The sequence below is a fragment of the Eleginops maclovinus genome, chromosome 12, assembly GCF_036324505.1.
Source record: "Eleginops maclovinus isolate JMC-PN-2008 ecotype Puerto Natales chromosome 12, JC_Emac_rtc_rv5, whole genome shotgun sequence".
Classification (NCBI taxonomy): Eukaryota; Metazoa; Chordata; class Actinopteri; order Perciformes; family Eleginopidae; genus Eleginops; species Eleginops maclovinus.
In genome coordinates, this window is record NC_086360.1 from 9,508,375 (window position 1) to 9,652,553 (window position 144,179).

At 40.3% G+C, this 144,179-nt stretch overlaps 5 protein-coding genes across 7 annotated transcripts; 2 read left to right on the forward strand and 3 right to left on the reverse strand.

The window, feature by feature from the left end:
• Nucleotides 1-2,465: 2,465 nt before the first annotated feature.
• Nucleotides 2,466-25,363, forward strand: LOC134873153 (calcium-binding protein 7). Of its 3 annotated transcripts, none has more exons than XM_063896590.1 (6): nucleotides 2,466-3,012; nucleotides 3,115-3,395; nucleotides 18,684-18,827; nucleotides 18,970-19,082; nucleotides 20,121-20,271; nucleotides 22,799-25,363. In XM_063896590.1, exons 2-6 carry the CDS (start codon nucleotides 3,287-3,289, stop codon nucleotides 22,927-22,929), a joined length of 648 nt encoding a protein of 215 aa, XP_063752660.1. In that variant the 5' UTR covers nucleotides 2,466-3,012; nucleotides 3,115-3,286; the 3' UTR covers nucleotides 22,930-25,363. The 3 variants fall into 3 exon arrangements, with proteins under 3 accessions (XP_063752660.1, XP_063752662.1, XP_063752661.1); XM_063896592.1 differs by having other exon boundaries at nucleotides 20,121-20,258; XM_063896591.1 differs by lacking the exon at nucleotides 2,466-3,012 and having other exon boundaries at nucleotides 3,032-3,395.
• A 17,895-nt stretch (nucleotides 25,364-43,258) lies between these two features.
• On the reverse strand, nucleotides 43,259-46,459 carry zgc:112294 (transmembrane protein 17A). The gene is made up of 4 exons (XM_063898059.1): nucleotides 46,187-46,459; nucleotides 45,487-45,593; nucleotides 44,578-44,691; nucleotides 43,259-44,188 (listed from the first exon to the last, which is right to left on the reverse strand). Exons 1-4 carry the CDS (start codon nucleotides 46,311-46,313, stop codon nucleotides 43,868-43,870), a joined length of 669 nt encoding a protein of 222 aa, XP_063754129.1. The 5' UTR covers nucleotides 46,314-46,459; the 3' UTR covers nucleotides 43,259-43,867.
• A 732-nt stretch (nucleotides 46,460-47,191) lies between these two features.
• On the reverse strand, nucleotides 47,192-50,122 carry selenoe (selenoprotein e). Its single transcript, XM_063897776.1, has 4 exons — nucleotides 49,592-50,122; nucleotides 48,710-48,786; nucleotides 48,367-48,445; nucleotides 47,192-47,520 (listed from the first exon to the last, which is right to left on the reverse strand). The coding sequence occupies exons 1-4, from the start codon at nucleotides 49,697-49,699 to the stop codon at nucleotides 47,377-47,379; spliced, it is 408 nt and encodes a 135-aa protein (XP_063753846.1). The 5' UTR covers nucleotides 49,700-50,122; the 3' UTR covers nucleotides 47,192-47,376.
• Nucleotides 50,123-58,420: 8,298 nt separating this feature from the next.
• scarf2 (scavenger receptor class F, member 2) lies at nucleotides 58,421-78,384 on the reverse strand. The gene is made up of 11 exons (XM_063897115.1): nucleotides 77,744-78,384; nucleotides 75,568-75,626; nucleotides 75,377-75,478; nucleotides 74,176-74,695; nucleotides 73,030-73,248; nucleotides 72,703-72,831; nucleotides 72,289-72,392; nucleotides 70,494-70,608; nucleotides 70,067-70,164; nucleotides 63,385-63,540; nucleotides 58,421-62,358 (listed from the first exon to the last, which is right to left on the reverse strand). The coding sequence occupies exons 1-11, from the start codon at nucleotides 77,851-77,853 to the stop codon at nucleotides 61,130-61,132; spliced, it is 2,841 nt and encodes a 946-aa protein (XP_063753185.1). The 5' UTR covers nucleotides 77,854-78,384; the 3' UTR covers nucleotides 58,421-61,129.
• Nucleotides 78,385-80,413: 2,029 nt separating this feature from the next.
• Nucleotides 80,414-94,629, forward strand: prodhb (proline dehydrogenase (oxidase) 1b). Its single transcript, XM_063897116.1, has 14 exons — nucleotides 80,414-80,851; nucleotides 81,671-81,879; nucleotides 84,548-84,579; nucleotides 84,659-84,793; nucleotides 85,028-85,092; nucleotides 85,173-85,289; nucleotides 85,408-85,481; nucleotides 85,956-86,037; nucleotides 86,806-86,898; nucleotides 89,085-89,231; nucleotides 90,106-90,281; nucleotides 91,734-91,832; nucleotides 91,946-92,034; nucleotides 93,940-94,629. The coding sequence occupies exons 1-14, from the start codon at nucleotides 80,459-80,461 to the stop codon at nucleotides 94,128-94,130; spliced, it is 1,902 nt and encodes a 633-aa protein (XP_063753186.1). The 5' UTR covers nucleotides 80,414-80,458; the 3' UTR covers nucleotides 94,131-94,629.
• The last annotated feature ends 49,550 nt before the right edge of the window (nucleotides 94,630-144,179 follow it).

Consider the following 144,179-nt stretch of genomic DNA (forward strand, 5'->3'; position numbering starts at 1 on the left):
GAAAACTATCATCAAACGATGCAGTTCCTCTCAGCTCTCTGGAAAGCTTTATCATTCATCAGCTCATTGTTTGGTTTTGTTACTGGCAAATTTACTGTTTTGATGAACTGTCACTGATATCTACAGGGGTTTTTCATAGACAAAAAGGCTGGCTAAATCCAGTGTAGAGTACCTGCCAATCACCAAAAAGCTGACAGTTAGCAACTAGACTCTACTCACTAGAGCATTTTAGAAGGCTATAGAACCAAACATCCGTTAGAAGATTGAGGAGACCAAAACAAAGTAAAAAAAGAAGAGAGAAGATTAACCAGAAACACAACTTTAAATAAATGCTAATGACTTAATGTCTGCCTGATATGTAAATACAACATTGTAAAGTGAGAAGAATTTATGTTGTGCTAACAGTTTGATGCACTTCTTTCAAAACCATGAAGGAATAGCACAGACTAAGACCAAACAGCCCTGACATACCTTTAAAGTTCTCAAAGATAAAAAAAACACAGAATGGATATCTTCAATTCAGGCAAGGCAACCTTGATTGTACTGCCTTGCTCACGCAACAAAATGGACACTTCTTTTGTCATCAAATACAATATGACCTATTCCGCAGCAAAAGTAGTTCTGCATTTGAATCACAATGAGTTTCTGGGTTGAAAATACCCCTTCCAGTCTTGGAGTGAGAAACTTCTGAGCAGATGAAGGCAGCAAGACTCTTCCTCCAGAGTGCTGTAGGGGGTGCATGGTGAATGAAGGAAATCTGGGACTTAATGAGCAAAACATTGCCCTCTTGACTCAACTGTGTAATCGTTTGGCCTCAAAACTCTTTGGAGTGATTTCCATTAATGCACTTTTGGATTTCAAAATGAACATGTTCAGGTCCACTTTAGTGGATTCAGACTTGCTCCTGCTGAGCTAATGTGGACATTAGTTTATAGAATTACTTGATGGTAGGGGTAAAATAACACAAATGTTAATATATTTTTTTATTTTCTACTGACAGCATTATCAATTCAAATTAGTTTTCTTAAGCATCGTCTCATCTGCAAACATCAGAGTGAGAAAGCGCTGGCTAGAAGGATCCGTTTCTATCTAATACCAGCCTTTTAAACCAGCTCACCTCTCACACACACAACGGAAAGTGTATAACCAGAACCTGAGAGACCTTAGCCTGGCAGGGGGCAATCATTAAACATTTCCAGTGACAAACGATCCTGTGACATATTGGAGTCTGAATACTGCAGCTACTGAGTTGTGAAAGTGGTCTGACCTTCAAAGTTCCATGCTGTTGAGAGGGCTTTCGTGGATAAAAGGTGCCAGATGTCACCCGAGGATACAAAGTTGGTCGTGCCCTTTTTGTGTCTGGCCAGTGGTTTTTGGACACTGCTGACACTGTTACATTGACCAATGGTCTGTTGAGCATCAGAAAATGCCAGCCAGCACAATGAATGTTTTCATGTGCGGAGAATATAGTAATACTGAGTGGCTGTGTATTTTAGGGTTTATTACAAGGAGTTTATCATTAAGTCTGACTTTAAAGTTTATAAATAATCTACCCGGGACATATGTTTTTTGGCCATATTTTGGCAGTAATGCCCTAACCTTTCCTGGATGTTTTTATATATAGATATGTTTCACCCTCAGCACGTACACCTGTCTGTTGACTCGCTGTGTATCCAACCACACGGGTTGGGTGTATCTGGGCTTTTAACATTGTTTTAAGAGCATTTTTGCCCGCTGTGGATATAAAATAAAATGTGTTATGAGAGCAATGACAGTGAACCAAAAGAGATAGAAGTTGCATGCAAGCCATGGAAAATATGTATATCGTATATATTATTAGAACAAAGTTCCTCAAAACAATTCCATATACAATAGATGTGAAGATATAGCCAGGAGATCACGGCAGATGTTGTTGAAATGTTGTGTTACCCACTAAACAAGAGTAATTTAACAATAATTTAAGAAACACAACTGGATGGATTGAGGTCCCATAGTTATTTCACTTTAGGACCCCAATAATCCAAGGTTGACCCTGAAACCCGTTTGAAATGAAAGAAAGACATTTTTGAAACCTGCCTGACATGCATATTCATTTGAAATATATTTCAGGGGATTAGTAAGAAGGCATGAAGCTGCTCCATTCAACATTATTTTACATTACTTTTCCAATCTTCTTCTTTGTTTCTCACAATCTATAAAATACTTGTATTTCACCTCAGCAGTAGGGTTTACATCCTAGAAAAACTTCAAATGCATATAAGTGCCTGAACATCAGCCATATGAAACCTCAGATCAAGACTATGGCTTTGGATTCCCTCTTTATCATAGCCTCTGCTCATTAGGAGGGAAACCATACACCATCTGATCATCAATCCCACTTTGCAATGTAAGTCTGCCATCGGTGAGTAAGCGCACGGGGAGAGAAATTGAACGAAAAGAGAGGCAGAAGATAAGGGAGGGTGGATGTGTGTTATGCGGGAGGGATTGCCTACACACATATAGAATGTGTGTGCAGACGTATGTATGAGAACCGAGTGACGGGGGAAAGAAACAGAGGATATCAGATCCACACAGAGAGCTTCCTTTCACAAAAAACACTCCACTGAAGATGGAAACTGGATCGCAAAGCGCCCCCGTGCCCATGACCGAATAAGAGCGAGCGAGCGAGCGAGCAGTTATTGTCTTTTAAGGATCGAACTGACCTGTCATCTTTCAAGAGACACGTTCAGATTGTTTTTGATTATTTCCAAATCATTTTTTAGGTGTAGCACGTCGTTTCTCTGGATTATATGAAGGTGGTTGGATCTTGAAGACGGAGTGCGTCAAGTTAGCGCACGTATCCAACAAGTGGATGCATGAATTCGCCAGCAGCAGACAAAAAACGCAAACAGCCGGTGTCTTGAAATCCTATAAATCTGTGTATCGGTTGAAAAGCAATAGACTACAAATCTGCACCGATTAGCTCAGATTATCAAAGGAGATGCATGTGTATGCAAATTGTCTCGGACTGAGGTAGTTTTTTTTTTTTTTTTTCATCTATTGACTTTGTGTGAAGACATTTTAAAGCAAATAATCTAACTGCAATGAGGTAACACATTGTTTTCTGCTCTCCAGTCATTGACCAAAATCAAGATATTGCTGCGGTATCTGTCACCCACCTCACCCCTCTCCTCCCATCCATGGACTCGCTTCTCCCTTCCCTCGGTGACCGTGGGGGGAAGTTGGGATCCTCTCTTTAGACATTTCTGTATGACGAGGGCGCAGGTGGCACCTAAAGGTCGCAGTCATGCCGATGCACCCAGTCACCTCCACGTTGATGTACCGAGGGATCTGCACCATCCCTGACCTCCTCAACTACAGAGCCCCGGTGAACCTGCCTGAAGACGAGGTTGAAGGTGAGATGTTACCTGTTCATGTTTACCTGAGGGTAAGCGAGGCTAGTGAATTGTTTATCCACAGCTCATGTAGTGACGGTATGTTGGGCTGTGGTGTGGCTCGTTCAAACAGAAGCGGTCAGCACCTTGGACAGGGCTCAGAGATCCGTATAGAGGTGTAAAACTGGCTGATTTTCCTCTTAAACAGACCTTTTGCACATCTGTTTTCAAAATGTCCTTATTATATTAAACAGGGTGTAAAAATGTGTCACCCACTTTGTTATTAAAGATTTGTTTAAGTTTCTCTCATTGATTGGACATATGGGTTCCTTTCAGATGTCATATATGCCCTCATGGTGTAGCTGGTTGGGTTAATACAAAGAAAAAGCACCCGTGCAACCTGACTTGCCACAAAGTGTTTCTTCGTGAGAAAAGCAGTGATTCATTGTCTTAAACTGCAGGACATTTGGCTGAAGGAAGCTTGATTTTCCCATTGAGTAAAGACACAAACACTTTTTGATGGTCCAGGAGAGTTTGATAGTCCATTTTTTCCCAGTAAAATCTTTGTATGATTCAACATCTCTTGATTAAAAAGACGATATATGAAAATTATCTTTCTCTATCTTAATACCCTTTCAGCATCTATGGCACCGCAGTGTCACCTATCATCCAAAAGAATCACCCTTAAACAAGCACAACAATTCTGAGTTTGTTTCAACATCTGAGAATAATCAGGCCTGCAGCACTCGGGATGTGAACCTGCGACATCTGCACATTACCATGCAGTGGCCCAAGGGACACTGTTCAAGTCCCAAAGCAGGTGATTGCGTGTTTGCAGGGTTTTTATTGCGCGACACAAATCCCTGGAGAATGGTCTGTTCACTGCACCTTTCCTCCTTGGTACCGTAATAATGCACACATTGTCGGGGAAACAAAGACATTTTGACAGAGTGTTCTACTTTGCGTGACAGATTCAGAGAGATCAATTTGCAAACATGTCTTTTAAAGTAGTGTTTTTCTTTTTAGGCTCTGACTGACATGCAGTGTGAATTACAGACAAGCTGGGTCTTGTGAGAAATCTTGTCAGTGAAGGCTGGCACAGAATTTCCCCGGGGGAAAAGTCAGGAATGAACTGCAAATTGAACCTGGAGCTGTACAAATTTGAAATTACACAGACACTCACTCCTTTGTCTTGCTCAGACTCATAAAGAGGTCTGCATCTTTGGGGAAATGGTATTAATGGTTGGTATTAATTAAAAAAAGCTGAGTGGAAGAGTCCAATTGGTTTTCAGCAGAAATAAAAGAGTGCTTATTGAACGGCCTCAATACACCTGTTCACTAACTCAGCAGAAGAAACACCCAGAAGGAAACAAGGATGGGTGCATTATAGGCTAGTCTGTTTTTAGGTACAAAGTGCCTTTCGGTATTTTATTTTTCTGTAGCTTTCTTTTTCTCTTTTATTTCTTTGGCAACAAACAAACTGAGCCTGTGATAAAAGGGAAGTGTCAACCCATCAGTGCCAGAAGTGATCTTTACACAATGTCATGCCCATGATTACAACGTTGCATCACTCAGGGCTTTATTGTCAAACTTGATTTCCAGTGCACAGAGATCATGCTTGAAAGAAATGTATTTTGTGCACAGCAAAAGCATGAGGAAAAAAAGATGGATGTTTCTTATTTCCATAAGTTTTTATTGATGCTTTTTGGTTGTTTGGATTGAAAAATGTCAGTTTCCTTTTCACTCTCCCACTTTAATTTACAGACCGCTTTGGGGTGCAATAAACAGACAGCACTTCATTTTGACTTGAGTGAGTCAAATCCGCTTTTGCCGCCTTGCTGCAGTCACTCTGTTGCAAAACAAAGTGAGCCAGTGTGGCTTTGCAACTCAACTAATATATAGTGGCAGTTTGACTCAAATAGCAATGGGCTGCTTTGTGCAGAGAACAGGAAAGCCTGAGGTAATGCACAGTTAACAGCAGAGACAGAGGCTTTTTCAGCTGTTGCAGGGCATTAGCGATCCTGCGTGACAGATGTTTTAGGTTGTGTAAGAGGTAGACATGAAATACAGTGCCACAGAGGAGATTGAGTGTTGTTGTTGTCAAGAGTGTAACTGAGATTCACAGCTTTTCCTGCCATAAAGCAGACAATAGGAACAATTGGTTTGGTTGATGACCAAACTCAGAGACATACAATAAATCAATATCCGGCCAACATTTGTACTTTCAAAACTAAATATTTTATCTTTTGGAAACAGCCCTTCCTTTACCCTTATTTTATTTTCATCTGCTCAAAGATGGAGGACGGTGATACAAGCGAGCAGCTGGGATCATAACGCATTTTCCTCTCAAGCATTGCATTCAGCTCCCTTTTTTTTTTTGACCACATTACTCTGTCTCTTTAGGAGCTCCATTAAGATTATTTTATAAGCTTCATACTTAAGGATATTTGCACATTTTCCTCATGAAGAGGCTCTTCAACTAAGTGTGTCTAAAGTAAGTAAGTCTGCAATACTTTTGCTCTGGGTCAGCTGTAAAACATCATTAAATATTATATTAATGTGCTCCATGGTGTTGTTAGTTAGTCATTGCAGCAGAAATCCCAAATACATTTTTAGGATTTTAGAGATGTTGGAGTTTTATAACAGAGGTCTAATTGAGAGACCAGATATGAAACATTGCGATATATGATGACAAAATATACCCTTTGTGTTTGAATAACTATCAAACACAAAACATGTATATTCACTAATAGTGCAAATAATTAAGAGTGAAAACATAAATGTTTCCTGATTGAATGAACATCAATGCTTTCAGATTTTCCTCATGAATCTGTTAGCACTGTAGGCAGTAAAGGGAAAGGGTTACTACTTTAAACTTTTCAACAAAATGAGATTTTATAAGGTCAGACAATAACATTTAAAGGGATAACATGTTGCAACTATTAGTTTTTTGTTGTACACAGACAGCAGTGTACTGTAGGTCCCCAAACCAATTTCCTGGATACTGTAAAGGTCTATAAGTCATAATTGTTATTTGCATTCATCAATCTCGAGTGACTGTCGATGAGATTTAGACTGCAGTGACGTTGGACTGCCTTGGCGTCAATCCGTGTCTCGTCATCGCTTGCATCTCTTGAGAGACGGACGAGAATTGCCTGGAAGTCTGAAGTGTCACATACATCAGCTCGGCCGTCAGGGAACAAGGGCTTTGTCACAAAACGGAATTGCACGTTAGTGAATATGTGTGTGTGAGCGCATATATGGGGACAGAAGGCTCAAGCCCCATTGGCACACATAGCCAAGGACTTGATTTTCAATTACTGCCCTTGGACAGCCCAGGGATTAGACCAATGGCACCATACTTTGTGACTCTGAGAAGGTTGTCAACGCTATAATTGGAACAAAATGCTGTTTTTCTGAGGCCTTTTAAGCCAGTGTTTGTGTGTGTATGTTTAGTAGAAGGTGGAGGGTGGTAGCAAATACCTGAATATTTGGCAATGCAAGCATAAATTGAATCCATATTCTCCATTTCCCCTCCTACACAAGAGGGACGGAAAGAAATGTTGGTCATATTACAGGAGCTTAATATAGTTTAGACCTCCTCCACCAGTAACACAAACACAAACATGCACACACACACACACACACACACACACACACACACACACACACACACACACACACACACACACACACACACACACACACAGACACACACACACACACACACACACACACACACACACACACACACACACACACACACACACACACACACACACACACACACACACACACACACACACACACACACACATACACAAACAAAGCTCAGTGTCAATATCACTGCAGGTGGAATTAGGTGGGAAGCCCATTTCCACAATGCCTAACAGCAGCCGTATTGGAGGCAGCTTCAAACTGGTCCCAGGGCTGAGCCTAACGCATTTGTAAAGGGTCCCAGACGGAGGCTTGTGTAAACAGACTACAGAAGTTTCCTGTACACAAAACCAAAGATAAGGCTGGAGCAGAATGTTTGCAACAAGGTTGTGATCACTGTGTTTTGCGCATCATTTGTTTTCAAATCTGCTTGTAGAGAAGCCCAGGAAGTGCTTAGATAGAATGATGCTTACTCCTGTCTTTTGTTGATTTACAATGTCAATAGGAATACTTTGAATACATCTCACCTCAGGTCAAAACCACTTTTATACATCATTTATTCAATCGGAACCTAGCATAAAAACAGCATTTTTTTCTAAACAGTCAAAATAATTTGACAATAAGGATGAATTAATCCATTTAACATTCATGACCAAAAACTACAACAAGCTTAGCAAAAGGATAAGTTGCCTTCTGTTTAATAATTGAATTGTATGCCTCAAAACATGACTATAGTGACATATTAGAGCCTCTAATATAAATATATTCATAACTAAAACTAAATACCATTGCAATTTAAATGCACATTTTTAAAAAGCAAATTCTCATAAAAAAATTACCAATTTAGATGAACTCTTGGTCATTTAATACACTTAGTATACACATGCAGCACAATAAGAGAAGACGACCTCATTAATGGAACCTTGTTTCTGCAGATTAGATTTTCAAATATAAATATCAATACACCAAATTTAAAGTTTCATGGATGTGTCTAATGCAAGTAGTTTTCCCCTGACTCAGTTCCTGTTCCAATGTGTTTGCTTGGGCTTTCTCTTAATCATTGTCTCGGAAACATGGAAGTGTTTCCCAATCCACTGTCACAGCGCTCCAGTGGGGACAAATCTCTCAAGGAGCATTATAAATTGTAGAATAACTGTCTTCGGTATTTAGAATCAACTGCGCCCACAAAGTTATCGCTCCATGTGTTAACGTTCGTGGTGAGGGGGCTTTTCTCTTCTTCTTGTCTCCAGATCAAACACATATTGGGTTGTTACCCAGAGAGGCAGGAAGTTGAGGTGTTGCCAAAAGGACGTGATTGGAATAATACCTTCTTTCATTTGCTTCATATATACAAGCAATGGCAGGAAGGTCTGCCTATTGCCATTACTAAATCATAGACTATAGACATACAATCACCATGTTTACTCCATTTCATTCCTTTCAGTGACAATTGCAGGGTTGAAGTGGAGATAGGTGTCCTAGTGTTGCTGAGAGAAACAGTAATTTCTTCCTGCTTTTTGTAATGTAAGCGGCATTGTCATTGGCACATGTTGTATTTTCAGTGACTGGGCAGGTTTGTTATTTTCAACCTATGTCAATAATCTCCATTTATATCAACATGTTTATGAGAAATGAGCATACCAATTAGTCCACCAAAGGAGTAATTGAGCAAATAGGGTTAGATAATTTATCACCACATCATGCATACAGTACCTCCTAAACAAATGGTAAATGTAGCTTATATGCCTTGCAAATAGCTTAAGTCCAAAGTGTGTCAAAGAAAAATAAAGTTGTTCGGGGTAGAAATGTGAGGTTTCATAGTAAACCTTGAAGAAATAACCAGTAACTCTTAAATATAGGTAAACGTTTGGATGGTGAAACGCTAAAAACCATTGCTCATGGCTTGTGGACCGGACTCATTTGGGTCGTAAATATTCAAACTTCCACTCTGCATTGTGTTTTTGAAAGTATTGTGCTATCAGCAGTGAAAAATTGAACATGCTATCAGGGCTTATTTTTTAAGTCGCTCTCTTGGCAGAGTTTTGCGACTTTGCAAATCACTTTGACTGACAGCTTCCCCAAAAAACATTGACACCACCGTGTTCCTAATGGCATAAATTGCCTGTGAGGCGATCTTGATGTTTCTGCTCGACTCCTACTGTAGCTGCAGTAGAAAACATTGACTCATTCGTTCGCCCTGAGGTGGAGGGTTGACTTCCATTCCTTTGGAAATACTTACATGAATACAAATGAAGATATTTAAAGATACCGGCATCTGCTTGGCAAGACAGAAATTATGCACACAACGTATTGCTGGTGCAGAATCAGTGGGCGTTGTGGGGGTGAACTTACAAGGGGTCAACTGCGACCATTTTAAAACATGCTGCTAAGATGGTTTGGAGATGCTGGCTCATTTTCAAGTGTGGAGTGTGCAAACGATCCAGATGTGTACAAAGAACACTTATTTGACTCTTCTTCTAACTTCAGCTATTGACAGCTATTTGAAAGGTTCTCTCCCAGGAATCCAAAATGAGTACTATTATTGTTCTCTTGCAAAGAATCCCAGCTTAGTTTACGTAAATTGGATCCCCTAAGCAAGCAGTTGGTTTCGTCTCACATAGGCGAGAGCTTTTCCTTTCCTCCTACAGAAAGAGAGATGAGTTTTTAATCAAAGAACTCTCAATCTGAAATAAAATTGAAACAATATAGTGATATCCAATGCCATTACCTTTTCAATTCCTGGCTTCGAAATCTATTTGACATTGTTACAACTCGCAGCATCAGTTCATAACACAGAAGGCTTGAGTTTGTGATTAACAAAGCAGAAAGACATCAACAGCACTGGCTGCTGCTGCTGTATGTTGAGGGAAGGTGAGGGATCCGTAGAGAAATATCCATTGGGTGCCTGAACACCCTCAGAAGCTTTCCTGGATATCATAGGGAAACACAGAAGGAATAAAAGGAACACAATCAATACTGGAAGAATACATTCATCCATTTTGGAAAAGGATGTTGTTCACGACAGGCATCACATTACTCAGCCTCCCCGGGAAAGTTTACTCTAAGGTGCTGGAAAGGAGGGTCCGGCCGATTGTCGAACCTCAGATTGAAAAGGAACAATGCGGTTTTCGTCCTGGTCGGGGAACGACGGACCAGCTTTTCACTCTCGCAAGGATCCTGGAGGGAGCCTGGGAGTACGCTCATCCGGTCTACATGTGATTTGTGGATTTGGAGAAGGCGTATGACCGGGTTCCCAGGGAGATACTGTGGGAGGTGCTGCGGGAGTATGGGGTGAGGGGGTCTCTGCTCAGGGCCATCCAATCTCTGTACTCTCAAAGCGAGAGCTGTGTCCGGATCCTCGGCAGCACGTCGGACCGATTTCCAGTGAGGGTTGGCCTCCGCCAGGGCTGCGCTTTGTCACCAATCCGGATTTCGAGGCGTAGTCGTGGGGGAGGGGTTTGCAGTTCGGTGGGCTAAGGATTGCACCACTGCTTTTTGCAGATGATGTGGTCCTAATCGCTTCATCGGTCTGTGACCTTCAGCACTCACTGGATCAGTTCGTGGCCGAGTGTGAAGCGGCTGGGATGAGGATCAGCACCTCCAAATCTGAGGCCATGGTTTTCAGCAGGAAACCGATGGATTGTCCACTACAGGTAGGAAATAAAGCCTTACCCCAAGTGAAGGAGTTCAAGTATCTCGGGGTCTTGTTCTTGAGTGAGGGAACAATGGAGCGTGAGATGGGCCGGAGAATCGGAGCAGCGGGAGCGGTACTGCAGGCGCTTTACCGCACCGTTGTGACGAAAAGAGAGCTGAGCCAGAAGGCAAAGCTCTCTGTCTACCGGGCCATCTTCGTTCCTACCCTCACCTATGGTCATGAAGGATGGGTCATGACCGAAAGAACGAGATTGCGGATACAAGCGGCCGAAATAGGATTTCTCCGCAGGGTGGCTGGCATCTCCCTTAGGGATAAGGTGAGAAGTTCATTGATCCGGGAGGGACTCGGAGTAGAACCGCTGCTCCTTCGCGTTGAAAGGAGCCAGTTGAGGTGGTTCGGGCACCTAGTGAGGATGCCACCTGGGCGCCTCCCTAGAGAGGTGTTCCAGGCACGTCCAGCTGGGAAGAGACCGAGGGGTAGACCTAGGACCAGGTGGAGGGATTATATCTCTTCGCTGGCCTGGGAGCACCTTGGAATCCCCCAGTCAGAGCTGGTTGATGTGGCCATGGAAAGGAAAGTTTGGGGCTCTATTATTCTGGGGACATTTATGAAAGCCCCCTGCTTGTACATAATAGGGCAGGAATAATAATTCTCACTTTGTACATCTTCCCGTCACTCCACTCAATCCTGAACCGCTCTACCTGCATGATGGAGAGTCTTCTTATGCAGTCTTGCTAAACAGATATACAAGCAGCAATGCCTTTCAAAATGGCTCCCTCTGTTATATCAGTCCTAGATTAAATGGGGGGCATACGGTATGAATGTATGAAAAGCTCTACTTGAAAAAGATGGTGACGAGTGTGAGCAGAAATGAGCCGTTTCTTAGAGGGTGAAGTGACCCAGCACCACAGCTGGTGAGCCACATAATGAATATGTCCAGGGAAACTGCTTGAGAAAGGTTTTAATGAAGATTGTGGGGTTTTTTTTCAAATGTTTTGGATTATATTTTTAGCTAAACTTTAATGTAAGGTAATGTTACTCTGTAAATAACAACTGAAATCATTTATTTTTAAGAAAGGGTTCCTATAATGCTCATTTTCAAGATTCATAGTTTTTTATTTTGTGCCTATACTTCGACATGTTTAGATGCTGTAATCTTCAAAAAGGTCTTTATTTTTCTCGTACTGCCTGTGCTGCAGCAACTCTTTTCAGTCGGCTCTGATTGGTCAGCTGGATATCTCGGTTGTGATAGAAACACTAGTGTTATGTAGTGATGTCACAATGTTGCAGATGTAAACAATGGATTACAGTGGAGGCCTTTCAGACAAGGGTGTGTGGGGGAGAGGAGCTCCCTCTGGAGGGAACTTTGGGATTTTAGCCTTTGCAGTCCATTTGCATGCGCCAAGACCTTTACAACTCAATGCAGGAAAGGAAAAACTTGTGAAAACCCTGTGGGTGTCTTGTTTCTCCATGTAGAGTAGATTTTTTGTGAAACTGTATTTTTTTTTTAGGGATAATCTATCTTTCCATCTGATGTCCCCATGCCGCCCTGCCTCAATTGATTTAAATGTTTTCCTAATAAAACCAAAGCTTTACTTGTTGCTAAAGTCAGGAATATTTTTCTTCTTGTTTCTAGCCTTTGTTCTAAGCGAAGCTAATTGACTACTTGCATTAGCTATATTGAGATGGATAGGGAGGAGTCAATTTGCCCATTCTACTCCCTGCAAGCAGTCAAACTGTTGCCTTAATATAAAAAGAGAAGTAATATGAGCGATATGAAATGGGGAATCTGCTATGAGGTGGGTTTTCAATAGTATCCCCTGAAAGCACTTTCTCTGACATCCAGATCACACAAACAACCACCGTCTAAAATGAAACCTCAGTTAATCAGTTACTGTAATCTGGCATGACATTTATTGTTGCCAGGTTTGGTTTTGATGGAACACTTGGTGCAGCATAGCCGAGAATAGCATGAAGTGCTGTAATTACGTCTGTCGAGTAGGTTAAAGTTAAGTCATTCATTCCCATTTTGATCGATTGCCATTGAGGAGTGGACCCAGCAGACTTTATTACCTGTGAAATTAACTGTGATGAGTTCTGGAAGGTGGATTGCTTTTTCCCCATGGTAATATGTCCTCCCTTTGATGAACAATGCTGCAAAGTCTATACCAGAGAATAACAAAATCCAGCGGTGGAAAAAAAGTAATATTTGATCAGGTGCATACCGTAAACATGGTGGTACTGATGAGGGAGTGTTGGATAAGCTGTATTGCATAGTGGAAGATTTTGAGCGTACGTTTCTGACCTTTGTTCGAGGTGCTTCTTTCGCCTTGTGGATATTCGCCTCGATTCAGCTTGTCTGCTGTGATGATGAGAACTTTGAAAACATAAGAGCGAGGGAGGAAAAAAATGGAGAGAGATCAATAATTCTGCCTCTGAAAATAAAATCTAGAATAAAGCAACAGAGATGGACTATCATTTCATGGCCTTTCGCTGACTTCAATCGTTCAAGGTCAAGTGGGGTTTAAGAAGCTGGCCGGAGGATTTTTCTTATTAAGCATGAAGCACCTCAACCTTTCCAACTTTTTTCTCTGTCTGTTTCTCCCATTTTTTCCCGGTGGTCGTGTCAGCGTTTTTTTTGGCGAGGTTAAAGTGCTTCAAATTTCATAATGCGAAGCGGTATTAGCCAAACCTCGACATGGGATTTCCTTTAAGACTTAGACGACACTCTGCCATATATCCCTCTTTAATACTCCAGAGCCTTATTAGAAGCCTGTTATGGTAATATCAAAATCTTCCGGTTGCCCAAGTCGGCCCATATCCAGCTAAAGATGGATTAAGGTTGCTATGGGTGTTTAAAAATAGTCGCCGGGAGTTCACACAAACACACACAGCAAAGCAATGTTTTTCTCACACTGATAAGGTCTTACATAAAGAGTGGGTGTGCTGCAATTACCGATCCAAAGCAGCCTTAAGCAGATGCAGGTCTAACTGAGGCAAAGAAGATTTCTAGCTCTGAAAAACAAGCCCCGGATTACATTCACCGACACCTCTGTTACAAAAGCTCAGGCATTACCCTGTTCTGCTCCAAGTGCATTGCGAGTAATTAGGAAAAGTTTCCACTGATGCTCATTTTACCCTGAAAAGGGGTAAAGCTTTGCTTCAGGCATGCCTCGAAAATCCCAATAAACATTTCCCATGTTCTGTTAGGCAGAAAAGTAAATTCCACCTATTTTGTAATGATTGCTCTTTGAATGAATAATAAAGAGATAAACACCAAAATAAAAACACCACATAAAAAGTGGATGTCATGCACTTTGTCATTGATACTTGACACATCATGAATCCAAACATTTTCTGTTGGTCTGTATGAATCAGCTCCATTTCCAAGTGATTCCTGGCTTTGTTTAGTGCTGGGTACAATTCACAGACTGCTTCACGTCTCTATGCTTCAGAGTGCACTTCATTGATATACAACAGTGTTTGGGGAGAGCACCTTTTCTCTTGTGTGAGTTCAGCTTCAGATGCTTGGCTCACAACCCTAACATGGGCTTTTCATCCTCCGTCAGATCACACCACAGGGGACCGCATGGCAGCGCATCTTTGAAGGCCAACAAGCACCTCTCTACATCAAAGCAAACACCACATGCTGTCAACACAAATATTCACATCTCCCCAGTAGAGCCCTGGTCGTAGAGACAGAAGAGAAGATGCAACAACAGCCACTTAAATAAATAAAAGGTCAAATTTAATTGAAGCTGAAAATGAGATCAGTAATAAAGACGCCACAAGCTTTAATAAAATCTGCAGCAATGAAGGAAAATAAATGAAATGGTGACACTGATTTCACTCCTTGTTGGAAGTCAACGAAGGAGAGGAAGAACACAGTTGGAGCTCCTGCATCCTAGCATCTTCACTTCTCATGTACCAGTGATCTGTAAGGATCCTTCTGACTGGAGGTGGCACATGGCTGTTTATAATACAGAAAAACTGTAGTTACAAAGAGGCTAAAATCACAAATATGTCTTGTGTAAATCAATTACAGTTCAATAGATTGTACGCACACAGATTACTTCAATATTATCAAATAGTTTTTTATTTAACTACATATTAATTTGATCAATGTAGAGATAAATTATCACATCTATGTGTAAAGGCTTTTATAAAATAGGTTTTTCACACATTTAAGACCTTGAAGATTTTGTTTTGGTTGAATTTCATGGCTCTCATCAACCCAGCTTTCAGCCACAGCAGCTGGTTGAAGCAAAAATCAGTGTACCGTATGCTATCGTACCAGCACCAAATGACATTTTAGACAAAGTTAGCAACTAGCTGGTCATTTATGGTGTAAGATTTTACAGGTGAGCTTAAGGCAGAAATTCTATCATAAAAGAACAAACTACTAAAAACGAAACCACGTTAGTCAATGTTTTGATCAGGCAAATAAACACAAAGTGAATCAAAAACTATTTTTAATTAATATATATCAAAACACAACACAATTATGTTAAGTTTCAGTCTTCACATGTGAGGATTTATGGATTTGTTTAATTCAAAAGTGATTATCCTCAGGTTCTTGTTGTTCTGACCAAACAAATAATGAGATGTCAACCTGGCATTTCAATGTTTTAAAAAATATATATATTTTAACCTATTTTATGAAATACACAATTAAAAAAAATAATAATAATGAGAGCAATTAAAACATTATATATCATATCATTTTTTATTGCATAACAGGTGTACGACTTTTTTTTTCAAATTTGGTGAATTAGCCAGCAGTTTTGAAAGAACAAATCAGAATCAGAATCAGAAACCTTTATTCGTCCCAGAGAGGGGACATTTTCATTAGTCTTTCATCAAATCTCCAGTTTTGTGACAAGAAAAAAAACGTGTATCTCCTCCTCATTTATTATTATCTTACCTATGATATAGTTTGGGAAGATACATTGAAAAGATCCTCCTATTTACAGTAGATTGATTCATTTCAAAGCTACAGGAGCATTTGTTACATTTTGCCTCTCTTTGATTGAGCAGGACAATTCAGGTCATCTGAAATCACTAAAATCAGAGTTATTCAGTTTTTGCTGGAACATCTATTCACGGTCTGGGAGAAAAACAGTGTCTCAATTACAAGAGTCACTTAGGGGCATAGGAGTGGATTATTTCAAAGAATACATTCAAAATGGGAGAATATAGCTGTTTCTGCTGGAGGTAATTAAGATCTCAATGATATAGCAGTCTATGTGGATAGCACATGGTCCAAAAGAGAACTTATTTCTTGTTGTGTATGTTAGTCAGACTCTGACTCTTCAGGCTTTACATATTGCATCTTGTGATTGTATATCTTCCTTACATTCATAATATTTCTAGCCCATGCAGCACTAAAGCATTTATATTCTGTAAATGTTATGTGACAGCGGACAACATCATACTACAATAAAGTGTGCCTGTATTTCATTAGAATCAAATGTTTTGATGTATCAAAAATAGTATAAACTAACCACAAGTCTGAGGTTTTGCTCACCTTGGCCTTTCATCAATAAATAAAGCTTTCGGGGGAGATGGAGTATTTCATAAAACTGTTTTGGCACCTTATTCAAAAGTGTGTTTGCCTCCTGTGTGGCAGAAACATATTTTTTTCAGGGAGTGCTGGAAAGCCCCTGCTTCTCCAAAGTAAACAGATGGAGCAGGGACCTCAGGTGGAAACCGAGGTATTGTTTTTCTATAAACAATAAGATCACATCCAGGGAAGGAAAAAAACACAGCTGGAGGCTCTCAATGATTCAAACTGTGCCTCCAGTAAGACATTTTGTAGGGAAAAGCAATGTGAAAAATAGCTGCTGTGAATGTCACTCTGCTGTGTTTTAGAAATTGCATGCCCAGATGTAATCTATTGCAATAAATGATTGACAAGTAGCCCTCTCCCTGTGGCAGGGGTTCAATTCTGTGTTTATGATTACAGCAAACTATTACCTAAAGCACAGCGAGCACATTATATTCAGAATGACACGCGCTGTTTTCGGTCATTATTGGTATTTTATGTTTTGTTTTGCATTTGAAATATATGTCTCAGGTTGTCATGCTGCTGATTTATCCCCGGGGCTCGGCCACTCCTCACCGCTGTACACTCCGGTAAAGGACCTAAGCGGTAATTCCCATTTACCAGGACTTTGCAGGGAATTGATGAAGTGGCGTGAAGTTTAATAACAGCTAATTTAATGTAAAAAAAGAATGGGAAATCATTTAAATTCACATTTTAAATGTTATACTGCCTCCCCAGGCAGACAGTGATTGTCTAACAAAGATATATCGTGCTCTATTTAGCTTTGTTTTGTACTAGTCATTCAAAACCCGATCTATATCTTTATCATTTAAATCTAAACATCACTATGACCTAAAACATAACAGTCTATCAGACGGACCTTGTAAATACTTTATTTACAAATGCAGAATATGACTCTTACATGAATATTTAATGATATATTTCATGGTTTCTGTTTCCAGCAGAGGTACTGTATAACATTTGATTTTCTAAAGATTTACTCCATGCATCATATCCACTTTAAGATTCCTGTGCGGCTCTGCACTAGTGTGTGGTAATCAGGCGCGTGACACGGAGATGTGACAAGTTTAAAAGTGTAGGTTTCTCTGTGGTGGTTGTTACTGCATTTAAATGAAGCGATTCAGTCCCTCATGAAGAGTAAACAAGCAGAGGACGAGGGGAAAATGCAGTGTGACTGAACTGAGGAATTAGCTTCTTTGTTTTGGCAGACTTCAAACTGCATGTCCAGTACTGTGATGTCTTTGGATTTGGATTTTATTTTGCCTTTCTATTGACAGTTAACCTTGTTTATATGGGTACATTGGCCCTCGTGTTTTATCTCAAACTAACTGCTGCCAGTACCGTGAGACTCCTTACTCCAATTTTACATTATCGAGTTAACTCCAGTGGTTTAGTATTGAACTTCCATTAAGTCTGAGAAGTCGCAGGAGAAAAAAACAAAACGCAGTGCAGTAGCGGAAGATATATTTGCTGCTCTAGACACATTTTAGTTCTTAGTATGAGTCCAGGTAGCGTGTTGCAAGGTTGAGAAACTTGGAATGAGAAGGGAAGACAATAATCTCACAGCGGAGGATTTAACTGACTTGGAAGCTTTCATTTACCAACATTATTCCTGGGAACATTAATTCCAAATCCTTCAAAGGTAAAAGACAATTGAATAGAGACAAAAGAAGGGGAGTCTTTCAAAGGCTCAGCTTTAACTGCAAACGTTTGTTTAGTCTCCTGACCCATATCTTTAAATAAACATTTAGTGTCAGTATTAAAGCACAACTTCATGAAGAATTAGAAGACGTTTGTTCTGCCCTTCAAAAAAACAAACATACATTTGTTACATCTGTCCACAATTTTGTTTGATGATTTACTGAACATAATGCTGTCAATAAATGAATATGGTTTACTGTTCTTATCGTTATGACAGATTATTTCTAAGGAATGATAGAATGGATAGGAACCCCTAGATGTTACACTTACCACACGTTGTATGACAGCAGAACATTTTGTGAGGTTGTTTTTGGCATTAAACCTTTTGGCGGCGGATACAAAAAAACCTAAAGGTTACATTTTACAAGAAGAGCAGAGGGTATTTCCCGTTAGGATGTTAACAATTTGTTCTGATCACAGCTCTTTGTGAGAGAATATTTATTTTTGATCGTTTTTTTTTGTCACTTTGCTGTTAGAATTTGTTCTCCTCAGCTGCCAACCCTCATATAACTGTGACTCAAGCATTGATGCAGCATAACAAATGTGTCTTTGGTGCGTGGAACATTTCCCACTTTCATATCCTGCTCTGCCGTAAGCTCATGTTTATGTGTGTTTGTGTGTGTGTGTGTGTGTGTGTGTGTGTGTGTGTGTGTGTGTGTGTGTGTGTGTGTGTGTGTGTGTGTGTGTGTGTGTGTGTGTGTGTGTGTGTGTGTGGCTGTCTTCTTTGCAGAGATCCGCGAGGCCTTCAAAGTGTTTGACCGCGATGGGAATGGGTTCATCTCAAAGCAGGAGCTGGGGATGGCTATGCGCTCCCTGGGCTACATGCCAAACGAGGTGGAGCTGGAAGTCATCATTCAGAGACTGGACATGGACGGTGAGGCAAACAGCTTAGATTTCATACTATCTTGAGTGGCAAAGCACAGAAGCTTTGCTCTCTTTCAGCAGACAAATGTGGTCTGTAGTAGGCAGTCAAACAGCACAGATACACACTGACAGTTTTTGTTTATTTTTAACAGGCGATGGCCAGGTGGACTTTGAGGAGTTTGTCACTCTTCTGGGCCCAAAGCTGACGGCAGCGGGGTTGCCAGATAAGTTCCACGGCACTGACTTTGACTCCGTATTTTGGAAGGTGATCATTATTCAGTCACTCGTTTCGTGCCTATTAAGAAGATAGACAGCGGAAAAGCGGCTCTAGGAAACCTCTGAGCGCAGAAACATTTAGACTCTGCCAGTGTGCCACTTTAAAAGCGAAACCAGTTTTTAATTTCCATGTCCACTGGGTTGTTATTAATGGGAAGATTTTAATCTGGGAGAGGATTCCCTTTAGAATCCAGACTTTGAGTTAATATCTTCGCGTCATTGTGTGTGGCAACAGTCTTAAAACCGAGAACATTAAAGTCAATGTTAAGTAAATTTGATAGTGAATTATTTACAGATGCTTCATTAGATAATCAAATGCTCACTTTGACAGAGGGATGGAATTAATGGGATGATGCTCGTGTCCTATCTGCCTTTGCTGTAGGTACGTGATAACAGTGCCAGAGTGGCAGTTAAAAGTGAGGCTCCAAATTCAACTGTGAAAGAGATGATTTGTTGGAATATTCGGTTCAGTCAGTTTACAAAAAAAGAATCATAACCAAAGAAACCTGCTGAGAATGTCAAGATAGCAGAGAGGACTAATGCAAAGGCTGCAAAGGCTTAGATAACATTATACAAGAGTGTGAGTGGATTGACATTTGTTTTAAGTGTCAGATTTCAACACATTTTCCATAATGCCAGTGGTGGAAAATAGCGGTGTTCCTTTACTCGTAAATGAAATTTGAGCTACTTTAATTGATAACAGTTAAACTAAGGTACTTATACTTTGAAGCAAATTGTGAATTATTTCAATAGGAAATTCAATTCAGGGGGTTGGCTTGTATTTTTGATTGGATGTGAACTTACTAAAGTCTCACACTTCTATACATTTTAAGCTTTTTTTTATTGATAAATCCATATTTGAATCCCAATCAAACTTCTCCATACACTTCTATTTTTGCTGTTAGTGTTGTCTTCCTTTTTTACTTGAGTTTGTGCCTACATATTGTCTGAAAGTGTTTGTGTATGTGTGGTGTTGTCCACCCGCCTGTGTCTAAGTTAACGTAAAGTTATGTGTGTCTTTCTCCAGTGTGACATGCAGAAGTTAACAGTGGAGGAGCTGAAGAGGCTCCTCTACGACACCTTCTGCGATCACCTTTCTATGAAAGACATCGAGAATATCATCATGACTGAGGAGAACCACATAGAAAACCCCGGGGAGTGCCAGGTGGATATAGACAGTAAGGAAGAACGTAAAACTCTGCTGTTTATGTGAATGATATTTCGTAGCAAACGGTGCAAACTGAAGGCGTTGCGGTTAAGTTGAATGCATATAACCGAATCGCTTCTTCTGTAGAACTTTTCAAGAAAAAACAAACATCCAGGCTTTAAAGTGCAACTGAAATGAATTTTCATCTATCATTCAAATGAAATTTTGACTTTTTCTTAAACCATCAATCCAACTTGAACTAAATTTTCCGGGCATAACTTGTTAAAACGGCCATTTAAAAGTGTGAATTATGTGGCCTTGGGTGCGAAATTGGCCATGTGACCGTGACGTCATAGGGTTGACTCCCTTATTTGCTGGTATGGCTGGCTGCGAAAACAACATACATTTGATGGACCTATATCTCATCAAGGAACTAAAATTCTGATACAAACATCAGCAGGTCGAAAGAACACACCTCTAACATTATGTGCAAAAACTTTCGTTGAATTTAAGCCACACAAATCGATTTAATATCTATATTGTAGAGGCTCTCTGCACCTCCCGTAGGCTATGGGTAGGCTAATGGAAATGAAAGAAAGTTACCATTTTCGGCACAGGATCGGCGGGCACAAAACAGCCATCGCTTCTACTACACGCTTATTATTATTAAGATGTTATCAATCAAATGACACAATAGTGTATGTTTGCTGTGGTAAACTGGAAAAGATTTGAACATGCCGGTTTCGCAGGTATGGCATTCTGCTGCGCTGTCTTTGACACGTTGAAACCTAACGAAGTGGCACTTTGAAATCCAGCCACTTAAAAAAAACTTGTGTGATAATAACATGGTTTTAATGTAAGCTTAATAAACAATGGCGTTATCCCCATTATTATGCCGAAATGTATCGATCAACCAGCTACATCTACCTTAGTTCATTTTGTTTATGGCAACGGTTGACAAGGAAGATGCTTTGCTTTGACGCAGGCTCAAGAGTATTTTCTCAGAAGCGAACAGTAAGCGAACACTATTATATGTATATTTAAAAAACAAGTCCAGTAATGTCAGATCTGGAAATTTCCGAAATAAGTGAAAGGAGCGAGACAGATAGTTCTAGTAGGCCTACAGATACAGATGGTGAGTCTGTGGAGTCGGACTATGTTGGTGCCTACCAGGATGAGCCGTTAGCCCTACCGGGCGAAAACGGAAAACAGTTCCAGTATTTTTTTGTTTCGGAAACATGTGCAGAGAGATGCCTTCAGTGAAGCTGCTATTTTTGCAACTAACACCATTTGGCCCTCCAGCAACACAATATTTTCCACTGTGCTTTGATGTCTTAGCCATAGACGCCGCCATTACAGTTAGACTACTAGAACTTCTGTCAACCCTATGACGTCACGCATAAAAAAATGAATTCGCACAAAAAGACAAAATGTGGCTCCTTTTGAGCCCGTTTTAACATGACTTCCCGGATAAATTATTATCCAGACAATATCTCATTTTAATCGCAAGGCTTAGAACCTTTAGAATCAGCACCCAAAACTGAAATTCCAACAATTAAAATTCGTTTCATAAGTCCTTTAAGCTACACAAACAACTGTCTGCTGAAAACAAATTTTCCCTTACATACCAACCTGCATGCTCAGTTTTGAGGAAATCGTATTTTTCTAGGTCCCAAAATCACAGTTTTAAACACTTGTTTGATATTGTAAAATGGAGAAAAACAGAGCAAATTTACTCAGTTTGTTACGTTTTATAAGTTATGGATGTTTATGGATAAATAAGTAAACATCGACTTTTCACGGGAAACAAAAAATGGATCTCCTACTGTGGAAATCTGGCTTATTCACTGTTCCTATACTGCGGTTTCATAATACTTCACAAAAACTTAATTTGCATATTTTGTCCATTGTCTTGCAAATGTACAAATGTCTGCAGAAGGGAGACTTTAAAAATTAAACTTCACAATTGCTGAGGCTCCATGAGCGTACACCGTAATGCAGACATTTCATGAAAATTCTTAAGTAACTAAAACGGGTAAGTTTACTGAAAAAACACACTAGAAGAAGCAAATGAAACTTTTTATTACAAAATATCCTGATGGCTAAAGAAAATGGCATGATCAGTTTTAGGAAGCTGGAAAAATCTTCTATTTGGACAAAAATACAAGAGTCAAAACCTATAGACAACACATATGAACGTTTCTAGTGAAACATGTTGTATCGCTTCCGTCGCTTCGCTCTTACTTCATACGATTCTGCAAATATACAACACATTTTCTCTGAGCACTGAGCATCCTTTAATATGGCAGTCAGGTGCCAATCCATTTGTTTCTTGTTCCAAACCGTCAATCAGCATTTCAATCAAGATGCTGTTACACAGCGTGCAGGTGTGAAAACCCTTTCAATTGTGTTCATCTAATTGTAAGGCTTTGTGATGCGCCCTTTTCATTCAGAAATGACTATCGGGATATCTTTCAAGCATTAAATTACACCTGATTCAACAGACCTTCAGGTAACGCTTTTTCTTCTTTCCTTCCCACTTCTGTTTTGGTTTCTAGGTTCCAGCCCGACGCAGCAAGTCAAGCAAACTTGTGTGCGCAAGAGCTTGATTTGCGCCTTTGCCATTGCTTTCATCATCAGCGTCATGCTTATCGCAGCCAATCAGGTGCTGCGGAGTGGTATGAAATAGGAGCCGTGGCATTTTCAGCCTTGACTACCACCTAGAGGCTGCCTCACATACAAATGACTATAAACATAAAGCTAAAAAATATAAAATGGATACAACAGACATTCACGCAGCTGTAAATTGGCAAATTACTGCGGGAAAAAAAATGGAGTCACCAAGGACACACGTGCAGGGATTCGCCAGGAACATGCTGAAAACTTTCAAGGACAACAGGACCTCAAATAGAAAGAGACAGCAGTGTATGCGAAGTGGACAGCTGCCTATACATATCACTCATACAACATTTAGTATCCATTAGCTATGTGCATTTGAGCAGTGTTGCATTCAGTAAGGTGGCAGCTATAAAGAGAAGTGTTTTGACTGTCCAGTTTTGTATTTGTCCAGTGTACCAAACCGTTTATTATAAAGCAGTAGAAAGAAATCTGTGAAATATTGTGGGCACAGTTGGAGAAAATGTATTCCTGAGGCTGGAAGGTGTTGTTATGTGCAAGGTCTGGAGTTCACATTGTTGTGGAGATATTGTATACGGTGCAAAATTGTTGAAGAACAATTTGTGTATAAAAAAAGCTTTGTAAGAAACAAATATCTGCAGGGAGGTGCATGTGATTGTGTGGATAGTTCCACTTATTCACAGGCTGCAGGGTTAGGAAGGTTAACAGCTCGAGGGAGAAATTGTGTTGAGGTCTGAAGGGACAGTTTACTGACTGGAAAGTGGCTGGACATGCAGTAAACACTCGACTCTCCGGCTCCACTGCGGGGCTTTGCAGGCCTCAGAGGATGACCTTCATCTATGCATGAAATGCATGGATTTAAACAGTTGCCGTCTTGACACATTTGTAAAAGTTATTCTCTATGTATTACTCATTATGACTGTAACAGCTGTTCTCAATTACTTAACGACAACTGTGAGCAATTGTGTGCGATGCGGGGTGTCAGCAATCACAACAAAAGGAAAGCATACAAATGCATGAAAAAGAAGGGCTGCTTTAGTACATGCTCTAAAAAAAAGATTTCCAGGATTGCTAAACTGCTTACCTTGCGCCTGATGCCCACTACTACCGTAGAGTTAGATATGTGTCTCGCAACCATTTTAAAGAATATGCATTGGAAATCATCTGGTTGGTAGTACGGCTGAACAGGAATGTATTTTTTATTTATTTATTATGTCTGTATGCGTTGTGAAGGAGCAATAAATGTGTGTAAAATAGACATCTTACAATGCTTGATACAGACGCGAATCTTCAGAAAAGTTACCCCCAGTGGACCTATCAACTGTTAAGGTCAGAAAAGTTTCTAAAGCACTTTTCAAAGGAAGGTTTTTGCAATACAACAGAGACCCTCTTTTTCTGTGAGACGCAGAAAGATAAGTGGGAAGATGTGTGTCAGAAGCTGCACAGTGCATTGGGGTTTGAAAGGGGCCATATGGTGTAAACTGTTGCAATAAAACATAAATATCTGTGAGGCCACCACATGAATATGATTGGGTGTAGTTTAGATTGTTTTGCATGCATCTGGGTATGTTCCCTCATCATCAGTGTGTATTGTACAACCAAAGCTTAGAAGGGATCTGTGACAGCAAAATTAGGCCACATAACGAAAGTGATCTCAAAAAACAACGATGAATTTAACATTTTAATTCTTAAGATAACCCATAAACAGTAGAAATCTAAATAATCCACATCTTCTGAATTTCTCTCTTTAGGATCTCTTTTGGCAGCTTCCCAAACTTGGATCTCACACAAGGGCCAAAACCTTATTGAAAGGCAACCCATTTAGACAACCCTACCAACAGGAGCCATGCAGGATAATGATTATCTGATGCACCCGGGCAATTTGTCAAAAGTGTCAACTCTTTGTGGAACACATTCATAAAAATAAGAGAGAAAAAAGCCCATTTGTTAACAGATACCTTGGTTTCAATTTTTGCACTTTACGATGTGCTGCAATGCACAACAACTCACCGTCATGATTGTTCATCCGATTCCTCATATATTTAAGACCTGAATAATTACATTTAGGCCTAAAAGATCAATTACTTTACCATAGATGTCTATTTTTGTGAAAAGGAAATAAAAAATAGTATCGAAGTAGATATAACTTACTGACAAAATACACCGAGTCATTCATTTTCTATCATCACCAAGGGTACATTTTCATTGGGAATAAAGTTATATATTTATTTGATTGTTGCCTTATTCTTTGAGACACTTTTGCATTTTGCATAATCATATAAACACTTGTACAAACCAATATTTATTTTCTTTTTACCAATGAAAAAAATATATGAACATGTTGATAGTCTACTGAATGTTCTATTTCCATTGTACTGTTCTTTGATACCTGTCTTTGGATCTTGCAAACATGTTTCTTGACAGTGTGATATCTGTTCATTGACTCAACCAAATGTTCTATGTCTGTGGAATGGTATTTCACAATAATAAAAATAACTACCATGTTATGTTCCAGTGAAATCATTTCGGATTTTTCAAATCTTCAATCAGGCAGCTGGAGATGGCTCTATGAAATGATGAGGATCAGTTTGGCTGTATTGATTGACATCCTGTCATTTCAGATTGAAATCCACATCAAGTGATGGATTTTTCAAGGTTAGCTGAATCCATGGATTGCTTTTTTCCATTTTGAGAGACCCTTTGGCTTAGCTGTGTGTTTTGTACCACCGTTCACATTTATTCCAACAAAATGGCCTCTTATGTCTCAAATCTCAAAAGCTTTGGTCAGGCTGTTCTGTTTTGGGTGTCTTAAAGGAGACTAGGAGAGACTTCTGCAACTATATTTCACTTGAAACATTTTATTTACTACATAAATTTGTTTGCCTATGTTATCTAAACAGACTCAAGGACTGAAGAATTCCAGACTTTGTGCCACTCATTCTTAACAACCGACTATACATTCAATGACAGGCACAACCTACCCATTCAAGAGAAAGCCACGGGTCAACGATTTGCAACATCTTACGCCATTATTTACATGAGCGAGTGGGATCGGGAGGCAGTGGCCATGTTCATACTCCAACCTTCCCTTTACCTCCGCTACCTTGATGACATCATCGTTATCTGGCACCATCCCATCGCATCTTTCCCCCAGTTCCTCAACACCCTCAACAACCATCAACACTCCATAAATCTCGAACACACCATACATGCACAAGAAATCAAATGCTCCCTTCTTCCCCTACCCTAATTAGGGTCTTAATCGTTAACCGTTTGCCGCTAAACCAGAATTTGCACAATTACCTTCTTAAACAGTACCCCACTGGGATTGCGGACCCCCTAGGTTTTGGTTCTTGTCACCTTGAATGTTTATGGGCCTAAGACACTACAAATTTGTCAATGAAGAGAACAAACAAATGAAGCTTCGTCTATGTAAGTTCATTAGGCTTCCGTGCAGAAGGATCGAACCCAACAGTAACACAAGGCACTGCTGAAGAGTCGACCCTGAGCACACAGTCGAACAAGTATTTATATGTATTAATACAAAGGATCAACAGTCTCCCAAATCAAAGCATATAACGGGACAATTAACAGTGTGCAGTAGAACAATTAACAGAGTGCAGACACATGAAGGATGAGTTTGTTGCCAACAGTACTTGTGCTAAGGGACTTTTCATGAAATAATGGCACATTCATGTCATATTACATTAGAAAATAAATTTACGACATAACGAGTTATACTTTTGCATACATCGTACGCCAGAGAAAATCAGTCATGCTATTTTCTGCATCGTCATTCAAATTTAAACAAAGGACAAATACGTCTTTGATATTACAAGTTCAACCAGCTGGCTCGTCTAGACAGAGGACAAATTCATTCTTGGAATCACAAGTTCGGCAAGAAGGGCAGGTTGGCATCAGAGTTCAACCAGAGGGCCACAATGTCATATACAATACCCTGGTATTACAAAGAGCAATCGTCTGATAAGTTTCAATTTTCCATCACATTAGACATGGCTCAATAATGGTGAGGTTTGGCCATTTTAAACCCTACTCCAGCTGTGCTCTAACAAATGGGAAATCCTTAAAATGTTCACTTTAAGTATTTCCTTTTTCATTAATTTTTCCATCTGGGTTACAAAGGCCATTCCAATTTCTCAAGTTTCAATTCTGCAAAGTAAATATTGAGATTATTATATTTGATTAGATTCCAGCAACATATTATGATTGATGTTGCAAGTTATTGATGCCTAAGATAGAACTAACCCAAAAATACCACACATATTGAGGAATAGGAACAAGTTAAGCATATATGTCCCTCCAGGGAAGTTATAATTAGATCTATTCAAAACCTTATGTAAGAGGAAAAAAAAGTAAATAAAATATCTGCCATTGCAAAGAAAAACTCCTGCATAGCATAAGCCATTGCCAGAATGAGTAACGGTTTTGTCATTCCCATAGGGTGAGGAAATAGGAAAAGTATTTCATTTATTTTGTCTCAACATTAATCAGTTGCCGAATGCCTCAAGGTGAACACTGGTAATCGAAAGGAAATAACTAACATTACATTCATCTTTTCATTGTGCTGCCCAGAAACCTTGAAGAAACAAAAATAGAAGAAAATAATACTCCGCAAGCTGAAACCAATGACCAGCGAGCCATTACGGTCACCTGATGATCAATGGAGGTCAGAAAAAGATGTTTCACAAGAACACAAGAATCAGAGTGAACAAAGAGGCACTTGACAGTTTCTACATGGTAGTGGAGCACCAAAACTGAGGAGCCAGATTTATCCCAGATTCCCCTGTGGTGTCAGTGACTCACAGCAACTTTATTACTCAACTGCAGGGTTCAGAAAGAGCTCTATTGCATCAGTCCGTAAAGGGCTCTTACTAAAGTTCTACATATCACCAGTGCCTTCCTGCACCCTGGGACAATCTCCCTCCTTGCAAAAGCTTAAAGACTTTCTATCTTAAAAATACATCTACATGCTGCTTCAAAGGACTGTGCCATGGTTTGACATGATTCTTAATATGACTTGAAACCCATGGCATGAGCCTAACCTGAGAAAATGTCTCAAAAATACCTTACATTTCTGTGAGCCCTTAGGGGAAGTTTTCCTAATTTGATCACATCTGGCAAACACAATGGGCAATTGAGCATGTTTTCCTGTCTATCAACAAGCACTAAAGCTAAGCCATTATTCTGCAGTTCCAGTGATAATCAAATGTATTTATGGAAGGGGGCTAATTAGAGTGCAAATAAAAAGTTTGTCTGGGGATTGTCGGATCTATAAGATATATAGCATATTTAGACCGATAAGCCAAACATTCACATGGGAGGACAATCAGGGAAACACTGAGCATTATATTACTAATAGCTTGATTCACCAATCAGTAGCATCAAGTGTTTTTGTCTGTAGCCAGTGGATATGGATGCCAATCTTCGCAAAGTAATTCCGTGAATCACTTCAAACCATTTAAATCTGCATGTAGTTTTTCCTTGTTTTTTTTCTTCTTCCAGCTCTCCTGGGCTTCTGACCACAACAGATCATTATCATTTTCCAATGAAGTGCTAAACACATTTGCACTATGCAAATAAGTTCGTCATCAAGGGGCCGTCTGTTTTCTTTGCCAATCACTATCAATTTGGACAGCCCAGGTTGCATGAAGCTGATCTATACATACAGAATAGCAAGCTCTGCAGTACGGTAATTTCTGTCAGTGCATATTGCAGCGTCAGATTACATTGTACTCAACAGGGACATTAGCAGTCACATCAGGCCACACTATGATTTCCCACGGAGAGCAAGTGATTAGAAGGACTGGTTCTCACAGCAGCTGCAGACAAATTTAGACATTTCTTATCCATTACTGATGAGCCTGTTTAGCCTCCATAGATGAAACTAGGGATCTGAGGTTATTAATGATTTATCCTTTTAATCTTTCAGTAAGGAAAGAGTTCAAATCTTATATTAGCGTTGTTCAACCACAGTAATTAACACAAACCATGCAGAAAACTATAACCAAAGTGAAATACAGAGTGATGAATAGCATTGTATTACTCTATACTCCCTCAAATATATTTAGCAAATCGTTACACCAAGCTTTGTCCCTCAGCCTCTAAGACACAAACTTTTCTTATATCAGCCAAAAGCTGAGAAAAGAGAGTAACAATGTAATAGTGTTGTAATGTCAAGACAAATAAAAGACTGATCGAGCTTTGTTGGTCAGGCAACAAACCATGAATGACTGTGTGAATACGGGAAGAGACAATAAGAATACTAATGTTTGACTGTTTGCAATCACAACAATGAAAGGTTAAAAATGTTGGTTCTTTGGGGCACATAAATATGAAGTATTTGAGTTACTATTCCTAGTTGAGGCGAGAGTTTTACCTCTCCACATTTTTGGGGATTGTTTCGACAGTTATTTCCTGACCTTTGGTACGCCCTTACAACCAGTTTCACGACATATTCGAAAGTAGTTTTTCTCTAATCCTGCTGACATATAGGAAAAAAGACAGAAAACATAAACATTTTTTATGAGGTGACAAATATTTCCCTAAAATCTTGTGACATAATGCCCATTTCAAACATAAACCTGAAACCCCGGACCAAATAAAACCCTCAATTGACTTGTGAAAATGACAAACAAAATGGCCCCAAATAGAAGCTTTTCCTTGTTGGATGGTCAATTTTAAATTTCATTTCTATTCACACAATACAACCAAAAAGACTTACAACCAACTAGACATTAAAAGTCTTCTTACTAAAACTGCATGTTAACGAACAAATTATAGTAGGACTCCACAAAGCCAAACATGAAAACAGCTCCTCATCACCACTGTCCGCTTTGAAATCAGCAATCACTGGAACAACATTCCTGTCCAGTCTAGGCTGCCACTCCCTCCCACTCTGCCCTTCCAACACGTTCACAACTCCGGAGATGAAGAGTAATCAACGGACTTTCAGGAAATCAAACAATGTTTATTTTCTGCCTGGAAAAGATGTCATTCAAGTTGACCCTAGGTCAAGGCAGTTTGCCTATGTGAGTGAAAACCTTGGGACCCATTTGATACCATCACGGCTGTGCTTGACGGGAGCAGACAGACTACGCGTTGCTGTTGTCTGGCCAGCTGCCAGAAATGTCCTTTTTTATTTCCTGTTATCATTGGTTACTCATTTGTGCAGCAAGGCAAACTAAAATTAAGTCTAATTAACTCTTTACTTTGACTCTTTAAGTTAATAACCAAGTCCTTTTGTTGCATTTCAACAAAATACTCCAGTTTTTACTTCCTGTTTGGTTAGAGACTCTCAACACAACAAACACAGATGTTTTTTGAGAGTTTGTAACACTTAAATATACTATTATATTTATGTTTGAACAATTTTTATTTTAACCTGATCCAGCAGAAATCTAAACGACCAAATAGACCTTCCTGACAGGTCAAAGAGCTAACAATCTTGACAAGCTGAAAAGTACATTTAGATTGTAGGCTAACAGCAAGCATCTCTTTAGCTGTAAGCTGTGATGTTAGCTGGCTTGCTGTAGCATATATGCTCACCAGGGATTTCAAGGGATATAGCATTTTGAGTCGACTTATTTACTCTTCTCCACTGGACCGAGGTTCAAATGGGAAGAAACATTGAAAAGAGGCACTTTTGTTAACTCTGCCAGTGGCTTCTCTGTTTCGATAGTCCAACCCGAACTGAGATTTGTCAACAATGTCCATTTATGGAGTCCATTACGGTTTTGCTGGTTTGCTGTTTCCTATTTTGAGCTTGAAAAGTTTAAAAGACAGCTGGTACTGAGTTAAGGAAACCTTAGACAAAGTAAGAGGCACACAACTAGCACAACTCGTGTGATTTTATGAATTCATTGTAGTGTGTTAACGACATTTAAATTGCTTTAAGGTCGAAAGGCCTGCAATAAGGTTGCGATCACAAATCAAACTGGCCTTTTAAAAGTCTCTGATCAAAAGTTTCTTAAAACATGAGCAACAGTGCTTGTTCATGAGGCACTGTAACTTTCCAGCTACCTAATGAGATGTAGGTGGAGAAAAGCCGAATCATTTACCCTTTACAAAGCTCTTAATTAAAAGCTTAAGGTCAAAGAAGGCAAAAGACTTCTTGAGCAGTTGTTAATACCTGAAATATAGGCAGCCTGGATCCCGTCATTTTGAGAGATGTGACACTCGGTCTGGCTCTAGCCATCAACCAGTCAGTTCTCTCTGCAGCGATGGATAATATCCTTAGACTGTAATATCCCACAACTGCGGAAACAGAGGCTCAACTTTGTGCTGCAGAGTTGTCAGGCTGTGGTGCTGCAGGAGGCATTCATACAAGGTAGCTACTGAAGGATTAGAGAGTGACTACAGATAAATGACTTTTACCATGTGTGCTTTCTCTACAAATTCAAAAAGTAAAGTACTTTAAATGAAACCCTAATATTATGACAGAAAACTCCTCTGATTTTGAAACAGAAAACTCAAAACCATGAGACCGCATCACTCCTTGTAACAGCCAGCACCTGGGAATATTTTCTCTTTGTGCTAAACCTCAGAATGCAGCAAAAGTTAATCAAGATGCAGTGAAAGTCCCTTTTTTTATAAGGCTGCTAGCGTTTGGTTGACCACTTGTGACAACTGTGAGGAGGTAAAATAATTGTGATTGAAATTAAGTTGACAGTGTTAGGCCACTGTCAACTTAGTGGCGAAGTCCATAGGGGGTTGGCCTGGGAACTGGAAGGTCACCAGTTCAAGTCCCCGAAAGACCTAGTGCCACCGTGGTGTCCCTGAGCAAGACACTGGTTACCTACACTGCTCCCCGGGCGCCGTACATAATGGCAGCCCACTGCTCCTAACACGGATGGGTCAAATGCAGAGACCGCATTTCGTTGTCCTAGTACTTGTACTCTGTGCAATGACAATAAAGTTGAATCTTTCATCTTTCTTTCTTTCAAATCAAATTTACACTTATGATGGGCAACAGTATTTAAGGGCCGACTTGTAATGTTTACGCAATAGAATACAATCCTAATGCTAACCCTCAGTTCATAAAAGTATTAAAATCTCCAAAACAATATATAATCATAATCAAAATCAGTATCAAGTAGGTTTACACATACGATGAAGGTGCGTTGATATATTTGGTGCATACAAAGACACAGAATGAAGAATACCTAGAAAAAAAAATAAAATAAAATAAAGTGTTTCTACAAAAACCAAAACAATTTAACAAATGGACAATATTTACATATGACAAGTACTATATACTGTAATTCAAGTGGAGAGCTGTTCCTATCGGCAGTGCACTCAAATCTTACAATTGTTGTAGTCATGAGCATAAAATGGATTGAGATGATTTGAAGGCTAAAAAAAAAATATCTGGCTTCAGACAACGGTGTATATTATTTGTGAAGAACAGTTAATCAGACCGTGTGTGACAAACAACTAAAAAGAGATGAAATGTGCCATTTGTAGCCCAGGCGACAACTTCTGGGACTGAAGTGTCGATGAGTGCCAATTCAGAAAGTACATTAAACTTGGGTTGCTGTCAAATACACTTCTTTGCTTACAGTAGGAAGGTTCCTAAGGGAGTGAAATGGTCCATAAGTATAGTTGGCAGCCATCATGAGAGCTGTTCGAATTCTGTTGATGATAGGAAAGAAGCTTCCATTGCATCTCTTTTAGCATGGGAGATACTGGACCATCCTTTATGAAAGGAAAGGAGATCAATTCCTGTCACTGTTGTTGCTTCTTCTTCTTCTTTTTTTTAACATCTTTATACCATTATTCACAAAATACAGTAAATACAAACATTTAATAAAATGTACATTCATATGCAATTATTTCCATCTCCGTTTCTAGATACCTGGCAATCACGCCACAATGGCTTATAGACATATGAGTTGTGTCACTGTTTTTTAATGTCATCTCAGTGCTATACATTTCCAACACTGCCGGCCAGATAGCAGTGTGTCATGTTTTTGTCTGTCTCTGCAATTGTCTTCGGAGGCATTATCATTCACGTCATGGTCATGGACCCCAGCCAAGAGCTTGATTGGATCAGGAGTCACCGAAGTTCCAGTTTTAATTGAATTGAAGCTGCTCTCTCCCCAGGAGTCTACCAGTCGCCCGTGGGTAGAAAATACTAAGCAGCCCATTAAGAATATGCATGAGATGGTTTGGGTGCATTAACTGGAGGCTTTAAAGAGGTTAACAACCAGTGAATATCAATACATTATATTTTGGGCTTTTACATGTTCGTGGTCAGAATACAAGTGGCTTGATTTAAGACTCATTAAGACAATACAAACCAATCATTCATATTTGGAAACTATACAGCCTGAATAGATACTTCAGGAAAATATGAAAAAATAAATGCGGCTCCATGAGATAAAGTTGTGCCCTGTTCTGAAAATAAACCTTAATCTTTGTATCTTTATCATCTCCTGATATGCTGGGTTCTCATGAATAATTCAAGTGTTACCATGCTGGGTAATACTTATACGGTTGTTTTTTTGGCATCATTCTCCTGCCATGGTTTCGCTCAACTGTTTGTCACTTTGGAGGCATCTTAATCATTCAGCTTATTAAACAGTTAAAACATGTTTCCCATAAGCGCCTGTGGAGAATTCTCAGAAGCTCTTGGCTTCTGCTTTTGCTTTTGCTTGTGCTGCCCCCGACAAAAACACACCAGATTATGCAGAATAATTGATTTCATATCAGAGTACTTTTTGGGGAGTAATGAGTCATTTCTCCAAATATTATTCAAAAATGTATTTTTTTGTGCGTATTTGCACACCTCACCAAACAATTAGCATAACTGCTCATATCTTCCTGGAATCATACAGACCAAAACGCTTTAATACTTTCGTTAGAACACACTTTAAAAGGATATCAGAGCTCCGCCTGAATCAAACGGTTGGCAGGCATGCGGCTGCTTCATCACAGCTTGGAATTGGAACTCTGTTTAATATTAGGGCCCAAATGAGCCTTCATATTATTATTCATAGTGATTTAGTCATCAAAATGTCTTTTAAGAACAAAGAAAGATTTAATCAAAAGCCACGAATGGAAGGAGATTTAGAATTCTAACGTGATACAGAACATAGCATATGAGATGGAGAATTTAGGGTTACAATGAGATGAAAAAGGACATCAAAAATATGTTTGACCTTTTAAACAAGTTTTCCATAACATACATTTAATGCGGATTCCACACATATTGACATTTACAAATGTGAGGCCATACCAGTTTATCTAAACATCAACACTTTGGATGTTTTTTGTTGAGCCTAACCCTAATCCTTTCTTCAAAACATTACATCTTTGAGTGTATGAATGAAGAAATACAATACAACTGGATGGGTTGAACAGAACATCATTTTTTTAACCAAAATGGAAACCAATCTCACTCTATGTTTGGCTGCTTCTATGTACTAAGCAAGCCAGGATTCTTGCCTGAAAACATAATCCCTTCATTCATCCAGCCATAGGCGCCGATTTATGTTTCTGCCGGTGGGTGCTCTAAAAAGTTTAAAGCACGACCCTCGACAATCTCCGTGTGTGCGGTTAAATCTCCGTGGGTGCTCGGCAATCTCCGTGGGTGCTCGGGCCCCGAAGCACCCACGGTATCGGCGCCTATGCATCCAGCTCTAGAAATTGTATACTATGATATAATAAAATGTAACTACCCAATAAAAGATATCCATCTGCTTGTCAAACCACTTGTCCTTTGTGGATGCTACAAGTAGGAGTTATTACAGTAACACTTAATGAGTGCGCAACAAGGTCCATTTTCAAGAGGACAGCCAAATCCAAGAGTAGTGGTCAAGGACACTGAACACAGACAATCTGCTAGATGCTTTAGCTGCGTTGGATAATGAATAGAGCATGTGACCCTGCAGTAAAAGGACAATTAAGAAACTGTGTTCAACCAAAAAAAAGTGGCAGAAGAGAATCACAATAAACCAAATATCCATATTAAATACGTAGATTCACTTTTGGTCAGATACAAGTATGCCATTTGCCATGGTGACTGGCTGCACAACTGATGAATGAAAAGCAAAATGTTGCCTAAAATTCTGTGAACAAGCCTTTCATCTAAAGAAACCTGGGCTATTGTCTCTTTTGGCTTCCTTAGTCATGAAATGATCCTAGACTGAGCCACGTTGGTAAACACAAACATGCTGTGGTGGATTCCCTAACATCACATGGAATGATTTCTGGAGTTAAAACTGTAGAAGTATCTTTGTCACATATGGAGTGGCAGTTGAAATAATTTGTTGACATCAATAATTCAATGTTTATTAGACAACAACCAACCTGACCCAAGGTAAATGAACAGATGACAAATACAGTGTATATCCCCCCTGAGCAGTTAAGCAGTGTACAGTATCAAGACTCAGGGTTTGTCTTCCTGTCAAAAGGTAGGGGTCAACCCTCTCTCTGAAGGACACTTCAGCCTGACAGTTGATGGATCTACACTAACCTTGGCTGTTGCAAGGACAAGTACATGAACCATCTTTCTTTCATCAACTACAAATATATCATAAGCCCAGCATCAAGCAGGTACTCTCAATTAAACTGAAGCCTGCTTATGACAGGCTAGACAAGATTGACATGTTTTGGATTTTTCTTGTATAGTTTTCCATATTCCAAAATACTTCATGGCAAGACAACAGGGTCTTATGGTTGATTGTTTTCACTACACGTTTTCTTTTTTTTTCTTAAATCTACAACCTCATGACATCTCCCCTCCTATATTCTTCATGAAGGTTTGCTAACTATCACTTCATACTGTAAATACCCTCTTGTTATGTCTCTCTACTGTGATGGAAACTTCTGAAGCAATGGAAACAAAAGGTTTTAACCAGTTCAGAGTGAACGATCAACATTCCTCATCAGCGAGACCAGACAAATATAGATCCTAAATCTGACTAAAGCTGTAGCACATGGGAAAAGAATGTACGCCAGGGAACCTATGTTCCAGATAAGAAGGGCTTCTAGACGTCCCTGAACAATAACTATCTCAGGTCAGTTTGTGTACTCAGTCATAGACTGGCATCAACAATGCGCCCAAGCTGCCCATCCTTAAGGGAGATTACAGCACCCCAAGACCGAAAGACCTATGCCTTGGGAACGCAGACAGAGGAAGGAGAAAACGATGAACTATGTCAAAGTTGAACTGCCTAAGCCAAAACATTCCCTAACATCTACCACATGGATACAATATATGTTTGATTTCTCCCTCCATTTTTCTGTATGTGTTTTCCTTATTCAAATAGAGAGAGATTGCTGATCAGTCTGTAAAGCCCCTTGAGCCCAATTTGTTATTTCCCAGATATATGAAAAAGATCAACTGACATTTAACAACCTTTTTTTACCTTTGGGAACATCATATGTTCACCAAAGTAAAGGGACCTCCGACTTCAAATAAGATTGATTCCTCTTCAAATGATGATATATTAAAATTGGATTTTGTATCATGCATGTTGTTTATAATGTTATTATAATAAGATATCTCCTTTTGCATATGTCCCCTTATTACAGATGAATGCAAATCATTAAAATTGTGTCCTTTGAGGTCAATATTGATGGAGAGTCTGGAATTTGCCAGATAAAAAAAAAGAAAAGAAAAGTATACATCAGAGATGGAGTAATGTCCTGCTGATTTTATGACATATACTTTACACTGCAGTAGTAACCAAGACTGAGCTTTTAAAAAACAATAAAGAGCTCATTCAAGGAAAATCCAAATGGCTCTATTCAAACCCCTCTCAAATTATAGCAAAATTAAAAAGAAAACACTCATGAGCTGAATATACATAACTGCTTTAATATCATTTGCTCTGAATGCAGTTTATTCTCCAGTTTCATCAGGCTTTGCAGATTTAATACTGTCGCTCCTTGATAAAATATTCATCTGTACACTATGGTGAGACCATTTAAACCAATGGGAGAAGTAAATTGCCCTGCCATTCCCCCTCACCAGGTAATCAGACCCAAATTGAAAATATCCAGCCACCAATTTCAGTCTGACTATCAATATTCCCTGCCTGCCAGTATAATGTCACATTTTGTATGGAGCCTGCTGGCTGTAAAGGTGGAGTTAATATAAGTGGCTTAGAAATGAGATCTGAATTTCATTGCCCAATATCATTTAGAGTCAATAATTGGGCAATATGTATTCTGTTGCCCTAAAAGGAACTTCCTCACATTCGGATCTTAGTGGGGAAGCAGTTGGGTCATAGGGATGGCATCAAATAATGGAGCCGTACATGTGTTCCCATTAAATATCATGTTGCCATTTCTTTGCAGGTGCTAGGTCTTTTTCTATCAGCTGTATCTGGGGAAATGAGTAAGAAAGATTGAACAATATCCCAGGGGATTTAACGGTAGGCTCGCAGCTTGACACTTCCTGCAAGCCTGCATAACCCAGGCTCACAGGATGTTCTTGGAAGTATTTTCCATCAGTTGCTAATGGAAACAGGTTATGGGGGGAATAGCAGGGGGCTTAAAAGGTGGGTCAGTTGTGGATGTGTGGAGTTTAATGAGTTTCTTTGCTCGAGTATCAGATTCAGTTTAAGGGACCGGTTCACCCAAATTACAAGAACCCTTTTTCTCACCTTGAGTTTCTTTACAAAATCATGATGATGATACAAAGCAAAGAACTCACAGCTTCATAATCTGTTTTTTATTTTTAATCTGACTCCACTACTTTGCATAACTCTCAATGTATGTATTTATGTCTGTGTTAATAGTTAATTTAGTAGTAGATTACTCTATTATCGTGTATTCTAATTTATTCTAACTTATTATGTTTATTCATATTTTCTGTACGTTTATTTTGTGGACTCTATAGATATATACAGTGGTATGCAAAAGTTTGGGCACCCCTTAGGAAAACCACTGCATCAGTTTGTCACTTGCTGAGCTTTTGAAGCAGCAACTTCATTTTAACATATGTTATACCTTATGGTAACAGAAACATCTCAGTAGTGAAATAACTTTTATTGGTCAAACAGAAACATGTTTATGTGCATTCAAACACAAATAGGCATGTGCATAAATTTGGGCACCCCTAAGAAATAATTCCATTAATATTTAGTATTGCCTCCTTTTGCTGCAATAACGGCCTGTAGACGCCTTCTGTAGCCACAGACAAGTCCCTTAAGCCTGGCAGGTGGTATTTTGGCCCATTCTTCCACACAAAACGTCTCCAGTTCAGTCAGGTTTCTTGGCCTCCGTGCATGGACAGCCTTCTTCAAATAAATCCATACATTTTCAATGATGTTAAGGTCTGGGGACTGGGATGGCCATTCCAGAACATTGTACCTGTGCTTCTGCATGAATTCCTTGGTGGATTTTGATCGGTGCTTAGGATCATTGTCCTGCTGAAAAATCCAACCCCGGCGTAGCTTCAACTTTGTGACTGACTCTAGAACATTCTTGTCAAGAATCTCCTGGTACTGTAAGGAATTCATGTGGCCCTCAACTTTAACAAGTTTTCCAGTACCTGTGCTAGCCACACAGCCCCATAACATGATAGATCCTCCACCAAATTTTACAGTGGGCAACAAGTTCTTTTCATTGAATGCAGTGTGTTTTTTTCGCCATGCATACCTGTTCATGTTATGACCAAATAACTCAATCTTGGTCTCATCTGACCACAGTATTTTGTTCCAAAATGCTTCTGGCTTGTCCAGATGTGCTTTTGCATACCTCATGCGACTCTTCTTGTGATTAACACTCAGGAAAGGCTTTTTGCACATCACCCTTCCAATGAGCTCTTCCTGGTGCAAAGTACGCTGGATTGTGGAACGGTGAACAACTACACCATCAGCAGCCAGATGTTGTTGTAGTTCTCTGGAGGTGGTCTGTGGCTTCTCTGTGACCATTTTCACCATCCTTCGCCTGTGCCTTTCCCCTATTTTTGTCGGCCTACCACATCTTTCCTTCACACGGACTGTTCCTGTGGCCTTCCATTTCACAACTACGTTTCTGACTGTGGAGACAGACAGTTTAAACCTGTCAGATAATTTTTTGTACCCTTCTCCTAATTTATAATGTTGGATTATCTTAGCTTTCAGGTCAGTGGAGAGTTGTTTTGAGGTCCCCATCTTGCCACTCCCTAAGAAAGAACCTAGGCCAGGCACAGCCAGCTATTACCTATGTTAAATAGCCTTTTTCATGATTGGTTCCACCTGTCTTTGTAATTGAAGGTCTAATGAGCTAATCAAAGCAATTTTGTGCAGCAACCTGTCAGCTATAAATCCGTACAGGTGTTGAAATGAATGCTATTTATAAGGGTGCCCAAACTTTTGCACATCCCATTTTTTGCATTTTATTTTATTATAATAAAACTATGTAATGCTACCCTAAGAATTTTGGTCTGGAAAACACTAAAACGTCTACATCTTTGTAGGAAAACAAATGTTGTTGCTGTGATCTTCTATTATAAAGGAAAAGCAAATTGTCATGAAATCTCAGAGGGGTGCCCAAACTTTTGCATACCACTGTAAGTATATATACATACATCTGTATTTCCATTTTGTTTATTTTATTTTTATTTCATGTGCAAATTCCTTTTTTTCATGCTGCTGTAACAATCCCTGTAATTTCCCAATGTGGGGTCAATACACTACATCCAATATAATCCAAAAATGTTTATGATAACAATGGTGGTCTATGGCAGAGATAAATAAGGTATTCCCTGACTGAATCTGTACGACAATAGAATTTGAAGGTTCAAGTTTATTGTTCCCACCTGGGATTAACAGAACGGGAGCATTTCCTGGCTTTTGGCAGGGCTGGCAAACTCTCCACCACAAAGGATTACTGAAATAAGGAATTGAGGATGTGGCTGTGATGTCTTTGATATGTGTACCTGCTGGTGCTCAGAACAGCATTGTGTAGTCATATTTATGAATGACTTTAAGCTGCACCCAATCATAATTGAGGTGATTACAGTCTTACTGAAGCCTGTCTGACGAAATGCTGTCGAATGCATTGTGGAAACGACGCAAACAAGAAGACTTAATCAGAAGTTGCAGGAGCACATTTTCAAAGGATGCTAAAATGGCATGAAGGAAACAATATGTTTAGGGAGATAAAGAACATCATGTCTCCAGAATATCGAAGGCTATTATTCAAACACTCAAGCCAAGAAAGGCAATTTCATGAAGTGAAAAGCATTAAGGGCTTCTTCAGATGTGACCACTGTCTCTCCAGGGAGAATTCCTACTCTGTTTTTCACAACCAGCTGGCTAATCTTCCTCTAACAATAGAGTTCATATGTAAAACCGGACACAGATAAAGATGAATGGGTCAGCATCATGGTGAATGTACAGTACTCTAGAGAGTGGAAAAGCCGAAACTGAAAGCAATGCAGAACACATGTCGGACTAGTGTCAAATTGAAATAGCATGATATACGTATATACATTTCCTTTTGGATATTTAAGGTCTAAAGCAGGTCTATTTTTTTCAGTCTTCTATTTTCACACTACAATGACAATTTTCACAACAACTAATACCTATTGGTTTGTACGATAAATAGGTAGCATGCACCCACACACTGATAGAATGCTTTGTTTGACTGCTCAGCATATAAACTTTGAGTGTTGCTGGGTAAAAGGAAACTGAATATTTAAGCTATAGAAATAAAATAAAAAACTCAATCACTCGATTTTACTGCACTCTAATTTCACATCGCTACAGCAATGGTATCATTTAAAAAAAATCTTAGGATGATTGAAACAGCTACTAATTTTAGCCATTTCATTTGTGCTAAATTGATGTGGAGATACCCTGGTACCCTGAACCCAAGCATTAGAGAGAAGAGAAGAGAAGAGAAAGAACCCTTAATTGTCCCACAGAGGGAAAATTGACATTCTGCCTTGCTCAGGGACACCTCGGTAGCACTTGGTCTTTCAGGTAATTGAACCGGTGACCTTCCGGTTCCTTTGCCACCACTGTACCATTACAACATCTGTTGTAAAAGAGACCAAATATAAAAGAATGATCCTCGTAACATATAAAGCAAATCAATACGTGACAATAAGATTAATTGGGACATCTTGGCATAATTACTGCCAACTAATTAGATTTTGGAAGAATATTGGTCTACCTGAATCCTGCCGCTTTGAGAGTTTGTGTTTTACACAAGGTGTGTCTGCATGTGTCTGTTTTCTCTTTGGCTTTACTGAAGAGTAGAAACACGTTCAAAGTGACTTTTCGGTTCTTGTTTAAACATCTGACATTATATTCTTTCCTGCTCTGTGCTGCTAATCAGAGTCTATGAAGTGTAAAGTAATCTTGAAAACATCATGTGATTAAAAGCAGTACTCTATCAATGGTGGAGAAGCTTAACTTCAGTAAGACCTCTAATCATTTATCCAACCCTGGTAAATGCTTTGCATGCTTGTTTTATAATAGTGATTCTTAGTGCTAGAGCCTGCACATAAGTGTTCTGAGGTGGCAACAAGGGAACTGTTAACCACTGAGAGAATTAAGAGTCAGGCATCTCAGGTACAAACAGATAACAAACAAACTGCCACTCAAAACCGCCCTCTATATAAACTTGGAAGAGCTAATGAGAGACAAGATGCAGCTGGGCACACAGGTGAGCAAAATCAGGCGATTAACTCAGGAAGCAACTTCAAATAAAAGGAAAACAAATGGTGGGGAGAACCTTGAACATTAAAGTTAATTATTTGTACATTGTTATTTTACACTATGAAACAAAACCTCATGAATGACACTGATATAATTCTATATAAGTCATTATTAAATTAACTGTTGAACAATGTGTGCATGAATACATGTGTCTTAATGGACATGTGTAGAGATTTAGCACATATTTACACATAGGTGTATGTGTAGTTTGTGGATAGTGTATTTGCATGTTTTTTTCATAGAAGTCTCAAGCATGTGCTGGCCAAGGAAATAGGACATCCAAACAGTACAGCTAAAAGCACCAAACCAAGCTGCATGGGTGGCAATCTATTTTAACTGGAAAAAGTTATCCAAGTAAAATCCAAGAGCATTCTTTCAGGTTAAAGGGTAATTTGATCATGTAATTAAAAGCCTTGAAACAAAGTGTTCAGGTTTTCTTAGGATAATCAATAGATGGATACTGTTTATATAAAAAAATGTTGCACACATTTCTTTTTTTGCAGAAATGTGTGGCCTCATGGTTAGAATTTGAGCACCCAGTTCCACATAAAGTGATAAGCTTTTTTCCATTTTTTGTTCTCCATGGACAGTGCAGCAGCCACTGCTGTTTGTTGTTTCCTGAATATAAAGTAGAGCAGAATCATGCACAGAAAGAGTGTTTCTCACATGACCAGCTTGGTGACTACTTAGTACAACACACTAAATCATTTCTCACCAGCAAAGTAATAATAGAGCATCAGATACTGGCTGTAAGCTTCTTGTGAAAATAAGTGTGACATCTGTAGTGTCTACATGTTAAAACAAAGGAATAGAGGTGTAGAGAACAAAACATGAATTCTGTGTTGACACGGCTCGGAGTTATAGATTTTCAAATAATACTTCATCATATTCCAGTGTGGACAGGCATAACCTTTATTCTACTGCCAGAGGGTTCCTGATCAGGACACGTGTAGCATGATAATCTGTTCTCATTGGACTTTGCAGCACTGTCAGATGCCCCCCATCTCTTCTTTCGGTCGCTGTCTGCCACTGTGTGGACATAAATATTTAACACAATTCTGCTGCAGTCAGGCTTAAACCTTCCTTTTACAAGCCTTATGACATGTGATTCCGGCACCCCAGTTATGAAACTGTAATGTTAAGACTGTAAAATGTGGGGACGACTGAGATATAAATTGAAAGAGCTCACGTTGTAAATAACAGGTTGCATCATACTTTGGAAAAAAAGATCTTTTCAGATAGTTATAAAATATATTTTAATATACCTTGGTAAAAACAAAACAGTTTTACAAACTCTCCAGCCTCCATTATCATCAAAGAAGAGAGACAAATGAAACCACTGTTCGATAAGAGCAACTCCTGCCATTATTCTGCCATTTTTGTGGTTTGATGATATATTTTGGTGTATTTTTATTATCACTCCATGACACTGACATTTAAAGTGGGGGAAAAAAATGTTTTATGTCCTTTTAAAACTTCAACAGTAAAACTAAGGACTGTTTTTAACTCAAATTGCACAGCTTTTTCTAGAGCTGCACTTTAAACCGCGGATCAAATGTCACACAGAAAGACATGGCACATATACACATCTGAGCTAACAGCGGCCTCATAAAACCAGAATGCCATGGTGTCACAATGCGTACAGAAAGACACAAAAACTATTTTTGATATTGGTTTTTATTCAACTTGATTCTGGATTCAACACATAGGGGAACAAATACTCGGATCTTTTCTGGTCCACTCGAACTTGGTTTTGCAGATTGAAAGCAGTTAAGTGAAGATAATATTAGAGTTTTTTTTCATTTGAAAGTTATTTCAACTGAAACGCAAACAAAACTGTGTACACAAAAAAGGCAAACCTAAGACACACCTAAACATTTTTCATGCTAAACTTGTCAACAAAAAAAAACCACTTTTTTCCAAAGATTTCTCAATTCTCAGTTACTCGAAAAGATTTCAAGTTAAAGTCAAAGAAAAAAATAATAAAACATCTTTTTTTTTACGTGAATATCATTGGTAGTCCTAGAACATGTGCTTTTTATTTCATAGAATTTCTGAAAAAATGTAATGTGGATAAAATCACAAAGGGTATCTTTAGATTTTTCAATAAATCACATACACATTACTGTTCACAATGGCAAATAACAGGCGTATTCTTTGACAGATGGAGAGAGGCATTCTGGGAAAAAAGTACATTCAATAGTTTAAGTGAGTTAGTAAACAATACTGTAAATTAGAATGATTACAATTCAAAACATCTTAAAACGTTTTTAAAGATTCATTGATGTACCACTAAAGAGTTTTACTTTAGTGGTACATATCACATGTGGGTGAGATGGGCAGCACACTGCGGTGGTAGGGCGGCCCGTAGATGGGGCTCATCCTTTCATGGTTGAAGCTCTCCACCTTTCCAATCTGTCGCAGATAGAAGAGCAGAGTGAGCTTTCGGGTCATGGTACGGAGCGCCAGGAAGGAGGCCAGGATCTGGGCGAGGAGGAAGAGGAGGTAGAGGGAGTGGACAGCTCTCTCCAGAGGCAGGATGATAATTCCTTCATCGGTCAGGAAGAACAGCAGCACTGGCAGCTGGAACATAAAAGAGAGTATCCAGAAGGCGGCCAACTCTGGCACCTGATGACAGGGAGGGAGGAGGAAAGACAGGATTTGTGTTGGTGGATGGAGGCGATGCAGAGATAGAGAAGTCAGGCATCAAATGCTTCAGTTGCAACCACATAAGACTACACACACACACACACACACACACACACACACACACACACACACACACACACACACACACACACACACACACACACACACACACACACACACACACACACACACACACACACACACACACACACACAACTCAATAGGCAGCAGTGGCTGAGAGCTGATGTGTTTACACACATAGGGAGAATACTTAAGCAGCCACTTCCTCCAAATGTTTTATTCAGGATACAGGTCTATGATAAAAGAGCTGTGCATTATGATACAGAGAGGATGTTGCTTTGAATTACCTTTTCTTTAAGGTTGCCAATGTAGCCCAGATAGAGTCGGACCACTTCAACGACTGTGACTAGGATCACCCCGGTTATGAGTAGAGCCTGGTAGTACCCGGGAAGATAGTAGAACTGGAAATAAAGCAGAGCTGCACTGTCAGGAAGATGTGAAAACACCTTTTTTACTTGAGGTTCAAGGATGTCAAACAAAGCAATATTCAGTCGGCAAACAGTTCTAAAAACATGTATACTTATGAAATGATTGTATTTTCCAATGTGGCTTTACAAAAAAAATGGATATAGTAGAGTGACAAGTGGTGCAGTCTTTTGTAGTTGTTTAAAGACATATAGGTACTTTCACTTTGTCAGTTTCCTGGTTTGATCTGACTCGGGTTGCTGTAAAAAAAAAAATGCCACTGGATGGCACCAATGTTTTTCAATTTTACACAGTGGATATAATAAATACTTTAAATTTAAAACCAATTCTGCCACTTTTAAACATATCCTCAGTATTTGTGTTCTTGAATTATGCTTTTGCATGAATATGTGTCTTTAGGTGCCAACAGGAATGCTCTTAATAATGAGAAAAACACGTATTTTGAGTTTACTTTGTTTCATCAAATCTGTCCAATTAAAAATGCCATTTTAATATTTAATCAGTACCACTATAGCTATTGAAGTTATCCACAATTGCATTTTCTCTACTTAGAATAAATAGTAAACAAGTAGCAATTTTAATTAGATACAGTATATATTAAATTCAATGCCTGGTTTCAGTTCTATTCAGAGGACGTACTGAATCTAAAAGCAAACAATACATCTAAGGATCAAAAAAACGAAATGTTACAGATTGAGAAAAATGTTTAATCTAAATGTATTAATTAATTAATAATTACTGTAGTATTGCTTCCCAACCACCCAACTTACCTTTACTTCTAGCATAAAAACAGCAGAAAACCACCAACAGGGAAAATAAAACAGGTTGAAGTACAGCAGCATCTGCAGGGGGAGGTGAGAGACCAGCTCGTTGACCACTGCATGATGAATAACAACAGGATGTGTATATGCAATGTCATTACATCCACAATTTGTTTGATGAAACAATATATTAAAGCACACCGTTGCATGGAATGTTCCACAGTTTAGATTGCAGGGTTAAGCTTTGTCTGTGTATTGCAGACAACATGAACATATAGAACAAACATAGCTGTACAGAAGGTAGACAAAATTATGTTTAAAGTGAAAAGCACTGAATAAATTGACCAGGGGTTTAATGCCAGTAAGCAGCATGTGTCAGCTGTAGATCAAAAAAGTCCAAAATATGCACTGAAAACCGCAGGACTATCATTTAAACACAGAATCTTACGTCAACAAAAAAGTCCCTAAAATGATGACAAAATGATAATAAGACATCGATATTGGTGAAAAAAAACAGGATTTTACTCAATACTAAACCAGTTAAAGTTCTTCTTTTGTGTAGTGTTCAAAATATTGTTTCTATCCCACACAGTAACGTGGCATCAGATCCATATTTTCCATACATTTCATACCTATAATGTGTTGTAATGTATTCTAAAATGAAGTGGTATATTTCACAGCAGAACAGTTTGTAGAAGCAATAACCCACCCGAAGCATCCTCCTGCTCCCTGGAGTAGTCGCTGTCTGCTGTCCTGTTGTTAGTGAACACCGAGCCTCCCATATAGGCCAGACCCATCTGCAGGGTCTCGGGAACAGGTGAGTAAAACACAGGCATTGTGGGTAGAACTGGGAACCATGACAGAGTCAAGAAATCAGGAAGAAGCAAATCAGTCCAAAACTGTGTTTGTTTTTGCAGTGTCGACTGCCAATCCTTGTTGTCTTAAGTCACACACAGTACACAAAAGCAAGAAGGCACAAATACAAATGGACACACACACAGACGCATGCTGGCAGACTCCACTGCTAATCAGATTACAGCGGGGGAGGCGGGCTGAGGATTAGCCTGAGACAGCAGCATGGCACTTTGTTAGTAAGTCAGTAAGTGGCCGTTTATGATGCTCAGTAAAGTTGTTTATCAAATTAGAGCATTCAACATTTATTCAAGCTTTACATAATCAAATATGGACTGAATTGGAATAAAGAACAGTAAATATTCATAAAAAGGAAATATTCCTTAATTGTGCATCCGTTCTACTATTTAACTACTGATCATACCTAAAATGTTTATTCAATCATATATCCATGTTCAGAACTACACCCCTTTAAGTATGAGGCTGTTAACATAATGCAACTGTTTTTAGTGAAAACAACTGATACAAAATAAATTAACTTCTGTATAAGATATGATAGGTGGATATTTTCTTGTATGCTCTTGATTAAAAGCCCGGTATTGATAAGTTTGTTTTTATTTTTTATAAACGTTGTGGGATAAAAATGGTTTAGTTTTAATTTATTTAAATGGGGAGACTTTTTTCCTTAAGGGTTTGTGTTATATTTTAGCTAGACAAGTTATAATACACTTTTTAAAGGAGTTGAGGTTATGCAATAACACAGCCAAAATAATCATAAAACAAATGTCCCTATGACGCACGAGGGTATAACTTTCCAGGTGACTAGTAGCCGCGGGCACAGTAAATGAATCAATCCACTCCATCATTTTTAGCTTTTTTATTTAAAGCATATACACTCTGAGTAACACAGCAATGACTAACACGCTGCACACCACATCGGGCACTCAAGTCCTCAGAATGGTGCCTGGCTTATCGTTTTGGCCTTGGGGCCCCACTCGTCATTAATGTAACCCGGGTGCAGCGGCAGCATTAGGCCACAAGGTGTCATCACAGCTCGTCCTTGGGGGGGCGCAGTGGGAATTGCTGGAACTCCTCTGGCACCTCTTCCCCTTTCTGGGACCTCTTGTAGAAACCTAGTGAGTCCAACAGGCTGCTGATCTCCTCTGCCTTCATTTTCTTCACAGGAACAGTCTGATGTGTCGGGAAGCAAAACACATTTGGACACATGGTGAAAGGTTTAAAAGTAGTAATACAGTGTTTATGAGATTCATGCAGAGAAGGATGTGTTAGCAGACATACAGTATGTTTATATTGAAGTCCTTGATTCATTCAAACTGTTGATATAGAGGTTCCTCCTGCACATTTATTTTCATTTATTTGTTCAACAATTTAGTGTCGGTATATAAATCTTCATATGAAGTCAAATTACAGATCTCAAAGGGCGCCCACAATATGAAACAAAAATAGAACAATGAACATTAGAATATGAATGTGACAAAAGAAAAACTCCTACATAATTGGAGGAAAATAATATGAGTGTGAAAACTAAAGAAAGTATAACCCCAGCTTACTTTTAAATCACAGCAGTGGGTTATTTTCTTGCATGTAGATAAGGTTAAGGCTATTTATAATGTATATTGTCTAATGCTGGCCTAAATGCAGATTCAGTGGCTTTTCAACACTGCAAAAAGGTAAATAAACAGTAGGAAACATTAAGATAAAAGACAGACATAAAAATGCACAAATTCCTTTCAGCAACTCACTACCAATGCAGTTTCAATCTAAAATATATTGTTCAATTGACAAAAACGTATATAGTTATATATACTTTCTTACTCTTCCAATTTCTTGCCATCTATCTTTTTGTGTAACTCGGTCCTGCATTTTCAAACACATTGGGTCTGTGTGACTTGGTATCCGACAGACGATCTGAGTCTTTAAACTTCCCTGCTGGAATCTGTCCTGACATCCTGGAGCTCCCGGGATAAGCCCCATCAAAAGACGGATGTGTAAAAGATCCCTGAACTCACATCTCACCTTAACTACCTCGTCCTTTTGGCTGTAGAATATCAGACGGGGATTCTTCTCCTCCGATGAATCGTATTCCAAGTTGTGGCTACACAGGAAAGAAGGGATCAAGGGAAACAACAGGTCGGCAGTGCTGGGAAGAATAAAGCGAGTCCATCTGTTTTGCTATCTTCGGGCTTACTCAACATGATTTTAACTTGGAAGACTTTTGGAAAGCTGGCCCTGGACTTGGCAACTTGCTAACAACATTGTTTTGTTCATAAAGGAGGTCATGAGCATATATGTGGTGTTTTTATTTTGAAAGGTCACGTCTGAACAAACAGCCTTTAGGAACTGAAAAGAACAAGGATACTATAAAGCCCAGCTCTCCAGAAGAAAATGATGGAGCTCGGGCATTTTCTTTATGCCTCATCCGACCACACTGGGAGCCTGCAGGGACGAACACAGACAGATGTTAAAGCAGCATGACATAAAGCATTGTGCACGCTTCGTTCTTCTATCAAAGGTGCCAGAGATACGTTTTGTATCTCAGCAGAATGCATACAGACATGGCAGCACATGGCTTTTCCCACATTATTCTTCTGATTGCTCATTCACTGTGATGCTTGTCCTCCTGACATATATTTAATGCCATATTTTCTTTTCTCTGCCCCAATATGCCAAACAATCCTAGGGCATTAAAAGGTAACCAGATTAAAGTTTAAGGGGAGATGCCAAAGGTAAAATGTCCTTTTTTTATGTGCTACTCAATTTTGAGATTTTGTTGATTGTTTCACTCATATGTCTAATTACCAATTTTGAAAACAAAATACTCAATTAAGTGTATGTATTTTACTCGCATTGCCTTTTCTTGTCTGTAGATTTCCCCAAATTCACCAAAACTTATGATTAGATACCTAATTTGTATTATTTCAACACTAAAAAACTGGAAATGTAATTAATCAACAAGGGAAGTTAGGGTTAGGGTTATACTGAATGCTGAAGTCTAACCCTGAAGTTTCTTGACAAATCCATTGAATTTTACAATACATGTATATTCAGAACATTGTACTTAAGGCTTTGTAAATGATCACACACTTAATGTATGGAACATTTTTCTTTGTAGTTGTGTCCTCTCTCTTCTTGCTATGTATTTATTTACTGACAGACCTTCTCATCCTTGCACAAATATCATAAAAATGTTAAAGACATGGCATGACATAAACAAAAGCACAGGAAAGATTTATATACTCACCAGCAGTTTACCTCTGGCTATATCGAGCTGTTCTTCGACCTCTGTGTTGTTGTTAGTGTCTGATGCCCTAACAACAAGGGCAAGCATGAGCACTAAAAAGGCCCACATATTTTAAAGACAAATAAGTATCCTTAAGTGCTTTTGCCTAAGTTATTACCAACAATAACTAACCCTTTAATCCACTTGGACAGTTACTCAGGGTGGACAAAACCATGACACATTCCTGTAGGGGAGCAGTGCCCTCATGTGTTAGCTGTTAAATTACTGTTTAATGTTGGTTTTCTATCAGACACTCTCAAGTATCCTAATAGTTGGTCACTTGTTAGCCATAATGTTATTTTGCTGCAGTTTAAGATGTCGGGATGTTTTTGAATTTCCAAAGTCCTACGGAGGCCCCCAGCTTTAGAGTTTATAGTTTCTTCCACATCAGATGTTACTGGGAGTCCACTGAAACCTCAGAACATCTGCGCTCTTATCACTTTTTCCCATTCAGTTCACTTGCAGGTGGTTGATGGCCAATAAGAGCCAGCCACACTCTCATAGCTGCTGGGAAGTCAAGATGAGCTGGTTTCGTACAGGTGTCCTTAAGGAGAGAAATTACGTCCTCATTAGTCAATTTAATAAAAAAACATGTTACTTGAAAAATGTTTCACAATACAAAATATGAACGTATATTGAATCCCGAGGTATTTGTTATTATTGGCTAGAGGAGATGCCAAAATCCCAAATGATAACCATATCAACCTATAACGTAGCTATATGTTAGGAACATGTAATACTCACAAATGTACAAAAATAAACATCATCTTATTGAAACAAAGTACCAGAAACTGCCACCCATATGTGAGTGGTATTGAACCTTTTTAAACATTATATTTTGATTTGCAGCCTATTATTTTTAAATCTAGCACAAAATGTGTTTTTTCTTTCCAAGACGTAAATGTTAGCAAGAAGATTGATACTACTCTTAAGGCCATAGCTTACATACAAATGGGGAACAGGGGAAAGAAACTTGGCAGGCTCAGTTACAATTAATGTGCATATAACACGTAAATCCAACTAACATGTTGTATCTGGTTGTTTATTCATATACACAGTAATGGAAAAAAAGCCATTTTTTTAGAGCCAGGCATGAAATGCTGTGCAAAAATGACTCAAAAAAGCATATCTCAACTATTCTTTTAACTTTGAACTATTGAATGATATACTCCTGCCTGAAATGTTTATCATTAAGGCAAGTTTTCTATTGCGTAATGCAGATCGTGAAGTCACCACAAGATGGCAGCAGCACCCTCACGTACACTTTATTGCAGTTTGGCGGGTAAAAAGTACTTCCAAATCCTGGCCACAGACAATTATGTTTCCAACTAAAATAAACCATTCTTGCCCGGAATGCTGATGCAAAACCATCTCTCTGTTTCTATCTTTTCCAGACACAGAGCTCTGAAGCTTACAGCCTGCCCTCCTCTGCATGTACTGTTTGAGATTATGTGTCAAATGGCAGTAAAACAGTCCCTATTTTAACAGGGTCTCCTCCCCTCGGCAGCCATCGTAAATCTGTGGGCCTCTACACTTCTCTTTCTGGAGTTTGAATCTTTGAGTTTGAACGTTCAATTCCTGTTTCCCACAATGTATGAAGGAACTAAAACAGTCGAAGTAGAGAAAGAAAGTTGACGAGAGAGGGTAGGGAACACGAGCAGTGGGGGTGGGTGACTCCTCAGTATATAAGTGCGGATGCATACCTATGTGTTCACATTCAGCATGTTTCAGCTTACATCATGCGGCGCATGCCAAACAAGGGATGTTGTTATTATTAATGTGCTGACAAAGGGGAAAACGCAGCCATTTATAACCGGAGATTTACAGAACAAGACTTATGGACGATGAAGACGTTTACAAAATCTGTAACTCAGTAACTTTTTCCAGTAGGAGTTTCGCAAATTGCCACACTTGCAGCTGGCAAAAGATCAAACGTTTAAACACCTCACTGTAATCCTGCCTCCCTCGGAGAGCTTGTTATAAAGACGCACACACTTCCTGTTTCTCCAAAGCACCGGATGCTGCCTTCCAGCCAGCAGGGCAATTTGTGTTTTTGCTCTCTTAGGGTCTTTGGTGAGAAATATTTAGCTCTGAAGTCTTGTTTTTCTTTGCTTTAGATGGGACATGTATTCCTAAGGATGACCGAGGGAGATGAATAAAAAATCTTACTTTGAGCATAAACAGTCTCTGTGTGTGAGTGTGCGTGTGTGTGCGCGTGCGTGCTTATCTGTCTGGAGCCCTCGGGGCATCTTGGGGGAAAGCCTGCTGCCTGTCTGCCTGCTGCGCTCCAGTCTGCTTCTAAAGAAGAGAGGCAGTGTTGAAAGAAGTTAGGGCCATGTAGAGGGCTTCATTCAATACACTGCGAGTGTGCTGCGCTGTGTATTGTACAGTAAGTGGACATAACCTCGTGGAGGTTCAGGCTCGAGGCACAAAACTTTGTTCTCTCTACTGTGAAACTAAGTTTATCCAGCACAATACATAAAACAACATGACATCTGGTTAAGAAAACTCCAAACTTCCTGTGTGTTCCTTGTTTTACTTTCCTATGAAGAACGTATACAGTACATGGAAATATTTGTTTTTTTTATCACTTGATTTTCAGGATATTGCTTTCTAGATGTGAATATCTTAACGAAGTGATAACAAATTCTAATTACAAAAATATTGGCAGTTGTCCAGATCATAAAAAAGGGGTATTTGGGTGAAATGTCTATATTGTAACACTTACATAAGCTTAAAAGTTCATGGTGGAAACAGAAACGTCACTTTGTGAGTATGATAAATAAGTGTCTCTAATTTTCCACTCACAGGGAGGCTGTATAAGCACGTTAAGAAATTACCTTCTTTTTACATTGTGATATACGTACAGATACAGTTCAGCCTGGTCTCACTCCCAGGGTTTCAAATACCAACACTTAAGCAGTGGTCAGTGGTTAGAATCTTGATACCGGCGCACAAGGCCCCCTTTAGCATCGATATGAGATTCCCTATCTTTTAATTAACATGATGTTAACCCATTGTCTTCATTATTGGACGCCCATATCAGCAAACGTAGCACTCAAAATGCACTGGCTTTCCTAAGCAGTAGAGATGAAATTGCATAGGTTTCAACTATGCAACACACTACAGGAAAGGGAAAACCCCAAAACGCATAATAGGGCCACTTAAAGTTTGAACTTAAAAGTAAAAATAAAATCTATGAAAGAAGAGTCCTGCACGTAAAAAGGGCAATTCTGTATTTACCCTTAGAGAGAGTTGTTTCTCCATGTTAGAAATGTGACGTTAAGCTTACTGCTCAATCCAGTTTGAAACGTAACAGTTTTAGGGGTGGAATCGATCTTCTGATCCAACCCTAAACAAGAAAGACACTAATGTACAATGTACAATGTAGCCTACAGTACAACAGTTGGCCAAAACTCACCATACCAACAATTCTCCCAAAAATGAGGATTGTGATATCTTTGTCTGAGCGATAAAGTGCTTTCTGTTGATTAAAACACTATAGTCGCTCAGTTTGTCCTTGTTCTTTTAATGAAGAAAGCATTTTGATGTGTTTTGCATACACAGGTCTGTAGGAAATTGTTTTACATTATTGTTCTACTTGTTACAAAGGCATACACTAGGCAAAACCTGCATACACTAAAATGTTAATGACAGAAAATGCAAACAGACCTCAAATGACTGGTAACAGTGCCTGATTGACACATTCTGTTAAATTAAGGATATCAGGTATTGCATTTTGGTTTGTAATATTTTAAAATTATGATAGCAAAGAGGAATGATGTGAAGGCTGCTTTTGTTTACTTGTGTGGCCTGTTGAATGCTGGTGTCCCCTATATGGTTTCATAGTCTTTGCTAACACTGCCAAAAGATCCTGCAAATAATTGATTCCTCACACTCTCTGTGACGGTGTTCTGACAGTGATCTCTGACCTCTGAGAGGGGGGCTAATCAAAAGAGAATTTCCCGGCTGAGGTCAAATCGGTATCACATTGCTAAAGCTACAACAAACACAATACCTGTCTCTTGTAGGTCACACAGCAGAGCCACACCGTTATTTGGCGACAAAGGCTCACTTTCAAGAATACAGCATTGACAGCTCGGTGCTTTTGAAACGACATTGGACCAACATGTTTTTGGATTTTTAAATTTGGGAACAGTATAAGGCAGAGAAGAAAAACAATGGCGTGAAGTTTCACAGAACCTCGATCCAATGGTTTATTTATTGGGGTAAATAAAAGTGTCGAGAAAAAATTCTGCAAATGAATTGCAAAAACTGAATTTGAATTGTGGGAACTGAATGTGGAAGTGTACAGAAAAGGTTTGGAGTAGTAGTAGGAAGGGGGTGAGGGTGGTGGAGGGATTTGCACTGATGGATGTCCATTTGCTGGCCACATTATAGTAGCCGGAGGGCAAGCAGACAGCAACCGCTGCTCCCCTCCCTCTAATCTGTGTGTGGGTAATCAGAAACACATGGCTCCCCATAATGGCTCCAGTGTTGTGCTGTGAAGTAGAACGGGGCTGTGAGGGTCGGGTACACACCAGCACACAGCCACGGTGACGGTAAATATACAGCTCACACTTCACATGCCAGTGCACTGCAACCACATACTGTAAAATACATCCGGAAACCCAAATACATGTAAATGCAACTCCTTTTTTCAGGCTGTTATCAAAGTAGAGTGTGTGTAAAAAGTTTGTGAATGAGCAGTCCTCATAGTCACTGAGAAGGGATAAAGCAAATCCTATGTGGTTTTAAGAACATTGAAAAGTTGCTGCAGGCTAAAGGCGAATAACGCAACGGCATGTGTTTTTATGAGTGGTTTTGGCAAAAATATTCGAGTGAAAGTTAGTGTCTCAAACAACAAAGCTGTTGTAAGCTACAGTTGATCGGTCGCAGACAGGACTGATGGTCGGGACAGTTGGGGTGCAGTGCATAAAAACACAAGACATCAGATTATTTTCCTTGGGTTTGGGCAGACACATTCGGTCTTGTGATCATTTTCCGTACCAATAGCTGGAATAAGGCGGCAGCTTTCTCCCTCTCACTCTCGCTCCCTTGCTCCAGGTTGGAGTGAGTGAAAAGCAGAGGAAAAAGAAAAAAAAAACTTTGGATCAGCCTGTGGAATTATGTGAAAGCTGAAACCTCAAGCCACATTATGAAGTCTGAAGTCCCACTTTACTGCACAGATAGTGGATGGATGGGTGTGTGAGGGAATAAAGGACGGAGGAGGGAGGAAGGAGTGAATGAGAGAGGAGTAAAACAGCCTACAGGGAAAAACAGGGAAGGAACAAGAAAGAAAGAAAGAAAGAAAGAAAGAAAGAAAGAAAGAAAGAAAGAAAGAAAGAAAGAAAGAAAAAGAAAGAAGGAGCATCTGACTGATCTGCTTTCTATTAACGATCGAAATCTTCTCCACTGATACGTTCATTCCATAGAATTGTGCTGACAAAGGGGGAAAAAATCCAGCGCAATTTGAAGGCACAGACAACTTTTTACACACCCCTCCACGTAAAAGAAAAGTGGGGAAAAGAGGAAGAAAAATCTCCATCTGGATAGAGAGAGAGCAAATGTGGCTTGATTACATTCCTGGCTATGCATATTCATTTGTATTTTCCACATTTACAGAACTTTTGAAGATGAAAACTGTGTTTATTTAAAGCTCTATGTCCTAACACTGCTAGAATAATGATACATGGGTCCAGCTCAAAGTAGTTTGACAGCTATGTCACACATACAGAAAAGTGGGTGGAATTAAAGTAAATAGCAGATTTCAGCCTCATATGTTGACTTTAAGCTCTAAGTCTCTGTCTTTCATCAACTTTATCCGAGCATCTATTTGGGAGGTCGTCTTGTTATGCGGTTTCTCTTAATTTGTGATTAAGAGCTGCCTTTTTATTTCCCCTCCATGCCACTCTAAGGGAGCTTGGGGTCCATTATAAGGGCCGTTTTAAATCGCAAAGTGAGTGGATGTCACTGGAAATCTATAAACACACATTTGATGCTTATGCTGTCTCTCCTCCCCATTCTGGTTGACCTCAGTTCTCCGTGGTTTTGGCTTAAGAAAAGCACCAGCTTCATTTCCAGTAAATGTCATTTAATAGTTACTGCATTTCCACAGAGCTGAGAAACAACGTTTAACGTGTGAAGGGGACTGCAATTAGACAGTGTTTCTCGCAGACAGTGCGTCGACAGGGATAAGAGACAAAAACAGCATTTTCTAAATCTCCTCTGGCCGTGTCTGATGAAATGAATGAGCTAGGGATATACGACTGCATTTTAAGATATTGTGCTTCAACAGAAACACATCTGTCATCAGTGAACCAGTCGGTGGTTTGAACGCTACAACAAAAGCTACTTCTGAATTTTAAACATCAAAACCTCAGGCTCTCTGTTGCATTGAAGTTTTTCAAGAAATCATTTTTTTTGACAAAACATACAAGCATTTTAGCATAAGGTTTTGGGAACAAATGAGGTATTTGAACGGTAAAATACAGTTCAATGTATTTCTAAAACTACATAGAATCTTGCCTTTCTCTAGAATATCTAGCCATGCATGCTAATAGAAGCTTCTATCCACTGAACACCTATTCAAATGTTTTAACTGAAATGTAGTAAAGACTAATCCATTATCCTGAACTTACATGGGCACCAAAAAAGCTTCTCTTGACTGGGTCCACAAATTAATATTTGTACCCCTTTCAAGTGTAACCCGACTCCACTTTCTTTCTGCTTTGCATTGCAGAAAATATTTGTCTTTTTCCCCCTCACTCATAAATTTCTTTCTTCCTCTCCTTGCAGGGACTGAAATGGCTACCAGATGTGGTTCCAATCTGTTCCCGTTGCCATGGAAACACAGGGACTGGAATAGGTTTTCTGAGTCCAGGGCTTTTGGCTGACTCATTGGGCCTGAGTTTTAAAGCGTCGCTGTTTTGATGGACCTGGGAAACTGAGGGCGCCCCAGCTCCAAGTCGTGTTTAGACTGGCAGCAACCATGTCATCAAACCCCCACTTCCCACACTCCTAACCCTAACTTTTGGACCAAGCTTTAAGTTATCCTGTACAGTTGCTCCTTTGTATTGCAGCGCAATAGCAAATTTATGTTTCACACGTCAACCTTCAATACCAAGTCAATAAAATGAGCAAAATATTACTGTTAGCTAACTACACAGGGGATATGAAGAGGCCAAGCTCCATAATCATACACAGGCCTCCCCCTTTTATATCCATTTAAAAGCAGCAGGCACAGAAATCCATTACACACGTATGTCGTACACATGCTCTATCAACACAGTTTATCCTGAAATGTTGTGCAGTGGTGACACGCAATGCTGATTTCCAAGCTGTGACTTTCCCACAGCATGTCAAGGATGAAGAGCCAGACCGTGTGTTGGTATGCTCAGCTGAGAGTCTTCTCCATCTGTGAGTTGAGGATGGGCAGATGGAGGCAGTTGTGTCAACATTCCTCTCCATATTGGCAATGAATCAAACCTAAAGCCATTGTCACAAAATGAGATGTTCGGGGGGTTGGAGTTAGGCTGATAGTCCGTATAAGAGCGTAACATGGAAAGTGATTTGAGAATGAAGACCAGGTCTATAGCTGGGAGAAACATGTAAAGACTTAAACCGCTCAGGCTCTACACATTGGTTGTTTGAGCTAACTGATAGCATCAGCATAATAACATGCTGCAAAGGCAATGTTTATGTGGGTGTATGTTCTCTATCGTAGTTAAGTGTGTTAGCAAAATCTAATTAGCTCTCGATTCAAAATACAAGTCAAGCTGAATAGAATGTCAATAGTTATGATATTAAAATATTAGGGGATAGAACAACATACTATAATTAAGTATGCAGGGTCATTAAATGTCTCAACCCAATTCTGTGGCAATCCATTCAATAGTATGATACATTTCACTTAAAATGGCACATCTAACACCAAGGTGGTCCAAGAAGAAAAGGCATAAAGATTCATCACCTAGAACCCCTGAATAACTACACAACATTTTAAGACAATCTATTCCGTATTTGATCAAACATTTTAAACAAGATTAAAAAGGCTAAACAACTGACATTGCACACATTGAGCTGAAGTGCTAGCAATGAGCCAAAGCGCAAAAGGCTACATACTAAGTGTCAAATTAAATTGCTGGATAAAAAAAGATAAATGCCGTCAATGTTGAGCATACTTTTGTTAATTAAAAATATTTTAGAAGGGTCTGTTGAGGTCACATTGACAGCCATTGGTTGTCAACATCAATACAGGGCATAATAGAAATAGGCAAGTCTCTAAGGGGAAAAAGTGGATCATAATGTCCATGTCAAAAGAGTAGACCCTAAAACAAAGTCGTTGCGCCTTCTGGTTTCAATTACCCATCACATGGCCTATCCATCCATGCTTATATCCATCCATTCATGCTCCTGCTTTGCCTTATGGCGCAGTGCTGCTATATCCCTCTTCTCCCCGCCAAAAGAAGACACATATACAGCGCGTGATTAACTCCTTAGCACAGACTTTCCACTGTTTCTCCCTCTCATGAAAGGAGCTCTTGTCCTGGCATCCTGAAGAAGCCAAATGAACAGTTCCCTGGTTCCCTCAGGCTCTTTGAAGAGCCGCTGTGACTGAATGACTGTCAGACTCCTGCCACGTCCCGGTAGCCCAGTCACAGGAAAGGGTCAAATATCAATCAGATTAAGAATGAATCTGTTTAAAGAATACAATAAGAGATTCATCTGGCGTATTACCCATATTATTGTTAGTTAGTGTACACAGGAACAAGACATTTGGAGAAGATGCCAAGGAGAGGGCATGCCCCCATAAGAATGTATTGGTCAATTAGTGTATGATGAATGACATTGCCAAGCGATTAAAATGAGGATGGATTTTTAAGTTCTGTTTTTTCTAAAGCTACATGTATTGCTTTTTTTATTCCAAAGAAGTAAATGATAAAACACCAATTTAATACCCTTACACAAATGGAAAACAATGTTGCTAAACACAAACCACAAAAGACAAAATATACCTTACAGTTGGTAACGTTTCTGCAGCTTTTCAGGCCCTTCTTTACAAAAATGCACTGTACGCCTATAAAAACAGGCATGGGCCAGTCAGATAAAAATGTCCCCTTCATAATAACACAAAGTTATGTTTTTAAGTATATGCAATTATTTCAACAGTGGTATCATAGTAGTATTGTACAATCCTTTCCGTATGAGTTATTCTTATTTATGGGGGCAATCATAACAACTGAAGGGAACAAAAAGGTTACAGATTTCCGGTGCAGCTATTAATGCCGTATAATTACACTCTGCGTCATGCAGTTAAGTGTTATACAAACAATAACATCAACAGAGAACAATTACAAAGCCAATGTAAACTTTACAAGGTGGAAAGTACTCATACTGTAGGTTTGCTTCAGAGCTTAGAATAAGCAACATAACAAAGGAAAAAGGAAAAGCAAATACAACATGAAAGCCAGTTCATTGACACCAAGGAAAACAGAAGAACTACAAAGGTCATATAAGCACAGCTTACAAAGATAATAAAAGTACACAATGTATACAAGTAGAAAATGTTGAAAATATAACCAAAGAAATGCGTTGTACCTTGATATAAACACATAAAACCAAGAACAAATTTCAATCAGCTGTGAATTTAAAACATTCTTCAGCTGCAAACATACCAATGGCATATTAACATACATGCCATATATCACCATAATTATAACAATCATCCATTGTTAAGAAATCATGATTAAATACTACTTTCAAAATAGCTATTCACCATTAAGTGACAAAAACTGAATTATTCCAGTTCAAGTATTCCACCCCGCCAACTTTTTTGGTTTTCTTATTTTTGAATCTCCACTTGAAATAAAAGTTGGCAACAACATTTAGGCAAACATGGCTTCTTTGCTTAAACTGATCTACAGTTGAGGCACATTTTAAAGCTCAAGGCATGGTACCACTTACAGACCTACTCTTAAAACAAATGAAATCAAAGAACACTGTTAATTTGGCATAAGTTTACTAGCTTAAGATAATAAGATCCTAAAGGGGCAAAACATCCTTGGCAAGATTTATTTTTCCTCTTAATTCCCTGATGGCATAAACAAATTCATGTGAAAGGGAGTGGATCAGCTTAGGATATTGACCTAGTTTCTCGACTAAACTAAAAGACACATGGACTTGTAGTCGGAGACCTCTTGTGTAGAGAATACTACTAAAAGTTATTGCTTTAACAAAATATTTACTGCATCTGATTTACAGGGGTGTCCTGCAGTATGTTTTTCTAAAATACAGCATAGAGAAACTGTGGATGTTGCTGTATTACAGAGAAAGGAGTGAGTTTAAAATGATGTACAAGCTTGAGATAAAGTGAGGAGATCAGATAGCTTGGGATTTTATTTTTGGTTTAGTGGTTTAGCTGACTGAATAAATCGTACAGTAAGAGCACATTCTAGTGATTTGGTGTTAGCCGAAGTATGAAAGAGGTTTAAAGCAGCCCTTTTTGAAGATATATCAACGTGTTTGTTTGGGTTTCAACAAACATTGTCTGACAGAGTTGAACAGAGGAGAGCTAAGTGTGAAAATCTAAAATTGAAAAAAAGGTCTTAAAGGAAGAACCTTGAGATCAACACTAGAACTCAATTAGGAATGAAGTGTGAGTTACAAGAACACAAGACTTTTAGGTCCTAAATCTGGCATACTCGGGTTGTCAAATTAAGTTGTTCAAAGAAAAATGTTCCTTTATATTGTGGTATATCAAACTTTTATATACTAGCAAAAATAGCCAAGGAACATAAAAAGGTTATTGCTGAAGAAATCCTCCAACAATTCACACTTCAAGTGTCGCTCTTAATCGACAATAATGAAGAAGAACTTTTTCAGCAAAGAAAAGCGTAGACAAGAAAAATGAGGAGGGTGTCTAAAGGTATTGAACTATATGAATGCATTTTGGTCCACAAACAAAACAAAGAAAGCAAAATAGCTTGCAATCCTCAAAGGATCCAATTTTCTGGTTATTTTTAGTACCATTAGTACCTTCGGAGAGCCTACATAAAAAATAGCTTTTTTGCCGACAGCTGCATAGAGAATCACACTTATGCAACCTCAAAAGCAATCCATATATACATATAGTGGTGGAAATACTGCAAAGGAATAGAGATGATTGAACTATGGATGATGTATGTGCACCACTGTTCTCACAGTTGTGTCCGGTCTAGAAAGAGGTTGTGGTGTGAGATTGTTGCATAGTCGTTATATGAAAATGGATTCTTAAGATGTAACACAATGGTGTATAGAGGCCATAATAATACAACTCACCAATTTGACTCAATTGCACCCTCGATTTAAAAGCATTTCTCACTCCTGGTCCTGGAGTCGCAACAAACTTACATAGAAAATGTCTCTTGATTGAAAAACGATGTGGTTGACCTTACAACAAATCCATTTTAGTGTCTTTGAAATCCATCAAACACGATGGTCATTTGTCTTTAAAAACCCTTATTTCACTACCTGTGGTGGCATGATGGCTGTCTTTGGATGGGGTGTTTTGCTTTCCGATGAATCCAAAGTACCCTCCTTGCCTTTCTTCCTTGGTGGCTTTTTCATTGGAGTTTTCTTTGGCGTGGGATCAAACATCGGTTCCCCTGCCCTTGAGCCGTTCAAGTCCTGCTTCTCCGGGCTCTTTGTTTCAGGGGTCCCGAGGTCGGTGGCGACTGGAGCCACCATTTTCTGGAGGCTGCTTGAGGTGGGCAGTAAGGGCTTGGTGGAGCCCTGCTGGCTTAATCCGCTGGATGGGGTCCTCTTCGCTTTCTGTGGAGGTGTTGGCTTCTCCCTGTTTCCCTTGGGTGTGGAGAGACCGTTGGTTTTTGTCAAACCTGTCCCCTCATTCCTGTTGATGCTTTGGGTTTTCTCCTTAAGCTGAGCAGCCAGGAGTGTGGCAGCCTCCGAGTTCATATGAGGGTGGATGACTTTAGGGCTCTTGGGTGGCTCCTTGGCGGACTCCTTTGGAATGTCAGCGCTCTTCTTCTCAGATGAGGAGCTGTGGAAGTTACTTATCTTCTTCAGGGCATTCTGAACAACACCATTGATGTGCTCCATATGACTGGGACTGCTGTTCTCATCCCCAGACTTCTTGCCTCGCAGAGGCTTGTGTTTGCTAGGGGAGCCATTGATATCGGCCTCCCTCCCCTCTTGTTTCTTCTGTTGCTCACGGCATTTCTCCTTCATTTTCTGCTGCTCCTCGCTTCTGGCCGAGCAATTGCTGGAGCTCCTCTTTTTCTCCTTTGGCACTGCAAGGGCCTTCATTCCCCCATGCCCCTGTTGCTCTGGCAGGGGAGAACCTGTGGTATTTCCGTGTATCCAAGATACTTTGGGCTTAGTGGAGGGATCTGGAGGACGTGGTTTGGGCTTGCCAGGTGAAGGTGGTGGCTTTCCATTGCGCTTTGCCTCTGGTGTAGGAGTGCCATCCCCATCCTTGCCGCTGCCATCATCCTCCTTGGACTGCTTAGAGAGGCGGGCAATTCGGGCATAGAGGGCTGCAGTATTGGACTCAGAGCCACTGGTGGAGCCTTCACTGTCAGAGGACTTGAGCAGGGGCTGCTCACTGCCTTCTGGTTTTGAGACACTGGTGTCTTTCAGGGAGGTGTACTCCCCTGCATCATCATCATCTTCAGGCTTCTCTGTTGCTGGGCTAGGGCTGCGCTTCTCTTTGCTTTCACTCACAGATTCTGTGGATCATTAGAAGATTAACAAATATTAGTCAAAGCTATCCAATTTTCACATTTATAGTACATTTAACTCTTTAAAAAAAATAAATGTATATAGCTTATTGACAGTATACTTGTACTTGCTAATATGGCCTTTTTTTGTTAAGTTGGGATGACTAGCTTATGAATGCTAATGTTAGTTAATGTCAACCAACTTTCAATTGTAGATATTTCTTGTGTCAATGACATTACATGCTTTACAGATTGTAATTGTCATTCCAATACAAATGCTAAAAGTCTATTTCGTCATAAATTAATAATGAAAGCTTTTAAATCCAAGTGTTCAAAAATAATGGCTTACATTTGTGACATTCACAAATAGCAGCATTATTTTCATCCTTAAGGAGACATTTTTGTTCTCTTTCCACAAGAAAATAAAACATTTTATTTAAAGACTTAGCTCATCCACTTCAATTGCTACTTTATAAACACATACTGTAAGGCTGATCCTAGCAACTCTATTTCAATACCATTTTGTAATAATTCTGCCCAAGGCTTTTTACACAAAATCAATTGTGTCAAAGTCCTTGAACTAACCATAAGATGAATGATTACCAATCCAAAGTATTCAGACAACAATAAAAACTTATCAATCACTAAACACAGACAAAAATCCCCGAGACAAAATCCGTCAGACTTCCAGAATAGAAACTGATTAAACGGGTGTTTTCCATCAAACTTCAAGGAGTTAGTCACTGTTTGGATTTGTGCCATGAGCTGACTTGACCATTCCATTTCCTGTTTATACTTTCCTCATTCTCTGAGCAAGAACATGGGCCTAGATCACATATGATAAAGAAACTATCTCCCTAATGAGATCTACAGAAGCCAGTGAGTCAGTAAACGGTCAAATTTGGGATCTTGACTTCAGAAAAACAAAAATGTGTGTGTTTATGCAAAGGCTCCTACATGCCAAAGACAAATTAGGGATTTATGTGCGTCATAACGAGATAACTAAACTGTTTTTTTATTCAAGCAATGACTCACCTTCATGGGGCAAACTGTAAACTGGCCCCTCGTCTCCGCTCTCAAAGGAAGAGAAAGACTCTTGGGACGACCAGGAGGAGGGGGAGGGCTGCTCGACCACTGACGGGGGCTCGATGAAGCTGCAGTTGAAGGTGTTCTCTGGGTCGTGGTGGGCTACTGAGAACAGAAAACAAACGCAGAAGCCAAAAGGTCAGCCAGAGGGTATTGTACCGTGTTACAAGAACAACAGTCTGTTCTCACTCACTCACAACTGCTACAGAGATGTAAAAAGTGTTGGTTTTAGTGAGTCTGATTTTCTTATTGGTTTTGAAACTAGGTTAACCAAAGATTCAACATAATCGGCTTTTTCAAGCAAATGACAGTATTTATGTACGAGGTGTTTATTATTTATATATCTTGTTATCAAAAGTGAATCAAGTTTCAACCAGAATCTTAGCAGGTTAAAAGACGAACAAGAAACAGCATTCTGGTCATTTGTTTTTGTTCTTCTTGCTGAATTACACAACTAAATAATGAAATGTATAACTAACTGAATACATTATAAAGGAGTAAGTGAGCTAACATGTATTCTTATTTACACACTCCATGAGATTCTTAATCATATCTAAATTAACAAATTGATTCAAGATGAAAAAAAAAAGGCTTTAAAAATGTAGTTAAAGTGATGGATTTGAAGTTTTGGAAATACAAGCCTTGCGTGTGAAGAAAACATTGGAACAAAAAGCACCTCATTAATTACAAAGCTAACTAAGATTCATCTATCTTACAAGAAGACTGGAAACACAGAGAAACACATAATCAGTACATATTGGACATTTCTAAAAATGTGAGGAATTCCTTTAAAATGTAAACATTTGTTATTATTATCAATATAGAGATAAAATATCTGATATACAACTAAGTATGGATACAGAGTTAAAATGTAGCTACACTGATGTCCTGACATTCCTTACTCTATACTTTAGCTCGTTCGTCATTTTCCTGAGAATCCTCTCCCTTAACAATATGTAGGTCAGGTCATGTTTCTCTCTCACATTCTGCCTCTGTCTCTCTCACTCTCTTTTCTTTCCTCCCTGTCAGACACTGCAACATTCAGCTGACCCTTCAGTCTCAAGACAGCTGTGGTTTCTGAGGAACACTTGCGGCTGATCTCCCCATCTGGCGTGAGTTTTGGCCTAAAGCATCCTGGGCGTTAACTCGACATGACCGACCACATCAGATGCTCTTGTTTACATGCCCAATGACACATGGGTGCATCCAATTGTTTGGACATCAAATAAATCCCCAAGATGGAAGAAATCCCCAAACTGTACAAAATCCTTGCTCCATAGCTAATGTTGTTTGACTGCAACTAAAAAGAGGAAATATTTATGGTCAGTTTTTTACAGACTTGGCAACAACTAAAAACTGCAATTACTTTGTATTTCATCTGTAATCTGATACATTCTTCATGAATACGCAGTTTTGTGGAATGCAAGTGTCTGATACGCATACTTTTCAAAGGCAACAAACAAGAAATCGAATAATAATAATACAATTCAAAAGCATAACTTTAGCAATGGTTCTGTTTAGAGGTTCTCTCACCACAACGTGTAAGATAAACATGTCTGGTTTATTTTTCATCAAATTACAGCCTGATGTTTATCCCCTTGCTTCCTGTGTCCATCCGTCTGCCTCACACCATGTGACTTTCTGTCCTGCTTTCAACATTTTCTCAAACAACAACCAAATGTATTCATGGTCATGGATTGTATCTGTTGAGTCTAACCTCTTTTTCAAAGGTAGGTTTCAAATAGAAGATATGTGAAAAGTCTATCTGACATACTAGGAAATAAGAAGTTTATGTTTATTGATAAACTGATCCGATAAAATACTGTACCGCAAAATGTTTTTTTTAAAATATGTATCTAAAACAAGTCATTTAAACCTCTGAACTACATGTTTGAGTTATGGAGTCTAACTCCTTTGTGTTACTTGTAGGGAGACTAATGTCAACACAGGTGCAAAATGTCTACAATAAACAAGTACAGATGTGTGTAAAAGGGGTTTGAAAGAGAAAAAATTGCATATGTTTTGCTACGAATGTAGAGTGGACCTCCATCCATGTGAACCCATTGATGAGATTATTAAGGGATATCCTGTTTACCAGAATATTGCCACCCTGCTCTTTCTACATGTGCAGTAGTTGATGGACTGCTGTGGCTACAAAAATGACTCCAAAGTCCTTTTCAAAGTGTTGATGACAAAATAATGTTTGCCCTCGTTCAATTAGAGGATCAAATAATGAATAAGACAGGTTTATTTGCCCTGCTTTAACTGTCACTAGTGTGCAGTGTCTGAAATGTGCAGCAGCAGGCAGATATAGGCAGACTGACTGTGGAATGTAGAGCAGCTTACCTATGCAAAGACTTCAGTTAAGTTAGTCAACAAGGCAGCACATGGGTATTTTACAACATTACTTGTGAGCATTGATGAACAACTGGTGCCCTTGAGGTCCAGACTGTTGGTCTAGTGGGGCGTATTGTCCTGCAGACTCCACCTTTGATCCCTCTCTACATGGAGGCTAACGCACAACAGGGCATTATTTACACGTCCCAGCTGCAGAGCTCCGCCACCACAGTTGCTCAGTAGGTGTGTGGGGTATGTGTGTGTGTGTGTGTGTGTGGGGGGGGGGGTCACAGACTTAGTTTTAAGGCCTGAGAACTGGGCTGTGACATGAAAATGGGCATAAAGGGGGAAATTAGTTGCCAAAAAGAATAAACAATATGTTTCAGCCTGAAATAGTCTGTTTCAGGGTGACAGGATTGCCTGCAGAGACTAAATATTACACTGAGTGACATCCAAAATGGCCAACTCAGAGCCATCAATGTTGACAGTTACTCACAATTATTCCTAATGCATAAACAACCCTTTTCCCCTTGGTAACATCTTAAAGAAAACAATTCAACTTCTCCCCTTCTTGGCTTTTCAAGTTATATTTTAGTTGGTGCTTATGTCAGAACTATTTCCTCAAATATATGAACAACACCAGTCACAAAACATTTGTTTTCAAACAAACTTTGCAACATAGACATTGACATAAAGAACATATTTTCGGTTCAATGGCTGTATTATTAACATGAAGACTGTGTTAGCAACATGGCTAAGACTAGTAGAAACATCCGTCAAAATCAAGAAACATCCAAAGAAATCTGAAAGAAATAGAGACCTTCAATTTCATTGCCGTGATAGAAAGCCAAATATATATATTACATTTTCAGTATTAGTAATGGTAGGCATCTTTTGTTACATACTGATCTACCTTAGGAGGATGAACTCTCCCCCTTCTTTGCCTTTTTCTTCAACTAAGGTTTCTTTTGGCCGCTAAAGTTTTCACTGTTAACATTATTCTCATCTTTCCACTACATTTGCAAATCGACTGTTGGCTATTTTGTTGAGTTGCATCTTAACAAAATGCTAAGCTGCGAAGCAATGATGCAATATGTCAAGTTTTTTCATTGGGAGGGGAGCTTGCAACATAAACGCAAACAAATTACCCAACAACTAAACTGGGTTAATTAGGCTTATAAGGAACCAGTCAAACATGGATGATGACATTCTGCTATCAACATTTACTTGATAATGATAAGGGAAAACAAAATGTTATGTATTGCCACTTCGTTAAATGTACTCAAAGGGATTTTAGGGAGTGGGAAAGTTTCCTTTAGGCATCTGACAACTGCACAAATGTATGGTTGAGTGTTGCTGCAATTCCAGCAAACTTTCCCAGGATAAATTGAGATGAAAAAAAGCAGGTGGCGCTGCTCTCAACCCTCACCCGTGGGGAAACATTTGGACACAAAGGACGTGAGGAATGCCGGACAGACGTGAATCTGTTGGGCGTGGAGTAAATGTTTAGAATGGAATGCCAAACTACAAACAAACAGCCTTAGATTTGCCAAGATGTTCACGTAGTTCATTTCTCCTTTCCTAACAGAGAAAAAAAACAGTAAATGTTGTCTTCCTTTCCCCCTTTTCGTTTTTCATTTTGTCTTGCCACATCTGTTGCCACTGACCCTGGTGTGGATAAATCACAGTTCTGACACGGGCTGGGGTAAATTTGACCACTTCCTGTTTCCAGCCCCATTGGGCCCCCTCTGGAATGCATGTGTGCAGGACTGTGTAGCCCCAGTCAGAGTTTGAGTTTCTAAAATGTTGGCAGACCAAGCTTCTGTGGGTAGCCTAATAAAAAGCAAGGAAGCAAACACTTGAATAGGACAAACCAGAAAGGATGATAGAGATGCATTCTAGTAATGGATTTGACTGGGTATTGATGTCTGAACTGTCACTTGATTGGCACAAGCTTGTCTTATATAATAGATCATAAAAAAAACACACACATTTGGCTAAGATGACGGTGCATTTTTAGGCCTCTGGCACATTGCTTCACATGGTCAGGCTCTCCACAAACAAGCGTATTAATGTCCCACATTGTGTTGACAAAGGCTAGTCTGTCCCAGTATTGCATATTGACTGAGGCATAATTGGGACTAGCTTAAAGAATCAGATGGATAATTTGCGGAGGCGCATGCTGCTCAGACATGGAAAAGAAACGCGGTCATCAACTTCTTCTACAGAACACTGACTTCAGGAGAGCCTTTTAAGACACATCTAATTAGACTGCTGCATAGCAATGCTTAAACTGAAGCAACGTTAGGAGAACTGCTGTGTAACACTTTGAATGTGTATGTGTTTTACCAGTCATTCGTTGAACTGGTTAAACTTAAAACATTGGAAAAAGATTCCCTAGAACGTCCGATAAAGATTCCCATTCCCTTGGCTTGTTTTGTCAGACAGTCAAAAGTACAAAGATTAATTAAAAAAACTGCATATTTGAAAAAAACAGAGACGGAAAATGTGTGGCTTTTTTAAAATTCCTTGATTAATGACTATTAACAAGAAATCGATTACAATAATTGTTGTTCATTAACTTTCTGTCAGTGCAATCAGTCAGTAAATGACTAATTGCTTCAGCACCACCTCAAATGTCATCCTCATATTCTGGCAGTGCTGTTAGGTAAACATTATTAATCTCCAACTTAAATTAGTAAGTAAAAACATGTTCAGAGTTAATACAAATGGGCTTCTACGTAGTTCTGAAAAGTAAGATGAATATTTCCATGCTTGAAAGTAAAGGATATGACATAGAGTTGTTTGTGAATTTCAAAAAAGACACAACAATTCCTTTACTCTGCATCTACATGTAATGTCACATCATTTTATAGTGATATGACATAGCTTATATGGGCAACATTGATATATCTAAGTATGAATTTTAAACACTGAAACAGGTATTTTGCACTGTGTGTAGTGGGGTGTTAAAGATCATCATATCGTCTCTGTTGGCTGTTAAAAAAAAAGGGCTGGGGTCACAGACAGATCTGTCACAGACCATGAGACCTCCGCATGGAGCAGCAGAGCATCGACCCAAACAGTGCGGCCTTTGATAGCGCGTCACTCACCACCACCCGGGCCCCCCGACAACCACTGGCCTTCTTTTAATAACACAGCCTTCTCCTCAGTCCCAGAAAAAACTTCTTGGGGAAGAAGATGATGGAAACAAGTAAAGAAAAATGGGGAGAAAAAAAAACCCAGTTTAGGGTTGTAATAATATGAACACATGGCATTTGAGGGTGCCAAGAATAATAAGGGGCTCTAAAACCAGTGCATTCCTTTCAAATGAAACCCCATACCCGCCTGGCAGCCACCATACACTTTTCAACCCTATTTATCATCTAAGAGGACCAAGGGAAAATGGTAAATGTGATTGCTCTGCATTGCTGTCATTGTCCCTGCTGTGATAAGCTGAAGATGTATAAAAGCACTGAGAGCCTGTGAAACAACTTTATATCCTCTGACACCTTCACGTCAAGTCTAAATAACCTTTCTTTACTGGCTAAGTATGCATTGGATTTTGAAGTGGCAACAGATTTTCCCCCTTAGTGTTTCAAAGTGATATTATTGTTATTGCTGCTGTCACAAAGACAAACACGATCACTTTCCATTTTCTATAAGCTACCAGCAACACATAAAAGCATACTGCATTTGTCTAAAAAACTGTGCAGCGGAGATGATAGTAAAAAAAAATCTCTGTCTGTTTGTTTACATAATAAATGGTATATAACTTTACTTGTTTATATATTGTTAGCAACATCGCTACCGCTAGTAGCCTGGCAAACATTACTGTCCAAAACAAGAAAGAAACATTAAGAATCCTGATATAAGAACAGTAAGAACTACAAGCCCTGATATTGGCTCTATGATAAAGAAGGACTTAAACCAGCAATAATATGGTTACTCTGTTTTATAAAGGGGGAAACTATTGTAGCCATTTTGTTCAGTTACCACCATCTGGTAATCTGTGTAGGGATGCAGTGTTTATGTCTGGGGCTTTTATTCTGAAGGGAGAGCCTTCCAATGTGTCATTTGTCATTATTGTGTCATTGTGCAATCAACTTTAACCTCATGATAAATACTCAAAGCAACAACTGCAAAAATATGTTCTATTGGCACTTTAAAGAAGCTATGAGTGATGTGGCTTCAGCACCCTGTGTTGTAAAATCACCAGAGAGGATGATTACATAAAACACAGCAGCTTCTGGCAGCCCTGCTGTGGGATACGAGGAACAGTTTTGGGGCTTACCGACAACTTTGGGCAGTTTCTGTCGCCTCAGTGGAATACGGGGAAGTTTAGTGCTGATTCGGCTGAATCGTCCACACAGGATCCGCTTGGCTTTTTTGCTGTTGGTAGAGATGTCTTGGTCAGGTTTGAAAAGGGATGACGATATGGAAATCCAAATGAATCATTCAAAAGAGGCATATTAAATCTGGCCACATGCCTCTTTTGAGGGCTCTGGGGCTGCTCACATTGCTACTAACACTGTAATGTCAATACACAAAAGCACTTGAAATACAATTGAAATGCATTTATTCATTTAACAACCTGGTACCTGTGAGATAAAGTAGAAAGCAAATGCTTTCCTCTATTTTCATAACCAGGGCAAGCATCCTACTAAGAACTCAAGCCCCCACTTAGGCCATAGAGGTGAAGACAACTATCTGTCACTCACTTGTGGTCTTCTTTGTGTCGACACAGGCAGCAGCAGCACAGCAGTGAGAGGAGGACAATCAGTAAAAAGGAGACCAGGGTTCCAGCCGCGATCACACCCATCCGCTGGTTGGGCACTGCAAGACGAGGAGCAGGGAATTATGGGTGTGCCACATTGGCGCAGCAAAACTCTTAATGCCAGTTTCAACAAATCTCTCTCTCTGTCATCACTAACACAAGAGACCTTAGCAAATTATTATGATTTACTTTACGAGTGAATTCAAATGGCTTCATGAGAGTGAGTAGCTAACTCTATATGATCTTTATTAATGTGATAGTTGGTTTTGATAATAAAGATAAAGCACAGAGCTGTGTTAACAATTGATTTTCAATAGCTGATGACATGAAGCATCCCTGAGGAATACTGCAACAGGTGGAAATTCACTTCCATTAATTCACTATAAATCTTATCTCCCTCAAGACACAGGACCACTTGTGCTTTCATTGCTGATTTCCTGCAAGCAACCCCTCACCCGTCCCTCCCTCCCACTCCCCCCCTCACCATAAGTCATCGATGATTTATTAAACAACCCACCCTCTTCAAGTGGGATACACCCCAGACATACTACGTGCTGTATTGCATAAGTATTGACTGCCTTTGGCGCTTGCAAGGACAGATGACAGCAGAAGACAAGCAAACCATCAGCAAGTCTGTAAGTAGCTGCGGCCCTCGGGTCTTTACCCTGTCACATAAGGCTGAGATAGATTGTTGGGCAGTCTGGGCGTGGCATGTTGTCATTGCTCTGTGCTCACAGCTGGATAAAGATTGGGAAATGGTATGGGTTGGGAACTCATGTAAAAGTGACAATGGCTGCGGTCAAATGTAGCTATTGTCAAAAAAAGAAATCCTTAAATGTGAAGAAAAGGTGCTTCAATGCCTCCCTATTTTATCTCCAGATGGTTCTATCCTTTACTGATGGAAACAAGATAAGTGGCTTCACACTATTCCTTGCTCAAAAACATTTAAAGTTACACAGGTCAATAACACTTTGTCATTTCATAATGATATAGTCTACTGTTATTGCGACCAGATTCTCTAATCACCCCATTTAGAAGTCCTTCAAAGAATTGCTAGACCTCATGATGGTTTCCTTCCGGGTCAAGGAAAATTTGCTAGGTCATTTTTTGTCTATTAAAATTGTGATATCAGACCAGCCTGCCACTGCCAATCATGTCTACTGGCTAAAATTATTCCTACCTTTGTGTTCTAAACATCTTTGTCCTGACAGCCTCCAATGAGCTCATATTTCCAAACACTCCACTTTTTTCTCCACTCTCTGTCCCCCTTCCAAGTTATTTTTTTCCACTTATATTTTCTCCATCCCCATTTTTATTTCTTCTTCCTTCCTCTTTTTCTCGCTCTCTCTTCCCTCTCTCTCTGGCTGGACAGGAACAGGGCCAACAAACACAGCAATAAAAAGGACACCGGTCTGGGTCTGGAAACGCTATCAAGGCCTTGCTAAGTTTACTCTCCCACTACACATGCTGACCTGAATAGAAGTGTTTGTTGGTACTTAGTGTGTCCAGCCAACTATTAGAGGCTGAATACACAGGCAGCACTAGTGGCATCTGGTTCTTTGGACAAACAGTTCAGAAAGTTATAATTCCTTTGGTATGTGTAATAAAAGTAAGAAAATGTATGTTTATTTGTGTCTCTGAAAAGGTACGTTATTTGGAAAAACACTAGTTTCTGACAACTGCTATCGTTGCAACAAAAAAGCATTTGCGTGTCCTTAGAGAAAAGAAAACATTCTTACGGAGATGGCAAGCACCAGACACAGGATCACAGTTCTTGTCATTGCAAGAGCAGGTTTGGTTGCAGTTCACTCCATACTGGCCAGGTTGACAGGTCATATTGCAGCTTGAGTACAGATAAAAACAACATCTGTTTAATGTTCAGTGCAAGTGACAGATGCATGAAATCTGACGCAGAAAGTGAGAAAATTCCTGCATGGGATTAGTTTTGCGTTCCAAGCTAAATAATTCCCATTTTTCCCTTTCAAGAGTATTCTTTATCAGTATCTGTAACCACATGCCCCAAAATACATGTGTTACTTTGTCTCTTCTCAAATTATTAAAGTGTGTGACAAAGGTAATAAAAATCTATGGACCAATTTCTCTTTGCAAAGCAACTTTAGTTTTTTTTGTGTATGAGGTGTCTTATGACTTACTAGGTGCCATAAAATCCCGAGTCGCACAAGCACTCTCCGGTGACAACATGACAGATGCCGTTAAAACAGTGACTGCAGTTGTTCTCGCAGTTCTCGCCATATGTGCCGTTGGGGCAGCCCACCTCGCACCTATCACACACAAAAGGTATTCAATGATTACAGTAATTTTCAAGCTAAGAAGTATGCGTCAAAGACATTATTACTGTATTGAAATGATATTATGGTAGCTACTAGTTAAAGGCATCGATGCATTTAACTTTGAAAATGACATAGCTCAATGTAAAAGTGTAGGTTTAACAGAGAAACAAAATATTTCTATTGTCTTACCTGTCCCCAATCCAGCCAGGGTTACAGTGAGAGCACTTGCCATGAATGGGATCGCAGTGGTGGCCGTCTTTACAGACGGGACATACTTCTTGGCAATTTTCACCAAAGAAGCCCTTTGAGCAGAGCTGGTCGCATCGTGTTCCATTCCAACCACGGTCACAGGTGATGCAGCGTCCCTCCGTCACCTTACAGGGCTGCTGGCCCTTGCAGTGCCCACACCTGTGATCAGCAAGGAAAACAAAAAAAGAAAAGTAATTTATCTTGTTTGCACGAAAAATCCTTCATCCTATTTAAATGAACAGTTTATCTTAACCCCTTTAATTGTTGCTTAAATGATCACGTAAAGAGGGAGATAACTACATTAAACTTTAACTCTGTTCTTTTTACTTTAAAGCAGCAGCCAAATCCGACCCGCCAAAGGGTCGCAAAGGATAACATCGGTTTATCATACGTTTAATGCCGCTTTATATTATACTTAAATAGTGCTTGATCCAAAAAAAAGAAAACCTTTTATTATTCACAAAATGTGTTGATCTCTGATTGATGAGATATGATCAGGCAAACTTAATCTCATAAATTAATTGGATTTATGTAACAATAAAACTGAGAAATGTAAGTGTGCACCCAAAACTTCTGCTTTCAGGGAGATTTTAATAAAGTTATAACTAAAACCAGTAATAATCCAATGCAGAGACAATTATGTAATATAATACATTATTGTATATATTATATATGTATATTTATAAAGTCTTAAAGGTACAACCGGCCCTTTGAGGGCAACCATAACGCTAATGTTCTTCGCAATGAAATTGAGTTTGACACCCCTGCTTTAAAGCAATTGTTTCATATGAGAATTTCACAGTCCATGCATGGTAAAAAACGTAACCTGAATTGCTTTTGAATGTTGGCTGATGATTATGGGGAATGTGAATACCAACTCCCAAACCTTATTTTATTATTGCAAGTAAAACACAGACACATTTTGAGGGTTATCAGCTGCAGCAAATATCAAATCTTATTTCCTCTTAAAACCACAAAGCCGAACCATAATATCAAACACTAAAATTGAACATAAGGCATCTGTAAATGTGTTACCTTTGTTTTTCTATATGCTAAAATTGTTCTCTGCCAAGTGTTTTTCCCCACCTGTTCCTGCAGTTTTGTCCATAGAATCCGGCAGGACACGGTTCTCTGCAGAACTTCCCGCGGTACCCTGGTGTGCAGGTGCAGGAGCCGTCGGCCTGGTTACATTTGCCATGGATGCATTGGCAGTACCGTTCACACCGTGGGCCCCACAGCCTCTCCCGGCACTGACAGCGCCCCGTGAACTGGTCACATGGTGAGCTGTTACAGCTACACTGGGTTGCACAGATCCTCCCGTGCCAACCGGGATTGCACGTACATCGGCCCGTCATTGCATCGCAGACAGAGTTGATGCTGCAGTAGCAGTTGTTTTTGCACTGGGGACCCCAGGCGCCCGGATGACATGTGCATTTGCCAGTCTCTTGGTCACAGTTGCCCTTATGGCATAAGCAAGCATTCTCGCAGTTAGGTCCCCAACGATTGTGGTTGCAGGTACACTCGCCAGTCAGGTCATCACACTGGCCGTTGGGGTAACAATTACATTTGCCCTTGCAGTCAGGACCCCAGAACTGTGCAGGGCACTCTGTTGTAAGAGAGCAGAATAATCAGGAAATGGTAAATACTTATGTGACTTAAATATACAAAACAAAGTGACAGCCTAAAGCAAAGCTAGTGTCTCTCTCAGTGCTGCTTTCTGCCTAGTTTTGCTACATGATCCAAACAGCAATGCTAACATGCAGGTGCAAAGTTCAGGATTGTAAAGTCTTTGTTAAGCATGTCACATATCATGTGTTTGTCTTATGTGCTGTGAAATTAGTCCAGAAATAAGTTAGCATATTTGAACTTGTTGTCCTGGACTCAATGGGTAAATGGGTTTTTGGTTATTTGCTTGAAGTAGGTTCTGTTGTTAACATAAGCTTAAGAGAATTTAATATTTTGTTCTACGAGAAAAAAAAATGTCAGTAACAGCAATGTGTTCTTCAAAAATCATAAAAATGGTGTTCATGTGCGAATATTATTCTGCTAAAAAATGTGTCAGTACCATAATATTTTGTTGGCTAAAGATCTTATTATCAACAAGAGTAAAACATCCAATTGACACTACATTGCATACATTGACTTTTGTCGAGGGAACCAGACCAATGCTAACTTCCGGGTTTGCCTATATGCTGTATGTCATTCCAACCCTGGAAGACTCTAGTTGTTTAGATATTTTGCTCTGGAACAAAGTGGCAGAAACCCTGAAAATGTAAAAAGTGCTTACTAGTGTCACAGCTAGCACCAAAGTATCCATGACGACAGCGACATTCATTGGGCCTGACACACACCTCATTTTCCTTGCAGGTGAAGTTGCCTTCACAAAGAGCTTGGGTAAAGAAGAATTGAACACATAAATCAAGTGGTACAATGAACTGTACAACGTGTACTGATAAATGGTGTCTGTGCGGTACATACGTGTCGAGCATTCATCGCCTAGCTGCCCCCATCCACTGCAGCACACAAATCCTGATGATCTGGAAAATAAGTTATAGGATTGAGAATGATGAAGAACATTACTGAACTGTAATGAAACAAACACATATCAAAACGACAGCATCCACACCCAACTCATGCCTCTTTGATCTCACAGTTATATTGATGTGGCTGGTGCCAAATTCTGCAAACGTATGCAGGGCATTCATGACACATGTGCTTACAACATGGTTGTATAATTTTCTGTATATAGGTCATTCCCATATCCTGCTGCTCATTCATTCAAAAGCTGATAACCAGCTGAGTCTGTTTGGTTTCTTAGTTGCTTTAGGTTTCTTAGTGGGAAATATAAATACTCAGAGACAACATTTCGCAGCCAAGTTTAAGGCCTGTCAGGAAAGGACGGATGTGTCTCGTCTTCCTCCCACGCCTGTGACCTCTGCAGGGCCTCTGCAACACGTCAGCTTCCCCTGAAGTGTTTGAGGATGGCAGTTTGCTTTCAGTCAATGAGCAAGGAGCTGCACTGTTTTTTTTTGCTGTCCCAGGTCCAAGCTCTGTATGCTTTTACTTGTTATGAAAGAAAGATGGTTTCTAACTTTCATTTCATGTGCATAATGTGGAGCTCCATTTAACTTTCTGCAGCTGTACCACTTCAGATTTCGAAGAAAGAAATATTGCATTTTAGAACTAATTTGGTGTTTAGAAGTATAGATTCACTTCTGTTTACCTCTCATTATTACATAAAACATGTGTCAACTGCCTTTGCCAGGAAATTCAATAGCAGCTCTTTAACTGATTGAAAAACCTATTTGTAGGCATCAGTGTTGAAAGCATTGTTTTCAATTCAGAAAATATATAAACAGAATGGATAAGTGGTGAGCGAAGACTTCAATGCATGTTGAATACAGGGAGGGGGGCAAAATGTCAAACTTGCATATCAGGTAAAACAACTTCACACATCACTAAAAGGGCATTATGCTTCTTGTAAATGACTATTTGTTGCCCAGAAAAGCACACAACAATATATGGGATGACAACACAAGTTAAACGATAAAGGTCAGGTCTTGATGACTTTACTTTTCAATCTGACTGCATGGTCATATGCAGTGTTTGGCTTTTCAAATGCACTTTTTGAAATGTTGTTTCATAAACATTAACTTTTTTTTTTTTTTTTACAAGAAACAAATCATATCGATCACATGATTTCTTCTCACTCTTATCTTTTAGAATACATAAGAGAATAACGCCTTGACTACACTTATGTCCACAATCACAAAATTCATAGACATCAGTCCAACACTTTTGGATGCTGAAGTCTGCAATTGTGGATGTAGTTTTTTTTTTTTACATCAGAAATCCACAGGCTAAGTTGTATTCCTAGAGGTCAACAAGAGATGCTTTTTCGAAGCCTTCACTTTTTAAAGAAGAGAGATTTCTGATTTGAGGATTTTAAGATTTGAATCCTTTCACATATTTTATCTTTAATTCATATCTACTGTCCACCAAAGTTTGTTATTATAATGATGTGAACATCTTTTCTAAAAACAAAAACAAATCTAAAAGTTTATTATCACACACAATGTGTTATTAAACGGTTCCACGAATACTGTGAAGGTCAACGAGATCTCGAGCGCCCCCTACAGAGCACTGAAAAACAACCCTGTTCCAGATGTACACATCTGTAGAGCTGCTTTCTTCAATGGACTCCTCCTGCTTTACGGGCAACACGTTATAGTTAGAAAACAACGTGTTCAACCTTAAGTAATGCATCAAATATAGGTGTGTTGATAAGAATGTTTGAACAAAGCATACAATACAAGTTAAGTGTAGGAAGTCGGTGGTTGATTTCAAATATCAACACTTCATTTCCCACTTTCAAGAAAACCGTTACACGTGAATATGTCATAACAATTTCAATCCTTTCATCAAGTTATTGGTGTTTTCTACATTTTCAAAATCCTTATTAACCGTTATAACTACACAACTAAATAAAACTTGAGGAATAAGATTACATAACTGTATTTTAGTGCAACCTCAACTCCTTGTTTCAAAGTAAGTCGCCTTTTGAAGCAAGGGAGAATAAGGGAAACAAGGACAACTAACAAACACGCTGATTTCAATTAACACATAAACTATCTTGTTCTGCGTGGATGCTTACCCAGGTGCTTTGCATACATTCCTGCCTTTGGGGTTGAGTTCTTGGCTGAAACTGGAGCAAAAGAACAGACAAACCACCGCAACAACAGCAAAAGAGTTCTTCACTTCCATTGTACAAGCAGCAGCATCCTTCTAGACCCCGTTTTTACTCCGCATTTCCCTTCTCCGGAAAGTAATGATGATGGCTTTTCACTGGCTTTTAAACAATCCGATTAGTTTTACGTACATAATCCAGATGTATCTGCTGGGTAAACATAAAATCCTTGTCCAAAAAGGTGTTTGGAAAACTCTTGAAACCACCTACGCCATAGAGAAACTCAGACAAAGTGAACAACGACAGCAATCCAATCCGAACAGCCGAAAAAAAGTGCTAAAACAAAAACCTGCAAATCACAGTGATAAACGCTGTTCTCCGGCAGTGCCCCGTTTATTCCACCAAATGTTCCAAAAGAGATCATAATGCAAAGCCCGTGAGTCGAGACTCATTATGAAATAAAAACAACTTTTTTTCCCTCCACAACAATGCCCAGAATGAGTGTGGAAACATGTAGATATGCAGATTGACAAAGAAATGGAGGCGAATCAGCTGCCTTTCGCTTTTTGCTCTCTGAGGAGAAGCGCCTAATCCGTAACTTTTGTCCTCTCTTGCGCTCTCAGGAGTGGCAGGAGGGAAATTCCTGATTTGTTACTCTATCTTTGGCTCTGTACGCCATGCGTGCGCCACCACATTTACATAGGCCCGTGTGCAACATGGCCCGGGTTAAAACAATGTCGTGTGGCCCAATTTGTCATCAGAACATTAAAAACAGTTAATTAAGGCTGTCAGGACGAAAAAGCAAAGATGTTTTGTATAAGGAGAATTGCAAATAGTGTCATCTTTTGCATAAATAGTTGCGTATTGTAAGCCTATCATTCTATTTAAAATGACAGAGTTAAAGCTACATTTGATTTGCATTTAATAACCTACTTAGAACCTCCACTCATTTAAGGTAGTTTTTAATTGATGGGTGGGAAGAGTGTGTGCCTTTGTGTGGGGGGTGGAGGGGGCAGCAGTGTATTAACTACGTTAGTCAATAGCTCCCCCATCTGTTAACACCAGTGAAGTGATACATTTGAGCACAAAGCTGGCCTACATTAAAATAAGTGCAAGGTCTCTGAACCACCTGATATAATATTTGGTCATCATTACATCTGATTGATAACAACATTAACATTGTTCATGAATGCTTACATGCATGGACAATGCGAACAATCACATGTCAACATAGCCCACTACCAACATTAAAAACTGAAAACTGTTGTGACCAGGTCTTATAAGTTATCATAATATGATCCAAAAAGTAAGTCTATAATTACGTAATTGATGTGCATTGTAATGCATGACTATAATGTTGGTCAACTGCAGGTAACACAATAACTTAAATATCTTGAGATTATCTATCTTGCTATGCATGCGAAAGGTAAACTACTCATTTATTGGTTGATTCTGTGAAAACCATGTAAGAGCAATTTATGTGATTCTGATATATGAACATAATATAAGCTGGTCTAAAAGGGGTGAGGTATTGTTTTAGACATCTTTAAGAAAGGTCCGGTACATGTAAAATATCAAAGTTTTACAAAGTATAAAGTATATTCAGCCTATACTTTACACAGGTAGCCTATTCCTCATACAACATACACAGTACATGGAACATACATCTGCAGTAATGTATAGTGAGTTACAGTATAATGGGTACACTGTAGCCTCCAGTGTATGTTCAGTCCAGTCAAGTTTAGTCAATGTGTTATTTAATGATGCCTTATTTAATTTGTTTTTGAGATTTATGTACATTCACTACTGTAACAGTGCAATTTTCCTTCACATCCAAATCATGCACATGTATGTTGAGTTGTTGGAGGTGCACGCGACATAAGATTTTCATTGCCAACATATACGCTGTATCTGCTGTGCATATGACAAATAAAACCTTGAAACCTTGAAACCTTGAAGTTCGCAGAATCACTGCAGATTTGTTTGTAGTTGTATCATTCTAGATAATACTTCCCATTTGTTTTTCTTCAAGAATGTGTATTGTAGACTATATTTAAGCTATATAACTTCTTTAACTTATGTATTGATGCAAAGAGAATTTAGATTGGTAAAGTAGCATTTACCACATATTTTTATTCTGTACTCTTATATTAGTGTTACTGATACATCAACTAGGCTAGTGAATTCCACTGTGTTCAGAATGTCACATGCATGCCTGCACAGTTTCAAATGTTCACAGCTTGCTGTCATACTATCGTACAGTAAGTATGGGACTAAAAGACACTTTTAAACCGTTCCAAGTAAGTTAAAGCTTTGAATGGGATTTTTTCATGAGGCCCAAAAGCCTACCTTAAGCCTTCATGGTGTTGAACTTAAGGGTCTAGAGGCGTTTGAAAGTGTGGCCAAGCAGCATTATACTACATTAACAAACGGTCTGTTGTCTAAAACGACGAATATTACTATTATCCATCTCAAAATCTTGAATTTGGTCTAAGTCAGAACAAAAGTATGTGGCCACCTGCGCAGATCAGGGCGTTACCATAGGCTATGTTGTTAAAAAAGTTTGGGAGCGGTAACAACTACGTCACAGGCGATCCACCAACCAGGTGATGCTAATGTGTCTGCTTGGCTTGCTATCTGTTTACACTGTAGCGTGCATTGCTTGCACAGTTGCACTGACAGATGGCATATGGTCTGTGGAGATTCACTTCCTCTGTGTCCTACAGCCTGATGTTTAATGTCAAAACCGTGCCGGCCCTAACGCGGGCTGGGGCGGACATTCCCTACAGGTGGCTCCTATCCAGCCGAAGGGTCCGGTCCTCAACTGCGACGACCCACACGGAGCAGCAGGACGGTGCCAGCAGCCGCAGCAACGCTCAACATGACCCGGAGTTTCCCGGACAGCCGGGCAGAGGAGGGAGAGACGGAAACATCACTGCCGCTGCTAATGAGATCTCCGTAGACTTTGAGCAGTCACAGGTGGCTTATAAGAGCAAAGACTCACTAGAGCTGCTCAGGAGTTTGGTGGTCTTCAAACTCTGCTCCTTTGACTTCCTGGTTGATAAAAATAAAGAGGTAATGATATACTTTTACCTTGCAAACGGGTCATTAACCACGACGTTTTTTGTTATATTGTAAATTGTTACTTTATGACCACATTATTGTAAAGGGTACAATATGGTTTAATGCTATTTTTACTCTTTGGAACAGCGTAGGGGTGAAAATGAGTCACCCTTAGACACAAACAGGTTTAGAGCCTAATTAATACCTTTGTCTATTATACATGTTATTCGAAACTACCAAGTAGGCCTAAACATCAGTGAGGATCATGATCACTTTGAACCCAGTATTGTTTGTCAGGCTTGCACACTTGCATCTCAAATTACAACCTGGCCAGGCTTGATCCCAGATACTTGCATTTCTTAAATGTCAATCTGGTTATGTGAATGACAATTGTATAAACATATTGGTCACAAGATGCACTTTCCCTTTTCAAAAGTCATGCATGGGGTTTATTTCTTTATTAGACTTGAAGCACTGCAGGTTTATTCCTTCCACACTTTTTAGGTCTTCATAGAGTCAACAGAAAAACTTGGCCCTGACATTCCTCTGATTTTTAGTGTAGCAGCAACGTCTCATGTTTTGTCCCTGTTTTCGTGTTGCGTGCAAACGTTTTTTGCTTGAGGGTAAGAAAATGATTTGAATACTTTGTGTTTGAAAGGTCAACGTCCTACTTGTACAGTATGTAGTCTGTCAGCACCTATAGCTTTGACACAGCCTGTCTGTTTTGTGAAAATATGATTCTCATGAACTACTAATATGGAGAATATATTGGGACTAGTAATCCCACACCAGTCATTAACTGGTTATAATCTTCTCCTCCTTTGTGCACAGATAATGGATCTAGGTAAGAAGATCCTGGGCCAGGGCGCCTTTGACCAGTTCATGAAGATGACGTTTTATGGACAGTTTGTGGCCGGTGAGGACCACGTGGCCATCAGGCCGCTGATCCAGAAGAATCAGGCCTTTGGCGTTGGCTCTGTCCTGGATTACAGCGTGGAGGAAGACATTAGCCAGGAGGAGGCCGAGCAGAAAGAGATGGAGTACGGAAGTAGCTGTATACAATACATTTCAGTAGATATTGCATGCAAACTTTTTTTTTTTGGAGTATGTTTGTTTTGTATTGAGCAGGAGTCATTGATGTACAAACCTAAAATCAGTTATAAAAAGATCAAAATTGGCCTTAGAACTGCACACATCTTGTTCTAACTATTAAAAGTAACCTGATGTTTACTTATATGGAGGTCAAAAGCTTCCTAAAATGTTTTAATGAAGTAGTCACTCAATAAGTATATTAATATGCTATTTGAAGTACCAAAATTATATTTGTAGTGTTAAATAATCATTTAAAAAAAGGAAACGGGGATAATAAATACAGAAGCAAATAAAACAGAAATATCAATTTATTTCAGGATTTACAGAATTATTCTGTCTACATTTATTTGCAACATTATATTATAATATTAAATGTCACATTTAATGACACATTATATTTGTCATTTATTTGATTAATTATTTTTCATTTTGGCAACTTCTGTCCTACATACATTATCTTACGGAGTACTCCAACTTGTTTGATGTCAAAAGTAAGTTTACTTTCAAACAAACAGAAAGTAAATACTCTTTACAACTGGTTTTGTGGATCAGTCATGGCCCCTTGTTCCGGATTGGCTGGCTGGAGAGAATTTCTCACTCGTTAAGAATCCTGTCACATGGAGGCACAGGGCTGTGGGCGGCTATTTGATATGTGAGCTGTTGTTAACTTAGATCACAGTATCCAGACCTTATGCAAGAGGTCTCTCTAGGCAGAGGCAGCAGCAATGTGACTTAAATGGTAGCTCAGGGCATTAATGCATACTGAGTAATTAGGACATCTCATCAAAAATAATAGACTCTTAAGGCATATCTAGGAATGAGTTCAACGTCAAAATCAGTGAATAAATCAAGTGAAGTGAGTATCATTTGATGCCAGTTTTATTGAAGTGTAAAAGACAAATGCACTTGTCACATTTACTTAGCCTGAGAATAATACTCAGCCCAAAAGGACTGACCTTTTTAAAGACTGACCTTTTTTATCTCGCACAACAATTGTTGGTTCATAAAGGTCAAACGTGGCGAATGAACGACTGCTGTTAGCCTGTATGTTTAAGCATCCAGCTTTTAAATCTGTTGACCTGGAGTGACAGTCGACTGCAATGTCATCGTGTGCCAGACAGATTCTCCTCTATTTTTGTTTTACTGTGTTATCACATTCAGTATAGTGATAAAGCTCTCAGACAAGGGCTTTGATATGACTTTTTTCACCCTCCTTGTATCTCAACTCGGTGTTTGTTTGTGTTTTTGCAACAAGATATGACTGCACAACTTTGATATATTCTGTATTGGGCATGTCTGCTTGGAAACATCAATGAAGTTTCAAACCTCAGCCTATAAAGCTTTTGTTTGGTGGACATACAGCTTCAAACCATGAAGTAGGAGGACAAGATACTTTAAGCAGGCTTGATCTCAGACAGCAGGGTTTGACAGGCATTCCAACAATCCGATAAGATTGCAAAAAAAACATTAGCTCCTGGACACCGAAAGAAGATTTGAAGAACACAGGCCTGGGTTGATGTTGACGGCATTATGTTTATTATGAAAAGGCCATTTAAGGTAAAATACACACCTATACCCTTGATTTTACAGTTGGATTTCATTAGTGCAGGCCAGTGCTGTACTTGTAATGTAGCTGACAAAAATCAATTGTGCCAGTAATTACATTATGTTAAAAGCACTCTTTTTATGCCATACCATTACCAACAAACAATTCAAATGTATGGCCAAATAACACAGAAGTCATGGTACACAGGTTCTCGTGGTGACAAAGACCACCTATTTAACTCTAAATTCAGTTCTGGAAATGATTTTAATCTCTTAAAGCTGCATTGAATGATTATTTTCATTATAGATTAATTCATCTATTATATTTACAATCTATTGATTCATTGTTTAGAACTATATATTTCATTGGCAAATGGCAATCTCAAAATCCCAGAGCCCAAGTTTTTATTGTCTGTTGTATCTGACTAATGGTCCAAACCCTCAACAAATTGCATGCACAATCATGTATAACAGAGGAAAACACATCTGAGAGAAATTCTTCCATTGACTAAAATGATAATTCAATTATCCAAATTACTGATGGTGCATTTGCTCAAGAATCAACTCAAGAAAAAACAGGACCAATCAAAACAACAATACAAAGTCAAAGTGAAAGTCAAATAGTTTCCATTGCAGTCAAAACTAGATATGTGCCTGCCAAATGGCCATCATGTTAAAAAAAGATAACTCCCTTCTGTTACCTGTCTTTGAATCCTGTTGACGTCCCTGATGTCAAGCTTGCTTAGTGTTTAGTCATCCATTTCGCTACATGAGCTCCCAAGTTCCCTGTGATGAGGGGGGAATAGGTCAAGTGTGGCGTGATGCTACAACTGCCCTCTCTGAAGCGTCTGAAGGCTGACAGCAGGAGGGAGCAGCATATAAATGGTCACACTATGTCTGTCTCAGACATGCCACAAAGCCAACATGTTCACATTAAGAGTGTGAGTTCCCAAGCTTAAAAAATATGAGATACAGTATCTGCTGTAATTCTGATGAAACCTCCATAACTCATGTTGCCCAAATACTGCGCAAATTGACTCATTTTATCCTATTGTATTTCTTCTGATTTAGTTCACGTGTGTCTGCTGCAGAAAAAGAGATAGGTAAGATGCTTTGTTTTGTTCTCATTTGTAGACTTATTATATGATAACATTTGATGGTATACGCTTGTTTTCCCCTCAGGTGAGGACCACAGAGAGGAAAAACTGTTCAGGGACCGGCGCGGGGGTGTGTCTGGAGCCTGCACGTATTTCTACGCAGATGAGGCCAAATGTGACCAGCATATGGAGACCTTCATCAAATGCATCAAAGCATCTGGTTAGTAATTGGAAATCAGACTATATTAGTATTAACACTTTATTCTAGCTAATATGCTTTGAGATGTTTTACCAAAGATGTCATCCTTGAACCAGTGGACATATGGTCCATGTCTTTAATCAACTCCATGTATTACACATAGTGCAGTCTTTTAGCATGCATTTGCCATCAGGTTCATAATTTGCTCTTTACATCATTTGATTTATGTTACAGCTAAGTGTATTTGACCTCCAGGTGGGAGCTCAATGGACGGTTTTACTGCTATTAAAATGACTGCTCTGGGACGACCTCAGTTTCTGGTAAGCAGTGAGGGGACATTAAAAGGTCAATGCACGATACGCTTTTGGTATTGGACTGACATCACCGCTTCTTTTTTAAGCTCCAGTTCTCAGAAGTCCTGGTGAAATGGCGACGATTTTTCTCCTTCTTGGTATCACAGCAGGGGAGCGAGGGCATGCAGGCTTTAGAGCAGAGGCTGGAGCTGAAACAACTGCAGGTGTTGTTTATCCACCTCTTATTTCTTGGTTAATGGTTCATTTCATTCACAATATCATATTGGATATGTTGGTATTGCACAATGTGGCCCGCACTGCTTTAAATCTTTGTCAAACTAGGAATTCCTAACTAAACTGGGAGCAAAAGGTGACATGTATGGCTGGTTTGCTGGAAAAAGTGAGGAAATTCCAGGGTAAGCAAGAACACCGATCACCCAAATATCTGTAAATACTGTAATTTCAGCGGTGCACACAGGGAATATATGTAATTATATTAAAGGAAATTTAGAGTAAAAGTAATGCCAAACATATCGAAAGAGCAAATTGTACCCTAATAGATTTTTTGCAGTGACAATATTTTGTTATAGTGTCGACAGATTTTTGATTTAATGAAAATAACATTTCCCCTAATTTATACATGGTATTGTATTAAATATGTGATTTTAATTATTTGTTCTACAAATTGTATTTTTTAAGTAATACCTGAATGTATAATGACAATACAGATGGATTGAATTCCGTTATCAAGTCACCAACTTAAAAAGGAAGAAAGAAAATGTTGGTTATCTTAAAGACATGCTTAGTTTTATAGCTATAATAAAAAGATATACCGTTCAATGAATCACTAAAGCCATAACACCGTACCTTTCTATCCTCTGATTTGACAGAACCATTGACGTGCTCGACTGGAACAGCCTGATAGATGACAGAACAAGGATTTCGGACCTGCTGGTGGTCCCCAATGTAGAGGTCTGTAGCATAAAACACTAAGAGGGATGTGTAATGAAAAAAAATACAGAATCCTGTATCCCAGAATCTCAATATGAATTAAGACCAGACTAACTGGACACAGTGTTTGATGGAATGATCAGCAGGCCGAATATTTTTGTGTTAGCATCAATTATTACACAATTTCACTTGTCTATGTGTGTCCTGTATACTGAAAATATCTGTGTCTGTTCCATCTTGTGTGAGCAAACTAGTGACACATTCATGACACCAACATTTCAGTAATGTATTCCTTGCCATTGAGTTGCACTGAAAATTGTTGGATTCATAGTTTACTTTTTCTGTTTTTTCGAAATATTATTTGAGAATACTTAGCTTTTAAAACATCTTGGACCTAATAATGTCAGTGACATCAAGTGTAGCACTATACACATTAATTATAATTTTACATTATTACTGTTTGTGTTTGTGTTGTATTCCCGAATTGGCTTTACAGTGCTTTACAGGGGCAAATAAATACATTCAGCCTTTAAAAGCATCAAAATAGCATGTAAAAGACCATAACAACACAAAACCTGTTTGCAAATAAATAGTAATAGTAAAACAACTTCCATGCAGGAATCTCCACGCTTAATGTATATTAACGGCCTGGTTTAGTAGCATTTTCCCAAAATGTGGGCAAGTTTCCCTCAACATATCTTCTGACATTGGACACAAGACAGCTGAAGGGTAATGGGTGTTATGCTGTGTGATGTTTGACTCACAGTGCTCACACTCCTGTTTGTGCAGCTAGGGGAGCTGGAGCCTCTGCTGAAGAAGTTCAACACAGAAGAGGAGAAACAGTTGAAGAGGATGTTGCAGCGCATGGACACCTTAGTCAAGGTAAACTCACAGAAACTACACAGAACTAGCAATAATCAAAAGACATACACTCAGTAATAATTACAGTTGTTGTTGATCTGCATTGAGCAAGCTATAGTTTACCTAAATGCTGCATGTTTATGCACATGGTGGTATGCTAATTGAATCTAAGCTATTGTGTAAAAGCCGTACAGCTTAACGTAAATATGAGAATAAAGACGAAATACAATATTATCATACTCTTTTATTTTGTTCCAGCAGGGAAACTTGGTATGTTTGAATTCAAAATAAGACTGTATGTATAGAACGAAAACAGAGATAGAAAATGTGTACACACTTGATAATGCTCCTAACCCTAACCCCATGTATGTATTTACCACCAGGTAATGTTTTAAAGCATTAAGCGCTTCTTCACACAAAGAAAAGAATACAGAGACACAGCAATAAATTCATACAAGGCCAGGTCACCTGACAGTTCAACTTGTCCGAAACAGCTGCCCAGGATTGCATACATAAAACAAATGGCATAAATTCATACATACATTTTGGATAGATCCATAAGCACAACAAATGAACACATTATTGCACGCAATCTTATTCCAGTCCAAGCATCCGAAGAAAATGTAGTGACTGTGTGACAGCGTATATATGACCGTGTAATGCATGGGAAAAAAGTCTGTAGAAAATACACCAGATATAAAAAAAGATATATGCAAAGCTCAATGGGGCTCTTCAAAGACATACACTTGTCTCTCAAGTCAAAAGACCTTGAAGTGCCTAGAGCTCAATAAAAACATCTTCAATATCACATGACTAGAGCAGCAGGCATCTCCAACAACACAAAAAGGACTTTTCAACAATATAACGGATGAATATAAAACCTATACATTTTATATTACACAAGTGCAGACAATGTAGTGATGCATACACTGGACAAAAATAAGAAACCCTAAGCTTTTGTTTTTGCTACCATTTTTCATGAGCTGAAAACTAAGATCTAAGACTTTTTCTATGTACACAAAGGGCCTAATTCTCTCAAATATTGTGCACAAATTTGTCTCATTATGTGTTAGTGAGCACTTCTACTTGCCAAGTGCAAGTAGAAGTGCCAAGATAACTCATCAACCTCACAGGTGGCATAGGCATATCAAGAGGCTGATTAGACAGCATGATTATTGCACAGGTGTAATTAGGCTGGTTACAATAAAAGGCTGATCTAAAATGTGCTCACTAACACAAATCTAGATACATTTGAGTACAATATTTGACAGAAACAGACCTTTTGTGTTCATGTAAGACATTTTAGGTCTTTGATCTCAGCTCATGAAAACTGGGAGCAAAAACAAAAGTGTTACATTTATATTTTTGTTCAGTCTATGTGTTCATTGGAGCCTTTTTAGGTACCGGTATATTACATATTCTCCTCTCCTGGTATATTATATAGGCTCGACTATTGCAACAGTCTTCTCTACGGTACCACCACCAAAGTCCTCAATTAACTCCAATATGTCCAGAACTCTGCTGCACGCCTACTCACCACTACCCGCTCCAGAGAACACATCACCTCCATGAACTTCATTGGCTTCCAATAAAACACCGAATCAACTTCAAAATCTTACTCACCACCTACAAGGCCCTCAACAACTTAGCCCCCCCCCCTACCTTGCTGACCTCCTCCATCACCATGCCCCCTCCCGATCCCTCAGGTCCGTCTCTGCCAACCTACTGCAAAGTCCCCCGGACAAAGTGCCGGACCTGGGGTGATCGGGCCTTCTCAGTTGCTGCCCCCTCCCTATGGAATTCGCATCCCTCCCACCTCAAAGTCTCCCCAACCCTCTCTGCTTTCAAATCTGCACCAAAAACACACCTTTTTGCACTAGCCTTCACCACCTAACTCACCATCTTCTTCTTGTTTTAACCTCTGTTTTGTTTTTAACCCTAGTATACATTAATAAATGATCTGTTTGCATAGTTCTGATAGGGCAATATGTAAAGCGTCTTTGAGTACCGTAAACAAGCGCTATATAAATGTGATTTATTATTATTATATTTCATCTGGATGTGCATGCATTTGTAACCTTTTTCTTGAAAGGAACAGTGATAAAATTGATTTGATAAAGGGATGTTTTGTATTTAAATATTTTAATTATGTTATTGCATAAATAGGTGAAATCATACTAAACTAATTTGATTCTTTTTTATCCCAGCATGCTATAGAGAATGGCGTTCGCTTGATGGTGGATGCAGAGCAAACGTACCTCCAGCCGGCTATCAGCAGACTGACATTGGAGATGCAGAGGATCTACAACAGAGAGAAGCCTGTCGTCCTCAACACCTACCAATGTTATCTCAAGGTGTGAACCCCCATTCTGTAACAGAGATGGAAATGTGTTAATGATGTATCTGCACACACGGAATGCCGACCGTCGATGTCGACAGTAATAGTTATTCTAGAAGGAGAGCACATTGTGCCAAATCGCGTCACTCCTGATGTCAACATGTAAGGTTTCAAGGTTCAAAGAGATTAGGATGACTCAGAAGGGGATAGAACAGAGACATTGCCAAGAAGGGGATAATGTTGAAGGGAAATTTGGTGATTCATTTTTTATTTCTTAAATACACCATTTCAAATACAAATAAGAAAATGTGTAATTCACTGTTGATATTCAAATGCTTAACATCTTTGTTTGTAAGTGATTATTATTCTATCAAAAGTACATAGGCTTACCACATTGTCACATAAGACCTACAGTACAGTACATTTAACACATACTGCCTGTTGGATAGAATTAAGACCATGGAGTATTGTGGGTCCCACTTTGTCACAACGGTTTGCTGATCTTGCTAAAACCAGGATAAGGCATTCTTGTTCTCAAAAGCGGTTGCTTTATTCCATTTCCATAAAAATAAGTGAGCGTAATCCTATTTGACCACTTGTAGAAGTGATTTAGCAAAGTAAAGTAGGAGATTCCCATTTGGTTTTGTCTCTCGTAGTAGTAGCTGTCGTGGTGTGTGGTTGGTACTGCTATGCGGGCCTAGGCTAAGTCAGGTAGAACTGGTATAGCCAATAAATCATGAAGGCTAACTGTATTGCGCCGTAAATCATCACTAAGCTCTGTAAAAATTACATTGAGAGCAAAAATGTGAAATGTGTTACAGTGCTTTCACAATCTTGTATTGGATTTGTCTTTGACATGAAGTGAATCAGTGTCCTCTTTTGCTCTGCAGGAGGCCTATGATAATATTGCCATGGACGTAGAATTGTCTCGACGTGAGGGATGGCATTTTGCTGCCAAACTGGTGCGAGGGGCTTATATGTATCAGGAACGAGAGCGGGCTAATGACCTCGATTATGAAGACCCCATTAACCCAAATTATGAGTCCACCAATATGATGTACCACAGGTGAGAGCCAAAGCATGTTCTTTTGTTCATGTATTGTTGGTAGCTGCCCATTTCTGCATTTGCAAAGTATGATTGTATTTTGTCTTTTGACTACAGAAGGCATATCAGACTAGATGTTTTGTATAATGAAGAAATCTTTTTGATATCTTATAATTCTGCAATCTGTTTGCTTTATTGTTATTATGCTGCTGCTGTCTGGGTCAGAACATATTCAAGTCATTCGTTTTTGAATCCTTGTTGATTAAATGTTGAATAGCTAAATAAATGATCTGCTTTAGCAAGGCTTATCTGTAATTTCTGAATATTCAAGCCGCTGACTGCTGCTACATCCCTTACTATTGGATAGCACTCAGTTCCTAGATGAGGTGTCCTAGAAAAACTTTTTTTTAGTTTATTTTGCCAAACCAATTTCCCATGTGGTTCACAGATTTAAACTGTCCACTTCTCAGGCACAAATCCACTGCTATGGACAGCTCAGGGAAGAGGTCCTTTAATTTAAATTCAAGTGGAGTTTCTGAGTTTAACATCTTGTGTCAGCAAACATCCACCCTGTTGAGTTGTCCAGATGCAAGTTACTGAATACCAGCCAGCTCCAGGGGTGCAGGGTTGTAACAATTTTCTGACTTTCCTAAATGAAAGCAAGCTCAAAGAATTCCTCTGGTGGAGCTCTATATGTTTTTCACGAAAGCAGCAAAGGCCACCCTCAAGCATTCGATTGAATTTTTAGGTAAACATCAACATGTGAGAGGCAACACGTTTAGCTGATTTGCTACGGCGCAGAATGAGGTGGGATTAAAAATATGCAGATGATGGTAAAGCACATGCATATTAAAACAGTTAGACACTGAGGAAAGCATAAGTGCTCTCTGAACGGATGGGTTCAGATTTTGGTAATTATATTCCGATTTTAGAGGTAATTGCAATGTTTGTTTGTTTGATGATAGTCCTGCAACATACAAATGGTGATAAAAAATATGTGTTTGGGTGAGTTATAAAACAATGTTAGCCAGAAAATGCAAACAATATTATACACATATATGTATCATCTATAATCATAGTTTGTAGTCCGTCAATCTTTTACGCAAGCAGGGGATCTTTTTCAGTTTCAGTAGAAATCTACACTTAAAATGATGACCATAATACTTTTTTTATTAATGCCTATTTTGTTCAGTTTGATGTTCAATTTGTTCACCAAAAGACTTATTTTATGTATTTTTAAATTATACAGTTAATTTGTTTCATTGCAGCAGTTAACTAAAAGCAGCAGCAGGTAGAAATAAAAACACAGTAATTGTTTATTTATCGCATTAATATTGTAGTTGTGACATTCAACAAAGCAATTGCATATCTTTTACTTTTCTCGTATTTCGCAGAATTATAGTTTAGTAGAAAACACGTTCTTACGGAAGTTGACAAATAAGCCAAAGAAAAATTGACCTTTCATTTGTCAAGGTGCCTGGACTACGTGCTGGATGAGATTGCGCTGGACAGAAATGCCAACGTTATGGTGGCTTCCCATAATGAGGACACGGTAAAACACACCTTGAGGAGGTACAGTTTTATTTATACAAAAACACTGTGGGAAAATACACTTTAAAATATTTTTTATACAGCGTTGCATGTCACAAACAAGTTATGTTAAAGTCTTTTTGTGTCTCATTCAGAATGAATGTGCTGGGTCTCTTACCGACAGAGAACAAGGTATACTTCGGTCAACTCCTGGGCATGTGTGATCAGATCAGCTTCCCACTGGGTGAGAAATACATGCACAAATACACTCTCTGTCACACCTAGCCAACAATGACTAGGCACAGTATTTATTGCTCTACTTAAAGCTCTTTCACACCAAACAGTCATCAAAGAAGTAGTTGCGACAGAGTCGACGTTGCATGCATCTTGGGTAAAAAGTTACATTTGAACCAAATTTGAACCCACAGCAAAAACTACAGTAAACAGCCTACTTTCACCTCATTCTGCACCTGCCTGAGAGAAACCCACTCTCCATAACAACAGCAAACCCGAAAAGCATAAGACTGTATACAAGCCGTTGTAACATTACATGCATGAAAAAAATATTCTAATTCAAATTCCTAAACGTGTTACAAAAGTAAAGCAGTTACAGTAATGTATTACCTTTTGCTGTAACATAGTAATATAATGCATTACTACTTACATTTTGGTAATATAATACCCGTTATAATTCAGACGCAGTTACACATTTTAACACGAAATTAAGTGGTGTTTTATTTTCGCGAGACATTCCGACACCAGAGAAACAATTGTGTGGGTAGAATAGCATCTCAGTAAGTCTATTTATTATTGGTTAAGATTGCTGTGGAAACAGATTCCACTTTTGTGCGAGGGAGCGATGCATGCTCGGAGAGAAAATACAATACAGTGCCGGCAAGCCAAAGCAACAGAAGTTAACTTTCTCTCGGTCTGCTTCTATGCTGCTTGAACCCCGAGAAGTTAAAAGACTCATGGCAGAGTGTTGAAGATCTGCAGCCTGTGTCAGCTGTGGAATCGCCAGCTTTCAGAAAGCTTGTCAGCAAAATCCCTGTTAACTCCACCAATGACAAGGTGAGCTAACATTGCTATAGAGACTTACATAGACAGTAGGTTAAGGGGTCATGCCAAGGCTTTTTGTTTATTTTCCTCACGTTTGTTCTCTTCCCGTGCACTGATTCACTTGAGCTGAACAGCCAATCAGAGTGATTTATCTTGCAGACAGGGGGAAAAGTGATGACACTGCAGGACTGTCCAAAAAAACTAGGCTGACAGACTTTTGGTGTATCAAGGCCTTCTAGGATGATTTGAGTGTTTTAAACTCAGCCTTTGCAGGATGTGTATCCAAAATCCAACTCTATAACTCTCTATGCTGTGTGTCTACGAGCACTTGGACTGCATGCAGTGTACATGTCAGTCTGCAGCCCATAGAGTGACATATGAACTGAGACACCTCGGTATTGACAAACTGTCCTAATGAAACGCTGCTGTGGGCTCTCTCCACTTTGTTTGTCAGTCAAAGACAAACTCGGCGGCAGCAGGCTGCTGTCTGTCAACGTGAGGCTCAAGTTGAAACAGCCCTGACCAGTATTGATGTAAACAGACACTATGAGTTTCTTTGCTGTTTTCTCCAGGGATAGAGCAGCAGACACCTTTGAATTTTTGAAACAGTGAAGACCTTTCTTTATTGAATAAAACATAGTAGAGTTGAGCTCTTTTGTTTTGTTTTTAAGATACTCTGTTGCGCAGAATGACTTTGTTCCATTTTATCATGTTTTGATGTTATGCCAGTAATTGCGGATTTGTTTAAAGGACGTTTAAGCCCTGGCAAAAAGTCACAGTATGTGAGTCTGACAGCAGCGCTGTTAATTCAAAAGCAAACTGAGGTTGCCTGTTCAAAAGCTGGAAACCTGCCTTATTATAAACACTGTTGCACATTTTCAGTGAGGGAAGCCAATTGAGAAGACGTCCAGTCATGATGTGTTCTCTGGAGCCTGTCAAAAATAACCTGTGAAAACGATGTTACGAAATACTCACTTGTCACATTTCTAAATTAAAAATATTTCTGAAAATATATTTGCTTTATTATCTTTATAAAAATGTCACAAAGCCATATTTTTTTTTCCTCCCATCACACCCACTTGGATCCCAGCCCAGGCAGGCTTCCCTGTCTATAAGTACGTCCCCTATGGACCGGTGAGCGAGGTGATGCCCTACCTGTCTCGGAGAGCCCATGAGAACCGGGGCTTCATGAAGGGAGCCCAAAAGGAGCGGGAGCTTCTGTGGAAGGAGCTGAAACGCAGACTAGCCTCTGGGGAGCTTCTCTACAGACCAGCATACTGAAAAAACTGAAGAACAGACAATGAGTGTGTCAATGTGTCCAGCATTTTTTTTAATCTTCTCTAGTTGACGGCTGCTGCTGTGGCTGTCTGTTCCGTCTCTCCCTCCCGGCTTTCCCTGGATGTACATCTCCTGTTCTACCCTGTCCTAGAGTCTCATGCTGATGGACTGTTTCAGCATGTCACTCTCTTATTCCCTCTTTGCATCGTTGTTTTTCTCCATTCTCCACTGATGTTTCCCACCTTCAGCCCTGTGTGCCACCCATGTTCTCTCTATTTCTTTTCCTTATCCGCCTCTGCACCTATAAGCACTCCTCATTTTGTCTTTCCCGTTGTCTGTATGGCTCTGGTATCCATCAAGTGGGCATCTTTACTGCTCCAAAAGGACTCCCTGAAATGTCAACGAGAGAGGGGCGGGCATCTCTTTTTATCACCCTATTCATCTCAAAGGAGGACAACAATAATAAAAATAACAAGCTTGATTTAAATGCTAGTAAAGGAAACATCAATATTATTATTTTTTTTTATACTCCTGGACAGTCGCGCAGTCCCCCCAGGGAGACTTCTCTGCACTGCATATTTGTGCGCTGCGTTTGAGCTCGTATTGTTCATTTGAAAATGATGCCTGTTGATGAATCAATGACAAAGTGTAAATAGCTCCTCTGAGCACAGTGCGCTTCTCAGTGCTTTTGTTATTTGTACTTGCTGGTGGAAGCTGTATTCTTGGTTACTGAGGTGTTACATGGAGTGTTCAGAGTTCAGTGAGGGAGAATTATTTTTTTACAAAGGCCTGCAAGTCTGGCAGGTTATTTTTTCATGACACAAAATACTATGTAAGGGAATAATATGTTCGGGGCTGCTTTTTAGACTGCTCTGATGGATTAACACTGCAGTTTTTTTTCTTTGAAATGGGAATATGTTTAAAGCATATTTTCTTGGTTTTACATGTCTCACTTTATTTAACCTGTGAAATGGCCCAATGAATAAATATGAACTGCATGAATAAACCAAATCTAATTTCATTTTTTGTCAAAAAGAAGGACTGGGTGTAATTGACTGCAGTAGCTGTGAGCTTGGTTGTTTTGGGTTTTAATTCTGTGACATTTTCCACTTGGTTATTGATACATAATTAGTATTTGAGTCAGGGGGTAACCAAGCTTCATGATAATTATGGCCTTGTCATTTTATGTGAACAGTCAGTGCTCTATAGACCATCATTTAATTACCCATGATGCTACGCTCAATACAGATCACAGAAATTGGATGCATTAATCATTACACAGAAGAAACTTTAGTGGCTGTTAAGTTTTACTGAGGCAAAGTGCCACAGAGCTGTCACTGCCGCTGTACTCTATCGGTTTAATTAAGAATCAAGTCGACTTTTGATGTAAGATGTGCCTTTGGGTATACACTCGCCAACAAACTCCTTGTAACAGGGCACTGGAGCTCTCCTGGTTAGCTACATTTGCAAAGAAGACTAAGAAGGACACATTGCACTGTGAAGATTCAACATAAATTCCATGTCGCTCAAAACAAGCTCAGCATATTCTTCGGGTCTTATCAACACGTCCATCCTACTTTAAAGCAAACAGGGATGTAATAGAGTCAGCTGGAGCTAATTTACTTTACATATTAAATATTGACAATGTATTATGCAAGATGTAAAGGATGGCATACGTAACTGATTCCTCCAGGACTTCTTGAAAGGGTTTCACTGCCTTTGGCTTCTGATGCTTTTGGATTTTCAATGTTATTATCGTTGAAAAAAAAACAATCTATCTTACGTATTTTTCCCAATCATTTTGGGGTTTCTTCTGGGAGTTTTGCTTTGTCTGTTGTTAGGGGATAAGGACAAAGGCGAGGGTTTAGACAAAAGTCATATTTGTAATGTTGGTCTATATAAACAATATTTGATTGATTGATTTACAAGCACCTCTTAACATGCTGTGATAAGCCCTGATTTGAAAACATACATTGTTTTTCCAGTCAACAACTGTGAGAATATTTGAGCTTTTCTGTAGAACAATGAATGGATTTTCTTGCTGCTGAATTCAAACATGCACTTATCAGCATCTTTATTTTGAAAGATGAATTGACAGAAAGCAGTGCTATGGTGTTGAGCCTCCCAGATTATTGTGTATTCTATCGAATGACAGCAAACTGAGAGATTACTGGCCCAGAAAACACTGGGCCTATACTCATTTAATACAAAAACATCTGTAATCATACCCTTAGTAATTAGATGATGGTAAAACTCTCACTCCTAAAGTGCTGAGAGAGGCGAGATAAATCCTTTTTGCAATATTCAGTTCAAGGCTTATTCAAAAATCATCAATCTCTTGCAAAAGTGGAAAGGGAATTAAATCTGTAAGCACAATGCTTACCCTGTAACCCCATCCAAACACTATCACCAGTGATTTAATCCTCTCACTTCAACAACACTTTAGTTTGAGCACGGACAAACCATCAATGGTAGTTATACTCACACACTTACTGTTGGTTGCTTCTCAGACAGCGCTTCAACCACAATCAGCATCAAGAGGTGAAAATGCACCCACATTAATCAATAAGGGAGAGCAAACTTACGTCATTGTGCAGCTATACCACTTTTTTCAAATGAATTACTCCTCCTACAGTTTCCACAAAGAAATGATTATATTTATGCAGCCAATAGCATATCAAGGATGATTTTGCTATTTTCAGATCAAAACAAATGGGCTAAATGCTCACATTTTTTACCAACGTTGTTGATTCAGGCAAAATAGGAGCTAAATGTTATCCACAGCATACAAAGATAGCATAGCATATTAAATGAACCTGCTCTGCCCAGTCAAACCTTAGCTAAAAGCACAGTTGATTTGCGAGTCAACGTTAGCTAATATTTCCAGATACCCCACCTTCGCAAGCTAGCGGTGCAAACTAATTTAAGAATTGACTCTTTTAAGTATAGTTTAATATTTTCTAACTCTGTTGAATGTATTATTTGGGATGTGAGGACAACTTTAAAATGCCAGGTGGTTTAAAAATACAATTATATTTTCAAGTTCAGTCAGACAATTCACGTGTTTCATTAATATGTTTATTAGAAGCTGTATATAGTTTGAGTTTGGCGTCTAGGCTTGGGCCTCATCACTCCACATATTAACATAGATAACTAGATAACTAACCCCCGAGCCCACAGGTGGAAAATGGGGAGGAAGCTGGGGTGGTGGTGGGGCAGGCGAGCATCGCCAACGTGAACGCAGCAGCAGCATCGAGATGAACGCATTAGCAGTGTGGAAACAGCAGTAGTAGCAGCAGCAGCATTAGAGAGGCAAAGGTAGAGGCAGATCTAACAGCTTAAATAGAGCACCAAATTTAGGAGACTATGTTTGGTTGTGTTGCAAGAGTGTCGAGGGGCGATTGTCTCATTGGTGCTCGACTTGACTGGCTGAACTGGCTCGCAGGCTTCGCCCCATTTGTGTTTTTGATTTTAAAATAATAACCAGGCCATTTCAACAGCGAAAGGCTTTTAATGATCAGAATTAACGAGAAGTATTCTGCTCCTTTAGTTCTTCATTCTTCTTTGCATATAGAATTTCAGTAAGGAAGAGATGATGGTGAAATGAATAAAGATCTTCAACAATAGACAGAAAACTATTTCCTGACATTGCAACATAATCGCAACATAATTTGTACATGGTCAGTAAAACATTACAAGCTCAGTACTCATTATATTGGCAGCAGGGAAAATGCTGCATGAAATGTTGTCAATATTTTATAGCAACATCTGAGGCTAACTTGCCTCAAAGGTCTAACAAGGAGAAATCAGGAGAAAGGAGGTTTTTTTTTAAAGAAGAAAAACCCAAGTAGCTACCAAAGAGAAACCCAGCAACAAATCTGAAACTAGGTGCCGTTTAATATCCTGCTGATAATTCCTGAATAAATGAAAAAAAAGTCTCTATTCATTAGTCCAGGGGTTCTTTCAGGGCCAGGAATCCCTTATAGGGGTTAAAGTACCCCCTCATAACAATACAGCATGCTTAACTTTACTCATTGAATGCTATTGAGAGTCTTACTATTCTTGATCTATTTCTGTATTTTTCAACTGTAATACTTAGGACCCCACTGCCACAGTCTTGTGTACCTAGGAGTCATATTTTTACTATAAACTACAGCCTGCAATCGGAGTATACAATAACAATGAAGCTACAGCCTGCAATGAGTTAACCTAACTTAAAGTAAGACTTTAGGAGCTCACCATGCCTAACCAAGTCCGTACAGTATGACACCTAAGAAAAGGAACCACCCTACACCATGTTGAAGAGTGTACTTTTTAGTTGCTGGTAGGGATTGTAAAGCCAATGGCTAAGCTAGCTATTTCTCTGTTCCATGTTTTAGCTAAGGAAACCAACTACTGGAAGCTTTAATATTATCCTTGTTGAGCTATTCCTTCATTATATGTAACATAAATACAGATAGCTAGAGACTAACCAAATCATTTTGATACACAAGTGGGCAATGAGAAATGGATGGACAAATTATGAGCCCATTGTAAACAGCTTGGACAAAGAGCCAATGAACTGTGTGGCATTCATGAAAGCATCATGGGTCTTGATCAGCTCTGGGTCTTGGCAGGGATAATTTAACTGCAAATTACTCCAGCTGTGTGTGTACTACTCATCAACATAATGTGAAACTATTGCAAGCTTGCTTCACATTACCTGCTGTCCTGTCAAGTTCATGTTCACAGCTACATTTCCCTGTAGACAGCTACTACCAGCAGACTTGTCTACCATGTCTGGATAAAGTGGTTTGTCGTGGTTGACAAAGTAACACAAGTAGTGAAGTAGTTAATTGATATGTCTAAAAAAGCACCATCAAATGTTGCTTTTTGCCTGAAATTGTCCTTTTGGTACTGTTACATTTTCTGATTACTTTTACCTTTAATTCAGAAATGAAGAGAATCTGTGTTGTATATCCCAGCTACTGAGTGAGAAATGTGATGGATCATTGAGCTGAGTTGACCTCAGAGCCCGGACCCAATCCTCCTCTGAAGGAATCCCCCTGGCTTCGGCATGCTCCGATGTGAACCAGCAAGTAAACAAATGAGTCGTTAACACAACAGATGGGACAGGCGATGACTAATCTCATCGGCCCGAGTAAAGTGGCAGATTGAAGCACAAATGATCAAAAGCTAAGGGAGAGCAGGAAAGATGGGGGGTTTGTCATTGTGCAGGCCTGAAAACATTTTTATTTCACACACCAAAGCGCTACATCGTGCAGCTTCCAATGGTGTCATCACTGTGCTATCAAACACAAATCACTGAAATCATCTGCCAAATCTCCTGAGTGGATGTGTGTGGCAGGGCGTCATTACTTATCACAGGTTTTGTGACAGGGAGGGATGAAGAAATGCAAATAACCTATCACACGCCTCACACATCCCTGAATTTGATTTTTTTTCTATTCCAGTCAGTTTATCCTAACTGACTGGCTTGTGTTTTTAAAACATCTAATTGAAGTCTTGGAGCCTAGCAAAACTGTCCAGGAGAAATGCATAACACCCATGATTCCCATTTACCACCCTCGAAGTCACCAGTAAAGTTGAGACGGATGAATCTTGTCTCAACTTCTTACAGTCTACATTTTTCGGCCCCAACAACTAAACCTTTGGTACAGCCTCAATGAATGCCCTCCATGTATAATAGATCATTAATCTGCTTTCAGCTCTTCTTTTTGAGATGCACGCTGGTTTCCCTTTGAAAGTAGTAAGCAAAGTGCTGCATGAATGAGCCATACATTAAAACAATACAAGTTGAGGTTTCTCTTTTTAGTGCGAGTGTTCGAGACGGATGTTCTTGCAGAATGCCACCAGTATGTAAAAGAAGCGAGCGATCTGTCAAAGCCGCTCTCCAAACAACCTTGTTCAAATACTTAAATGAAGGTCTAGATTTCCCACACTTGCCCCCACGCAAACACATGAACGCACTCGTGCATAACGGCATGTGCAATAGCACACAAACCGACCATCAAAAGAACAACAAAAATAACCAAACAAAACAGGGTTTTTGATCTTGCAAGGTTTGAAATTGTCTGAAATATAGTTCTATAAAGGTTAAATACCATTGTATATGTCTTTGGAGGTTTTATAAGAGCTCTGCTTTACTGTTTACTGCAAATAATCAAAAGGGTCATTGGGATGTAATTGTGTTTGCTCAGCAAGATCAGGAGAACCTTGATTTATCCATTGCTCTTTTCTTTTCTTATGCACTGTTTAAACATGTCAATAAATGCATGTATGTAAAGTAATTATCCAATTTATTGTTTATTCTTAGTCCTGGCAGTACGACCCAAAATATATAAATGTAGTTTTGATGACTTGAAATGCCTCAGGTTTAACTTGGAATCACTGGAAATCAGGGAATGGAGTTGAAAGCATACATTCAAACACACTAAGACATTCAGGCACTGACAGTATAGTCACACAAAAAAGCATTTGCACCCACACACTCTGCCTCCCATCAGTTCCCATATCTATCAGTCTGGGGTTGAGAGATGATTTGGAGCGGCTCAATGTTTTGATCATTAGTTTGGACTCATGGAGTGCAGCAACGGTGAAAAATGAGACTGCTATCTCATGGCCACCTGTTCTTTTAATAAGAAAAAGAACAATTACCCATCACAGGATGGATAGGCTACCTGATGCCTGGGGAAGAAAAACCTGTGTGTGTGTGTGTGTGCGTGTTAGTGTGTGCTGGACTGACTGCATGTGTACCACATTTGAATTCAATTTTGCCTATATGTCTGTGGGCATATAGAGTTGGGGTAAAGGTAACACGTACATCTTCCTGGAGTACAAAGATCATACAGTAGATATGTGTGAATAAATATCAGCTAGTAGAGAGTCTTTTTCTCTGCAACATATCCTCGGGGTTCGCCTTTTGTTCACAACTGAAAATACATATTTAACCATTTACTTAGAAATGTCTTAAAAGTCTGCTAGTACATTAAGTCAGATATGTAACAGTTAAGCAGTCCTGCCTCAGTGTGAATGGTTGTCTGTTGGTTTCTGATAATACAAAGTAACATTTAAAGAATGTAATGCGTTACTGATTTTCTCGTATTTAAAAATAAAATGTTGTGCTTAAAAAAAAAGCCCTGCTTACTCCCGATCATGATCAGATCAGTTTATTTACTTATGGAAAAGTAGAAAAGTAAATATACTTTAAGTAAACCATTCGGTACAATGACCCATTTCAAAATAACCTAATGTACAGAAGGACCATCAGCTAAATGTTCTTCAAGTATCAAACGTACTTTTTTTCCCACGGTATTATATTATCCCATCTTTAGACATGGAAGAACATTTTGGTAGCGTAGTTTGTCAATGTGGACCGCGAAATACTCTGTAGATCAGTAATACAGTACCAAATTAAACCAGTGCCATGGTGACGTTATCTAGCAACCAGCAATATGGGGAACTTACCCAGCAACCGGACACATTGCTGTTACCTAGCACCATGGTGACGTTACCCTGTAACCAGCCATATGGAAATAGCACCTAAGAACATGCTGAAGTTACGTAGCAACCAACAACATTGTGACAACCTAGCAGCAACATGGCAATGTGAGCTAGCAACTGGCAATGTAGTGGAGTAGAAGTATAAAGCAGCTTTCAATGGAAATACTGAAGTACAGTACAAATATGTCCAAAGTACAATACTTGATTAAATGTTTCTATTACTTTTCGCCCTTGTGTAAAGCTGAGTTAATTTTGTTAATTAGTTGCATAACATCTTCTAAATCAATCCTGCTCAAATGAAATTGCACGTTAGAAAACATTTTATTTCCTTCTGTTCGGTTCTTCGCATGTCTGTAATTGGATATTTATGTGTGTGCCTATAGAAAGCAGCATGCTACCAGGCTTACGCAACATGGTGCTCCTTGGTTTTGGGATCCAATTGTCATGCCAGAACAGTAGGTGGAACATTTATCAGACCAGTGATGCTGAGATGAAAGCAGAGTCGAGCAACCAGGCTGGTTTTCTTGCTGCTCTGCAGTGAGCAGACAAACAGCTATCGACCAGATCCAGATTGCTGTTTGGATTTATTGGAATTATTACTGAGACAAGCAGCAGGGCTAAACCAAAGTAAACCGAGATCAACAGAAACTGACCCAATTCAAAATGTATAATTTATTTTTTCTCTTTGTCTTCCCCACTGACATTTGTTTAAGCTTCACATGTTTTAGACTGATGTTATTCACCCAAATCACGTGAAATATATATGTTCTCACAGCTTCAACACAAACCTGACAGTCTGGGGATTATTTAGTCCAGGTTTCAAGATATCTTTGGTGATTTCTTTTTCCTCCATTTTCAAAAACTGAGGACAAGTTCTGCTTTTCAAAACGTCAGCAGAAACTTCAGACTAGTTTTTTAAAAATGTATTTAAAAAAATCAAGGGCTAGATCCCCCGAGGAACGTAAGAAAATAGGTTTTAAATGTAAGTGAACCAATTAAATGTCTTACTTAAAATCTATTACATAATAGTTTTCTGTCTCTATACTGCATATACATCCATGTGGCTGAAGTAAATGTTTGAGATGTTATGCCTGGCAGTAAACAAAAACCCTTCAGATGTGCTAAAACACGAACTTCACTAGCCTAAGTTGAATGAAGTTTAGAATGACTTTTTTGTTGTCTTTTTTGGTCTCAACCAACTCCTGAGATGCAGGTAGCATGCAGGTTGGATTTTTCAAACTTTCATTGAAGCTGTGAATAAAAAACCATCAATGTGAGCGATGAGAAGAAACCCAAACAATGGGGGATAAAAACTAATGTGTTCAATGATGATTGTCAGGGACCAAGCAGAAAGGCAACAGGAGACAGGAGTTGGTTAAAGAAATTGGGGTTTTTATTGTAGCCCTCCCAACCACTTAGCTCAGGACAGGTTAAGTAAACCAGGACAGTACTACGAGCATGGGAGGAGCTGTGGTGGGATCTACTAAGCTCACCTATCTAGGGTTCTCACTTTGGTCACTAAAAGCCCTCAGGTAGCACAGCGATAGACCGTAGCTATACTGCAACATAATACATTTCCCATGCAACTCCAAATATCAGCTCTAGAGCCCCCACTCACTTACTTTAATAACATGTCAACTTAATAACAACACATATTCCACGACTCGGTTCAAAACAAAATAAATAAAAATACCCGAGATGGAGCTCATATTCCCGCCACACGGCCGATCCATAGAGGTATCTCCCCGATTAAACAATCCCGCGTAGTCTTCCTGTTGGCCCGATGTCCTTCTTCTGTCAACCGGCAGCAGGCAGGCACACGAGTCACTTAAGATTACTTCTATACTGTTCAACTACTAACACAATAAACCCAGACTCCGGACAATGCAGCTAAACACGAGGCCAACTTAGCCGTTGCTACAGTTAGCATACAAGTCTCGCAGTTTTGCATAGTCTTGTGAATTTGTCACTGTTCTGGCTCTGCCAGCAGTTATTTTAGACTAAACGATGTGGAGACTTTTATTTTGATACTCGATGCACTGTAGCTACAGGAAGTAGGCAGAAAGCCAGAAGAAGAAATAGTAGACAGCATGGTTAAGAGCAGCACGGACGTTTATTATGCTTTTCCTGTAGTTGTTCCTAGGCATTCTCTGTAAGTACATGTTGTTATGACATTTGTGCCTAAAACTAATTACATTAAGAATAATGCCTTATAATTTCCAGCCAGAGTTTTACAGTTTATTTGCCCTGCTAGCTTTGAATAGCCTTGTATTGATCGCATCTGTCTGAGCCATTTATGTGTAACTCATATTGCCATATATTTACTGGTGTATGTACTGTGTGTATTTCAGTTTCACAATTTCCCATCTTCACCCTCGGTGTCCGGATCTCATTGTGGGAAGGTGTTTAGCTAGTTGGATAGCAGAATAAGGACATTCTGTGAGGCCATCATAGTGAAAAGAGAGACCTTCGAAGAGCTACTGATGACTGCATTGTCGTGCCGGAAGCCTGAACCGGTACAGCAACTGCCACGTCACCAGTAAGGATTGAGGTAAAAAACATCCATAGCAGCCATGGACAGAAAAAGTGCATCAGTTAGATCTGCAGACTCTCATATGAGTAGAGCTTCATGTACAGTAGCACTGGCAGCAGCCACAGCACGTGCTAAAGCCCAAGCCGCACACACAAGAGCTGCCTATTCACGTGAAGAGATTGAATTAAAGATGGAAAAAGCCCGTCTAGAGGCAACACTCATCGCCTTAGAAAGGGAAAGAGAGGCAGAAGCCGCTACGGCGGAAGCTGTAGTAATGGAGGCTGTGGCCGTAGACTTTGAAGATGAGTGCCGCAGTCGTGGACCAGAGTTATCGCCCAGGCAAAGTGCGGAACAGCGCACTGAGGATTATGTAGAGAGACACAGCCATCTCAGTGGCAGCTATCGTTCACCCGTAGATTTATGCTCACAGGACGAGCAAATGCCCCACAATCATAGCACATATGTATCCGTATGTGGAGATAAGGAAAGTAACACCCCAGCTCCTGACGACCACCACCTCGCAGATGGTGTCCCCCATGCGGACGAGGGTCGTGCGGGCAGACACAATTGCACTGAGCTCCTGGGTAGTCAGCCACAGCATACAGCCTTACCTGCTCACGCATCCCGGCACGCTGACCACGACCTACTCAGGCCAGACTTGCCTCCTCACACATCCAGGCACGCTGACCACGACCCACTCAGGCCAGGCTTACCTGCGCACGCATCCCGGCACGCTGACCACGACCCACTCAGGCCAGGCTTACCTGCGCACGCATCCCGGCACACTGAGAACAACCCACTCAGACCAGGCTTACTTCCTCACACTTCTAGGTGCGCTGACCACAACCCACTGAGGTCAGGTTTACCTGCACACACATACAGGCATGCTGACCACAACCCACTCAGGTCAGGCTTACCTGCACACACATCGAGGTACGCTGACCACAGCCCCCTCAGGCCAGGCGTAATGGCTTACACACCCAGGTATAATGACCACAGCCCCACCAGACCCTGGGCTCCTCACCGCTCCAGTGACACAGCTACATCTGACTTGGCGAGGTACCTAGCACGAAGTCAGCTGGTGTCATCAGGACTCACCAGGTTTGATGATAAGCCAGAAAATTACTTATCCTGGAAAGGCTCATTCGTGAACACCATTGAAAGCCTAGACCTCAGAGCAGGAGAAGAGACAGATCTGCTAATAAGATGGCTAGGCCCAGAATCTGCAGAGCAAGCACGCCGCATTAGATCAGTGAACGTGAGAGATCAAGCAGCAGGGTTATGGCTCGTATGGGAGAGGTTAGAAGAGATGTATGGCTCGCCCGAAGCTATAGAGGGTGCACTTTTCAGGAAACTCGAACAATTTCCTAAAATATCCCACAAGGAGCCCCATAAACTCAGAGAGCTATCTGATTTGCTATTGGAGATTGAGTCTGCAAAGCGTGAGGGATACTTACCTGGCCTATCATATCTCGACACAGCAAGGGGTATAAACCCAATAGTGGAGAAACTGCCATATGGGCTGCAGGACAAGTGGGTAATGGAAGGCTCACGATACAAACAAGAATTTAGGGTTCCCTATCCTCCATTCCAATTCTTTCTAGAGTTCGTGCGCAAGCAGGCAAAGGCACGCAACGACCCAAGCTTTAGTTTTTCTCTCTCTAGTGCTGCAAACAGGACAGATAAGTTTAGTGAAACTCACAACAGCAGCCGCAGAACAGTCTCTGTGCACAAAACTGACATTGCCCACTCTAACCCCACGCTCACTGTCGAAGACCCAGAGAAGCACTGCCCTGTGCATCAAAAACCACACTCCCTGCAAAGGTGCCGCGGCTTCAGAGAAAAGCTAATGAATGAACGAATGAAAATATTAAAGGAGAATAACATTTGTTTTAAGTGCTGTGCGTCAAATAAGCATATGGCCCGAGACTGTGAGGCAGCAATCAAATGCACTGAGTGTTATAGCCATAGACACCCAACAGCGATGCACCCAGGCCCAGCTCCATGGGTCTCCAAGACCTCACCACCCCCATCAGAGAATGGCGGGGAGAGCTATGAAGCGCCAGAAACTGCAGTGGTTTCCAAATGCACGGAGGTATGCCGGGAAGGCTTCAATGGCAAGTCTTGCTCCAAGATATGCCTTGTGACGGTCTACCCAGCAGACAGCCGCAACAAGGGCAAGAGGATGTACGCCATGCTAGACGACCAGAGCAACAGGTCGCTGGCGCGCTCAGAGTTTTTTGACATCTTCAGTATGAGTGGGCCCACATACCCTTACACTCTGAAAACCTGCTCTGGTGTAGGTGAGGCGTCCGGTCGGCGAGCTACAGGGTTCGTCATTGAACCTGCGGATGGCGACATCAGCCTAACTCTACCCACGCTCCTGGAGTGCAATATGATCCCTAACAACAGAGAAGAAATACCAACTCCAGCCGCCGCACACAGCCACTCCCACCTAAGAGCTATCGCCAGTGAAATACCACAGATCGACATGAGTGCTGAGATCCTGCTACTGCTGGGCAGGGACATGCTGAGAGTGCACAAGGTGCGTAAACAGATCAATGGACCACATGACGCACCTTACGCACAGAGGCTAGACTTAGGGTGGGTGATCTGTCGGCGATGTGTGCCTGGGCAGCACACATCGGCTTCCTGAGGTCACTAGTATGAAAACGTACATCCTTGAAAACGGCAGACCAAGCTGCCTGCCCCCTTGTAAGAACCACTTGAAGGTAAAGGAGAGACTCTTCTTCCCTGATCAGCCCCAGCCTGTCAGCCAAGTGACACACAGTGACAACCTGGGCGTATCAGTTTTCCAGCAAACCAGGAACGATCACAAGTTAGCGCCATCAATGGAAGATCTCCTGTTCCTTGAGACAATGGAAAATGAAGTCTTTCAGGATTCAGCGAACAGTTGGGTGGCTCCGCTACCTTTCCGCCAGCCGCGGATGAGTCTACCTAACAACCGCCGATATGCCATGAGTCGTCTGAAGTCTCTGCACCGCACACTCGATAAGAATGCAGAGATGAAATCTCATTTTATGGACTTCATGCAGAAAATCTTAGACAGTCACCACGCAGAGCTTGCTCCACCAACACAGGACAGCGGGGAGTATTGGTATCTGCCCTTTTTTGGTGTCTACCACCCACAAAAACCCTCACAGATACGTGTGGTGTTCGACTCGAGTGCACAGTTTGAAGGCACGTCACTCAACAGCGTGCTGCTCTCTGGGCCGAACATGAACAATAGCCTGCTGGGTGTTCTCATAAGATTCAGGAAGAACCCAGTTGCAATCACTGCTGACATACAACAAATGTTTCATTGTTTTCTTGTGCGAGAAGACTGCAGGGATGTTCTACGCTTCGTCTGGCACAGAGACAATGACCTGAGTAAAGAGGTGGTGGACTACAGAATGAGGGTACATGTTTTTGGAAACAGCCCCTCTCCCGCAGTGGCCATCTATGGGTTACGAAGAGCTGCCCGCCAGGGAGAAGAACTCTACGGCGCTGACGTGCGACGCTTCGTTGATCGTGACTTCTATGTTGACGATGCCCTAAAATCCGTCTCTACTGTGGAGCAAGCAGTCGACCTCCTCAAAAGAACACAGAGGATGCTGGCAACCTCCAACCTCCGGCTCCACAAGGTGGCCTCCAATAAAGCTGCGGTGATGAATGCATTTCCAGTGGAAGACCGTGCCAAAGACCTCCAGGATCTCGACCTGTTCATGGACGACTTACCTGATCAGCGAAGCCTAGGGGTGAAATGGAACATCATGTCAGACCACTTTACATTTCATGTACCTCAGAACGAAGGCCCTTACACACGCAGGGGCGTGCTTTCCATGGTGAACAGCCTCTTCGACCCACTGGGGTTCCTTGCTCCAGTGACCATCCAGGGTCGGCTATTGCTCAGAGAGCTGTCTGCACAGGTCTCTGACTGGGACTCCCCTCTCCCTGAGGACATGCGTGAGAAATGGACCGAGTGGCGAACCTCACTGAAGCACCTCAGCAGCATTCATGTGCCCCGCACATACTCCACCATTCCCCCTTCGGAGATCCGAAGCATGGAACTATGCGTCTTTTCCGACGCGTCTGTCAAAGCCATAGCCGCCGTTGCCTACCTGAGAGTTGCCAGCACCAAAGGGACATCAGAGCTGGGATTCGTCTTGGGCAAAGCGCGGCTCGCTCCTCAGCCTGAACTCACAGTTCCCAGGCTCGAACTGTGTGCAGCGGTGATGGCCGTTGAAATTGCAGAGGTAGTAAGTGAAGAAATAGACCTCCCACTCGACTCTGTCATCTTTTACACCGACAGCAAGGTCGTCCTGGGCTACATTTACAACCAGTCAAGACGCTTCTATGTCTACGTAAATAACAGAGTCCAGCGTATAAGGCAGTCTACCGCTCCTGAACAATGGCATTATGTGCCAACGGATCAGAATCCTGCTGACCATGGCTCACGCTCTGTTCCAGCCTCAAGACTTCACAACACCTCATGGCTCACAGGCCCGTCGCTATTTCTCAACTCTAAGTCACCACCTGAGCAGCAAACAGAGTTTGACCTTCTTGACCCTGAAAAAGATGCAGAGATCCGCCCTGAGGTAAAAACCATGTCCACACACATCACTGAGGGCTTCCTAGACTCCAAACGTTGGGAACGCTTCTCCACATGGAGATCTCTGATCCGTGCCGTGGCCAGACTCAGACATATAGCCTACTGTTTCGCTCACCCGCATAATGAAGGAGACTGCCTGGGGTGGCACATCTGTAAGAAGGCCATTACCAGTGCAATGCTTGAAGAGGCAGAGAGTTTTGCCATCAGCAATACACAGCATGAAGTCTATGCAAAGGAGTTCCATTGCATCACTGCAAAACGTGACCTGTCCAAGCAAAGCCCACTCATCAAGCTGAATCCTACCATCGACAGCAGCGGCCTGCTGAGAGTAGGTGGGCGTATCAGTCAGTCAGGCCTTGAATTAAAAGAAACAAACCCAATCATCCTACCTGGCAGTCATCATGTCACCACTCTTCTTATACGACACCATCATGAGAGAGTGCAGCATCAGGGGAGGCACTTTACGGAGGGCGCTGTCAGAGAGAGCGGCCTGTGGATAATAGGAGCGAAAAGGTGCATTGGGAAGATATTAAACAAATGTGTGATTTGCAGACGCCTCAGAGGCAAGATTGAAGAGCAACAAATGAGTGGCCTGCCTGCAGATCGTCTTCAAGTAGACCCTCCCTTCTCACACGTGGGCATGGACATGTTCGGGCCATGGGAAGTATCCACAAGGAGAACACGCGGGGGTCAGGCTAACAGTAAGAGGTGGGCAATCCTGTTCACCTGTTTATGCACATGAGCTCTTCCAGCTTCTTCAATGCCCTGAGGCGTTTCTTCGCGCTGCGTGGCCCAGCCAAACAGTTGCGCTCAGATTGTGGGACAAACTTCGTTGGTGCATGCCGAGAAATGGGCATCAGCACCACAGAGCAGGGCAAGGTCCAGAATTTCCTGCAAGAAGAAAGATGTTCATGGACCTTTAACCCACCCCATTCATCCCATATGGGTGGAGTGTGGGAACGGATGATCGGCGTTGCACGGCGCATACTGGACAGCATGCTGCTGCGTGCTGGACAAGCACATCTTACACATGAGACACTCACTACCTTCCTGGCCGAGGTCACAGCCATAATTAATGCCCGTCCTTTGATACCAGTCTCATCGGACCTTGAGCATCCCCACATTTTGTCACCCTCCATCCTGCTGACCCAGAAATCAGGCACATCCCTTCCACCTTTAGGCAGCTGCAGTCCAAGGGAGATCTTAAAGAACCAGTGGAAACGCGTTCAACTGCTGGCCGACAAGTTCTGGAACAGATGGCGTAAGGAGTATCTTGCTACTCTGCAGTCCCGGCAGAAGTGGCAACACAAGAGACCAGATCTCAAGCCAGGAGACGTAGTCCTTCTCAAGGAGAAACAGGCCCGAAGGAATGAGTGGCCTACGGGGGTCGTTGTTAAGACTGTTCCAAGTCAAGATGGTCTCATAAGAAAGGCTGAAGTCAAGGTTGTTCAGCAAGGGAAAACAAAGAACTATTACAGACCTATTACAGAACTAGTGTTCCTTCTATCCCCAGAGTAATGTGTCATTTTAATGTGTTATGGTATCTCTAAAGATACCAGACGGGGAGTGTTCTGGCTCTGCCAGCAGTTATTTTAGACTAAACGATGTGGAGACTTTTATTTTGATACTCGATGCACTGTAGCTACAGGAAGTAGGCAGAAAGCCAGAAGAAGAAATAGTAGACAGCATGGTTAAGAGCAGCACGGACGTTTATTATGCTTTTCCTGTAGTTGTTCCTAGGCATTCTCTGTAAGTACATGTTGTTATGACATTTGTGCCTAAAACTAATTACATTAAGAATAATGCCTTATAATTTCCAGCCAGAGTTTTACAGTTTATTTGCCCTGCTAGCTTTGAATAGCCTTGTATTGATCGCATCTGTCTGAGCCATTTATGTGTAACTCATATTGCCATATATTTACTGGTGTATGTACTGTGTGTATTTCAGTTTCACAATTTCCCATATAAAGAGTCATCTTCACCCTCGGTGTCCGGATCTCATTGTGGGAAGGTGTTTAGCTAGTTGGATAGCAGAATAAGGACATTCTGTGAGGCCATCATAGTCACCAAATGGGTTCCACGCTCTTCTCCCAGGTACTCGAACACACAACAGTACTTATTAACATTAGTAACCCAAAATAAATAAAATCGTTTTCCTCCGCTCTTAACTTCTCCGTCTTTGCCGCTCTCTACTTTTCGCGTTTCTCCGACCTAAGTCCCCCCTCTTCTCAAACCCAGTAGGTTAGAACACTGCAGTCTGATTTGTTCGCTATATAACTGACACCTCTACCAACCAATACAAATGTGAAATTCAAGGACTTCTAAAACATAGGAAATATGACAACTTAACGAATAACTGACACTGAATTCACCCTTCTTGTAAACAAAACAATATGTCAATACAGATACGTATAACCCTTAACATTTCTTTATAAAACATTATAAACCAACAATCTCTAATAACTATAAAAGAGGCCAACAGAAAATACCTCAAATCAACTTACATCACATTAACAGGTGTTAATGTAATGGCCTACTAAGGCCTATTAACATCAAATTTGTATTTAAAGATTCGGATTCCTGGCCACACCAACACAGTGAGAAGGACACCAATATATGTATAAAATGATTTATTTATAATTCGAAGTTAGTTTAAAACAGTCCATGTATAGATATTTAAATGAGATATGGTTAGAATGATGTTCAATTCATCTAAACTACTCAAATACAAAATGCAGTTCAGACAAGGGGTTCAACCATACTAAAAAGTCCAATCCGGTTAATACCGAACTCCACTCTGGTTCCCTTTCTGCCGGAAGAAAGTGTCTTTCATTGTTCAAATCCGGTTAATCCAGTGCCAGAGTTTGCACTTTGCCGGCCTGCCACACCGTCCGTCAGCCTCTGGTCGCAGAGCCCTCGACACACAAATAAGAGGGAGATTTAGGGCACACCAACACAACTCCGATTACTCAAAACCAACAGCCGAGAGCAGGAGAAATAGCTACTTTCCTTAATCTGGAGTCTGCAAGCGTTGGATCGCAAGGGTCGAACGACAGTCTGGTCCAGTGGCGAAGAGGAACTGCGGGGGTCCGTCCTTTGCGAGTAGCAGTTAAGGGATCCGGTCCGGTCCGATCTGCGGCGATCTGAGGCAGTAACTGTGAGGAGAAAATAAAAACGCCCCGTCTAACAGGTAATCGGCGTATTTATGGGGGAGTGGATTTGCCAACTGGCGAATGAGATCGCTGATTTTCACTGGTTTCTGGTGTGTCAATTTGCAGTGTCTGTCTTTGTTGTGACAGTTTGTTAGGGAGGTTAAACAAAGCATGCATAGGTTTATAAATAAAAAAGTTCATCGCTAAATAGCGCACAACAACCATCAAAAATCACAACATATAAAAAGGTTTAACCATCCATCCCACTGTCTATGTGTTGACTTCATTCCATGACACTCCTCCCCCCTTTAACAGTTGTCGTCCCGACAATCTTACTGTCCATACCTGTCTGGAGGCCTACCCCTATTTTGTCTTTGAGACCTTCGCAGGGGTGATGCATTTCTTGGGTCTTGTGGGGCCGCAGGGTCCTCTCCCACAGGACCTGTGGGAGGGGCAATTACTGTGGGCACAAGGGTCAAAGGCAACAACAGGGGCCTATGAAGTAGCGCATTGGGGAAGATGGGGTTCGTTTCGATATCTGGGGCATTTTGTGGTACTTGGGGTGGATCGAAAGGGCAAGGCCTAAGATGGTTACGATGGATTGTCTTAATAGGGCCTTCCTTTCCTTCTGGCCTGATCTGGAAAACTGGCAGGCCAGGGCATAGTTGATCCAGAACAACATAGAGTTGGGGCTGCCAATGGGGCGCCAACTTGCCCTGCCCTCTGCGGCGGAAATTTCGCAACAGCACCCGCTCTCCGGGTAGCAAGGGGAGGTGCTTTGCTTTCTGATCATACCTGTCCTTGTCTCGCAGTCTGTTTGCTTTGGTCTTTGTTGCCACTTGTTTATAGACTCTCTGCAAGGTCAGGTTATGTTGGTGAACCCAGCCTACCAGGTCATGTCTCTGGGTCAGTGGTGGTGCACCCATAACAGTTTGAACAGGCAGACGGGCATGTCGGCCAAACATTACAAAGTGTGGGGTCATTCCAGTCGTCTCATGAGTGGTATTGTTATACATCTGGAGCAGAGAAGGCAAGTGGTCTTGCCAGTGTACTTGGTCTTCCAAGCTCAATGATCCTAGAAGGGACAGCAGAGTCTTGTTAAATCTTTCACAGGCCCCGTTTCCTTGGGGCCTGTAGGGTGTGGTTCGGACCTTTGAACACCCATAAAGGCTGCACAGCTGTGCCACTAGGTTTGACTCAAAGGCTGCACCTTGGTCAGACAGGATACGTTCCGGGCAACCCCATGGTTGGATGAGGTGTCGCCAGAGAACACGAGCTGTGGTGGCTGCCGTCTGGTCCTTTGTAGGGATGGCCCATCCATACTTCGTGAAAAGGTCAGTCATAACCAATAGATAAGGGTAAGTGTCACCAGGCCGGCCAAGAGACAGGTAGTCAATTGCGACAATTTCCAAAGGGTATGATGTTAGGATAGGAACTAAAGGTGCTCTTACCTCTGGGCCCCTTTTCTGTTGGGTGCAGCTTGCACAATTGGATGCCCATGTCTGTAGGTCAGTTCCCATCCCTGCCCAGTAGAAAGTCTTCCTCAGCAGGGCATCGATCTTGGCTACGCCCATGTGCCCTGAGGCTTGGTGATACTTGTCCCACAGCTCCTTCTTTTTGTTAGCGGGCACCACAATTTGGGAGAGGTTCAGCCCAGTATGGCGTTCTTGGGTTCTCCGCTTCAACGCACCTTCTTGGATGTGTAACCGTCTCCATTCTCGCAAGAGGCGTTTTACTGCAGGCTGACTGGCTTTCCTTTCCTCAGCTAGTGGGAAGTGTCCTCTTGCCACCCACTCCTTCACTTGAACCAGTGTTTGGTCTCCGTCTTGACAGTGCTTCCAATGATCTTCAGTTTCAGGGGTGCCCTCCGATTCCACCGCTGCTGTCTGTACTTGGACCTGCTGGGTGGGTTCTGCATCTTGTGATAACCTGGACAAAAGATCAGCATTCTTGTTTGCAGAGCCAGGGCGATATTTCAACTCAAAGTCAAAGTTTGCCAGCTGGGCTGCCCACCTCTGTTCAGTGGCACCCAAGTGTGCTGTATTCAGATGGACAAGTGGGTTATTGTCTGTAAAAGCAAGGAATTTGTTGCCCCACAAATAATCTTTAAACTTTTCAGTGACAGCCCACTTTAGGGCCAAAAACTCCAGTTTGAATGAACTGTAGTTTTGGTCGTTCCTTTCAGTGGGGTGTAAGCTTCTGCTGGCATAAGCAATTACCCTCTCCCTGCCATCCTGTACTTGTGATAGCACTGCCCCCAATCCTCCTAGGCTAGCATCAGTGTAGAGATGGAATGGCTTTGCAAAGTCGGCATATGCCAAAACTGGGGCACTCACCAAAGCAGTCTTCAGAGCATCGAATGCCACTTGGCAGTCTGTAGTCCAATCAACAGCATTCTTTCCTTGTCGCATACTGGCAGAACCTACTAGGAGAGCGTTAAGGGGTGCAGCGATTTTGGAGAAACCCTTCATAAATCTACGGTAATATCCCACAAATCCAAGGAATGACCGTACCTGTTTGACGGTTGACGGGGTTGTCCAGTTCTTTACAGCAGTGGTCTTTTCAGGGTCTGTGGATACACCATCCTTTGAGATGACGTGTCCAAGGTAGTTGACCTTTTTCCGAAACAAGTGGCACTTATGAGGCTGTAACTTCAGGCCATGGATAGACAACTTTTCGAAGACCTGCTCCAGGTGTTCAATGTGGGTATCGAAATCAGGGGAGTATACTACTACGTCATCCAAATAGATCAGTAGGGACTCGTTTACCGGTCCTCCCAAGCAGCGCTGCATTAGTCTTTGGAAAGTGGCAGGGGCATTACAAAGCCCAAAAGGCATCTTCTGGAACTCGTAGAGGCCCATGGGAGTGGTGAAGGCCGTCTTCTCCCGATCCCTTGGATCCACTTCCACCTGCCAAAATCCACTTGCGAGGTCTAGAGTGGAGTGCCAAGCGGCCTGTTTTAGACTTGTGAGGGATTCTTCAATTCTGGGCAGGGGGTAGGCGTCTTTGTGAGTCAGGGCATTGAGCTTTCTGTAATCGACACAGAAGCGCCAGGATCCATCTTTCTTTTTCACCAGTATGATGGGTGCTGCCCAAGTGCTAGACCTTTCCTTAATAAAATCTGTGTCCAACATGTTTTGGATAAGGCTCCTCAACTCAGGGTAGAGGCTTGGTGGGATTGGTCTGTAGCGCTCCCGGCTAGGTGGTGCAGAGCCTGTGGGGATGGAGTGGAGGACAGCATTTGTTTGGCCAAACTCCTCATCCCCTGCTGCAAAGACATCCCTCCATCGTTGCAACAGGGAGTCCATTTTCTGCTGTTGTTCGGTCGACAATCCCTCTCCTTTTAGCAAGTTCACTGGATGCTGGCCTTCACAGGTGACCTGGTTCACCTGGACATCCACCTCTATTACACCTGGGTCTGAGGTTTTCAGCACAAGGTCCCTTTCTCCCCGAAGCTGGCTTGGTTCAACCTGGAGATATTAGCAAGCGGGCGCCGTTGGGGTATTACGACTGGGTAAGGATTTAGGTTACATACCCTTATGGGGAGCCGTCCTTTCACCACCCAGGCGACGGTGCGGGCTACCTGCCACTCGTCATCTCTTTCTGGTCCTTCCACTAGGGCACAAAAATCTGACTTGGTCTTCGCCCCATACAGCTGTGTCCAGAGCACCATCTCGCTGTTTGGAGGCACAACCACTGATTCTTGGCGGGTCAACCTGGCCACTCCCACCGGTACGTCTGAGGAATCTGTTTGTGACACCTTTTGGCAGACAGCAAAGGCACGTTCCCACTCTACTTTAGCTTGTTTGGACATGGTCGTTCCGAATGCAGTCAGCCCGGGATGGACTCCCTGAAACAGTTCTTTCCAGCAGTGTGAAATCACATTCATCCCTAGTATACCTCTTTCAGCCTTCAGACACTCATCTTTGACAATGATGACTCCTTTACCTTGCACAGTGACTCCTCCCACTGAGAAATCCAGGATGGCGTACCCGGTGTAGGGGATCTGTAGTCCATTGGCTGCCTTGAGAGTTAGCCAGTGCAGGTCTTGTGGGCTCCTTTTTTGTTCTCCACTCAACCATTTCTGAAAGAAGGTTTCGCTAAACAGCGTAACTTGTGAGCCGGTATCGAGCAAGCAGGGTAATTTTACTCCTGAGACTAGTATTTCAACCCCTGGACACTCCCCAACCATAGAGGGCCTATTTGTTTGGTTTCCCTTATTCCCCTCCCCAACCACTTGGCTCTCAGTGACTGGGGCTGTTAGTTTAACTGTCCCCTTACATGCTGGCAGTTTCTCTGGATATGACCAGCCTGCCCACAGCCTCTGCAAATAGGTTGGCCACGTTGGTCCCACTCAAACCTTTGTTGCCTGGGTGAGGGTGTGTTATGTCCTCTCTGAACTAGTCTGCTAGGGGGTGGGGTGGAGTCTCTGTGCCCAACTGGGGCATTTTGAGGGGAGAGTTGGCGTCTGATCTCTTCTGTGAGGGTTTCTTTAATGATAGACAGTTGGTCTTTCATTTCATTCCTGAGTTCAGCTCTCACTGTGTCTCTCCATTCTTCCAGGCTAGGTGATGCCATGGCCGACCGTGGCTGTGGTACTGAAACACGTGATGCACATGCAGACTCCATCCTTAGTTCAGTTTCTAAAGCTCTAACTTCACTACACACCTCACTGAAGGACATTGTAGGATTTCTACGCACCTGCCTTTGAAGTTCCTGCTGTACCATACCGGACCTCAAACCAAGGACAAGCTGGTCTCGGATAGTCAACTCATCCTTAGCGGAGCCAGCTGGTTCCACTTCTTTCCATTTGTGGAATAATTCACGGAGCCGAAGAAGGAAAGAAGCAGCAGTCTCCTCTTCCTGTTGGTAACATTTGAAAAACTGTGTCCGAAGCTGGGCTACTGGGCTTACACGTCCATACAGTCTCTTTAACTCCTGCAGCATGGCTATGCTACTTGAGAGTTTGGTGGGGTCAAGAAGCCGCATCTCCCTTTTTGCATTACCCTCAAGTGCCCCAAAAATAAAATCTATTTTCTGTTCCTCATTTAATCCCTGTGCCCTCAGCATCGCCTGAACCTGCCCATGCCATTCTGAAAAACACATTTCACCTCTGTCACCATTAAACTTTGGGATCCATGGAACACCCATAAACCAAGGCATCATCATCGCATTTACCACAGGCTGACTATTTCCTAGCCTGCCCCCATTTTCTGATGACACACTGGGCCTTAAAACGTCAAATTCATCATCTGCCATTCTACACTGTATGGTGTGGAAAAGGAATCCTGCCGACAACGCCACTAATGTAATGGCCTACTAACATCAAATTTATATTTAAAGATTCGGATTCCTGGCCACACCAACACAGTGAGAAGGACACCAATATATGTATAAAATGATTTATTTATAATTCGAAGTTAGTTTAAAACAGTCCATGTATAGATATTTAAATGAGATATGGTTAGAATGATGTTCAATTTCCGTCCGTCCTTTGCGAGTAGCAGTTAAGGGATCCGGTCCGATCCGGTCCGATCCGATCTGCGGCGATCTGAGGCAGTAACTGTGAGGAGAAAATAAAAACGCCCCGTCTAACAGGTAATCAGCGTATTTATGGGGGAGTGGATTTGCCAACTGGCGAATGAGATCGCTGATTTTCACTGGTTTCTGGTGTGTCAATTTGCAGTGTCTGTCTTTGTTGTGACAGTTCGTTAGGGAGGTTAAACAAAGCATGCATAGGTTTATAAATAAAAAAGTTCATCGCTAAATAGCGCACAACAACCATCAAAAATCACAACATATAAAAAGGTTTAACCATCCATCCCACTGTCTAACATGTTGACTTCATTCCATGACATTAACTCAACAAACTGACCTGCTACAATGACAGACCAAGGAACATATAGTGGATCTGCCAAACTAAGTAGAAACCATGGGGTAATTAAGATTAGCAGAATACACAAAGGACACTGACAAAACCCAATCCCCCCCTTTGACATGGAAGCAGGTGCTTTGTCTCAACCCGTCCCAATTCGCTGCTTGCAGTATTTATGAGTCCTCTGTGCTCAGCCACACCTTTTGTTGGACCCAGAAGTAACTTCCCCAATGAACACGGTCACTCCGGGGTTACAGTCGAATAGTCAGTTTAGTTTAGGAAGGTTCCTAACGGAGTGAAATGACCCAGGAAGTACCCAAGTGGCGGCCATGATAAGACCTGTTCGAATTCTCTCTAGATGATAGGAAAGGAGCTTTGAAACTTCCTTTATAACCTCTTTTAGCATAGGAAACACTGTACCTTCCTTTACGAAAGGAAAGGAGAAAATGCTGTCCCACAATGCCTTGCGGCCACAGTATTTGCCGTGACACAACATTTTGCGGTTCACGGAAACAACCGATCGTGACAAGAAATGCCTATGACAAGTTACAGTGCTTATTAAGTTAGTTAAAACTTTGCTAACGTGCTTTGTTTTTAACGTTCAGCACTATATTCATCAAAAGGAAAACTTGAACATTACTTTTTTACTGAAATAATCAAATAAAGTCAACATTTCTCCGTGTTTACTCAATTGTGTGGGGTTTGTTAAACTTTTAAAAACATGCTTTAATGGTGATATACACACTGATAGGTTAAGGCCCATTTTCATATAGTCATCTGATTGGGATTCATCTGGATTAATACGTTTGGACCGGAGAGTGAGTTTTTTATTTCAATTCCAACCTTGGTTAATGAAGAATATATGTTTCTCTGTTGTCCACGCTCATAAAGCATAACACAAAACCATCAAAGAGCACGGTGCAAAGTCTCTAGATGCGCTTTCAGTAGTCCGCTTTATAGGACACTGTAGTTTCCCCACAGCAGACGCACATTAATAACGTCCGCTGGCGCATCATACATTTATGATGCGTCGGATAGTGTAAGTGCAGGATACTCAAAGCACCGCAGTCTCTTTTCCTAAGTAGTTTTGAATTCTCCTATCCACTATTCCTTAACCCCGTGACGTTCCATGTAAAGGTCAAGGAATAGTAGATAGGAATAGAGTCTATTCCTATCTAAAAATCAGCTCCTATCGTCTATTCAATAGACGATAGGAGCTGATTTTTTGACAATTCGTATACCCAAGTCAAAGAAAGTAATTAATGCAAACAAATACTTGTGTTTGCTGTGCTAAAATGTTTGAAAATATGTCAGATTACAATCAAATAAAATGTGTGGTGTTAATCATTGGCATGTTTTACTGCAGCTGAACTGAAGCGAATCTACGGAAGGTGAGGGTGCAGTGTAATTGTTACCCTGCTTGTCTGTGGACATCACAATGACAGAGCAATAACTTCTACATACGGTAGGTCATATAAACCATGATTACAAAAATATATATAAATCATAACCATTTTAATTTCAGTTGCTTAGAATAATTATTTTGTGCAGCACATTATTTTATAGCGATTACAAAGTATGACCCCTTCACAGTATGATCCCTTTCATCTACTGCATAACACAATGGTAATGTAATTTAAAATGTATTTCTGTTCATTTCATACATGTTTCCTCTTCCCTGGGTAAATATGAATACTTAACCGGACAGGCTATTTCAATATAATAGCTTTAAAAATCCAACTGCATTGAGCCATTCTTTTCAGAGCACAATGAATAAATGATTTACTTAAATGGGTGTCTTGAACGAATGGAACTGATTTGACACTTTAATCACAGTTCCCCATTGAGATGAGATATTAGAATAAAGATACATGCTATATACAGTAGATACGTTGAAAAGAGTTGAAAAGAATAGCAATTGGCGGGGAAGCTGAGTGCCTTGTCAGCAGTATTAACTTCTTTGATTCTTCTCCAAACAGGATATGAATAATTGCTTGTTTTATTTCAGGATGATGAGTCAGAGATCGCCTCCCTATTCTTACACAACCATAGGCTGAATGTGATGCGGCAGCCGATGAGAGAACTCATATTTTTCTGGATAGGAGAGCCAAGTCTGGCACATCCTCATTGATTTCTCCCTCTCCCTTTTGTTTGTGTAGGCTCTGGATCTGGAAGCTGCAGAAAGAGGCGTGTCAAGCAGAAACAAACGGACATCTCATCCGTTCTGGTTCAGCGTTTTGGACACCCACATCTTCATTGAAGCCGTGATCATGATGTGAGGAAGCTGAACACACACGTTCTTGCCTTGCCAAACGCTCAGTAGAGGTGAGCCCATGGATGAAAGTGAAAAAGAAAAAAAACATGTTATCCAAGCGGCAAACACCAGGGGGCAGTAGTAGTCTTCACGGCCCTTCCACGAACCTCGACCCAACTGTGTGTGTGTGTGTGTGTGCGTGCGTGTGTGTGTGAAAGAGATCCTCAGCAGCATCTTCTCCTACACAATCCTCACTCCTAAAAAGCCCTTTTAAAAGGCTGTATGAAAATTCATCGTGCTTTCAAACTGACCTATTTTGGGAGATTGGTTACTCGGCTTCTCTGAATTCTTAACTCCCCTATACTCTCTCTTATCGTGTTGTGGATTTTGAGAAGACAGAAGAAATATTGGCAGGTTGCTGGGGGAAATTGAAACACGTGGAAGCACCAGCAGTAATTTGAAACAGTAGGTGCTAAAAATAGAGCCATAAAACCCAATATGTCTCTTATTTTCCATGAATTACCTAAAGAACATATGGTTGCTCTGCACCCACTCACAGCCAGCATGCAAGAGCTTTATTCTTTTTTCTCTCTTTTTCACTCTCTTTCCTGCCATTTCACAAAGCTTCTTGGAAGTCCAAACATGCCACCATCGCTGAGTGAGAGCACTCAATTTCCGCAGACATACATAAACACAGTAATCCCCTCTTCCATGTTTTAAGGATTAATATCATCTTTATTCATAAGCATAGCGGGGAGACTGCTGCTGTGTGTGAAGGCAACACTCAGAAACACAAACAAGCACGCGCGAATAACCTTTATGTGTCACGCGGGCCTGCTCAAACACATGCGTTCATGTCTTCTTTTTTGCCATGGCACGACCTGTGGGTGGCAGATTGATTTGGTCCAGAGAGAAAGAAACAATCAGATCAAAGAGGAACAGGAAGTGAGAGAGAGAATAAGCAAGAAGAGGGGGGGAAGAGAGAGAGCTCTTCCACTTTCATTTGATGGATTTAACTCTCATTCAAAGGGACAGACTTATGACACATGGAAGAGAGATTCGCTTTTCCTTCCTTTTATCTGCGGAAGTACTACAGTGTCTTTTACACACACACACACACACACACACACACACACACACACATACACACACACACACCATCCGCACGCCACTGTCTTCTTTCTCTGCTTTCCTCACACAAACACACACCCCTCCAGTACTCATCTTCTTCTTCCATCTCTTCCTCCTATACTCTTCGATATGGCTACAGCTAACAAGCCTGGGCTTCGGGGGTACAATAGCATGGGTCCTCGGTTCCCATCACTGAGCGAGAGGAAGGGTTTCAGAGAAACGCTATCTTTGTGATTGCCTGTGTGATAAAAAAATGAAACTGTTAGGAGAGGAAGAGGAGGAGAAGTATCAACATAACAGCCTTTGGGCTGGGTTGGAGGACTTAAGTTTGGCTCCTCGCGGCAAGATTGCGTGACTCTGATTTCCTTGCATGCTCTGTAGCTCATACAGGACACACAGGCAAAGTGCGGGAGGGCCAGTCGTGTGTCTGTGAGGCATCTTGTGTGGTGGCATTCAGTGTGCTGTGAGTTATTGTGTTTGTGCATGGTCCCAGGCGAGGATTACCTTAGCACTCATTATCACTCATGGTGAAGATCATCATTATAGCCTTGCTTGCCCCGCATGGCTCCCCTACCTCCCTCTAGTAACACAGTTCTAATACCCACACTGCTCTGAGACACACTACTGGCTGCATTGAGCAGTGAAGGGAACATACTGTACTTAAAACGAGGCTTGCTGAACAGAAATGCTTTGCTTCCATCAGGAAAAAAAAGTAAGATAAATTGAACTAATTGTTCATCTGTAGAGCGCACATCTCGATAGAAGGCAGACGTTTGCCGCGGTTGGTATTGTTTCGTCTGAGTAAAAATCTGTTTACAAGCTCCTCCAACAGTTAACAAATCTGTGGAAAACCATTTCATTTTCACAGACCCCCCCCCCCCCCCCTGCCCATTGTTCTCAGTCTTCTATGTCCCATGTGGACATTTCAGCCAGCTCACCCTTTGATCTTTCTTTATGCATAGAATGCATTCTTCCCCCGATGGAAGCTGCCTCGCAGATCTATCACTTTTTGATGTAAATGCTGGATGTGTTAGATGTACTGCACGCATATGATAATAATGGGGAAGTGAATTGATTTCAGCAGTGTTTTTGTTGTGTAATCCCAATTTCTGGAGAGGTGAAGATGCAGACATTCCAATTGTGAGTCAAAGGTTCAAAGGCAAAATGTCAAAGGAATAAATAAGTGTGGATTTATACTTTGCAACAGTGCAAATGCATTAAAGTATGAGTGTATGGTCTACATATTCATTTGACTATGATTAATATGATTGTCGTGATTTGATTCCTGATTATTTTTTACCATTCTAGGAGTACAAAGGCTTGGTTTTATGACACAAAAATGCCCTAGCTATTTAATATTAGATTGACATGTTACACACCAGAACAATAAGAGGGTAAACACTATGAAATCATTAAATATATGCCTTGCAGTAGCAAAGCCAAGATTTTCTCACAGCAACAAAGTGAACCTTTTCCTCCTTTTTCACTATTTGTCAAAAAGTAATCTTGAACCGCTGAAAGCTGTCATCTAGATCTTATTGCAAGTTGAAATATAGTCCTTAAAAGTACAACCGTATTATTATTCATGAGTGACATCAAATCACATTTCACCTACATTGTAATGTAGACTGAGGGGAAGTGGTGGGTTGTGAATAATGTCATCTCAAACTCTTAGGTTCTGATTATCTTGCCGCACGCCCAGAGAATAATAAGACACACCAGCACACATAAAGAAATACAGCTAATGCGTCTCTTGTGCTTTCATCATGGTTTAATGAGAACTCAAGTTGTTAAACATACTGTTTTCCCAGCCTGGCCAGTAGCCAATCAAAACTTTAGTACTGAATCTGATGGATGAACTTCAATCACAATAACATCAGCACACATACACATGCTTCAGGGGATACTTTCTTGGAGATGATCTACTCTCCTTTTAAATGCAGTGAAGAAAAAGAAAAACAAAGTCCTTGGTTCTTTAAGTGCTACTTTTCTGCGTTGTGTGGCACATAATAACAAAGAAGCACCCAAGGGCAAAAAGAAGGCAACAACTATGGTTATTATCTCAGCACATTTGACAGAGACATGTAGATAATGTTTGAATGTAACAAAGAATATTCACTCAAGTACTCTACCTAAGTATAATTTTGGTGTACTTCATCATTATAGTGTATTGCCATTGTTTCCCCTTTGCACTTTCTTGATCCATTACATTCATGAATTACAAATCTACTTGGTTGTACATAAATTACAACATTTTCTCTACATAACCCCAACCACAAACCTAACCCTAAGTTGTATGTGTTAGTGATACAAAAAGAGTGATATTATATTCTAAAATAATACACCACTTTTGATAGAGCTTTCCTGCACAAAGTTATTTTACTTTTGATGCCTAGTACATTTGAATGATAATACTTATTAACCTTTTGTAATCAGGACTTTTACTTGTAATGTTGTCATTTCAGATTGTAATATTATCCGTTACTTAAGGAAATACTGTGAGAACTTTTTTCCATCACTGCATATAGAGACAATCTTCGACTCTGCATTTAAGCAATCTCTGTTTGCTCCCCCCCAACCTTTTTATAGTTCACCTGTACTGGAAATGTATCCTGATGCTATGCTGCAGCTCCCGTGGGAAGGAGCAATGAGGTGTGCCTCAGTTGAACGAGACTATTTCTAAATGTAAACAGAAGCATCCGTGACCATTGAGTCGCATCTGTCTTTTTCTGCGGATCTGCCTCTGTGTCTTTTTCCTACTCATAGCTTCAAAATATTCACCGACACACACGCACACACATAAATTCATCTCGGTCTCTATCTCATCATCCCAATTCACGCTCCCTTTCAGTTGTTTAATCACAGCTGAGGATTGTGCGACACAGAGCTGATAGAGCGGGGAAAAAAGCAGGCATTGAGAGAGCAGATATTAGCTGGGCTGTAGTCGACGCAGGTTCCAGACTCACAGTCACAAACTCAGCTGACCTTGAGGTGGTATTAGAGGGAGGTATAGAAAGCCGTCTGGGTCAGCAAGGGCTCCTCTTCTCTCTCACACACACACACACACATTTAAACACACACTTCCTCTCACCTTCTTAGTTTTCAATTTCACTCTCTTAACTCGGCTTTACATAGATGTATACAGTGTTTCTGTAATCTGATTACCTCCCTCCCTCTGTCTCACACACTCATACCCACACACCAGACTAATCTCATCAATTGTAATACCTAGCGGAAACAAGTCCCTATCTGCCATTACCAGCTGCCTTATACCCCAATATATTCAACATGTATGTTTGCTATGAATTAAAATTGATTTAGCTTCTGACCCCCTGTCAAATCCGAGAACATGGGCTGATAGTTGTTGCCAGAAACTTTATTCAGATAGACCAATTAACCTGCTTAATGAAAATAGGACATGGAATCTGACATGTCTGGATGCATCATGACACTCATTACACTTATTGAGAGCCAACGGGTCCCTCCACCTAAAGCAATGTTTTCTTTTGAGTTCTCTATTATGCGGCCTGCCATACGTACAAATTCATATTTTTGTCTCTTATCCCTCCGGTGAGTCCTGCATGCTGGTTATGTCACACTCAATCACTTTGTTTACAGACCAATAAGCAACTTTAGAGGTGAAAATGGAGTTTGAGTTCAGAGAAAACAACTACAGTAGGACAATTTTTTTCCTGATTTGCCAGATTGAAAGCAACATTTAAGACGGTGTCCCAACTGGACAACACCAACCTGTCAGCCGCAAGGTAGCCCAGCCTTGTAGCATACTTTATTTATCATTTGAACATTATTTAGAATTTCATTTACAAAATCTTCTCTTGAAGGAGACAAACAAATAGTGATTGAAAACATGAACTGGTCAGGAAAATGCTAAATGAAGTAATATATCGATTTGGCGGTGGTTTCATTTTCTCATAGACTTCTATACAATTTGTATTGACAACCAGCGGCATTGCCTCATTCTTTTCCGATCTGGATGATGCAAGTTGGTTCGAATGATAGATGTACATAAAGGCTGGTCAAAACATGAATAAAATAAATCACTATTATGGACAGAAAAAGTGGATGATACCTCGAAAAACCCATGATAGATGATGGTCCATCATTTTGGGGGATTTTGACAAACCCAGACAGAAACTTCTATCATGTGATTTAGCTCAATACACAAATTAACCCCCCTCCTAATTTTATCTAGAAATACTAAATGTTTCTTTTCACACCCTCATGTGAAAGGTTAACAATGTGTGTAATGTTAACATCTAGTCTTATTGGATAACTAAATTGTTGCTTGTAGAAGTAACCAAACAAAAACGTACATGCATTAAAAGATCATGTACTTCAAGTCAAGTAGAAACAGTTGAGCCGAAAAACAGTCTGACGCAGAAAAGGATTAACCCTCTACTCCAGGACAGCAGGGTACTGTACAAGTGTGAGTGCATGTTTGTGTGTTTATGCAGGATATATCTGTATTCTGTTCCCTCCCTCAGTGCATGTGGGATGCAGCCGGTAGGTGGAAGGTGGTCTGGCATTTAAGCATTTGACACCATCAGCGGTGTGTGAGTGAGTACCGGAGTGTGTGGGTGTGCAAGCGTGGGCGATTCCATGAGGAGGAGGAGGGGGAGAAGGAGGAGGGTGGGCGGGGAAAGTGGGGGTGTTTGTGTGTGCTGGTTGCAGGGAGGTGGGGGGTAGTGGTGGGGGAGGTTGGTAGGGATTTCCAGTGAGCCACAAAACAGATGGTGCAGATGTGAGTGGGTGTTCTCGGTTTCAGCAAGGCCAGGTTTATCCAGCAGCAGTGTTGAAGTCCGGGGATTTATCTCCGTCTCACTCTCCATTGAGAATTGCACTGCTTACTAACTCATTACCAGCCTCAGGATAAACTGTGAACATTTGTACACATACAGCACGATTAGCACACTGCAAGGCCACATAGTGTGGCAAAGTTTAGCTCTGTAAAAGTACAGACTTTAGATTCTGTGAGGTGTTGAAGCGATGCATCATCATCTTGCATTGCTCATCACACAGTGGGAGAGAGGAGTTAGGTGTATGATGAGAAACAGGTTTGTGAGATCTATTTCTGTAAGAGTTGTGATTCAATTGACAGCTTTACAGTATTTGTGTGATTTGCGTGTTTTACGAAACAATACAAAGGTATAAAGGTTATCTCTCCTCCATGCCTGAAAATGCTTTTCCCCCAAGTATGTTTGGTTAACACCCTCAATTCCATGGTGGTGGCAAAAAAAAATCACATCATTAATAAATGTATGAAACATTTACTCCACAAATTAATTATTCAGTTTACCCATGAATTAACCATCCAAGCAATCAGCCACATATGAGTCATTCAATCACTGTTGATCGAACCGAGGCCTCCAACTCTCTTCTCCCATCTCTATTATCTATGGAGATGCAGCGTCTGTTGTTCCTACCTGCAGGGTAGCCTGGGGCCAATTTTCATCATTACTTTCACGTACGGAGAGTTTTCTACCGTGGCCTGTTCTTGACACATTGGTTGCATTTTCAGTATGTCACGTATGCGCCTGTAATCAGCTCAGACAAAATGAACCTGTCTTTTTCAAAAACGAGTCATTCCTGTCTCCGGTGTATCACAGTGTAGCAGACTGGCTGTGAATTATGGGGTGGTTCCATTAGATTATATCAATGCACTATGTAATGTGTGCTTAATAACAAGCAGAACTTTCAGAACAATCTAGGGTAAGCGTGACATTGTTATATACTTTACAGTGTATAATTCGAAAAAATAAATTGACTCAAAAAAAAAAGTTAACACATATATGTATCCAATAAAAAGCCACCCTGCTATGTTTTCCACCAACAAGTTTTCTTTTAATGGTCCACCATTTGGTATGCATAAATGTACACTTTGTATGCTTTGTATGAACTGTATGTATGCATGAAGGTATTTGTTAGAGTTTTAGTAAATACACATACAGTATGTTAAGATAAAAACAAGTGGAAACATTCACAGTTTGCATACAAGAACGCTCCATGTGGGTGCCAATAAATAAGCAATTAGAATAAAGAAAATTAACAAATATTTGTTTTAATTAACTTAAAAATGTAATGTTTTTCTTTATTTAAAAGTGCTTGAAAAGTGCGATATAAATATAAATAATTGATACATTAATTAAATAATAAATAAATGATAATGAACTGTAATGTTATTATTGCTTCATTTAACAGTCCTTTGCCTGGAGTTGATATGTTTAATTAAAATTTACCTTAATAAGGTTTTGAATCCAGCCATGTATTTATTTACTTTCAACACATAGTTTATTTATTTTCACTGAACAAATTGTTTCTCAAACAGAAAGACAAGTTGTGTTTTAACTAGGGATGAGTCAGCGGCCTAATTAGCACAAAGATCCAACAGACATACGTCAAAGGAGGAAACTGCTTAGTTTAACAGTGTCTTCTTTCTTCAGAGAAAGAGAGCACAGCTCAGCTATATAGTGTAGCTTTTCTTCCAAACCACAAAGAGGCTTTAAAGTTGAGACTTAAGGAGATGTTAAAGATCATTTTAATTTCATAACGTTCTTGAGTAATTGGTACTGATCAGTAATCTACTCCCCCCCTTGCTTCTGAATTATTCATTTATTTTGCTATTGGGCAGGAACAATCTAAACGTCTCTTTAATTGACACAGTAAATTGTGATCAAAATCGATCTATATTACAGCCACATTACAACCTAATAACCAAACTGATTAATCCGCTAAATTGCACTTTACCACCATTCGATGTACATCACTGTGTGTCATATTACGCGTTGCCACTGCTGCTATATTCTCCCGCTCCATCAAAACTTTACCCTGTGGTCATTCCAAGCTCTCCTTCCTTTCATCATCTTGGTCTCATTGTACTGTAATTATCCTCCTCCTTACGCAATTTCTCTTTCTGTGTATTTAATTTCCCATTTCTTTAAATATTTCCTTCATGCAACTGAAGCCCCTTAACTCCCCTCTCCTCCTTCCTCTCCGTCTAATAAAATTCACTATGACCAGGCAGGGGGGGAGCAACAACACATTTATTTCAGATTGATTAACACAGTGTCCTGCCTCCACGTCACCAATAGTGGCCAGCCATTTGTGGTCTGATTGACAAATGAATGATGGAAAAAGAAGATAAATGACACACACACACACACACACACACACACACACACACACACACACACACACACACACACACACACACACACACACACACACACACACACACACACACACACACACACACAATGAATGTCGATCTAACTGATGAAAGGCCAGAGGCGCTGATGTTGTGTAGACACGTGTGACATTCCAAACGGTTTCAGCAAAGATGTTCTTTGACCTTTGCACTTATTAGTAGATATTTGTCAATCTTTACTACGGACTCAAATTGCCCTAAATATACTTTATATCCTAAATCAGCCATATCCTCTAAAATATTGTGACATTCAACTGCTTTGCAAAATAGTTTTTAAAGGAAATGTAATTGCTCTCTGGATTAAGGTTCACTGCCTTTCCTGCAATCCAGGAAGTCTTTCTTTCTTGTATTGCATTTAAGGTCACTGGGAGTCGGGAGGTGGCAAGTCTGCCCTGTCAGCCCAGGAGAAAGTTCCAGAGTCCTATCAAAACTGCCTATCTTTCAGCAAATGTGATATATTCTTTGTAAAAATATAAACATCACGTTATTTTCTCAGAGCATGTACAGTAGGCTATCTGTACGGCCTGTACCTTAGCAGCTAAGTTTGCTTTTCTGTTTCTAGGAGCTAGCTGTAATTTATGACATTTCACACCTTGTCATCTGAGCTCAGCATGATACGATGTTTGAACCACTGCTTCTGTTTATCTACTTTGTTATATCCATGACTGGCTGTAGTAGTAAGCTCAGCTAGCTAATATTTTAAGCATAATAACCTCATCAAATAAAGAAGTATTTCCACATGTGTTTTATGGTAACCCTATCTTAATGGTCTCATCTTACCTCTTTCCTATTTCCAAAACATTTTACTCAAAACTTAACCAAAAGATTTCTTGTACTTAACAAAGTGTTTTGTAGTTGCTAATTAGATGGACATTTGACCAATAAATCAGCACAACAAAACTATGGTTTGGATGTGTAACCCTCTAGGTAATGATGCTATAGGTGCTCCCATATTTCTCCCATGTCTTACTTTGCTGCTTTCTCATTCACTTCCTGTGCCTATGCCTGTATCACTAGTCAACATGGAACGAGCTAAAAGCAACTACTGGAAATGCAGGTGAGAGTGCCTCTTCATGCATGTGCTTTGAGGATATCAGTCAGGTGATAAGTCTAAATCATAGAAAGGACAACATAAACCATTCAATTATTTATTATTTATTTCCCATTCAAATGTGGAGGAGGTCTTTATTCCTGCATGTCCGATGCTGGTACAGAACACAAGATGTTCAATGTCACCAAGGCAAAGATGGATTCATTCATTCAAAGCATCTTAGTATGCTACGGTATAGTAACTGCAAAAGACAGGCAATCAGGTAATATGACTCACTATCTGGCAGCCATGTGATAGGCCCAAAGCTCTCAACAACAACAGCTGGAAACAGCTGGTTATGTTTCTAAAAATACGACTTGGCTCTCCCTGAACTGAGAACACAATTCATTAGTGTGCTATTTTTGACTGAGAGCTGATCATTTCTCTATTGATGAATCAAATCAATGTTTTGCCTGTTAGCAAGGTTGTTACATTCTGTTGTGACCATACCTGATTAGTTTTCATGTAGTTGCCAACGGTGTTCCCTGGTTGTCATCAGCAGTGGGGTGAGTACAAGATAAATGCATTACGGCAACAAGCAGATTGTTTTTAGGGTTGTAGCAAAAGCAATACCTTTATTGAGTGTGCTGTAAAAAGGCTAACGCACACACTGAAAACTAAAACGTTGACTTTAATTAAGTGTATTATGTCCACAAAGGTCAAAGAACAGGTGTTAGGTTAGTTGAAGGCAATACTATTAAGTTGAACCTAATATTTGTTATTTGAGCATAATATTATTGCTTTAAACTAACGTAAAACTATCTGTTGACATAATACATTTAATTAAAGTCAGCATTTCAGTTTGTTCAGCGCATCTGCATATGATGATGGAGATTCTGTTTAGTGCTCACATTCACCAAGTAAACCCTCTTGCAGCATTACTCATTTCCCTATTCATTACACATTCAATCACCTTTTTATTGTCCGTCGTAAACTCAACATTTGACAGTGTCTTAAGGCTGTAACATCTCAAATGTTTGGCATTCCCTTTAAGGTCGTAATAAAATGTGATTTTGAGAGAATGTTGCTATTTTTATTTGAGATCCATGCAAGCAGTGATTATTTTCAATGTAAACCAATAGGAGAGCTAGAAGGGAAATGAGGTTATACTGTATTGTGTTATAGAGGAGCGTAGGAGCCCAGTTGTGCATCAATAAGTTCATTTGCATTGTTGGGACGTTCAATGACATGCTTGCATAAGCATGTACAGTACATAATATAGACATCATACAAATAGTCCCACTTAATGTGTAGAGAAACTGCAAGAACTGTTCAAGGTTAGTTACACCTACAGAACACTATATTGCCACATATTGAATGTACTGCTCTCATGATTAACTACAGGACAAGTTCATTTAACAATAAAATATAACATATTGACGGGTGAAAAATCAATAATCAGTCCTTTTTTTTGTTGTGATTTTTTATTATTTAGAAAGACAAATCCTTTCACAGCACACAAATCTCCCGAGGTCTATCTTCAGATGGATAATAAGCCGCTAATTATAATTGATAACCACATCTGCCCAAATTGATTATATTTCCTGCCTAGTTTAATAAAAGATCGCAATATGAAATCAACCAAATCCATGGTTATGAGCAATAAAACGTCACGGCACATTTGCAGGCACTTTAGATCGCACCCAGAGGCTTATCACATCTCTGTCAGTACTAACAGGTGGTGACTTCTCGGCCTTGTAATGAGCTTTCATTCTATATGGATGCATGGCTGGAAGCTACGTATCAGCATGTGCTACCTGCGCTATACTCTATTGTAACTGCCACCGCAGGGGAGATATGAAACACTAACATGCATAATCTGCCACTGTAAGCTACTGTACATGACACCATCACATGTGTGATTACCCAGGCTGTAAGGGGCAGTGGAGGCAAGGAATGCCTGTGCACTGAGCACTGCAAGAGAGTGGAAAGCTTGCCAGAGACGAGCAATGAAGATGCAAAGGGTCCATCTGCTCGGAGCATAAGTCGGAATTTTTTATGTCAGGCTGAAAGTAAATTCATTCTCAGTTTTTTGGCTCCATGATCCTCATTAATAACATTGACAGAAGCTAGATAAACAAGTGTGCGACACTAAGATAAATTGTAAAATATGGATTTTCTGTTTATATTTAAGATTAATACTCATATCTATGGAAAAGGATTGGGGCCAATCAAAAAGGGAAAACCTTTAGGATTATAAAAAATGGATTTGTTGACAATTATGATGAAATATTAACAAATAAATTGACATTTTGAGGAGAGTTTTGAATTGTATAAACCTCTCAGTATTGGTGCCAAGCATAACAAAAGATGAATCTGAAGAGGAGGCTTATTGTTATCTGAAGTTGAAATGTTGAAAATAAACACTTTTGAGAGAAACATTAAAAAAATGTCAAGATTAAAGCTGAACTTCTGAAAATAAATCAAAATACTACCATTAGTGCAAATACCGGACCTGCACTTTTCTTGACATTTGTTATTTTTGGAATGAATCTTCCTTTTATTTCTTCATAAATCCAACTCTAATTCATTTTCGTACGTGTCAAATACGTTTGAGTTTTTCCCTAGATTAGGATTCATCTCATATTTTTTAGCCAATAGTATTTTGTTAGTTTGGCTGAGCATTTGTGTCTGAATCAGCCAAAGTCTGTATGAAGTTTTCTTTGTGTCAGTTAGATCTCATTTATGTTTTCAAAGCATGTTGTTAGGGACATGGACATACATATAGTGGTGGCATGAGCATGTACCACTGTACATATGTGTCTCCAAATGTGTGTGATGAGCAGTGTGATGATTAATGGCGTGTATATTATTTCAGGCTGCCAAATTGTTCCCTCTAGCTCCTAACCAGACAGAGGTTAGTGCAATTTAACCTCTGCTCATTCTCCTCCCCTCTGGACCGCATCCAGTGTCGGTGAGACTGATTACTCTAAAGAAACATGCATACATCATACTTTGTCGATTGTTGGGCCAATTCATTATATTTTGCAACCCACTTGGCCTAGCAATTACAATGATTCACAAAGGCAACTATAATGCACAATGGGTCTGTTGACCCTTAATGTGGTCCGTTTACAGGTGCCAATTACTGTACCTGGTAGTCTTTTCTCCTGTTAGTGCTGTGTGTGTTTGTAAGGAAAGATAAAATCCATACTTTCATGTATGGATCATACACGTTCATCGTTGTCTGTGTCTTTACGCTCATAGTTGTGTATGTTTTTTGTTTTAATAGTCTCACCATGCAGCCTATCATTAAAGTCACTGCACACCTACGCGCTACTTTCCTCCACATACCCCTCCTCCTCCGGAGAGGACCAACAAGAGCTGAGGATTCACATCTAGCCAATTAAGCTGATGGGTAGGTGCCGCGCTGGCACGAGCATATGTTTACGATCTCATTATAAACACACTTCCATGTCCTGATAGGGGCCGCCTCATCATTTTTCCGTGCCAAGAGTAATTCCCAGGAACTTCATTTGGCAACAAACTGAAAACAGCTAACCCGCCAGGAGTGGAAAGGTAAATTGAGATTGTCAGTACCTGTGAGAGGCAGTGGTTGCAGGTCTTGATGGTGGTGAGCAGGGTTGAAGTACTGCAGCATTGTGGGAAATGCTCATTGACCAGCTGTCGCTAATTAAAGATGCTTAAATGTGTGAAATGCAGGGGTCCCCTCACAGCACGGAGTCGACATGGCCTTGCAAGGATGGGTCTTTCAAGGAGACATCTCTGACCAAACCTACAACATAATCACGGTTGCCCTCCTTGACATGCCAGAAGTTTAGTTTTATGCCCAAATACAGAAAATGATAACTGTTTACTAATTAGATGGACGGACATGAGGGATGTGAATTAAACATTTGGGCGTATTATAAGACGACGGGCCTTGGCACAGACATACAAAAGGCCCCACTACTTCTCTTTATTAGAAGCAAGATACTGTTTGTATAGTTTTTAGCCCTGTTGTCATTGTTTTGTATCTCGTCACTGTCATTATGTGTCTCTTGTTTTTGTCTATTGTACTCATGTGTGTCTCTGAAGTTGTTTTGCCTCTCTTTGTAGTTATTGTGTGCCTATTTGATTTTAATTCATGTCTTTCTTGGTTGTTTTGTCTCTGTTCATGGGCCATTCTCATCTCATTTTAGCAGATTGGTTTCTCTTTGTACTCTTTTTAAAATGTTCCTGGTTGATAACTGTTTGAGTGAAATTTTGTAGGTAAATGCCAAAGGGGCACATGGCAATGCTGGCCCCTAGGCCTGTTATGCTCTTTCAGTAATCCATCCAAGATTATATGGCAGTAGTGGGTTAGGTAGATGATATTTTCCCTGGTGTAAAATCATGAAACGATTGTAGGTTCACGATATAGTAAAAGGCATCATTCCTGATGACTACAAAGTTCTTTGTGAAAGTGACTATACGAGCTTCTAACGCAATGATTTCAAGGCTGCACATCTGAACTCAAATCTATCTTTACTCAACAGATTTGGGAAGGAATACCACTTTAAACACCCTAGTGTTCTGTGTTGCATTCCCAATATATGTTCCCAAAGTCTTGTAAGACAGCTATGATTGCCTGGCTGTTTACCTGGTTAGTAAAGGAATGATTATTTAAAGAATCTGCAGATGATACAGATGGTTTTGGTTTGACAAAGTCACTAAGCAGCATTTGTCAATAAAAATACTTTTCTCACAAAAGATATGACGGTGTGATTAGAATAAAATGGTGAATAAAAAGTCAATACTAGTCTATTATACGAGAATGTGTAATTATATTAGCGTAAATACACTCCTCATTCAATAAAAAGGGAATGAACAAAAAGACATGTAAAAAGGTAGATTAGGGGCCTACTCTTAGAAAAAAAACTGCTGTTGCTTTTAAAGTTACTTGTTTTTTCCTTTAAATATGATGATAAAACTGCCTTAGACTGACCTTTTTCATTATGATGGTAACCTTTAAAAACTGATGAGTGATAATATGCATTTGCTGCCTAGCCATAAAGTAGCAGGAGGGTTTTATATAGTTCAACGACCTTCAGAGCTATGGTCCAGCCACCTGTAATGCTTGAATAAAGAATGTCAATATGGAGGGCATGTTTCTACCTCACACACATTAAACATGCTGATTCTGGGTTGGATGTTATATTGTGTGGAAGGATTGTAATTGTGTGCAACACGCAGGATGCGGTTCTCTACTTCGCGTGCAGAAAGCTTGTACAGTATTTTCATCTTACAGTTATCTGTGCCTGCCACAGCTCGGCTTCTCACCTGTATGGACAACTCACAGTAGGGATGTTCCTCTGAATGAAGCGTGACTACATCCCTTACATGTTTTCATGCTCTGGTGCGCAGTGAACACACAGTCCTGCACACACACGCATAACCACATGCTGAGGGCATCAACGCACGCACACATGGTCATCGGGCACACAACAGGTGAACAGAAAGTTTGATGGGAGCACATGCAGAGGCAAAGAGAGAGCTTATGCATGAGACTAATTGTGCACAAACAACATGAGGAAGCAAAGTTGTGTGTGAGCATGATAGAGAAAGAAGGGTGATTTTTAGAGCAATGTCTATGCAGCTAACAGGGTTAATAAAGATCAAATATAGAATGATTCATGAATATTCATGAGTTTGCAGCATGCTGGAATCCTGTGAAGCATGAACATAACAACACGAGCCAGAGCATACATCACTGTAAATACTTCCACATGATTTATTCACACGCTTTCCTGGTAGAGATTGGCTTTTCCTCGCGGTAATAAGAGGAGAGACAAAAATGATGGAACTTGTAGGTTTCATAGAAGAAAAAAATATTCTTAAATGTTTTAAAAGTTAAGTTTTCCTGTACAATAGAAAGGCATTAAAAAAAATTGAGCCATGTCTGGTGCTGTGACAGTCAATCACTTCAACCTGGAGTGGTGTAATGCTGATATGACCCAGAGTTTAATCTGACCACTTTTCTCAACCCCATCGCTTTGAAGTAGGGGAGTATACGAGTGCAGTGGAACCAGACCAAATTTTACCCAAGACTCCACAAACGTTTCGGTGGCACCCCGACGGCACGCTATCCACACTGTCACCTTGATTGACTCAATAGGCCGTGAAAAGCAGCCAATAGGGGTCCACATGAAGTCCTCTCTTGCCAAGCATCAGCAGTCAGCCAGCCATCCGGTTGCTAAGTGAAAGTGAATCTCCATCAATAATGATTACTCAGTGCCGAGCACTCCGTCCTACCCTTTGTCTCCAGCTGTATGGATATGGATGGTGGTTTCTTTTCCACCAATATACAACATAATTACTTCTCGTGCACTCTGGGAAAAGAAAGTTTAGCATTAGCCTATTTCACTACTGCCTCAAGTTTTTGCGAAGCACAGGATCAGGTACTGAGTGTAGTTTCCGGAAAGAACCAGATAGCAGCTAATTAGTTGGAGCGCTGTTTTCTATTGTACCCTCTACATGCGGTGCAGAGGGTACAATGCAACTTTATTCTCCCAGCATGTCTCAGTCACGCCGGCTGGCCGAATTTCCAGAACCCTAGAAAATACAGCTATTGTTTCTGTTAGTCTTTTGTCAGAATTAAATCTCACCTTCACTAGCCTCTAAGTGATGCAATTCCCAAAGGAGTTGCTGGCAGGCGAGCAGATATCAGCCTCTGTACTCTCAGCTCGTTGCCCACCAGCAGCTGAGCGGGCTCTGCATTCACGGCTCACAGCGTGGGAGCAGCAAATAACATGCCTGTATGCCGAGCCCATTGACTGTGATTGTCAAGGTGAACGGACAGAGGAAAATGAGGTTCTTCCCACCCACTGAGCAAACACTCACCATCCCAGATACAGAAAGCTATAGTCCATATATGGAAAATAACAAACAAACAGTTTCAAGAGGCTCATATAAAAGTTAAGCTGGGGAGTGCAGCGAGACAATTTCTAACCCAATAGCCTCATCAAAGCATATCAGGCATCTGACTGCCACTTTCTAGTTCCCATTTAGCTACAGTCATGGTACAGAACTACTTTTTTCACCCACTTAAGTTTGCACAAATCATATTTATGTCGTGCAATGTCATACATATGCATGCGCAGTCAATGTTTCTTCTGGAAGGGAAACCAATTTCCCCACTGCACCTTAACTAAAAGCGTTAGGAGAAAATAGAAAATGGATTGTTAACGTGCAGTGCACACTGCGTGGCAGAATGGATATTGAATCTTTCCTGTGGTCCCTCATGAGCACAGAAAGGGAAAAATGAAAGCAGTCAAGTAGTAAGTGTAATAGCACCCGGGAGAACTACCTCAAAAGTCTGTAATCTGTAACCCCCACCCATGAACCTGTGACACAAGGCAGTGGTGAGTTGTGGGGAATTGACGGTGTATGTGATGATTTTCCCAAAGATTGGCGATGGATTATCAGTTTGTTCCTCCATGTTAGTCCAGTTCCCTTTATCTACTTCCGAGTTGCGTGTGTGTTTACCAAGTGCAATTTCCGATATGGGCCCCTTCTGGCGACTCGGAGGCCAGAGGTCCCTGGAGAGAGTGCATCCTTTAATTCCTCTAAACAAATAGATAGCGGGTTTGCCAAAGTATCTCTGCGGTGGCACAATACCAACAACACACAGCTGCCTGGCTGGCTGCAGCCGATTTGCCTCCAAGACATGCTCAGGAGGATAGAGATCAGAGAGAGAATCAGAAAGAGACAGACAGAGAGAATGTGTGTGAGAGAACACTGAGTGCTGCGCAGGGAGACCGAGGGAGGCCGACAGACACCGAGGAGGAGGTTTGTGAGGTAGCGGAGAGAGAGCTAACCTGAAGGACAGAGGGAGAATGATGCAAGGTGCGAAAGTGTTTAGGGTGAGAGAGATCCAGCAGATATATGCCTGAGCCTGCTTCTAGAATTTAAATTCATCCAGGAAAGATTACAAGATTTATCATATTTCTATTCCTGACTGTTGCAAACAGACGGATTTAGATGTATAAACCTACTTTTCATCCTATAAAAGTTAAACCGCATTTCATTCTCAATATCTTCCATAATAATAGTTCATTTTTTAAACTTTTTTCTCAAAAGTATAAAGCCACATTTTTCTCACATTGTACAACTTTCAATCTGCTTTTGTGGAAAGTAATAAAGCATATTATATAAAGTTCTTAATAAATCTTTCACTTTTTTACAGGATTATCAGTTTGATATGGCATTCTTTTTGAATAATTCCCCAAAAGCTGAGACTTTTGCCTCTATATCTATTGTTGTTGAATAATACATTTAAAAGTTCTACGTCAGCATCCCATGAGCGATATGTTAAAGGGTTAAAATGCTGCTCCATGTTATGTATCAGTAATTATGATTTTATTGTAAAAAGTATCAAATTAGTCTGCCTTATGTACTTTTTATTCAATTTGGTTTAAGAATTGTATAGTTTGTCATTTCACCGGAAGTATAATCCTTTAAAAAAACTAAATACCTTTTCCATTACTGCTTAAATCTACACCCACTACAAATTTGCAATCTAAAAGAAAAACAAACATCCGTTCTCAATGTTAAGTCAGTTTTGTTTATACAGCCCAACACCACAAATGTCCCTCAACAGGCTTTACACACTTTAAAAGACCTTCAATTTGGATAAGGAAAATCTCCCTACCCACAAACCCACTTAATCTCATGCTGATTACAGGAGCAATGCCTAGCTACATGATGGTAAACTGCTGCCAACCCAGTACAATCCAGCCTGTATTTACTGTACGTCGATGCATTGAGCAGTGTCATTGACTGTGGACTGCAGTTTTATCTTCTCTTAAACAGATGGAGCCTGCATCTCTTTGCATCTCGCTGCGTAGGTCACCAAAACAGTTTTAATTAACCCAGATCTCTGTAGGGTGAGTTTCTCCTAATCCCCATGTGCTCGCGGCTTGCCACCACCACCCTCTTGTATTGGTGTTACACAACACTTCCTGCCAGACAAGAAAAGTTACACAAACACACACCTCATTTGCCCTTTCCTTCAGGTTGTTTAAAAGGAAACAATCTGCTGTGAAACATTTTAGCCCTGATAAAATACAGCTTTTGGCACTGTGGCTTTAATGTCATGTCAAGTAAAAATCAATTGTAAAAAAAAAAAAAGGTTTATTTCAACTGTAGCATAAATAGTTAATGTCAGGCTTTGGTATCATTACCGCAATATAAAAGAGCAAAGTTTGATTTCTAGTGTCATACTTTTACACAGATAATTGATTGCCAGGCAGAGAAAACTCACAAAAGTAGCAACAGAATTCACAATTTCTTCTTCATTTAAAAGCCATGGTTATTTAATACAAATGTAAGTCTTATGCAGTTAGGATATCAAAACCAACGTATCCATTGTGCTCTGCAGGATTTAACGTACTGATAGATGTCTTTGAGGCAGGTGATAGCCTGATAACACACCAAAATAAAGATTTGTTGGATGAATTATGAGTCTAACGGTTCATCTGTTAGGTAATTGTTCTCTTTAATATGTTTGTAAAGTCAACAAAATAAATAAGGTTGAACAAATTATCAACCATGTGGTTTTACAAAATATTACATACATTAAATGAAAACAATGCTTTGCTAAGGAGTCTAACCAATGACCGTACTACACTCATCCATTTATGATAAGTGAATGATTCACATTCATGAGTGTCAGGATATCAGCTCTTTATTGACACCACAAATATAACCTTATTTATATGTATGTTACCTTACCTTACCTTACCTTACCTTACCTTACCTTACCTTACCTTACCTTACCTTACCTTACCTTACCTTACCTTACCTTACCTTACCTTACCTTACCTTACCTTACCTTACCTTACCTTACCTTACCTTACCTTACCTTACCTGACCTTACCTTACCTTACCTTACCTTACCTTACCTTACCTTACCTTACCTTACCATACCTTACCTAACAGTTCCCCAAATCCATTTCACAGCACAGTGTGTCTTAGAGAGGGCTGCTGTTGCTGTATACGTTGCAGGTCAGCCTGTGGACAAGAGGGCAGGCTACTCATACTCTGAAATGTTTTTCAAGCTGCCCAACAAATTGACCAACTTTGATCCCTAACTAGTGTAAGCACTTTGAGATTGAAGTTACTCTCAGTCCAGCTCCAAATACTTTTCACTGCAGGCATTCTGGCATGTTATGGCAAGACATGCTCAGTAATCTGTCACTTATAACATTAATGATGGCTTGGTTCTGTAAGTGAGTAGGGCTATGTTTATAATACAAGGGATTTGCCAGAGGTTATGGTAAATACAATGCATGTCAAATTATTATTTAATAACTGGTCAGAATAAACTGAATCAGACACATTGTGTTTTCTTCACCCTTTTTATAATGCCTGTGAAGAGGGTTGGAGTGAAGACAAACTAAAGGTCACACAGATTAAGATGACATAGCTCAAAGTAATAATTTCACTGACTTCTGCCTTAAAAACTTATAATAATGGTGTGCAATGCTAGTATTTAAATACTCACAGGAACACTTCTAACATCTCACCGCTCATTGGTCAAGTTGGAGTCAGGTATGGAACAGACATAAGAAGATCCCTTCTTCTATTCCACTAGCCACTCATGGCATGCAACATGAGGGATGTTAACCGTTCACTGAAAGCATTTGCACATTCATTCACAACACTTTTCGTGACATGCAGCACCTGTACAAATATCCTCTCCTGAAGTACATCCCATTGTTTTTACTGAACATGTGTGTGGATATCGGAAACATGCCATCTGCCATCATGTGTGTCCCATGTTGTTCTCCCACTGACCTGATACATGCTGCATATACTCTCGGCATGTTGTAAGTGGTGGTCTATGGAGTCATAGAAAACAGGGTCGAGGGGAACATTACAGCTGGTAAAAAAAAGAAAACAGCAGGAGCTCAGTCTGATGGTATCAACGAGGAGGCAGCGCAGGAGGTGCAGCTTCAAAGCAGCTTAGATACATGGGAGATATTGTCTTTGGGGAGATATTAATCAGAATGGAGATACTGACATCAAAGTGACATATGTCAAGCAACTGCAGATGATCCCATTATGGATGCATGAAAACAGAGCCCTAGCAATTAAATTGCAACGCTTCCATTACTTAAATTACACATGGGCAGCACCCATAGTTCGTAAGACCTTCTGTTTTTCACTTTCTTTCCTCTGCTATTTGCCTGATGGGGCAATTACCATTCAGGATGAATATCTCACTTTATTTCAGCAATTCATTACATTCAAGTGGTTTTGCTGTTCTATTTCGCATGCACATTTAAATTGTGATTTTCACCACTTGGCTCGGGTTCAGTGCTCACGCAAAGGCACAGAGGACTGTGTTGCAGCTTTGAACAACCCTCCAAATGACACAGCAGCTTAATTCACTCAAGTTTGTGAGCCATATTCAATATGTCTTACCATGTTTAAGCACAACAGGAAGTGATTTTCAAAACCCCTGTGAGTATTCAACGCTGACAACCACTGTGAACACTTTATGGGCTTAGTAAAAGCAACAAACAAACTGCAGCCCTACCCATGTCACTCCCTCAAGTAAACCGTTTTAGGTAATCCTTATTCCATAGACCTTGGTACTGTAGGGAGGCGGGGGGGCTTAAATTAATTTAACCACTTTAAGGCCCCCCTATTGCTAACATTCTTCGTTCCTGTCCTTACTACACATCTTTCCTGAAACCATTAATCTCTGTATCGTGGACATCTGATGTAAAGTCGGGGGGGGGGGTGAAACATTACTCTCTTCCTTTAAAAAGAGAAGCCATCACATTTTCTTAATTAGACCTTGGCTATAGCTGGGATAGCAGTCTTTTAATCTGGTGGTTTGGTATTTTAATCTGCCTCACATATGGTCTTCTGGATAAATCAGACAAGCTCCGCTCCGCTCTGCACAGTGGTGCCCCGCTGGAGTTATCAACATGTCATTCCCTCTGCAGTATAGCTCTATCTGCAATAAGCCACTTTTTCTATACTATAGCCATCTCTGTCTGATATCATCAAACACACACATTTTGTCACCAAATTTTTGAACAAACAAACACAACTGTGTTAAGTAAGTGATCTCACTCTATTTAAAGTAGCCCTATAATGCCGTTAGGGCTGTTCCCATTCCTATAGTGTGTTATATAGCTTTCTTTTGAGTGATAATGGTCTTCAAAGGCTAAAATCGCAAAGTTCCCTCCAGAGGGAGTTTCTTTCCCTAACACTGCCTGAAATGCCTCGATTGGACTCCTTTGTTTACCTCCGTAGCATATTAACATCACTATGTAACATTTGCACTTAAACTGGCTAACACCCATTTGTGATACAATTTCCGCAAGAGACACATCATGAATCCACACTCAGTACTTTACAATAGATTTGCATATATGTAATGGATTCTTGAACTGCCCAAAAGTGGAAAACCAACCTTGTCGCAGGATCACATGTAACAACAGAGTAGCATCTGCATCTGTGAATCTCGATTTAAGTGGTGTCACTATGGCTCACATTACTCCAGGCTGGTTGACTCCATAAGCCAAGATTCAGTGCCATTTATGTAAATGTTTCCCCTATAGAAGTCTTAATTTCCCAAGGCACTGCAAGGAAAACACATCATCAATCATACAACCCTTTTGAGCTTTTCCAGTTTGACACACCTCATTGTTGATGGCCACACAATTCAAAAACTCCCCCGTGAGACGATTATAGCTGGGACTCCTCAGCAATTTGTAAACTTGGCGATGGCATTCGTTCAGACTTCTAAATGCCATTATAATAGTCTCAAAAACGGCTCTCAGTGCATCATTAATATGAATCAAGTTATTGCTAAAGTAACATTTAATAGCCTAGTTAAGGGCTCCTCAAAGGCAATGAGTTTTGGAGAATCAGACAATCAAGTCACACATTTCAAGGCAAATTGTAATTCAACCCTGAGCTGGGTCATGACAATAAATCTGAAATATTTCAGTCAAATCTGACAACACTCTTAATATAGAAGTTAATCTAAAATGATTTTGCTCTCATTGCAATCAGCGGAAAGTGATATATTGTTTTGACACGGTATCTAAGGCCTCGGGATGTTAGGATTAGGCAGCAGAATGAGGGTGTGCGGTTAAAAGGTGGGCCGGATATCCTCTCCACTGGCACATATTTTCAGACATGATAGATGCAGTAGGTACACTGAGCCTTTTTTTTTTCTCGAAAGCAGGGATTAACCTCCATTGCTTGTAATTAGATGAAGCAGTCACTTTTACTCCACCGTAATGGATTTGTGTACCAGTGACTCAAACATGCTGGTGCTCCATTCACTCGTTTAGTATTTGACAGTGTTGAGTGCCCCTTGGAAAAAGAGCTCAAGGAGGGGGGCTCTGTGCCAGGGAGTTAAGTATTTACCACTGATCTGCCATTATACTACAACTGTACTCCCCAAAACACACACACACAGTTTTGTGAATTGCATTTTAATTAGCTAAGAAAATTTGAAAAAGTTAATGGAAGATAAAACGGAGAATATCATCAGGCATAAAAGTAATGATCCACATAAGATCTGCAAAGTCATCATTGTTTCTTTTGATTTGTTGTATAGGAGTCACTTTTTCTGGTGATTACAATGTTTTTATTTCTCCTGTTCAATAAACAACATTTGAAATGTTGGTGGTGATTCAGACTTTTGGAACTTAACTGTACTAGACTACAATTGCCTGCAGCAGGTTGATCGGAGGGTGAAAAGATATTGGATTGGCAATTTTTCACCACCCTACCACCGTCTGCTTTTCTGATTCTCCTCAAACCCTCTATGGCATATTCACATATTCAGTGTTTTATGCACATATTCTGACATTTCTAGACAATCAAACCTTTCCATCTGCTCGGCATGTGCTGTATATGATCTTTGACAAAACTGCCTTCCAGAGAAAACCATAACCAATGGCTGATGTGTTTGCAGTGTTTTGACGTTTGCCTGCCATAGCGAAGTGAAATAAAATATTCCTCCGATAAACCTTATCGGAATAGGTAAACATTTCCTTTGCTTTTTTTTGTTATTATCCAAGTGCTTTTTTGTAGGGGATATTTTTATATACGTTCAGCCGTTGCGTCTCAGTTTGTGTGCGTATTTGTTTGGGTGTCTGTCGTGTGTGTGTGTGTGGGTGTGTGTGTGTGTGTGTGTGAGAGAGATGACTTGACTGTAAGATAAGCCTTAATGTTTTAGTCTTTCCTAGCTTTCCAGTTTTATATGTTTATGTGGTTAATTTGTCATCATTTACCTGTGTTTTTAGCAGTTTGCAGCAAAATGTCCTAGATATTACTCCTCAATATGCCCACACATTGACATATTTGCTTATCCCTTTCGTAGACGCCATTGTAAATCACCATGCAGATGACAAACTCCGTAATTACTGAGACTGAATAGCACAATGTCATGTCTAATTTATTGTATAAATGATTTTGCTGATGAGTTGATTCTGCACCATGACCAGCGCAACATCATATCTAATTTAGTCCCCATAAATTGCAGAGTAATTCATCAAAATATGTGAACGGTTGCAGGTCAAATCAACCCTGATACCATTTAGATGTTCAAAAGATGATCTACATGAGCTCTACAAATGTGCAGCACTACAGAACAATGGGGTCTTTACATTGTGATTAATATATCTCATGTATCCAACAAAGCCCTCTTGTATGTCAACAA

What these genes read in the sequence shown, in the direction of transcription:
- prodhb (XM_063897116.1), top strand. Translation starts at nt 80,459, where the DNA reads ATGGCATATGGTCTGTGGAGATTCACTTCCTCTGTGTCCTACAGCCTG. An exon ending in TGGTTGATAAAAATAAAGAG is followed by an intron (nt 80,852 to 81,670) that starts GTAATGATATAC and finishes CTTTGTGCACAG; the next exon opens with ATAATGGATCTAGGTAAGAA. An exon ending in GCATGGACACCTTAGTCAAG is followed by an intron (nt 86,899 to 89,084) that starts GTAAACTCACAG and finishes TTTTTATCCCAG; the next exon opens with CATGCTATAGAGAATGGCGT.
- LOC134873153 (XM_063896590.1), top strand. Translation starts at nt 3,287, where the DNA reads ATGCCGATGCACCCAGTCACCTCCACGTTGATGTACCGAGGGATCTGC. An exon ending in GCCTGAAGACGAGGTTGAAG is followed by an intron (nt 3,396 to 18,683) that starts GTGAGATGTTAC and finishes TCTTCTTTGCAG; the next exon opens with AGATCCGCGAGGCCTTCAAA. An exon ending in GTGCCAGGTGGATATAGACA is followed by an intron (nt 20,272 to 22,798) that starts GTAAGGAAGAAC and finishes TTTGGTTTCTAG; the next exon opens with GTTCCAGCCCGACGCAGCAA.
- zgc:112294 (XM_063898059.1), bottom strand. Translation starts at nt 46,313, where the DNA reads ATGCCTGTGTTTTACTCACCTGTTCCCGAGACCCTGCAGATGGGTCTG. An exon ending in TTTTTATGCTAGAAGTAAAG is followed by an intron (nt 44,692 to 45,486) that starts GTAAGTTGGGTG and finishes CTTTATTTCCAG; the next exon opens with TTCTACTATCTTCCCGGGTA. An exon ending in TTGGCAACCTTAAAGAAAAG is followed by an intron (nt 44,189 to 44,577) that starts GTAATTCAAAGC and finishes CCCTGTCATCAG; the next exon opens with GTGCCAGAGTTGGCCGCCTT.
- scarf2 (XM_063897115.1), bottom strand. Translation starts at nt 77,853, where the DNA reads ATGGAAGTGAAGAACTCTTTTGCTGTTGTTGCGGTGGTTTGTCTGTTC. An exon ending in GGACAAAACTGCAGGAACAG is followed by an intron (nt 73,249 to 74,175) that starts GTGGGGAAAAAC and finishes TGCTGATCACAG; the next exon opens with GTGTGGGCACTGCAAGGGCC. An exon ending in TCGGGATTTTATGGCACCTA is followed by an intron (nt 72,393 to 72,702) that starts GTAAGTCATAAG and finishes TCTGTACTCAAG; the next exon opens with CTGCAATATGACCTGTCAAC.